This window comes from Synchiropus splendidus, chromosome 11 (assembly GCF_027744825.2).
Source record: "Synchiropus splendidus isolate RoL2022-P1 chromosome 11, RoL_Sspl_1.0, whole genome shotgun sequence".
Taxonomy (NCBI): Eukaryota; Metazoa; Chordata; class Actinopteri; order Syngnathiformes; family Callionymidae; genus Synchiropus; species Synchiropus splendidus.
The window spans coordinates 12,604,895-12,717,920 of record NC_071344.1 but is presented as its reverse complement, the minus strand read 5'-3'; the positions used below and the strand labels follow the sequence as shown (position 1 = coordinate 12,717,920).

Here is a 113,026-nt window from a genome sequence, read left to right as displayed (position 1 = left end):
CTGCTAGGCACTCTGGTTTCCTCCCACACCCCCAAATAAAATGGAAACACACCTTCTTCTGACATTTTTGCCGGTCCTGACAAATCTATGCCTCAATTTCAGGATTAAAACGTCAAAATAACTAGATCATAGCAATAGGTTTTAGATTTGTCAGGTGTTAAGGAGACAAAGTCAGAGACTGAGATGGTTTGGACATGTACAGAGGAGAGAGAGTCAGTACATTGGTAGGAAGATGTTCAGGTTGAAACTGCCAGGCAGAAGGTGGAGAGGAAGGCCAAAGAGGAGATTTATGGAGGTGGTGAAGGAGGACATGAGGTTTGTAGGAAGGAGGAAGCAGAGGACAGGGTGAGATGGAGGAAGATGATCCGCTGTGGCCACCCCTGAAGGGAGAAGCCCAAAGAAAAAGAAGAAGAAGAAGGTTTGGTCCTGGTTAGATAGTTAGGTTGAGAGGCTGGGGAAAGGGTTATGGCCTGTGTGTGTATATGTTTAAGCATATCTATCCTAGTGAGGTCAAATTTTGGGGGGAACATCCACTTGTGTGGCCCTCAGTGGATGTCAAAACAATGAGGGTATCAAAACAACTGGGTGATTCTAACTGGGATCCAGTCTGGTTCAGAGTCCTGTGTTTTGGATGGTTGGGTTAAGTAAGAGAGGCTGGGGAAAGGGTGATGGCCAGCAGAGGTCCCCACAGAGGTGGTGTGTGGATGGCACCATGTCGCCAGTCATGATTGTGACCCCGCTAGGAAACAAGCAGAAGATAATGGATGTTAAGGAAAAAGCGGATGTCTGTGTTTGGTGCTGCGGCTGTGGCTTAGCTTCCCTCCGGTGGTGCCTCCACGTCCGACGTGTCTCGCTGACCGGATGAGAACCAACTCCTTGACAGAGTCATGACACTCATCAGGCCGTGGGACAGTTCCAAACCCCAGCGCTTGCTCTTCGTGTTGCCGCTGAGCTCGCCGGGTTATTCCCCGGTGCCAGCGCTCTGCGCAGGGCTCCATCTCTCCGTCTCATCTCTCTAACATCCATTACACACAGCAACCCCTCACCTCCCTTCTCATTAGGCCGACGCTCAGTAAATTAGCAGCAGCAATTACAGGGAGTATAAAGCAGCGGCGTCTCTGACAGGAAGCCCACAGATCACAGACAGACACCCACAGTCAGCGGCCAAATGACTGTGGGAAAGGACCGCACGGCCGCGAGAGTGCGAACGCCATCCTGATTCAACTGTGAGGTGATGGATGGACGGGTCCCTCTGCTGCGCTCAGGCACAGCGCTTGGTCCTCCTCCTTTATGTCCAACCACTCCACGCGCTGTCTTCAGTAGCTCCTTAGCTCCACGGCTCGAATTTAGCCAGCTTTGTGTCAATGTGCTCATGAGCAAGACTAGCTTAAGATCCAGGGGGCAGATGTATAAGGGCATTTCCACCAGCAGAAGGGACCAACATAAGAGCCAGACCATTTGGTGGTGGAGTCCAGTTGAGACGCCAGCCATGGTTGGTGGCGAGCGTTACGAAAATAAGACTGTGGACGAACAGGGAGGTGTGAGAGAGGCGAACAAAGATTCAGTTTTATTAGTTTGACTCACGCTTGTTTCTGACCTGTTTTCTGACTTCAGACCTGAGTGAAACACTGCGATGAATACAGAGACCTTCATTGTCTTGTGAGTCGGTTGGAATCCACGATACAGGTACGTCAGCACGGGGTGCTGCTCGATCTGACACAGCTGAGTGGCGTTTAAACTAGTGGTGGGACTTTTACGAGTTAGTTACAATTAATTAATTACAACAAAAATGTAATGTGTTCATTGAAATGAACAGTTTGCTCTCCAGACAACAGGGACTTACCTTTGTAAGTGCAGGAGTTCCTGGTCCACTGATCTCACTGATGCACAAGACACGTGGCAGCCAGGATGATAACAGCAACAACAAACATGGAGGAATCCCTGAACAAAAGCAAAAAAAAGCAGCTGTTTGTTTTTGTTCAGGGGTGTTTTTCACTACACAATGGCCAGAGTTTCCACTACTCTGAATGTATTTTAAATTCTTATAGAATTGAAATTCTTATACAAATATTTTCAAGACATTAAAAGAACTTTAGTTTAAATAAGGTGATATAAAAACTTGAATATAGTCACCATCGTGATTTATTTTGCCATTGTCAAACTGATGCAAAATAAACAATATTTTGTTGTTTAAATGTATGTATGGGTCCATCATTAGTTTCACGAATATACCAAATTCATTCAAATTGAAAAATGTGGCTTCTTGTGGCAAATATTCTTATCCCACCCCTAGTTTTCATATATAAAAACATTTTTATAATTATTTTCTTTTTAATGGAGTCGCTCCTGTACTATCAAGGGGAAATTTTTAAACTGAAGTGGAAACCCATCGTGATGAAATAAAAATAAAAAATCTTCAATGAAAAAAATAAAAAATAATGTTCAATTAAAAGAGAGAAATGAAGGTCCCTGACTGAGGTAAAGAGCGGGTGTGAAACGCTTCTGGAGGCAAGTTCCGAGTCCAGATGGAGATAATGTAAACTCATCTTCCTCTCTTAAAAGCAAGCAGACAGTATCGATCTCCCTCCTCCAACTGGAGTTGTGCGCGCGGCCCCTGGTTCCACACCGCTCTGCAGCACTGACTGAGGATCCACGTCCGTTTACACTTCTTCTCCGGCTCATATTGAAATTCTTCCCTCTGAATCTCCCCCACTCCGGCGCGGGATCCCCATGGGTCCTGGTGTGTTTCTTCCCAACCCGCCTCACCGCTCTTCATGTGTCCGTGCAGGGAGGAGGAGGAGGAGGAGACGTGAAGAATATGTGCATTAATATATTTCATTAGGACACCAGGAGCTGCCGAACACTCCTCTCTTGATGTTCCCTCTCCATCCAGAGCCGCGCTTCTCCAGGAATAGTGTCTCTAATGCTGGGTCTCCTGAGGGCCCGCGCCGGCCTCCCACTCCTATTGTCCTCCTCCCACACTGACCAGTCTGTCCAGGGCTGAAGGGCTGCAGGAAATATGGAGCAAAGTGGCCTCACCTTTTGTCTGCGCGCATTGATGATTTATGAGTCGGCTTCTGGAGTGTGTCGGCTAAAACGCTGTGTGTGTTGCGCCGGCGAGTCCCCGGAGCCCAGCAGGGGTCTAATCCCAACACAAGACTCCGGGACTCATTTTCCTCAGCAGAGCGCGTGGAACTTCCCTGATTCACTTCTCGTGGTGAGCCTTCCAACCGTGGTCAGCCAACTACCAGGGAAAAGAGGGAACGCTGACTAGCGCTGAGCTACCTAGCTTTGCTGTGACAAAGCCACAGCTGTAAATGGCTCTTAGTTGTATGTCGAGTCACCATCAGTCGCCCTAAAATTTCAAGACACGGGCCGAATGAAGTCGAATGGAGTCGGTTGGCTGCCAGCGTGAGGATGAAACCCCCCTGTGTTTGGAGTTGAAACACTGTAGCGTTTTCCTTCCTGACGGCTCAGACAACGCTCCCACCTTCAGCAGTGTCGCTGGGTTCCACAGCACCTTCCGATCTTCAGCCTGTCACAGCTCGGAGCCCAAACACTGTGCCTGAGACACGGTGCTGTCCTGTGGTCCTGTAGCCCAGTAACCAGTCACTTTTCCCCAGACCCGTCTCGTGGTCCCACCAGGCGCAGTGCTTTTCTTTCTTTCTTTTTTAGGAGCGGGCAGTGACGTCATGATGTTGTTCTGTTTCAGCTGCAGAGTTTGGAGCGTTCCGTTTTGGATTGTGGCTCCTGGTCACAACAGACCATCCCCAGTGCACGGACACTGATGAGAAGATACTGCAGTTCAGCACGATTGAGTGCTCTGGTTTGTTTAAACCAGTGGAGGGATTCAATTAAAAAAAATAATGTAGTGAATTAGAGAATTTGAGATTAGTTAATCTCAAATAATGAAAATGTTTTATATATTGAACGTGGCGCCACATCCCAAACATCAATGAAAAACCAGGATTTTCCCACAGTTAAAACCACGAACATCTATCCTGAAATCATTATACATGCGGATGAAAATTCGAAGCATCGCGTTCAAAAGCAGATGCAAACATTTACAACACAAGTCTACGAAGACTTGTTATACACTGAGATAAAAATACGGAAGCTCTCTGGCTGTTTTGGGGGGAAACTTTGTGACAGTCAGATTCTTTGAGCTCATGACTTGAGCCTCAAGACTTAGGAGCCACAGCCACCTCCCAGAGTTCAACGTTCTCCTGTCCTGTGTCTGAAGAGTCTGTGGGACTAGGTTGCTCACATCACTGGCCACAACCTGAAGCTTGTGAGTACTGGTGGGAACAGAAATAAATTGAGACCACTGTCTTTCGGCTCAGCTCTTTCTTCTACCTGACACAGAGCGACTGTCATCCTCCACTCTTCTCTCACTCATGAACAAGAACCCCAGGTGCTTGAACTATTCCACCCTGGGAAGGAGCTCATCTACAATAAGTTTCCATCCTTCTCTGACTGAGAACCTCTGTCTCGCTTGGTAACCTATCACTGTGGTCTGTCCATGTCATGACTGCATCTGACTCTCAAGCCTCCCAAGAACTCTTCATATGCTTCATAATCTGAAAGTCAGAAGACAGAGATTTTGCTATAAAACATTGGAATCATTTCCTTCTACCTGAGCAGAATAAACGGAGAAGCATGAACACAATGACGCTGGCAAGAAGTGCCTGCAAGTCAGAGCGGAGGGCAAACCAACCTATCCATCCAAGTCGACTTCCGAAGACGGCGGGAAAATTCAGCCAGATGATTGAAGAACTTATCTTCTGAAGTGAAGGCCTGACTTGCTTCTCTTGCACTGCTCCGACACTGTTTCCCAAAATAAAAGCTTCAGACCAGAGTCTTTTTCTCCGGGTCGTTCCGAGTGTCGCCACAGAGACACGGTGAGGTCAGCACATTTCTGGTATCCGCTCTTTCCTTGGCGGCTAATCCAATCGCGGCTCAGCTAATTAGATATGCAAAACTCGGATGAAGAATTAATTTGGTGCTGATGACCGGGTATGCAAATGCTGACTCGATTACGGAGGGTCGGTGTGTTGGCGATTCATAACCTTGGAGTCATCATGAACTAATGGGTTTAGGAGGAAACTTGTGGGGCCAACATGCGGGCCAGGACGTGGCTAACCAAGTTAACCATGGAGCTTCATTAGCCGGCGAGGACGCAGGCCCGCCACTGACCCGCCGGATTAGCCGCAGCCAGAACTTCCTGCGCTGGTGACGTGTGGAGGGACCGTTACGTGATATAAAACTCTATCACCACTGTGTCCATGAAAAACAGGGTGAAAATAACCTCAGTCTGCAGGTGGAACAGATGCACTCGGTTGCCATTCATCTGAACAGGAAAAGTCGGCCTTGGATTGCAAGTGCTTCATGACTCCACGCAGTAATAACTGGATTATAACAGTCCTGTGGAATTCTGTTTTCCAGAATAAGGTCTAAAAATGTACCCACTTAGGAACCACTTTGCCCCTCCAACACTTGTCAGGAGGGGGTCAAAAGAAAAAAAAAAGGTGACCATGTGACCTGCTGTCCATTAGGGGGCCCGACATTAAGGACATCAGGGGGCCATGAGTTGATTTTAATCAATGTCTTTGGGGAGGAAACTGGAGTTCATATCAAGCACAGGAAAAGGCCCCCGTGCCTGATACGGACCCCACTCCGAACTGCCAGAATCGGACAGTAAAACTGGGGAGAGATTTTCCATTCCAATTCAACCTTGGGGGTAAAATAAAGAACGGCACGCCAGTCACAGACAAGAGGTAACTTTAATGTCAACATTGTGAGTCCAAAACCTCCATTTTCATCAAAAACAATAACAATCTATACAGTAGATGTTTTTTTTTCTGGCAGAGCTGTTCAGTGTATTTGCAGTCAGAGACAAAACAGACAGAGGAAAATATAAACAACAGCTATTTGGTTTAGCGTCAGTTTTATTCTGTTGTTACCTAAATAGAAAAACTCGGGAGCGACAGTCCTGACCAGGACGCTGCTGTATGACAACAGTCCGGCGGAGGTCATGGGCGCAGAGAAGAGGTGAAGCACTGGGGTGGGGGGGGGCGCCGGTGAGCAACTCTTCGGTTCGGGGACATGAATACGTAATCTGACCAGGGGTGAAGTCGGCGGTGGGATTCCTGGACTGTTAGATTGTGCTGCGGCAGCGTTTTTTCTTCGGAGGTGCCACCATAGTGCCGCGAGAACAGCTCAACACAAGACAAAAGTGCCCGTCTGAGATGGTACTGAGAAGGGGGCGGGGCTGAGTTATGGCTCTTCTTATTCTGGCTTCACCACCAGTGGCTTTGTGCTTTTGTCCCCAAAACAAAATTCCTCTGCGGTGGACGAGACGCTTGTGGTCGGGCTAGAAAACTGTACACTGGATCGGATGAAGAATGGTCTTGCATTGTTAAGGCATCTAGACTGCTGGTAAAGATTACAGTGACAGAGGAAAGAATATAGATACAGGATGTTCGCAAGCATCGACAACAGAAGGAGGGAGAAGATGAGAGAAACACACACAGCACTTTGCTCCTCTCACACAAACATCACTCAAGAGAAGAACCCATGCATATTACCAGTTCAAAGGAAACCAAGGATATAGATTTACATTATATATTAATGTGTGTATATACTCTTAAAATCTACTTCAACCCAATACTCTGCTACTGTTTTAGACATTTGTCATGAGGGAAAAAAAACATTTATTAACTTACAAATCATACAAAAATAGACAACGGCGTGTGAACGGAAGTAAAAAAACAAACATTTAAATAATGAGACATTTAAGGACCCGGGGTTGGTGGGGGGGGTGAGTGTACAAATACGAGGGATAAATACATTATTTATACTTATTTTACATGAATCCTCTTTTTTGTATCCAAATTTGTTTAGAAGACACACACACACGTGCGCACACACACACACACACACCTCCGTCTGGACCGAGAAGCTGCCTTAAGACGTTTCAATCTATTGCAAGAAAAGGAAATGAAGATTTTTGTTTTATATACAAAAATATATCACATATATCACGCTTTTATTCTAATTAGATATTTGCTAGACTCTCAGTACAGTGCTGGCTGGACACACACACACACACACACACACACACACATATATCACCGGGCTTTTCAAGTCTTCGATGAAAAACGCCAGAATTTGGGCTTTGATCATGTGACAAGCAGAAATAAGAATATTGCAAACAGCTCAATCCTCACAGTTTTATTAAAAAAGAAAAAAAAAGCCTGGTTGCGACGGCGGCGACTTGATTTCTGAAGAAATTAGCAGCAAAATCATATTTTGTTTTGTGTTTGTGAGGTCGGTTTTGGCATCAGGCTCCATCCACACCAACATTTCCATCATAAATTCAAAATATTTTGAATATTCGGAGGCCAAATCTGATAAAAAGACTGATTGAAAAGAAGGATAGTGCTGACACAAGTGATGGCTGTTTTAAATACCTGCCAGCAGGGGGCTCGCTCCACTTCCGATCTGAGTCAGCGGAAATTACCTACATTTCTTTCTATTAATACAGAAATTTGGAGAAAAATTGTGATGCTAACTTGGTAAAATGTCAATATGAGACCAATAATGAAACTCACCGGTAAGTAAAAACAAACCGAACAAAGGAGAATATAAACAAAGACTAAGAATAATTTCCGAGTTCCACCCTCATTGGTTGCAGTTCATCTGGAAGCCTCTGATACTGTTGCATAGAGTGGTTCTGTGGTCAGCTGAGACCGGCGCAATGAACAAACAGCAGATTCAGAGCAAAGAAAAACAAACAAAAAAACATCCACATGAAAAAAACTAACTTCATCATTTCCTTCCTGAAATTCACGGTTTCAAATTTGAGGCCTGGCACCTGTGGCAGATGGTGTGAGCAGCTGTGTCATCCAGAGACGTGGAGTAGAGCCGCAGCGTACAGAAATGATCGAGAACGATCATGGCGCTTTTGCTTTCAACATCCAATTCTTTTCCACTCAGGAGCTGTGACATCACAATGTCTCTTTCAGCGAGGAAGTGTGGGCGGAGTCAGGGAAGCCAAAACCGTCGGTGTGTGTTTCCATCACAAGCTGCTGTGTTTGTGTCCAGGAGTCAACGGAAAGATAAATAAATGCTTTGCTCATGAGGTCAGTGTCACACTGTGGGCAAACTATCAGTCTCTAGGCTCCGCCCATGTGGCGTCGGAGCGGCTACACTAATTCAACCAGGAGGGGGGAGCAACATGACAAAGGTTCCTATCGTCCCGAGCCTTCAGACGACGTCCCGCAGGAAAAGGCCTGAGTTGGACAAGAGTCCTGCGTCTCAGCCGCGCAGCGCGACACAGACTCGCCAGGTTCCGCCACTTTTCCTCCGCAGCAGTCCTCTACATGGGGGGAACGATCATCCCTGGAATCGCTGCTCGGTGGGAACAGAGGGCGAGAGAGAGGGAGGGAGGGAGAGGTCAGTCATGTGATTGCTGGGTTTCATCTGTCAGCACGACAGTCTCATAACAGAAATACGCTCCGGCATCCAACTCCGACTCATTATCTCCCAGTTCCAAAGACCCCAAAACAAAACACGGCTCTCCGTGGCACCGCAAAGCTGGCTGGGAACAACAGCCGGCTCTGCTCCCGCTGACAGTCCAGCCGTGCAGAAATGTGGAGCCGGCACTTCGTGTTCGGAGGGAAACCAGAAACATGTGACGGACTCGTGGATCGCAGTGGCAACATGTCCTGAAACCAATGTCCCAGTCACTCTGCGTGCTGAAGTCAGTGGATCCACACAGGTGGAGGACGCGGCTGCTGACGGGGTCAGAGGTTACGCCTTGGTTTTGTTGTTTTTTTAATCCTAAATGAACCAAGACTCAAATGATCAGCCTTTTACGAAACTTTTTCAAACTTCTGCAACTCAATATATGAAATATATCGATTGACATACAAACGCGAGGTCAGGCTCATGCTAACTTGGCGGTTTAATGAGTTATATTTGTGCATGTATTGATCCAATCTGAAGTAGTTATTGAGTGTATTTTTCTACTTTTATTGTCTTCACTTCTGTATTTTCACTCTCTGTCCTATCCAAACGTGTTTATTATTCCATCAATAATAGCTGCAGTCGGGGAGGAAGTTTCTTTTCACATCATTTGGGGCAGCCAGAGGCTTGTTTATCAAAGATTGATCGATTTCATACAGTGGAATTGAGGATTAGAAAGCTGTCTGGAGTCGAGATGAGCCTGCTCCATGTCCGTAGATGGACCTTCCCTCTCTGCTTGGATTCATTTGGTACTGTTTCTGTGACACAAACCATGGTTTCTGGTCTGCAGTGGTCAGTGCCATCGGCCGGGAATGGAGCCGCAGTGGAAGAGGGTGACTGACTGCTTCAAACATGGACCATATTACGCTGTAAATCGATCCAACAGATTTGACTTCTGGGCGCTGAGGAGTCGTACGGCCACAACACTAAAATGGTGTCAAACTCACAGAGGTGCAAAAAGAAAAGCCACCGTCCTCAAGTACTGACAATTATTGCAGTGCATTACGGGACTTTAAACAAGACGTGAACACAGAGGGGCCATGTGTGACTACGTCCGTGGCCACATCTGGCCATCGAGCCCTGAATTGAGTAGCCTTCTTTAAAGCTTCCCTTCTTGGCCATTTATTTTTGTTGTTTGCACCTTCACCTCTCGGTGCTTCCCATCAGGAGACGCCACAGCTGCCGACGTCAGTCGTGCAGTGTTGACAACAACCCGACCTGCAGGGGGCCATGATGGAAATATGTCTATCTCAAATGGTTATGGCTGCGATAATGCAAAAATCAGGACACGCCGAGGGCCCATGAGCCAGCCATCTTTCTTGTTTCACTCTCACATCTTCACCTCCGCCCCCTCCCCCTTTCTCACTCCGAGGCCATCACAGGGAAGAATTTTTCATATAACGTATTGGCTCCCTATTGATCCCCCTCTCTCTTCAATCCACTAATTCCCTGGTTATTTCCTAAGTGTCTCCGGCTTGTTGGGATTAACTGAACGGTGTGTGAGTGTGTGTGTGTGTGAGATCAGCGATGGCCCTCGGGTCGCCGTGGTCAGCGCTCATCAACGCCGGCGGAGGAAGTGAGGAAGTGCTTAGCTCGGGGCTCTGATAAAGATTCCCATCCATCACTTCTCTCTCTCTCAGGATCTCAACACCGGTCCACATCCTGCGTTCAGTGGAAATGCGAGATTGGAATGACCCGCGCCAGAATAACAACCCCCACGACACACACACTGACAGGAAGCAGGAAGTGAGGACAGGAAATGGAACACACATGCTGCCACTCTGACCAGTCAGAAGGGAGAAATAAGAACAGAGCGCAGGAGGAGGAGGAGGAATGGACAGAACATGGAGAAGGAGAAGGACATACTTCAGGAGAAGGCCAGGCCCTGCAGAGAACTGGCCGATGAGTACTTGCTAGAGTCCACAAAAGACTGATCTGAAGTGAGGGAGGAGAGTGGAGGAGAACAAGCAGAGGAGGCGGGACATTGTTAAAGGGCGCTGATCAAGAGCAGGATTAGAGCTTCAGAGTAGGTCACGTGACTCCGGCTCACCTTGCAGGCTGTTGCCAGTGGCGCTGGTGCACGTGGGCGGCGGCGAGTTCTGGGGTCGTACTACGGGGGCGAAGGCGCTCTTCTGCTTGACGGCGGCCGACACCATGTTGGCCGGAGAGAAGGAGAAGATGCCGGAGGAGCTGCTGCAGTTGGAGGGCAGGCTGGTGGACGAGGCCATGGTGGGGCTGGACGGGACGACTGAGAGATGCAGCGGGAGGTGGGGAGGGGCGGGGCAGGGAGGGCAGGGTGGGGGTGTTAAAGGGCGTGAGGAGGATGAAGACAGAGAAGGGAGAGATGAGGTTAGAGAGAGGGCCGAGGGCAGAGGACGGGCAGACGGGATGAACAGAAAGGGACTGATCAACGGATGATGGCAGGAAGGACAATATTTTCAGATCAACTTGAAGAAGCATCTACTCTCACAACTATCATCTTTAACTCTTTATCTGCAGCTGGATTCGATCGGTTCCTTCAGACGAGGCCTGGACATCCGAGTGAAATGACCAAACTTCTCTCTGACTGTCTCAAGCTCGCAGTCCAGGTGACACTTTGCATTACAAAATGACACAGAACCTTCCTGATGAATTCCAATGGCAACTGAAATCTATATCCCTGACTGCACACTAAAGTTGCCACACACAACTCAAACTTATGTTCAGTGGCGCCACACTTCTCATGAAATATTCTGTATCTTCGGAAAAGAAATGTGTCGACTTGGATACTTCTAGAGAAAAACAGCCCCAAGCGTTTTCTCCCCTCTGATGGGACCGTTTTCATGAGTCAGCCTTTACTGGAGGGTGCAACTGCGTCCTCTGTGAGGGCTGTACCTGTTGTTTGATGGTGAGGCAAGAGTGGTCTTCTTCGCTACAAATAATGAAGCCAGACTCTCACCATCGCCTAAACAACTGCTCATTTGTATTCATACGTGTCAGCACTTGACTGTGGTCAAGATGTTTCCCGTAGCTATGTTCATGATCAGCACCAGTAGCCCAGTGACAGCTCTCACTACGCAGGAAGGACAACAGGGTCATTACATTTACACATGTCTTTGCAGTACTTGAAATGCTATTGATCACAATGAGCTCAAGGGGACAGCAGGTGGCAGTGGTGTTCTGGAACACGCTCAGACAACAGAAACTAAGTGGGGCTCATGCTATATTTCATCAACCATTTCAATAAAATTCCATTCATCCGTTTCTGTCGTAGTAGTTTTCAGGTGACTCAACTCTGGGGACAGGCTACAGGGGTCACCACGAACTCAGCTGCTTCTTTGGGCAGAAAGGCGGTTTGGTTCCACATATCCCAAGATCCCACCAAGAAACATCTGCAGAACACACTGGCTTCACTGACGTGTCCAGATGTATTCACTAATCTGACTTCATTTCAGCGACGTGTACAATAGTCATTGGTTGTGTCACAGTGATCTCGAGCGTTTATCACTGTTGCCTACTATTAAGATCAAGATCCAGCTGTCCGTTTCCGCCAACCTCCTTTCTGTTCCTACGGTCCCGACGGAACAATGCGTCCTCGCTTGCCCCGTCCATTGCAAAACACAAACAATATGCTAAACGTTGGATTCAAAGTGACAATGTCATTATTGAGTTTAAAAAGATGTAACTTTATTCCCTGAAATTGTCAGAAAGTATGCGGACCAACACAAAGGGGGCAGATCTGTGCGACGGATGGGAACAATTACGCCGACACGACTAACATCTGTAGCCGTCCACGGCCGCTCTCTGCAGCCAAGTGGCATGCGGGTCTAATAGTGTTTTAAGGACGGTGAATGAGCTGTCCTTCCATCAGCAGGATTTAATGACTGCTACATTATTTAAGTCACTATTAGGACGCGGCAGACAAAAAGGAAAGGTTATCCTCACAATCCAAACCCTGTCTCCCCCTGACATCATCCCATCCATCCAGCAGGCTGGGTTTGTCTTTGTCTGCTCATACACTTAGAGCATTTTCCCCCTCAGTGATTTTACCATCAAGGCCGTCGTATTTCACCTGCCCTCTGATATCTGCTTCTGCCTTTATTGTTGTTATTATCCAACACTTAGCTTTTATGGCTCTTCCTGACAAATCCCCGCAATAAAGTCATAATCCATTTATGAAGGGGCCTAACTAATCAATTAATGAAAATTGGAGCTACAAAGGCAGGCGAGGGGCCATTGATTGAAAGTGTCTGTGTGCGGCCGATGAGCCTGTTAAAATACTTGTTAACACCCAGGAATCAAAGAGCCGAAATGGAATTGCTTCTCTTGCAATTAGTTTATTGATTTAATCAAGGGTCTTTAATGTAGAGGGTGAGTGTGTGCGTGAACGAGGGAGGCGTGAGTGTGTGTGTGTGCGGGGGGGGCGGAGGGCCAGTAGGTGCTCTGCTCTCCGGGCCAATAAAGCGGGGATTTGCGTTTGACTCTGTTTTTAAAGAAAAGGATGAGCCAGCTGAAGGGCCGGACTTTGTCCTGTGAAGCGGCAGCTGCTGACCAGTAAAGCCCTTTCACTAAAAGTTGGTCTTAAATCCTGGAGTGTGACGCGTTTGTCTCACTAAAAAGTCGGTAGTGTTTCCAGCCCGCAGTGGTCAGTACGTGCACCGAGACCAAGAAGGGAAAGGCTGGGAAGAAGCCACACAGTGGGGTGAACCTGAAGCCCAGTGAGAGACCAACACAGACACTTACTTGACCAAAGTGCACCGCAGGTAAAACCCCGGAGCTTCATTGTCACGCTCATTAAGTGGCCTAGATGGGTCAGCGTGGTCACCCAGACTGGTTTGAAGTCCCTCACGTCACACACGCTGATCCACTTTCGCTTCTTTGTGCATTATCGATTCAGCAAATTGGATCTTTTACATTAAACCACATGGGTCGGCGTACACACGCCGACAACTGCGTGCCGCGAACGTCCTAAAGTAGCTGGTGCCATATTGATCCCAAAACATCAGGCGGTCAGAAGTTCAAACCATGTTCAACCACTTAGTCATCAGAGACTGCTGAGGTTGCAACCGCATCAGAATTTTAAGATAGCATGAGGTCATTTTCACCTCCGGCAAGATTGACTGTTTATCAGGCTGAAATTCACAAAAAAATGCATGGATGGATTTCAAAGCCGTTTTCAGATGAGGAATAGACGATTAAATTGTTAGAGAGGATTAATCCTCTACTCTCTCTTTCTCTCTGTATAGTTCTGTGAGTCTCTTCTGATGTCAAACTTGAACCTTAATGGTGTCACATTCTTCCTCGATGAAATGTTAAGTGTGATTCTTAAACGTAGTCATAAGCTCGTCCATGCTAGCTCAGTAAATCTAGCGTGAACTTGGCTGGACTTAAGTTCATCTCACAACACACAAATAAGATGTGAACCTGCTGCACCCAGTATGATAATGTTAGCACCTATTGGTGATTCAACTTTTGTGATCATTAAAGTTCCCCCCAGGATCCTCCCACTACTTCGCTCCATCTGTGTGTATTGCAAGCGTATTTCGGAACCCCACTCCGACCTATCCATTGATATTTCAAACGATCAAATTATAATGGTAATATAATTTATTAATGACAATGAACACTGACAGAAGAGCTGCTTGGGAGAGGTCTGCACTCTATATGTGCTTTTCCAGTACATAACTATTAATAGGAATAAATGGGAAATCATTTAACTACAAAAACACCTTCTAAATCATACCTTGCCTTTCGGTTCAGTTGCTTACCGACTTGTCTCTGTGTGGGCAAAGTTGAACCCACTACTACATGCATCACTCAACATTAAAAACTCCCTCAGACACAATGGTTTCTTTGAAGGTGGCTGGAGGTCTAACAGTCATTCGGGTCTCACGGAGTCAGATCTCAAGTACTATTTTAATAGCATGTAAACTGAACACCACAGGGGTACCAACTGTGACCTCCATGTGATTAAAGGTCACTCACTGTTTGTATATATTTTTCGTCCCACCACACTACTGTAAATACCATTTGAAGTCTAGTGTTGTGTACAACTCAGCAGCTGTTGTCTCTACTCACTAGCATAGGGTGAGTTGCCTGCAGAGCCATTGAGGAAGTTGGGCGACGTGCCCAAGGTCGCCATGCCAGAGTTAGCGTAGCCGTTCATGCTCGTGGAGACGGAGCTGTAGCTGCTCTGCTGCGGGGTGGAGCTGGGGACGTAACCATGAGGGGACACGCTGCTCGTGCTCCGACTGAAACCTGCAGTAACAAAGGGAGAGGACGAGGAAGGAGAATCAGCAGATGGCGGAGAAAATAAAACTCAAGCGCTTATATGAAACGCGGCCAACAGCCTTTTTTTTCCCCTGTCCACGCAGAGATAATGGACACAAGCACACACGCCAAGAGAAATGTTAGAAAAGCATATGGCTCAGTGAGGAAGCAATAAACGCAGCGTAGGAGGACTGAGAGCGGACAAGCTGCAATCCAACCACTGAAACAAGAGCTCTTTAACCTCGCTGGCTCCACTCCAAAATTTGATATATTGATAAGGCAATTAACACTAAAAGGCCTGTGCAGCTCTCTTGTAATTTATAAAGAATGAGCCAGAGTTGCAGACGGGACCTTTCTCTCCATTATGCTGCTCAGGGGCAGCGAGCAGTAGGAGGACCAGATAGGGAGAGACTATAAATATACACCCGAGGTCCAAATGCTGACACTGAAGCAGAAAAAAAAACAGCTGGAATTGAACATCAGGAGTTTCTGGTCCCTAGTGATGGAGTGGAAGTTTCCTCTGCCGTGATTTGGAACCACAAACAAGTCCAAGCGATACTCTCTGGAGTAACTCCACAAGTCAGGCAGCTCACATGTTGCTTTTTTCCTTCAGGAGTGGACTGACACATCAATTCCACTGTGTCACACGTGCTGTACATTTTGTTGTATCGTGTTGTATCCTAAGTATTTGACATGCACCCCACTTTATTTTGTCATTAATGTTATAATTATTATTTTCACATAGCGGCATAAAAGACCATCACTTTCTTTAGTCACTTTCCTGTTTAGTTCACTCACATATTGGAGGCACAGGAAATGAGGTCATCACTTCTAACTAGCTATTGGCTCCATTATTTCAATAATTTACTGGCTCGCACTCTTTATTTTAAACTCAAAGTATTGTCATTACAGCGGGCATTCCTATGTGTCCTTTAGGTAGAAGGATAAACAGGATGGATGTTTGCATCATGACAAAAAGCAATGTCAAAAAAGAAGGGAAAAGTTGCATCAGAGGTTCTGCATGATGGCGGGATCCAGGAGGGACAGGTATGTGCAGGTATTTCCAAATGAAGATGAAGGACAGAGGAGGAGGAGGAGAGGAGGCTCATTGGACGCTCCTGCTCTCCTTCCCCTGATACACGTGATGAATCACCACTGACTGCACCGACATCTCTCTCTGTCAGACGGGGGCCGACCTTAGTCTAATATACACACCCCTAGGACCCGCTCATATTTCTACACCCAAGTCCATCTAGGCCTCTCTTTTTCTCCATCCCTCACTCGCTGACCCTCTTTCTCCCCCTTTGTCAACTTCCCCTGGCTGCTTATCACCGCCGGTTCACATTCACACAGCCTCTTCTCACAAGCTCATTCCCACAAGGACGATCGCCTTTTACGACATCCCGTTTCCATGATTCGCAATTCCCACACATTTTCCACCAAACAAGCAGAATTCAGCCCATGTGTTTTGCTCACCCTGATTGGCTGTTTGGGCCACCTCTGAACCCGTGAAGGAGTTGACGGCCATCATGCCGGCGTGAACCGAGCCGCTGCCCAGCCCGGCCAGCTGATTGTGACCTCGAGGAACTGTGGTGTACAGAGCCTCCGCGATGTCGGCCGCTCGTTTCAGGATCATCTCCTGAAATGACAGGACAGTTTCAAAACACTGGACATGGACTTTTATATGGATGACTGCCTACACAAGCATGCAAATAAACCAGTGGCCAAAATAGCGAGAGAGAGAAACTGTTCATTGTCATGAGAAAGACGGTATGGGAGGCACATCAAGTGTAAATGCCTCAGGTTTTCAGGTGAAAATAGATTTCTGTCATGCACATGAGACAAGGGAGGGTGTCACCAAGAATCTCAAAGAGCAACTAGAAACTGCACGCTCAGCACATGCTCTACTCCTTTAAATTCTTCAGGAAAGACAAAAGAATCAAGAATCAAATCCTGAACGTTGCTGTGCTTCTAGGTGTTGGGGAGGGAAATACTAACAAATTGCTTATTGTTAGTGAAAGAGGTTGGACTGCTCCTCCAGATGATCAAGAGGGATCATTAGCCGACTTGTCAAATATTCCTCTCCCTGTTTCATGTTTTAATTTTTCTTTTCTGTCAGAACAATTCCTCCATGTTGCGTCTGCTCCTTCTGAACTGCGCTTGTCTTTCCTGTGGAGCACGCCAGCTCATAAAAACACGTGTGTGTGTGTGTGTGTGTTATTCATCTGATGAGTTCGAGGGCGAGCGGAGAAACTATCTTTGATGCGGCGGCGGCGGCGAGCGTAATTCCAGCGTGTTTACCTGGTTGTTGTGAGGCATCCCGTACAAGGCCTCCACCAGGTCTGCCGCTCGCTTCAGGATTACCTCCTACAATCAAGAGCAGAAAGAAGGCGAAGATTGATCATGAGTGTGACGGCTCCAGGGGTTCAGTCGCTTTCATTCCATTTCACTTGTAACATTATGCTGTGAATGCAGAACAGAGAGTGTGAGACAGGAAGAAGGCAGAGGGAGGAAGAGAAATGGGCCTGTCCCGACACTTTGTTACGAGCTGGGCAGTTTGGAAGAGCAGAGGGAAGATATCGTTATCTGTGAATAAAACATGAGCCTATATCTCTCTATCAGTCAACCATCTTCTACGTCTGCCCCTCCCTGCTGTCAGCGCCGTATCATGAATCCGACGCACATGAGCCCCCATCAATCTCATTTAACACAACATATCATCAGGTTGACAGCTGTACAACTCCTCTCGTCAGGCGGGACACGCCCGTCTCCTGCCCTATATTAACCCCGGTAATGATCCCGGCGAGTAGCGGTGCATCCACTTTGTGTGATAAATGTAGAACATCATTGCTCAGGTGAAAACCGCCGTGTGGAATTTCCCACATCAAACATTTATCCTTCCTCAGTGTTATCGTTCTTCGCGCTCATTTCCTACAGCTCCCTCTCCACGCTCTCTCTATTCTTCTCCTTGAGTGTATGAGTGTGTGACTGCAGGCAGTCGCGATGGGTGTGTGTGTGTCATGTAGACACCTACAGCCCTACCAAACCCTTTTTAAAAGTTAATGTGCCGGGGCCTGGATATATGCTGGAGGCGCGACAAGCAGAAAATTGCAGCCCCCTCCTCTCCAATTCTGCCGCGTTTCTTCCTCTCCCTCCTTCACTTGCACTGGAGCTCACACACGCTGTGCGTTATACCCTCCTGAGTGTATCCCTTGCTGTGAACAAGCCCTGGAGCATGTGTGCTCTCTGTTCCGTGACACGCCGCCTTTCAATCAGACCTCATATCACACACACAGGCTGGGCCGCGCGCGCGGCCATGCACATGCGGAGGCTGTCGAGCACGCCCAGGACATGACGAGAGGGTCAGCAAAGCAATAAAGATTGTAGAGCGCTGTCCGAGGTGCTAAATTCACTCAATAATGGGAGCGCTGTCTCTGTGTTAACCTCCCATTACTAGCACTATCTGGGTGAGGCGAAAAGGGAGGTGGGGGGGAGACCGGAGAGAAGGCCTGCTCTGGGTGATTGAGAGAAGTAGAGGCCCTAGAAAGGTAAGTGGTTCTTTAGTATGTATGCACCGCTCCATGCCTTCTTTTCCTCAACGCCACATGCCACCCAGGGATTGCTAGATAGGTAGATGGATGGATGGAAGGAGGAAGATGAGGGGGAGGGAGGGAAGGGTGAGGAAGGGAAATGAGGGAAGTGCAATACATTAGGACACAAACAGGTCTCCAGCTGCAGTACAGGGTGTTCAGGGAAGACACAAAACCTTCACGCCACCTGAATCCCTCATCGATGCTTCCCCATGCTCAATCCCATCTCCCAGATATGTACTTGCATTTGCAGAGGACATAGATACAACTGGAGCTCGCGCTCATATTTCCCCTATTTCATCCCCTCAATTAATCACTCTCCTGGGGTCCTGCACCCTGTTTGTCTGTATCTATCAGGCTCTCGTTAGCAAAGGGATCTGTCCTGTAGCTAAACACGATTAGGCAGCGCTCCAGAGTCGTCCTGATAAACAGATAAATGTGGTTAGCGCCATGCTGCCTGCCTTCCCCTGCCGCTGTAAGGGGAGACCATTTCCTGGGCGCAGGGTCTCTTACCGTAAAGTCAGGCGCGTTGAGACGTCAACAGGAAGGGGAACCTGATCCAGAGCAGAGCCCGGACTAGTCTGGCAAGGCGGTCACTCATTAGCTGCCCCCCGACCCCACCTCCTCCTCCCCCAGTGGTCTGGTAGTGTCTGACTATAAGCTTTGGCCCCGTGTGGGGGCTGCTTCCTCGACACGTACAGACAACATCGGCTTTAGCGCACAGTAATGGACACGGTTTATCTCGGTGCTGCACTTAAAACATCAAAGTTAGTAGGTGCTGCTTCCCAGTATCAGGAAGTCAGGTCGACTTCCTTATAATTCATCGTAATGTTCGCCAATTTTACTCAAACGCCACTAAAATGAAAGAGGCACTGGAAGAAAGGGGCAAAGGGTTTGGGTCTGAAACTGCGAGGTAAACGGCGACGACGATTATCGACTGAAATGAATCACTCATTTTGGATCAATGTGGTCGCACTGATGAACGCAGCTCCGCGGAATAAAAAAAAAGGTAGATGAAAAGTTGCCCCCTGGATTCGTGATTAAGGCCAACATGTAAGAAAAGTGCGGCCAACAAACAGTTATTACCCAATAAAGGCCCAAATCAATAGAGCTGAAATGAACAGCCGGGCCTGCCAGCTACCGCTGCTCATTTGGAAGAGACGGAGACACCGCAGAGCAGAGAGGGAGGAGGAGAGGAGATGGATGGATATAAAGATATTAAGAGAGATACAGGGGGTTGATAGGCTAAAGACCAGAAGTGGCCAGGACAAGTTCTGGATCCACCAGACATGACACATGGCGAGGACAAGTGATTTCTCTATCTTCCTTCTACATCTACCTAAGCTCTCCATCTCCTGTCTCATGGTGACGTCTCTACACTATATGTGTGTGTGTGTGAGTGAGAACACACTGCTGCTTGTGCCTGTGCAGAGATGTGTGTATGCGCTAGTTTCTGTAAGTGTGTGTGTTGGAAGTAATAAAGTCCACCCGGGGTTGACTTCGATCCACTGACCCAGCAGGAGGTAAGACTGGACAGCTATGATGGATCACCTAACCTGCTTCTGCCTCTCTCTTCCTCTCTCCTCAACCCCCTTTCCTCTCCTGTGCGCTCCCTCTTTTCCTCCCTTTCCTCTCCCACTTTGCCAGTCTGAATGACCTTACACTCAGTGGAAGGATGAATAGGGCGGCTTGTGCATCCACTGTGCAAATACAGTGTTTGTTTGGGCAGAAATCAACCATCAACATATGATAAAGTGTTGTCACCGCGGATAACACACAGCCATCAGCGTATAGGTCTGAATATGTGAGGTCATGCTGCTCTCCTGACAGGAATCCATGTAACTGGAGCCGGAGAAAACAAATCTGTGTATCACCGTTACAAACAGTTGCAGATGGTATTCAGTGACAGACTGGAGGGGTGAGGGTAAAAACAAACACCAAATCCCGACAAGCAAAAAAACACAGAGAGAATATCAGTTGAATAAAAAGTTTAGGAAGCTCCTCAGATTGATGAACACATTCCAAGATGGCAGCCAGATAAAAAAGAAAAGTCGATGCAAGCGACGACATATACTGGAGATAATCTCGCTGGAACACATTGGAATGTGGATTTTGAAGAATGCTCTTGCTCCAGCGGTTCTCATGCGTCGGTGTTCTTCAGCTTTGACATTCAGACTCATTGTGACACTGTGAATCACTAACAGAGACGATGACAGGGTGCCAGACTCAGCGGCGTCGCTGCAGCTGAATTTAATGTGTTCATTCACGAACGTGAGAAAATAAATCTCAGTCCAATGTAATTTCCCCCAAAAGTGCAATCGGTTCGTCATCGTCTACCTTTTATCCCTCAGGAGAGGAGCGTGGCGCCCTCTACGGACTAACAACCGCTGCTTACAAAGACAAATTGCTATATAATAATTGCATGCAAGGGGCCATTGCAGATGCACGGTACCTTGGGTAATCTCTCCTGGTCTCCTGGGTGTCTGGGGATCACCTTCTGTAACCTCTGAAAGCCGTAGTCTATGGTGGGCTCGTTGAGTGCTGCGTGCAAACAGAGAGACAGATGGAAGGAAAAATGTTTAATGTTGGATTCTCAATAATGAAAGCACTTACTGCCGAACAGCAGTGCCACGTATCTCTGTGAACAAGCGGCGGCAGCAGGAGAAACGATTCGCTCCTTCAGTCGAAACGACTGAATTAAGGATTTCACATGAATATTTCAGCATTAAACTAAACACGCCGAAAATGTGGCTGCTCTCTATTAAGTCTGGTACGTGTCTTTGTTTGCTTGTGATGTAATGAATCTCTTTCTGTCGCCTGCTTTGGTGGTTAATAAAAAGACTGTCAGGGAATCAGGCGGAGTGAATGTGTGTTTCTCTGCATGTGTGTGCGTGTGTGTGTGTGTGTATGTGTCCCGTGGTCTTGCGTTGATCAGCGACTAATATAAGCAATTACAGAGCCTGGTTCCAATATAACAAAGGCTTGATCGCTCCGGGGAACAAGCTAAACACACACACACACACACACACAGTTACACACACACTCAGTCAGATCATCCAGGCAGCAGGGAGAGAGCACTCTCTCGGCATGCTGTGGTCGTGCTACGGTAATTGAATATGAGAAGATTTAGCATGAATATTTAAACATTAGAATAAATACAATGAAGATCTGAGGCTTATAGTACAAACACTTCAGAGGAGGATTGTTGGATAAGTGCTCTCTCCACATAATTCATTCCTAATGTACTCTCTTTTCTGTCTTGTGCGCCCCTCTGCCTCTCAGTGGGCAGCCTGGGGAGGCGATACACGAAGAGTCGGCTAACAGTTACGCAGTCTTTTCAAGGTAGATCGCTCGACACGGCTCCGGATTACACAGAGAATGTTGTATTTTGATGTTGCGGTGGCTCACGAGAAGAAATTACTGGCCCCGTACAACAGGGGTGCGAAGATCAACCAGACAAGGGCCCAAAAATCAAACCAAATTCGGACATTCTTGCAGTTAGTAAGAATGTAAAACAATATCACAAACCAGCCATTTAAATCTTTGGGACCAAGTGTGGCATTAAACATGGTGGTTTTGTCCGAACACATTCTCCTTCAACGCAGACTCCGCCACAAAACACAAAAAACACTGCCCTTAAACCGACCTCCTCATGAAGCAGGTTGTTGAAAGAACGCTGGAATCTTTGAACGTTGTGATATTGGCAAGATCTTTTGGTGCACTTTAAATCAGAGATGAGATTGAAGGTGTATTCACAGCTCACGTGGGCCACATTAAATCACTGAGCTGGCCAGATATAGCACCAGAGCCTTGCGTTTGACACGTGTCCATGTGTTACGTCTGTGCTTGTTATGTAGAGTTTACATATGAACAAAACAGGACATTACTTTCACGGAGTCCACAGAAATGCTGCAGTATCCTGTATTGAGGGAGCAACCATGGGGAAACCGGATTGACAGCAGGTGGATACTGTGGAATATTTAAGATACCACCAGCTAAATAAAATGTGGAACATTGGTGAGCAGTGTGGAGCAGCATATGCTCATCTACAGGTAAAGACGCTCGCATATGTCGCACTTCCTTAAAGGAAAACAGAAGAATACATTGCTTAATTTAACTGAACCATCCAGTTTTGACCTTGAAAACTAAAGTATTCACTGTTTGTGCAGTGTGCAGACATGCTCTGGGTCTGATTGTGCTTCATGTTATCGTGACAGAAGTGTATTATACTTGAGGGTTACATGTGTGAGAGGATCAAACAGTAATAACATTGGGATTGGAAAGGACAATGGCTTTGAGTAGAGTTGGTCTGTGGCTGGCTACTGTACTGTTTCTAGTTGATCAGCGACACAGCAAAGTGGAAAAGAAGAGCCATTATGCTTGAGGATCGCCTGTATGTGTCTGAGCCGTCCGTCTGTCTCCCCTGTGGGTCGCAGCTTGGAGGCTCCTGAGGGCTGATGCCCTGCTCGTCTCACATCTGAGCAGCCAGGCTGACTAGGCGGCTCTAAGGGGGAAAAAAAAAGAAAGCCCCTAGAGGCTATAAGTACAAGCTGTCCTGCTGGACCTCTAGTGACTTCACCATGGCTCCTTCTCAGCTCCTCACTCAAACACATGGATCCAAAGGGAGTGAAAGGACTCATTGATAGTCGGTTTTGGCAACACAAGTACATTTGGAACGCTCTCCCAGTGGACAGCGCCAGAGGATCACAAAAGTTGGACCAAAGGAAAGGTGAGATGCAAACAGTTGGAGGTGGCAGAAAAGTCAAAGGCTGGCTCCACTTCTGTGGAGCCTCATATCACAGGACAGCTGGTCCAATGATAAACGTGTGACGATCACGAGCATGAATTATGTCCGAGGACAAATATTTGACTTTACTTCTCCGTTCGCTGATCTCTCTAAAGCCTTAAGGAGGATTTTCCCTGGATTATAAGCCAACAGTCTGAGCAAGGATTGTTCCGACAACATCCGCGCGCTCCTCTCAAAGGCTTTTGTTTTTATGATGAATTTTTTATCAGCCCGCCACAATGTGCTAAATGAGCCTCGAGTGAACAATAGCATAAAAACCCCAAGACACAGAGATAGCCTCCATTACAAATAAAGAGACAATTTTAGGTAATTGGGAGAGGAAGTGATATTGTCTCGGCTCATTTTCAAGGACCATAAAGCAGGCGAGGGGTACGTGGAGGACAACACACACCACTAACTACCTGGCTTCATCTCTTCAGGGATTAGCCTGGCATTTTATACCCATATATCCATGTTCAGTACCTCACATTTCACAAGAGGAATTAGTGTTGGAAAAAAAAAAAAAAAAAAAAAAAAAGCCCAAAACGCTAGTGTTATGGCGGTTCACTCCAAGATTCAAAGCACACGCTCCCATACAGGTATATTTATAATCCTTGGCTGTCGCTCTCCAGAAGAGCAAATCAAAGCCAGTAAAACATAACTGCCATAAATAAATGAATAGATGAGCAACAGCCCTGGACTGGAGGGATTCACCTAGCAATCACCCACATCAGATCAGATCAATGCTCATGGAAATTTCATGAAGCCTAGAATCTACACCGCTTCATATTTCACTATAATAACCCACAGAGCCGCAGGGGGAGTGACTATGAAGGGGTGAGTCTGCAGCTGGAGGATAGGAGGGCAGGGCAGGTTGGATGAGGGGGGGACTTGAGGGGAGGAGAAAATGGGTGTGGACGTTTGGGGTGCAAAGAGCAGGAGGTGGAGGGGCTGGAGGTGTAATTGAGAGGTCAGCATGTTGGAGTGCAGAGAAGACTGAAAAGAGAAATTGCTGTGAGGGGGAGAAACTACAGTTAGTGTCCAGCTGTAACGTCTCCTTCTCCTCCGCTGTCACAACTCTCAGTGTGTGTGTGTGTGTGTGTGTGTGTGCTCGGAGGTGCTTGCAGGGTTAGATAATTGGCTCTGAGGCTTGATGTTAACGCCTTCACAGGCCTTCAGACAGTGGGTAAGAAGCTGATCATATCACAAACCTCTGTTCCTCTCTCTCCGACTCTACACTCATTCATCTCTTCTCTCCATCCGCCCCCCCTCCACAGTCTCCAGTGCTCAGGTGTGATCTCATAAGCGCTGCTTGGCGATCGATGCCGCCAGTGGCAGGGGGTTCAATAGCCCTGAATTACGGCTTCATTTCTCCCCCCCCCCCAACGCACAGATGAGAGCTGCCCCCATCACACACACACATATGCAACCCCCCCACCGACTACTCACAATCCAGATCAATACCTTACAATCTAATTTTTATCCATTTTTCCATAAACCCCGAGATTGCGTTTATTTGCAGAATCCGACAAGCTAAATAAAGCATCGCTTGAACATGTCAGGGAGACTAATGCATGGCTGGAAATTCATACACAGAAAGCAGATGAGTGGAGCGTCTAGCGCTTAAAGAAAAGGAGCGGCTCGGAGGGGAGGATGGAGAACTGGCGTTGCTGGTTCTACAAATCAATGGATGTGTGGATGCTACAACAACCTAAGCTGTAATTATCTGCAGCAAAAAGTGCATGTCGACAGTTAACAATACCTGACAGCATGGATCCACAGTGGGAGGATGTAAATTCCGCAAAAGTGTGTGATAGAATTAAGATATAGGGAGACGTGGGGAACGATCCCCCTGTTGAACGCTGCTCATTTCAGCGGGGTATAAAATAATCTGCATTCAAAATTCATTTTCATCATCATCATGGAGCAGATGCTGCTGTAATAAGGAGTGAGCGCGCTAAAGAGGGAAGACAAGCCACATGGTGCAGAAAATTAATCTCAATCCCAAATAGAGGCATGAATTTCCCCGCTGCTAAGACGCCTCTCCGTAAATGTGCAGGTATCTGGGCGGCCCTCGACTCCAGCTGGAGTCTGGCCGTTTTAATCAACAGCAGGCCTCTGCACAGGCTCAATAAAAGACAGGATTCCTGCATAAGAGCCAGATAAGTAATTGACCACCTTGTTGCCGCCCCTCTTTTTATTACCACCTGACAACATGTCAGTCTTAAGCGTGTGCGATGCACATCTATATCACATATGCATATGAATAAAGAGCAGTTAGGGAGTAAAATGCATTCCGTCCCACAACATACAGTCATTGCACATGAGTACTGGGAAGCATACCATCATTATCCTTGCGTATCTCATAACAGTTGCAGTGGCATACCTGTCTGATGAGTCAGTTATGTCGATGCAATGGTTCATTTTATCATCATCAAAGAATTCACGAACTACATAACGGTAACAGAGCTTAACTTCATCTCAACATATTCTTTTGGTTGTGATAAATATTACTTTTCTCAGGCAGTTTTGGGCAGGCGCCAATTTGTCTCAGACAGACTTGGAGAAAACAGAACTGGGAAGGTGCAGTACAAATGGAAAATGACCGACATATTACCATCAAGTCTTCTCAAACAGGTCAGTGCAGATGACAAAAAATATATCAGGGTCAGGAGGGACTCAAAATTCAGAGTGCTGATAAAGTTTGACATAGTCAGTACCGCCGACATGCTCCCTCAAATGATAAAGAGTAGACATTACGGAGTCGATATTTAACATGAGATTCCAATGACTTAACCCATAAACAATATACATTGTTGTGTTGCGACATTGCAGTCTAAGAATTGTTGGCGTTCATTCAGTTCATAAAAAATCCTTTTCTCTGATAAAACCACTTGCAGGTAGGTGAGACTGACTGAGATGTACGCAGCAATCCAGCTGGTTAAAATTCCCTTCTTCACTTTTGTCTTACTTCACTGCCTGAGTGATTCCCACAGAGTGCACTGTGAAAAACTACTCCCAATGTTTGTCTGTGTGTGTGTGTGTGAGTGCACCGGTGGCACCCGGCCCTTAATGTGAGCTTAATATCAGCAGAAGCTGGCGCGGCGGCAGTAAGCAGGCGAGGCTGCATACTGAGGAGCGAGGGATTGCCTTTTGAGCGACATAGGTGATTCATCCGCTGCCGTCAATCTGTGACCAGTGTCTCACAGATGTACATCCACACATGGACCCCAATGGCGCCTGATTTTACCGCTCTTTATTGCACAGGGGAAGGACGGACTCGGGAGATGAATGCTACAAGGGTGACGCACAACTAAACAAGGAGATTCATTTATACAAGGAGGAAGAGGAGGAGGAGGAGGGGGGCGGCAATGACCTGATAAGCTAGAAAGAGAGTGAGAGGCAGGAGGGAGGATTAGAGGGAGAGATCTCTCCCCCAGAGGTGGGTGAGGCACAGGGCACCGTGAGGAACAGAGGGAGGATAAGGGGATAAAAAGACAGTGGAAGAGCAGAGAATGAGAAACTTTCTTTTATTCTTATCAGTGGAGAGCTTCATTGCCTTTGATGAGTCTAATTGGAGCTTTCGGAAGTCTAATGGCAGACGAGTCCTCAGAGACGTCAGCCAGCACATCACTGTAATGGCTTCTGCTCGCCACCTAAAGTCCGCTGCTCGCCCTCACGTGCAGCCGGAGCCTCGCGGACGGGAGCTGGAGGCGCAGCAGCCATGGCGGCCCTAGAGTTGTCTTTGCAAAGTAGCGGGAGCAGCAGTGTTGGGTAGGTGTTGACTTAATTAGGTCTGTGAGCCGCTCGCTTTCCACTCCTCAGCAGAAGTTGATTAGCAATGCCAGCTGTCCCCAATGTAATTCAATGTGCACGTGTGTGTGCGTGTTCATGTAATATATGAGTACATGCATTAGTGTGGAGCCGCCTGTGTGTGTGTGTGTGTGTGCTGGCTGCCAGCTGCCACGCGGTGCTGCCAATCCTCCATGATTAGTACCCACTGGCAACTGGGCTCAAACTGGTGCCAAACAGACCCAGGAGGGCAACATGGCCCCTGGTAATCCTCCATCCATCTCTCTCATGCTCCTCCTCTCTTCTTGTTTCCATACACCTCTCCAGTTGCTTTGTTCCTGCAAGTGCTCAGCTTGCTCTGCCATTATTCCCGTTCTAAACAGCTAACCTGATAAAGAATCGTCAATAGACAAAGTGAAAGAGCTGATGGGGGTTGGCGGGGGGGGGAGGCTGGAAAGGGTACAAATATCTAGTGTGGGCACGGAGCAGCGGCGGAACTGAAGAGTGTGAAGAGCAAAAGTGGGATCTCTGCCTCGACACGGTTGACTGTGTCACTGTGAAGGTGCCAGCGATCAGCAGGCGGCATCACAGTGTGTGTGTGTGTTCAGCTCCCAGTCCGTGACCTCTGTTACCTCTCACCTGTTGAGATTTCTCTGTACTTCCGCGGGAGCCAAGAGGCAGCCGCAGAGGCCAGGAATTCATCCAGACAAGCGGGAGCTTGGAGTAAGTGAATGTGACAAGGTGAAAGAGTGGAGGGCCGGGACGGGACGTGCATATGGTTTCACCATGTCTGCCGTACTGAAAACGCTGAACGCATCCCCACATATTTATGCACACGCAGCTCTGTGTGTTTGGCAGAGCGCGGTCAGTCGCACCTAGCCGTGGTGGCAAAGGCTCACCACCCATCTGCCCTCCGTCTCAGTAATGCAGTTACACTGAAGGCGTGCGCGCGCGCGTGTGCGTGTGAGCTGCCTTTGTCATAAGCGCACAAACACAGGGCTGACTTTGACACATGGACATGGTTCTTATCGGCGCAGCCTAATTAAAACACAGTCAGTGCGCGGGAAATGCATCCTAATGATGCAAACGCCTTTACAAATGTGATTTTGTCAAATGTTGGCAATCCCAGCAGGAGCTTATAGCTTAAGTCTATCAGTGCTTGAGATTACCCACAGATTTATGTGATTCACAAACTCCCTGGGGACCGGTGGCCTTGCAATGGTTAATCACTGCTTCACATTCGCTCTCTCTCAGCTGCTCTTTTCAATGCGCGGCTATAACTCTGATGCACTCGGATGTAACACCCCGGTCACTCCCGCCCCTGCACGCGGCATGAGAAATCACACTCCCTGTGTGGACCTCTCACTTTTCAATCCTGCCATCGACGGGGTTAAATCTCAATAATCCCGCTAATCAAAGGGTTAAACCTGCGTCTGACCTTCACCTGCTTCATGAGAGAGGGCGAGGACTCTTCCCTGTCTGATCCGGAGGCTCTTCCCCTCAATGACTGAGCCAAGATTCTGAATTTCACAACTGCTTAGTGCACATTATGCGATTAGACGTGTCAAAGAAAATAATAACAATGCGATTTCTGCTAAGAGGACTAGTCAGTAGTTCATACAGTGCAATAATAAGCATTTTTAAAATCCCAATACGAGCTCTTTTTGTACACGAATCATCACAATGGTGTCAGCAAAATAGTGTTACTTGGGTCAGTCTATGAAAGTGGTGCCATTAGAAGGGAGTATGCAGATAAGGTTGGAGACTAAGGCCAGGTAGTTTGGACAGGTGGAGAGAAGACACACAGACGATGTTGGACGAGGAACTTTAGAAACTGTACTTGGCAAAAGAAGAAGTGGCAACCACTGAGGTTTATGGTTGTGATAAAGGACCACATCAAGAGATGAAGAATGATACAGAATGATAAATAGTTCAAAATGAAATAAATTAAATAATGTAATTATTCACATTATAGCTTTGATATTATATATATATATATATATATATATATATATATATATATATATATATATATATATATATATATATATATATATATATATATATATATATATATATATATATATATATATATATATATATATATATATCGCCAATTGAATGTCTGATATATGATATCAAATTAAGGACATTTTGATATGAATATTGATATTCAATAAATACATGTATTATGTATCCAATGGAGTGCATCTTGCTATTACAAGGTGGTAACAAAAATGACACCTAAATCACAATAAAAATGAAAATGTCAATAGGGATCTATGCCTGAGGAGGAAGCCTATTTCTGCAGGTTCTTATATAATGTGAATCTCTTCTCAAAAATGCCTTCTTTATGGTGACTGTTTTAAATACAAAGGGTTCATTGGTGCTGTTTTTGTAGAGCTCCCCACATGGGGCTGTTGTGCATGTACAATGTGTTTCATATTTGATCAGTTCCATAGTTGAAGGCATCTTGTGTGGCAGGAGAAAAAACAGTGGCATGTAAGGGATACCTGTGTAGATGAAGCGTCCGGGCGTGCCCTTGCAAAACTGTTTGGATTTGTAGGACAGCGTGACCTCCACCACCCCCGGGATGTGCCTGGGAGGAGTCTGCACGCGGATGGCATGCGGGGTGATCAGCTAGGAAAGAGCCAGGAGACGGCAGATTACAACAATGAAACTCCATGAATAACACAAGCGGGACGGGTCATTCACAGTTTTCCTCAAAGCTTCCCATAAGGGCTGTCGACTTGATTTCTTTGTATAATCAGCATGAAAATGATGTGTAAGCGCTAAAGCCCTCCGGTGGACTCATCGCCCAAGGCAATGTCACTGTGAGGCTCGGGATGGTTATCAGCGCTGACACGGGCTCAGTAAGAGGAGTTCAAAAGCAGTTATCTGTCTATGAATAAAACACACCTTCCTCTGCAGACGTTTATTATCCTGAATGAGTAGAATATGTTCATCTCTGCTGGCCCTGTCTGTGTCTGTCAACACGTCGAGCCGCTGTTAGCCACATTAAAGCACCACTGTATCTTAAACAGGCTCACTTAGTGTGGTTGATGAGCCGACTCGCCGTGCATGTGTGTGTGCATGCTGAAGGCCTTTTGAAGGAAAGCGGGAAGAAGACAAAACACAGACAAGACCTCAGTGAGCGCTCGCTCTCTGCACGATACAGGGAAGCATGGCTCAAAGCTAGCATCGCTCAGAAGGTATCAGCGCTCCTGCCAGTTCCTGGAGAACACTAGCGCGCGCGCGTGTGTGTGTGTTGTTCCATCTATCCCTTTTATTGCTCACTTAGCTCGGCTTTCATTCTGCCACTGTCTGGCCCTGCTCACCTTTCAGTGGGATAATATGGGAGCTTTTTATAGAATTATTCCTTTACTAAAGAGAAATCTGTTTATCTGCACTGCTTGCTGACCTTCAATTTCACACATACACTAAATTTACATTTTAGTCATGTGGCAGATGCTCGGCACAAAGACATTCATAAGAAAATGGTGAGCACGAAGGCTTAACTTAATAGAAAGACAGGCGAGGAGCCGAACAGTCGCAGAAGAAAACACAGAGAACAAAAAGACAAAACAGGTTGCTGCTCAGGTTTGAAACATATTTGATGAACGTGCGCAGTTAAGTAATTAATGACGGTGTTGCATATGCATGAGTGTAATTATTTTTGCACTTGTGATGATAATGAAATATAGAATAGTGCGGCGTGTGATGAGTTTACCTTTTTACCTCAAGTATAACGGCTCTTTTATGACTTAAAAGGAGGTGTAGAACTACTTTTTGTGTGTGTGTATTCCACGTTGAAGATGCTGTGCATACAGACATGAGTGACAATATTTCACTTCCAAACATCATTGCACAATATTGAAGTAGACATTTTAGCCGAAGCTGATTTAGAGTCACAGCAGTAACATAGGAGTATTTTAAGAAATGCTTATCAAAAACTAGATTTTGACTATCAACAGTATGTTTGTATGTTTGATGTAAGACATCTTCTCGCTCTCTGTTGCCTCTGCTGCTAATGAAGAATTGCTCCATGAACAAGCACTTCACTTTGGTGATGCGCGGTGGGCCCCATGTAAAGCTGAATGTGATGCCAAATGGAGGTCCCTGTTCTAGAGTTTGCTTCTAAACTCTTCTCCACCGCAGACTTAGCTGCAAGGTGAAAAGAAGAGAGTGTTTAGAGAGAGAGAAGAGGGATGGCAAATATCGATCCCTGGCCATAAAGTTTGTTTTCAAGGCTACTCATGCTAGACTTCTTCTTAAAAAGTAAAATAAAAAAACAAAACAACTGTACTAACCATCAGGGAATGATTAATGTTTCAGCTCGAATAACCTCCGACCCTTTTTACTGAAGTATTGACTGAGAGCGTTAAAAGAAAGTCCAAAAAAGTTACTTATTTCCAATACAAAAAAGTAAAATTTACTCAAACCCAACAAGCGAGTGAAGAATCTTTTTAGGAATTTAGTTAGAGGAACTTTTTTTTTTTAACACATTGATGTCACACATCATTCCTATGTTTTGCTGCTAGGCATCTGAACATGGAATTATGTCCAAGTAGGTAAATAATAAGCAGGATTTGATTTCATTTGGGCTCCTGTTGACGTGAGACAAGCCTCAAGGCTTCACTGGAATACTGACCTCACTCCAGACCAACATGGTTCCGAAGATGACTTGTAGTCCGTCAAAGAAGTTATCCCCGATGATGATGACCGTAGCGCCCCCTGTGGTCCAGCCTTCACTTGGGCTGATGGCTTTGATGCTGGGCGTTGCTGGAAGACAACACAGATGAAGGCGGTCAGTAAGATCATGAATCTCTTTGCAACTGCCATCGCAGCACAGTCAAGACCTTTATGGCCTCAAATGTGATCCCCGCGTCTTCTCCCCCGTCTCACGTACCCACACACCTCCTCCCTCCCAGGGGTTGAGGGGCGGCGAGGAATACTAATCAGAGTGATTATATGCACCCCGTTATTAAACATCACCCCTGCCCTGCGTGTGAGGGCAGTAACGATGCGCTTGTTTTATGACACGTGGCAAAGCGTACCGGCGTGTAAATGTCAGGTGTGCTGAGTGTCTGATCAAAGGCCACGCGACCGGGGAGCCGAGCGCAGCCAACAGTAGCTCTGCCCTCGGAATACGCCGCCTTCATTATCCAAACACTTAGCTCTCTATCTGCTTCACATCTGTGTCACTACGCCGCCGTCTAACCTCACAGAGCACCAGGACACTTGGTGTATTCTGAGCCACGATATTTGTAATGTGTTTTGTAAGCTCCTGCTGAGTGTCGCTTGAAGCATATTCTGTTTTGACTTATCCGACAAAGAACATGGAATAACAACAATGAAGCATATTTTCAATAACTCGCATCCAATGTTCCACTTGACCTTATCTTGCTGTATGATAAAGCTGGAGATTACTGGATGTGATTGAAGAAAAGAGCAGCATCAGGAGGGGGGAATATATGTTTATACAAGCCCAATCTCTTTTCCTTAACAGATATGCAGCTTGTCAGACATGCTGTAATTCTGTAAAGCGGCATAATCCACTTTAGACTAGGCTGACTTTTTTGCCTGCAGCCCAGCCTTTGCTCTTTGCCTGACTCCGTGGTCTGTTGATCCTCCCCAACAAGCTGGAATGATATTTAGCCCCTCAGTCCGCCTGCAGAGATCAACATTCACCAAGCAAGCAATCTGTGGCCGTAATCACGGCCTAAGATGCCTCCTTTTCACAGCCGCTGATATTATGTGTGCTTCATGTGCTTGTGTGTGTTTGTGTGTGTGTGGATTAACCAGATGGTAGAATGTGAATCCATGTGATAGGATTATACTTTGGGGTGTTCCTCTGTGCCATCTGTTCAACTCTATGCACCGTTCATCTATTACAGCCACAATTGGGGCCCCAAACTTGTATGTCATGCAGACAAACTCCTCACACACGATGCTGCTTACAGAGGAGAGAGACAAGCAGGAGAGAAGAGCACAGTGTCTTCCTTCTTATCATTTCTTTGTAGCGGCAAGCACTGTCTGGAACTCTCCCATCAGGCTCCCCCTTCAATTCCTTCACTTCTGTTCTTCTTCCTTCCAACCCCCATTATCAGGAGAATAGAGAATCAGAGAAGAGGAAATACCCAAACAAATCTCTCTGACACATGGAACATCTGTTAGCGTGTTGCCTTCACTCTGTTCTTTCTCTGTTGATTCAAATTCTACAGTGCGTCTTTGTCAACTTCCTGAATCATCTGTGAGGCCAGGCGCTGGCCCACTGCTCCACCGTGTCCCTGCTGGATGGACATGGAGAGACACAGTCATAGCACTGGATCTTAATAGTATCTACTGTAGGCCGTCATGCAAATCCGGTCTTAGTTTTTTTGTCATTATCGTCCCTGAGGTTGACTCTCCCTATGGAGGGAAAAAAATATGTTTCTCTTATTCTATGTCTGGGAAATCGAAATGAGAAAATAACTGGATTAGGGACTTGGGAATCAGTGCTGGCTCCTAAATCATGTGCACATGTCATTATGAAGTATTAAAGGTTTGGGTCTGACTGTGCACGCTTGAATGTGTGTGTCTGCGCAGGGGGGCTTTTTGTGTCTGTGTATGGGTGTGTTTGAAAACCTGAGGGATGGGGAGTGATGGAGGGCTGGAGGATAAAAGCAGGTCTCCGAGGAAATAAAGCCAGTGTTGGCTTTAAGCAGAACAGACCTCATAAGACACATAGTGCTTATGTGAGGCAGGGTAGAAGGCCCAGAGGCAGAGACCTGAGGGGAGCAAGCCATGAGGGAGACTCAAAACTCTCTAGCTACCACTCTCCTCTCTCTCAGCACGGGTTAGAAACACTACAAGAGAAAAGTGAGAGTCTGGGAAGAAACAGGAGCCTGATAAAAGAGCAGGCAGGGAGAGGCGGGTGATGCAGACAGTATGGAAAGGGGGAACACAAAGACTTTAAGTTCTTAGTGAGATGGTTACCGTGTTCCAGATAGGATGGAGTGCCTTCCGAGGGGTCCAGTCTTCGTGCCCGCCGACCGTGTTTGGAGTTGTTGTGAACGAACATGTTGTCAGACACTGCCAGGACGTGACCCTCAACACTAACCGTAGTCGACACAACCACCTAAAGAAAGAAGGAATGAGAAGAAATAGTCAAGTCTGGAACGCACTCCAGCGCTAACAAAAGTAGTGTTAGAGAGCAATTACTGCATGGAAAGAATGGTGATAACATACTCCATTTAATGACTCTATATACCAAATATACTGGACGATTTTCTATTTAAGTGGTGAATAACAAGTTACTCAATTATATCAGTTGGTGAAAAAAGACATCTTGCTCGATGTAAAGTATGTAATTTGGGTAGATATTAAATATCAATGTTTCTAACCGTGGGGAATGACCAACACGCAAAATGAAGAAAAAAAAGGAATTAAAAGTTGGGCCACACTTTGTCCTGCTCTAACTGAGAGCGCATTTCAACTCAAAATAACCAAGTTAAGAATTGTACAAAGACAGCATGAAACGCTGTTTCATCTCAGTACCTGAAAACGTCTCATGTCTCTGGGGTTCCCTGCATTCTTCAGACAGTTCTGGTTACACTTTAGGAAGAACTTGAGGAAGAACCTGCATAGAGAGAATGAAAGAGGACAAAGCATGAGGATAAGCGCAATGGAAAAATGTTTAAATGGGGTTTGTAACGAAACGTTCAAGTACCCAAAAACTTGGGTCACAGGCTGAAAAAAAGTATTATGTACACACAGACAGTCTGTAAGTGACATTCAATGAAGAAGTTTTTTGGTGTACTTAAAAGCAGTTTTTGAATTGGAGCTGGAAAACATGCATAATAGGCCATGAAATGACTATACGAGCCAGATTTGGCCCCCGGGCCCTGACTTTGACTCCATACTAGACTCCCTGTCAATGGACTCCAGAGCAGCTACTGACTGCACCGATCACGAAAGACTCCTCTGAGTCATTGAAAGCATCATTGGAACTACTTCAATAAAACACAGCACTGGAATACAGCAAATAAAACAGCGGTGGCAGACATGCAGACTTGATACACACTCATCCATCACTTGTTTATGACAAAAGGCAGTTTTCTGTGTGAAAACTGCTGCGGGATATTGAGTAAGATGCTCCCTTGTATATCCATCTTAGCGCTCCTGTCACAGCTCGCCATAAACTCAGTGGGGCAGACGCAACCCCCCACCTATGGCCCCCCTCTGTAGGGCTGCAAAGTCCCGTAACGGAGGTTGTGCTGTAGCTACTATGCAGCTCAATGTTGCTGTTCTTGCCTCTCTCAATCTCAGTGTGAGCGACCACATCAACAGCACCTGCCATGCATTATTAATAGGCTGAGATGGCAAGTATGGCTACCCACATCAATACTTAATGAAGGTGGGAGGGGAGGGGGGGCTGGAGTAGTAAAGGGGGGGTTGTCTATGTGTGGGGGGTGCACCGGAGGGCTGAAAAACAGAAAGGGGATGGCTCACAATTTAGTCTAAGGCCCCACCCTGAGGCTTGAATCCTGACAACTTCTTCATGAACTACAGTAAATCTCTCAGCTCTCATGTCACCTGCGCCGCAGTCTGTCTCTCTGACAGTATCAAATGAGCAGCGCAAATAAACAACTCTCTATACAAATAAACAGGAACCCTCAAAAGAGTAAAAAAAAAGAAAAACATTTCCTACACCACTTCTCCTCCTCCTCCTTTTGAGAGAGCTCAAAGAAGTGCTGACAGCTGAAAGTGCTTACAATACAGATCTCCGCGAGCAAGGGAGAGAATCACTCCTTTGCTCAGCTTTTCTTTCATATGTCTTATTTTCTCCCCTCTGTTCATTTGTTATGGCTAGTGTTCTGTGCTGTGTGGCTTGTTTGGGGCCAACTGCTTTAGATATAATAAAGCACAAGCATATTCATCACGCAGGAAAAGAAAAAGCGTTACTGTATGTCAAGCAATAAGACGACCAGCTTGGGCAGACGCTTCAAGGAGAAAAACAAAAACAAGAGCCCAAAGAAGATGAATGGTCAGAGCAGGGTCTGTTGGATTTCAAGAGTTGAATCTGCAGATTATAAGCATCTGATGTAACGCAACAATTTTAAACGCCTGACAGCTGGTTAGCGGTCGACAGCAAAGACAAAAAAATGTATCTATGATCTGAATAACAAAGTGTCTTTCAGAGCTGCAGCTTTATTTCGGCTCCTGGCACTTAAGAGTTGATTCTGAATGGTGGCAAACAGAAGACATTAATAGGTGCAAGGACAGACAGAAGAGTGAGTGAGTTCGTGAAATCCGAAAGGAGAGACAGACCACCCTCCTGTATATTTTAGAAGCTGTGGGCCAATATGTCAATAATTCATGAAGCTGTGAGATGGAGTTTTTTTCTTCTTTTTACACCGCTGGTTGGACCCCACATGCTGAAGGTCTTCTATCTTTCTTATCTCTTCGAGGTCAAGGAGCAGCCTCGCAGACAGCTGCGGATTACATCCACTTGTCCACTACACCCCACCTTTCTGGCTGCTACTCCTGTTTAATTCATCAACTCCATTCATTCCCCAAATGTCTTTTTCCTCCGCAGAGGTATTTATGATGGAGCGGTGACAGGTAAGCGAAAAGGAGAGAGTTGAGCTTGTGAAGGTCAGAGGTGACCAAATCAGTGGGCGAAGAACTGAGAGTTTAAAAAAAAAAGGAACTGAGACGGAAGGGAAAGCAGCGTCTTATTGGCTGATGCATTTGTCCCCTCAATCTTCTACATGCATGGATCATCTGATTCATTATTTACATGACTTAAGGTGTCTGGAGCCAGTCGCACGGAAACATTACAAAACTGTCGCATGTTGACTTGCCTGCGCTCGAGCTCACGTCCCTGGAGCCAGGGGACTGAAATCACCACGGCCCACATTTTCATGGATCAACAGTGTGTCTGTTTGTGTGGGGGGGATTAATATATAATCTGATTGACAGCTGACCAGGAAATATGGACAGAATTCTGTTGACAAGAACTGGTCTGTTGTTCAGTGCCTTACTTATATAGCAGGGGAACAGCCAGCAGTCTGTCATAAACCACAGATTTAGTTAAAGTAGCTTTGTTGGGTATGTTTTTTTTCTTCAGACATCCATCTCACATACCTATGGACTAGCTTTTTAAATTTTAAATGTTTATATAGCTCAAATATTAATTACAGTTTTACAAAGACGGCTTCTATGCTGAAAACGCCCCATTAAAGTGAGTGACAAGGACTATAAAAGTGGACAACACTCATTGCTTATTCCCAATAAACCCACAATCCTTTGCTTTATGTGGCGACTCCGGTAGTTTCAACTATTTGAAAAATGAATGAGTGAATCATTCAGAAAAGCTTTGAACAAAACCGTTACCACACAGCGACGCAGTGAAACATTTTTGCTGTATTTTTTCCACGACACAAACCCCTGTGGCACCCCGACTGAGATGCAGTGATTTAATTTCTCATGACCTACATTAGGTTTTCACAAATCAAAGTTATCATTTTATAAATTCTAGGAGATGATTATTGTGTTTTACCACAAGGGTGAAGCAAAGTAATCACCTCATTATCTTTTCAAAACCTCAAATGCACTGTGAAACTGCTGCGAATTGTTTCCTGCACGGAGAGAGTTTTTGTAGGATCTGGCTGTCTTGAAAAACAATCCACTGAGGCTTCGCAGTGGTCTTTGGGAAAGACAAAAACATGGCCCTTTTGCTCACAGCCACAGACATACTTCCTCATCTTTCAGGGAAAAACAATGCAATGAGGTCGGTCAACACACAACAAAAAAAGTCTTAACACAAATAAATCTTGAAATAAAACAGAAATTATATAATAGAAATATTTCTTCATGCTCAGTTTTATAGTTCCAATGTGACTTCACGAGGGCCACATAAGTGCAGACAAAGGGACCCACGTGGCCTCACACGGGCCTCACAGGTCTACATTAAGGTGATATTTCAGCTTGCTGAAGACAACTCTTAAAACATGGCAAAGCCTCATCCTGCCCCTTTAATCGGTTCAAAATAAACCACAGTGTTTCATCACAGGACTTGTAACAGAGCATCTGACACATCAATAGATTTGGATATGACACAGAAAGTCTCACTAATTCCCAGAGTCAGATAAGGTCAGTCTCTTGATTGATACACAATTGTATTCCAATAAATCAATGAAAAGCAAAACATCTTCAGAAGGCTGGTTGTTTGGAGCAAACATCTGGAGCGCCTGACTCTCTTCTGGTGTCTCTGCCCTATTTAAGAGATTAAAAAGCCTTGCATGTCTCCAAACATGTACTTCTTTTTTGAATCAACGCAGAGGTTTGGCTCCCGCTGCCTCTGCACATCTTGTTTGATTTTTGGGGCGCTCGCTGGTTTCAAGCTGTTTTACTGTGTAGACTCCACAGCAAGAAATATTAGGGCTGCAAATTGCCGCGGCGACTGGATTAAATGAAATAAAACCATTTTGCGCTCACGTAATTACCCCCCGACACAGGATTGGCTCTGGAAGTGAATTTGTGTAAATAACTGCTCGGTCTCTTAAAGCCTCATGGCATTAATTTTTAACAGAAAAAAAAAGAGAAGTGAAAAATAAACACCCGCTGCCTTCGTGATTTAACGATCTCATACTTTCATCATATCATAACCAGCATTATTTGTCACTTTGGAGCAATTAAACACAAAATACCCCTCTGTCCATAAAGAACAAAACAAGGAAAGCAATTACAACACAACTTTTAAGTAATCCCTAAAGCATCTAAATATTATTAGAGTGGTGATAAAGAGTGTCTGCGTGATTAGTTCACAGCCAGGACGCCTCCGAGGGACAATACTTTTATATTTTCTCATAATTCTACAAAATTGCCCACAAATGATGTAAAGACTTGCTTTGCTTTGTCAAATTCAATGTAGATCACTTCAACAGGCGTTTAAAGTTCCACTTGCTGCTCGCTTGTTTGGTTCTCGGGCGGAATATCACTTTCTATTTGAGTTAGATTTAGAACTTTGACTCTGTGGAACGTCCAGCTTTTCTCTGGGTCAAGTCTGTACAGGTGATATGACCCCACATTGTGATGTGTAGTGCATCAACTCACTACAAAGTTGCTTGAAAGTCTGCCGCAACATCACATTTTCATTTAATTTATTGTGGGCAAAATGTCGCAATATTACAGCGATATCAAGGCCATAATCATTCAAAAATCATATTCAATTATTTATTTTTTCTCTTTTTTCTCACTCCTCACAAACATTCTTTTAAACATCTGCTGCAACTACAATGCTAACTAAATCATTAGCTCAGCATTTTTTGCGCCGAGTGTGAGGTCAAATGTCCCTGCTCATTTTTCGGAACTATGAATTGACCTGCTTCAGATCAGGAGAGTGACCCTGGTGTTGTTGGCGGCCACCACTGTTTGGTCATGTTTCTCATGACTCGGAAGGTTTGCTAAATGCAGTGCCAGCTACTGCGTCGGAGTTTGTCTGTGAGGAGGGGAGACGAAGCCAGTGGAAAAATAACAGAAGCCAAAGCAGAAAATGCAGCGCTGCGCTGCATTAGATCACATACAGCATATTAAAGTAAGTGCTTATATATGTTTATCTGACACACTGGTTACAGTCCTAAAACTCCACCTCCAATTGTGACAATTCCATCTCCAAATTCATCTAAAACAAATTTTCTTTCTGTCAGTTGTTATTTTTGATTGTTTTTTAAAAAGGTGCCCCCGAACATGTCATGTTCTGTTGGCTGATGACAACAGAACAAGTGCCAGTGGATAGCTGACCAAAGTTCAGATGGACAATTCCAATCAGTTTGAGAAATGAAGGAACTCACCAAATATGCGTTTGATTCATATTTTCTTAGGCTCTTCACGTCTGCGCTGCATTTCTTTCAACCACACGCTTCTTCTGCCTCCTCAATCTCTTCATTGTGTTGTTGCGACACTGTAAAACTGTCCGAGGGTGAAGCTATAACTCAGCCATCTCCTCTCCCCCCTCCCCATCCATTTCTGCCGAACAGATCATCTCCAGAAGAAAAGCACTGTGTCTGGCTCCTAATATGCTTCATGAGGTGTGTAATTCACTGTGCTCCAGAGGGGAGCCATTTGTCTCGGGGGTTAACTAAGTGACACAACAGCACTTCCCCACGCCTGTTACCACCACAGGACATGCTGAACTAATCTAGGCAGGTAGGGGAATGGAGGATCCGCTCCTCAGCAATTAAGTGTGCGGATTGTTCAGGAAATCAATCCTGATGAAGTCGGAGTGGGGTTTACATGAAGTGTAAATATTTGTGAGCAAATATAACGCTGCAGAGAACAATAAATATGCGGCTTAACAGAGAGGCAAATCTGGCTCTTTAGAGAATCATACGTCTTCCTTGTCTCCTCTTTTGTGTGTTTTTCTTTCCCTCCTCTGGTTACAGACTTTCTCCGCTCTGCAGTTCTTTCCGTCACTCCTTCCGCTATGCATCACTGACACTTCAACCATGAGCCTGACTGGCTTGTTTTCTTGGTGACCTGTCTCCCTGCCTGCAGTATATGTTTAAGCCTGGAAGCGTGCACACACATACACAGACACATGTGCACACGCACACTAATTTAGGGAGATTTATGAGCGGGGCCTTGCACCAGGAGCCGTGCAGGCTGACCCCAGGGGCGCAGGGGGGCACTGGAAGTTGAGGGGGCTGGCTCCACCATGGAGGGGCACATTAATAATCGAGAACCAGGTCTGTCTGTGGCCCTCGGACACCAGACTGCGGTGGCCCAGTTTACTTCAATACCAAGTTAGAAGCTTGGAAGGGGGGATCATTTGATAGAGAGATGAAGGGATGGAAGCATTCCTGTAGAGTGCTGCTTCTCAAAGTAGCGATGCGCACCTCTATATTGCCCTTATGTCTATCTTAAGTGTCATGATTTATTCACACAGAACATCTCACTGTGTTGCAAAATTCATCCGCAGCTCGGTCTGAGCATCGTCCCATCCTCCTGCTCCCTGTATCAGCCTGATGTGTGTGCATGTCATGTCAGCTGAATTTGCCCCATCGTGAAATATTTCTCAGAACAAATGGACCCTGGAGGAGAAAGACGGAGGTTCCAGGGGAGATCCTTGCCGCCTTGTCGCCGCTCAGGGAGAAGCATCACTAGGGAGAGATAGTTCCTTGCTTCCCGTCGAGCAGCAGATCCAGTCCTGCAGCTCGGGGACAGAAGTCCCAGAGACACTTAACCAATTGTGTTTCATCCATTTCCTCCGAAAAGGATCATTCAAAATTCAACTGAAGAACTGCACAGGGAGCGTTGAACGACAGGCAATGAGATCTCAGTCGCTTACCGGCGCTAGCGTTAACAACTTGTAGCCTGATGACAGTGGTACCTGCAGCGTGACTTTACACAAAAAACAAAGGAATGAAATCCTCCCAAGTAAAGATCTGCGATGGAGTGTGGGCCACTACGTGTGTGTGCATCAAAGCCACGATGAATAAGAGGCTGTCTGGGTGATAGACAAGCTTGGCAGGCAATGTTGATTGAAACACTTCCTCCCTCGGCCCCGGCCCATTAATCTGATGGAGACAGCGACCCGGGAGTGAGCCCGAGTGAGAGAACGCTCCAGGCTTCCCGATCACAGGAGTAATGAAGGGTCCTGGTCCTTCTCACCTCGGAGCTGTCCTGCCACGCCGGGACGCTTGGCTACCCTGTCCAAACCAAACTCTGCCCTCGTGGGACTGACCAGTGAATAATGGCCCTGTCATCGGCCGTGGTAGACGGCACCACAGAGCCAAAGGGGGGGTGTGACCGTGTGTGTGTGTGACCGCAGGCTCACGGCGATCCGTGTGCCTCCCTGCGCAGCCATTTACACTAATGTTCTCCTCTGTAGCTCAGTTAAAGACTGATGTATTCATATTGAATCGTGTTGATTTAAGCACACATTCAACTTAATGCATAATGCATCAACTATATATAGCTTGATAAAGAGCATTATGTCCAACGGGGACCGGCTCCATACATTGCGGCGATGAATGTGCTGCTCGCGAAAGTTCGTTCTTTTTGTTCCATTTAAGCACGGCATTAAATCATAACTGCGACTCGGACTGTGCGCAGGCTCAAGGTTATGTTGCTAAATGCAGCAGGATCAGAAAGCCGAAACTTAATTAGTGTGCTGGGTTTGTTCTCGGGTGAAAAGTTGCTCACTGCAATGGGTCTTAGGGGAGGAATCTGGGAGCATGGAGCCAGAGTGTGTGACAGGGGAAAGACGGACTGATGGTGAGCAGAGAGCCAGCGTGTGCCAGCCTTGAAGTGTGTTTTGGCGCGGCGTCCCTCTCTGTTTATCAAACATATTACAGCTCCTTCTAGATTCTCACCTGCACTCCCCCAGCCTGCTACATATGGCCCACCAATCACAAAATAAGGAATCACGCATACATTTGCATGGCTAATGGCCGACCCTCTCCATTTAATATGCAAATTTCCTGAAACATTACTGAATACCGTCTGTTCTAAATGAATAAATTTGAATCGCAATTAGAATAATCCTTTATAATTAATGAAAACTGTCAATTCTGGTTCATAAGTAATTTGATTAAAGTGGTGATGGGACACTTATGAAGTTCATCAGGCTGTACGGAGAGTGAGAAATATTGGTACGCCAGCACGCCGACATCCATACCCACGCGCAGCCCGGAGAGCGGCGTGACAAGCAACAGCAGGGCTTTAAGATGTTTCATTGATCGCCATCATTAATAAACGCGTGAGAATCGCCGTCACGCTTTTGCACCCCTTTATGTTTTTTTACTCTTTTACTCTTTTATTGCTGTGGTGAAACAACCGATCAGTCACCAGCGTCTGCCACTTGACAGAAAAGTGGAGGTGTGATTGAAAAGGTTTCCCGGCCTTGTGCTGCTGTGTCAGTGGCCTGTCTGTCCAGGGGAGACACTGATGGACTGTCGAGCAGAGGCGGCCCCACGCACCACTGCCAAGTCACGACAGAGGCTTGAAACACTTCGGATGCTTTGGAAGGGAACCGTACATGTTTACAGTTTGCCTTACGCAATATATTATTATAATACGTTATTATGTCCGGATGTCTTTGAAGATAGAATTCATTCATCCATTGCCTTTGCTTTGTCTTCAACAGCCAAGAGGCAGACTCGAGATAGGCTCCCCTCCACTAACCTTCAAGGTCCCCTCAATGTAATAGCATGGATATATAGTATAGGTAGGCACAGCTTTATTTTTACTTCTACATGACAAGAAGAGTGCAGCATGTTACAGGCATAAGCCTCATGATCTGCAGTACACCACACGTGACGTAGCACTGATATAAAACAGTGATCCAAAACAAGCATGGACAGTCGCCAATCGTGCTCCTGTACAGCACACTGTCAAGTGTAACTGCTGAAGAAAAGGTTGCCTGGCGTGCAAATGTCCATCAACATTCTCTACCATGAAGTGACTCGCGGCGAGGCACGCTGCTCCTGAAGCGCCTAATGGTGTCACTTCAATGAGGGTAGTTGAGCAGTGAGAAACAACTGCAGTGTGTATCCCCAGCCCTGCGTGTGTGTGAGCACGCCCACTTCAATATGAATACGCGAGTGTGTTTGCGTGGCTCCCACCCAATAATAATGGTCCAGATAGTATAGAGCCTTGCACACTAATTAGCCAAATGACTGAGAAAATAGCAGCCTGCTAATTAATGGGTATTATGGCATTTCAGAAGTCACCGCTCTAATTGGGAGAGAAGTGAGCCTCCCATTTCCATACCGCAGTATTATCGGCTTTATCTATCTGTCGCTCCATCCACCTACTTGGCACGTGTGCTTTTAAGGACGCTCTTCCTCACACGCACACGGAACGTAATGAGGCTGCACAAGCTCCCATTTCTCATTCATATACGGGCCATGTCCATAGAATACTGCCAAGTTTGTCGGCTTTTCTCTTCCAAACCAATGAGCTTTAGCAGCCACCATCCGCTTCAACCACAGAGAGTCAGAGGTCACCCCACTAAACATATTTGTAACCTCTGAATCATAACATTGTATGTTATTACAGAATATCTTGATATTGCTTTGAGGGTTCTAATGCAATTGAATTGGAGTGTAATATATTGCTTCTGAATAATTCTTCCCACTTTTGTATGTAAGTGTGCGCACGTGTGCCGCCGAGCCCCTCGACACACTTGCATGTAGCCGTAAACGCGCATCCCCCATAGGTGCCTCTTAACCCTATCAGGCAGTGGGACGATCAAAATAGATTTGCATTCAAATGCCACATGCTCAGTATCAAATATCAAATCAAGCTCGAGTCACGGAGACAGACAGACAGTCACCTCCTCCACCGCCCCCCCAAGCCTCGCCGCCTTTCTCCTCGCTGGGTCCCAGGGACTCCCATTCTACCCTGGACAAGCTCGATGGAGGAGTGACAGGCTGTGGCCTGGGCTTGATTGACAGCCTGTTGAGGCCTCACTTTCCACACACCCGGCTTTTGCTACACACTCTCCTCCGCTTTCCCCCCGCGCGGGGTGTCTGCGATAGCCCGTGGGCTAGTGCCCTGCAGGCTGCACAGCACTATACATACAAATCACAGTGTGTCAGCCCCGTGAAAGGGCCCATTTTGACTTTGTCCTTGTAAAGTCAGGCCCCCCTTGAAGCAAGCTGGAGCTGCATCCTGCCTCTTTACCCGCTCTCTCATTCTTATTCACACACACGGGCTGATGCATGATGAAACTCAAACACAACACGGGAAAATGGCAGATTTAAACGCTGTGCTAATGGGCAGCACCTCACAGGAGCAGCGTATAAATACATCATCAACAACACACAGCCACATAGACAGTCAACAAACACTGCGATGGCCAAGACCCGAGGCCTAATCTCACACACTCAGTCAGTACACCTGGTTAATGTTAAGAGGGCAGTTATAGTCAATTACATTCCCATATAACGCATAAACCTCCACCCTGCCTGTGCCGAAAGAGTAATTGAAAACAGGCGCAGGCAAAAAGTCAACTTCCCACCCCTGACTTGCCCCATTCAGAATAGATGATGTCTTTACATTCCATATTGCAAAGTAGTGCTCCAGGTCAGGAGGGGATGGGCTGCCATTTGGACATAACGCAGTCAAAAAGAGCAGGCGACGACAGAGGCATATGAGGGACAAATGGGGGGAGACAAAGGGAGGGGAAAATGGTTTTGCAAAAGCTTTGTCTCCCAGGTAAGGTCCCGGGGAGGAGATGCGAGCGATGGGATGCGGGGGTGGCGGACCAGCGGACGGGGTATCTCGTGGGTCTGCGGGGCAACGGTTGTAAGTAGGAGTTGAAGACTGACAGGTGACATTACCCTGCGTCATGGCTGGTGGGACAGAGGGACAGAGGGCGCGATGGTTATCCATGCAGAGAAATGTCAGCGTCCAGACACCGCTGTGACACGCACACACATGCATACAAGTGAACGCAGGCACACAAAGATGCAGGACAAAGGAGTATGAAGTCTTTGAGAGTGGAAGCTCAGCTACAGTGGGGACCGATGAAGAGATTGCATCGCTTCCATTTTTAGTAAAAGGAAATGAGAATAAAAAGCTGTATAAAAGGGGAAGTGACTATCAACAAGCTACAACCAGGCGTTTATTCACCGCTCCTATTCACCTGCTCCTTCTCCAGAAGTTGCATCGACTTTCTCTCTTCGCGTCTGACCATCGCCCATCTGTTCTCCAGGATTTTCATTAAAACCTTCCCCGATTTTGGCAAAGATTGTAAAGTGTCCATATTGCTGCTCATTCGACCCCATTGATTTAGTGTTTGGTTAAATATTCACGACTGTGGATGCAATTAACATGCTGTTAATGAATAATTGATCGCATCTTAAGCGGCCATAAAACTCATGCATATTAATTATTGAAACAGGAAATATGAAAAAAACAACCTTCCTTGTTTTGCCTCAATCAGCCTTCTTTCATTTTGTTCCTTTCGTCAGGAAGGCATGTTGAGAGTATGCAAGAGGGAAAAGTGAGCGCGTGCGTGCAAATGTGTGTGGATGGGACTACGACGGGCACAAAGGGCTATGAACACTATGCAAATGCATCCCATAAACTCCACTTTAACGGCTCTTATATGCATTTAACCAGCCTTTGAGTACAGCCATTCGACTTCTACATACATCTCAATGTGTGTGCGAGTGCTTTGGTTTGATGCAAGGTTCAGAGCGCTTTTTTCCAGGACAGCCACAGTCGAAAAGATGTAGTTACTGCTGACGGTATTAAACACAGCCAAAACACACATTTTAGTGAGCAAAAGTATTAATAAACTGGCCTCAAATTCTCTCTCACTATCTCTCCATTTGTTATTATGGACAGCAATTCATTCTTGATAAACTGCAGTGAGGCACTCGCAGCTTTTCATAGTTAATAAAAATATAAATGCCACTGTAAAGAATACAAACTGAAGAGTGAGTGAGTGTTGCTCAAGCCTGTGAATAAAGAATACATATGCTCCTTCACACAATGCTAAACATCCAAACTTGCCATTGTGTCACTTTGAAAGAGGGTGACACCCTAACTGGTCTAAATATAGTTCCATTCATACCAAGAAACAGATTAAGGGTCACAGCTAACCGTTGAGCATGTTTCCAGATTGTGGGGAGACACTGAGGTGACCCAAGGAAAACAACTCCAACAAGCTTTGGGGCCGAGTGTAACCACAGACCTTCTTGCTATAAGGCAGCGGTGCTAATCCAACTTGACAGAGCAGCCATTATGAGAACACGACATAAGCCGATGCATTTAAATGAAATATAAAACTACACTTCCCAGAAGAATAGATGACGGACACGATTAAACATCAGTGACTCAAGAGCCGTGTTAACTTATGGCAAAGGTAACTTCTGAAGATGCATATTTAGGTAACAAGCAAGGTTGGCTCAGCAATATCTCAAAACTTTAGCAACCATTTCTATCAACCAAAAAACAAGAAAAAATATTCTATTTATATTTTAAATAGAAGGTCATGCGTTCAACAGTAACTCCAGAAGAACCGTCGGAATCAGCTTTTCTTGCTTCTTGTGAACATTTCCTGAACATTTCATTCAAATACTTGACTCTTTCCAGGTATTTAGCTGTCTCAAAGACTGACAAAAATGTAACCTAGGTGAAGGTGACACATTTCATGAAATGTAAAATGCAAAATGTTTTAACACGGAAACCACGTCTTTGAACACTTCCAGGAAAACACCACTTTAATTTGTCACTTGTTTATTTAGCAGACAAAAACCCTGTGGAGGTGTGTGTGTGTGCATTGCTTGTGCGTGCCATCTTGTCCACGACATCTCACTAACTACTTCGCAGTGTTGGTGCCTTGGAGGTAAAAGTGACAAGCCGTCAATTGTGTTTCAATAAAAAAAAAAAAGCCTCTCATCATCCTTGCGCACGTTTTCCTCTCTCTGATGTTGGTTTGATCAAAGAGGCAACACTTTGGTAAAAATAGAGAGGCACCATGCTGCTCCAGACTGATGAATGGCGGCCAGCCCCCCAGTCAAACTCTGCCCCTTTCTGTCTTCGTCTGTATCGATACATTTTGTTCTCGCGATCCCTTCCAGTACAGCCCGCCAGTAAACTTAAAGGACCCAAACTTAATATTAGTGATGTAGCTGTTTTGCTGTTTCTACTGCCAACACAACCTCAGCATGGTTTGTATCTCAAAGAGAAAACCCAAGAGCAAATACTTCGGTGTCCAAAGAGTGACTGAGGCAACTGAGTGTCTGGCTTTCATCTCACCGAACAGGTTCATCCAACGGTGAGATTCCTCAAACGCATCTTGGGTTTATCACTATTGGTGGGCAGGCACAGGCAGAAGAAAACAAAGCGCGCATAAAGAGAAGGGGCGAAACTGATGCGGAGGAAGGGGGGGGTGGAAGGTAGCTGTCTCCGTGGCCAACTCTCTGGGTGTGGGAAAGCAGAGCACCTAACACAGGTTGGCCTGGTTTCAGTAATGAGTTTGATTCTTCGCGCTGCCTCCCCAGCCTCACTAGGGACCAGGGATGCATAATAACATCCCGCGCGCGCGCGCACACACACACCGGTCTATGGGGAGCTAATTATTCTCACCTGTGTTAATTATCGCTGTAAGCCAATCAGTGGACTCACTGCTAATTAGGCAGTGTAAGGTCTGATTAGTGTTTTGCAGCGGGCCTCACTCAAACTGTTATCCACCATACTGGTGCCCCGAGGCGGCAGAGGAGAACAGGTGGATGCTTGTCCTGCCTGGAAAGGGCTGTGTGTGGGTGTGTGTGTGTGCGCTCAGCCTCCACAATAAATAACCGAAGGACAGTCAGAATTTGCAATAAAGAAAGGCGAATCACTTCAGTTCAGGATTAAACTTCCGGTAAAAAAAAGAGAAGACGATCCCAAATGCCAACACCTCCAGCACCCGCTCAGTTAATTGGCTCTGGTTTTGGGTCACTTGTTTTATCTGGACAAACAGCCCTTGTGCCCTTTCAGTTAATGAGGACTGATCCAGGATCAGTTCTGTCACTAATGGCTGCTTTTGTCAAGATAACCCCGCGGATTGATCCGCGAATCATACGTGCAACCTGTGTTCTGACCCTGGAGTCCGGTACAGCTATATCGCTTCATATAATACATACACCTATATGTATCATATGCAGTGGGATGGGGCCTGAGGAGGACCAGAAGAAGGCAAGAAAAGCAGAAAGGATAAGGAGAGAATGGAGAAGAAAGAGGGGGGGAAAGAGGCTGGTGGAGGAAACCTTCCCCTTATGACATGATTGATTTTCTTTCAGAGGCTTGAGCCTGTCACCGCTGAACACTTGGTCCCCAATACACCCGCACACACAAATGCTGTGCCCTGACCTCCACGTGTGCCTGCTGGTCCATATTGGGTCTAATGACACCGGGGCCTCCCACAGATCAATACTAAGCTGTCACTCAGCCAGCGAGCACACACGCACACACAAACACACTGACACGCCGGAGCAGACGGACAAGCGCATGCAGATGCAGGGGCACACACATGTGAGGTAGGGTATGCGTTTGCACATTTGTGAACGCTGGAAGCAATGTTTTCTACCACCTCAGCAGATGCCCTCCGCCCACACACAAATACACACAGCGGACCAAAGCCATACTCTCTCTCGCTCCTCAGCCATTTTCTCACCCTCACATTGAGAGTCGGGCCCTTGATGTAATATTGATGAGCGCCGATGGAGGCACTATAAAAAGTGATAGGTCCTTGTGTTGGTAAATTATAAATTGTCATCGATTTAATGTCAATTCCCACATTCACACTCACACACTCCTATCAAAATAGACTAGTAATTTGCCCCTCAGAGATCTTTTTCAACGTCATTCACCTCCATTGCTTCCTGTCCCCTTTCTTCTCTCCATCTATTCTCTCTCTCCCTTTCCTCCTCCTCCTCAACAATCTCAAGCACTCATCCGCCTCTCTCCACACACATCTCAAGTGCCACTTAGAAAACCAGACTGGGGCTTCAGGCCAACTCCTGCTCTCACTGGTCCCAGTGTTTGCAAGTGTGTTTTGCTTCTGAGCGATAACTTGTGAGACTCTTGGTGCTTTCGAGTCAACGCTGCCGCACGTTTCAAACAGACCTCATTCCTTTATTCCCCCTCCTGTTTTGAGAGCGATTTGCTCTCTCTGCAGCTGCTGTAAATACAACAATATTCTCAACCCTAACCAAAGACAATCATGATGCGACACGTGCAAAAAACTGTAAATAAAATGGACATTTAAAAGACTGACTAGTACAAGTAAAATGCTTCTATTTTAATGCTTACTTCGGTCTTATAATCCCACTTCCCATTAACTCAAAAAGGCAGATAAAAGACAGTACAAAAAAAAAAAAACGTAAACAGTAAAAAGCTCTGGCTAAAAACATTTGTTTGTCTCTGTTAAACCACTAATTATAGCCCGGCACAACGCAGGGCAGATGCAGGCTAATTCACCATTAGGCCGTTTGGTGTTTATTAAACTTTTATAATGTGATCACTCTGATAACGGCGCAATTGTTTCCCTGGGCATGTGTGATTATACGCTTGCACCCCTCTGTCCCCTTGTAATGGCTCCCGCCGAGAGTGTGTGTCCGCTCGCATGCCTCTGTGTGTGTGTGTGTGTGTGTGTGTCTTGGAGCATGTGGACTAGTGTTTTCCATTTCTCATTAGTGTGGCACAGACTCCTGCTGCAGGGTCAGTTCAGGGGGAGAGAGAGTGTGTGATTGTGTGTATCTGTTTGAGGGGGAGTGGGGTGGTAATGAGCGCAGGAACATAATACTACGGCGTCCATTAATGCTCTGAGGCAGTGACATTAGGCATACTTAACTAATAGAGCCAGTCTCTGCAATTACGCACTGTTATCTCCGCTGCTTTAGACGGGATCCGGCTTTAATAAATGTTTGTAGTAATGTGATAAATGCCAGGTTTGCTCATTTGTAATCCACACTGCGGGACAAGAGGAAGCTTGTACATCTAATTGTTTTCATTCAACAATGTGTTTGACTCCTCTGTAGGAAAATAATCTTCTCTCCTACAGGTGCTGTCTGTGCCATCGCTCCGTCTCTCTTAAATGTCTCCATTTCTCTTCCTCTCCTCTCCGCTGTGTAACACTGTCCTGCTGTCAACCAGAGAAAAGCGGGACGGTACCCGATGCCGACTGTCACGTCCCTGCCGCTTCTTCTTCCCTCAGCTCTCGTCTCGCTTTCATCCATGCCCACATCAGAGCGTGGCCGTGATTGTGTGTGTAAACATCTTGTCATGCTAACACGGGCGTCATGACAGAGGAGGGATGCGCTTTATTAGCGGAACGCGAGCAAGACCGTCCTTGCGGTTGAACGTGTACGTGTGGGCTGAAACATCACTCTGTTTGTGAGGCCGGAGTGTACATGACAATACACTTGTGGCCCTTCAAAAACACTTCCTTATGAACTACAGGTGTCCACAGAATACAGTCAGCTAAAACGCATCAGTCACCAACGGCTACTTTCTGCTGCAGAACTTGAATCTGATTCTGAGTTCAGCTGTGTTTTAAAAAGTTGAATTGAAATAAACTTTATTTTAGTTTCCTATATGGATAAGGTTTTAGAAAACTTCTCAGTGAGAAATTAACAAGCAGCTTATTAGAAACTGCACCCACAGTTCCACCGCCGCTGCCTACACCTCACTCATCTCCCAGGTATCACAGGTGGAAAGGAAAATCCTGGAATGATCTAGCCGGAAAAAAAAAAGGATAAAGTGTCGCCGCTAATTGTTTTCCACAAAAAGGTCGTGGAGGTCTGAGTGTTTGAACTGAATGTCACCTCATGTAAATCACATCTCCTACATGGAAGAAGCCAATAACTGGGATAATTAGCGCAAGTCTCCCCAGCACACCACGCAGCGATCGACGGCGACACACTGCTGAGCGTGAGCGCTCAAACACTGCAAGATTCCCAGAGTGATTAACCAAAAATGAGACAAGGCAAACCTGCAGTTATGAGTGGGAGGACCAAAGAATGCTGAACAGGGGAAGATGTGCATAAAAAGAGAGAAAGACACTTGGAGAAAAACAAAAAAAAAAATCAGAGGCAGTGAAGGAGATAAACACAAGGAACGAGTGAACATTCCTCCCAGCGAGGTCAAGCCGCTCGGTAAACAAACAGCGTTAGCAAGCACAGACACAAAAGGGTGAGGCGGTGTAAGACAACAAAGTGTCTCAGTCGATTGCCTACGCCTTACTTTGTCTCCCCTCATCAGTGACATAAACACAAACAAAGGCCTTTAAAATCAACCGGGCTTTTTGAAGTGAAACAGTGACATGCGCTGGGTCTCATTTGCTGCTGATTAATGCAGAGTAAGACGAATATCTAAAGAATGTGCAAATATCTACATATATATATATATCCTCCCTTTGATCCAACCACGCCGTTGACCATAATTGACTGCGTGTTGACGTCGCGGCTGGGGGTTTTAATTAAGACGGGGACGGTTGCTTGAAGATTTGTTATTGTCTTTTAACTTTACCGCTTAAATTAGTCGAGCTCAATGTCAAAATTTCATGTGTGAGAGCAGATCTGAAAAGATTGCCGATAATGATATCGGCCGCAACTTTAGATATCTCATCCCAGGAAAATCTCACATAAAAGCTGTCTAAAACCCTCTTTTTTTTCTATAAAGAAAGCGTTGTAATGTTTATTTTCAGCATCTTTATCGCACACCATATCTCTCCCTCCCTGTCTCCCCCCATGCCGAGCAGGTTTTCCTTCTATTGTGGTGTGTGAAACTGAGAGCGCCGCTCACTGCGTTTGGCCAGCGATCCATTCTTCCTGGACAGATTGATGGAAAACAATCAACAGACTATACATCTTTCTGGGGCGCAGCGGGCCACCAACGCTCATCCTGGACACCTGGCCCTCCATCCTGGGCCACAACGCAAAGGTAAAAAAGCCAGGAGATGAAAATGAGGAAGCGAGAGGTTGAAGTTGAAGAGGAGCGTTGGCACTAATAAATCTGTGAATAACGGTTTACCATGGAGGCTTAAAGCTTAATGACATGTAGTGCGAAAGCAAGAGGTCACCCTGTATGGATGCTGCCGCTCGATCAAAGCAGTCACAACATCACAGCAAAGCCACATTACTGAAATTCAGAAGCATGACCACAACCCCAATGAGAAACACTACTATTTGTCTGAGTTTAAGCAGGGAAACTTTTCCTTTTAGACTATCCGACCCGGAAGAATTTATGATAAAACACCCCTGCTGTGAACATTTGATTCAGCACTGACATTTCAAATTCCTATCTTAAATCAACCCGTGAAAGGTCAAGCAATTATCGACGGACAAAAAGCATTATCATTTAAAAAACTGAACGTAGCAGGCGACGTAGCGCAGAGCGCCACCGTCATTCTGCTGCCGTAACATATTCATGCCAGACTTTGCCAGAAAGTGAGCGCTTAGTTATCTGCGCAGTGAAGCAGCAAGACATCAGAGCATGAGAAAAAGACAATGCCCCTGCATGAACAAACCCAAAGCATCACACCTAAAGGCACATGCTCCCGCTCTTCACGCCTCATTTAAAAAACAAATTGAGCGCATCTTCTAGGTCGACTGAAATCCTGAAAAACGTTCTTGACTCACTGCGAAGATCTGATGGCTTCCATATGATAAATATATCCCCTTCTATTTCCCAACTGTCTATATCTCTCCTGGCCTGCAATTTCCAAAGCATGTAAAAAGATGTTTAAAATAGCTCTGGGAGATGTAGGACGCTACTCATTTGGGTTAACGCTGGCCAACCCAACCCCTCCATTCTGGGACACAAAGACACAGCAAATAGAGGCCAGGTCATGCAAGGAATGTGAAAAAGTAATGACAAAGCAAAATTGTAAATAGAACGACGGCGCGGCGATTTATAACTTGTGTTCATCATGAGTCATGACATTTTTGAATGGCTTTTATAAGCTGCGATTAACAGTTTGTTACCTGCATTCATCTGGGGAGCATTAGCTTAACAACCCATAAAGTGTGATGGCAGTGCTCTCGTTGAGGAAAGAATTAAGAGACAGGAATTAGCCGCAATCTTTCCTCGGGTTAACACACTTGAGCAGTAAAAGCAGTTATTTCCACAGTTCGCCTCCATGTTTTCTCACCACCAAACAGAAACAGCTTGTGCTGATTTGATGTTTCACATCAGCGAAAACGAAACCGTCCGCACGGGGAGTGATGAGTTTTTTGTTTGCAAATGAAAGCGCTCCGGTTGTTCGGGGTGAGACTGCTGAAGGTCTGGATGAGGGAGGAAGAGGCAGAGCGATTTTAGAGGCTCCTCGACCTCCAAACTCAGGGCTGTCAATCAGCACAGCCGTTTGTCCCCTGGGGCTACGCTTTCCTCCAACCCTGAGGGGGAAACCATTGCAAGGAAAAAAGAACATAACCAAACAGATGCAGGGAGCGAGCTGCAGGTCAATATGTGTGAGTGTGTGTGTGTGTGTGTGGGTGTGGGTGTGTGTGTATACGTTCAGGATTACAGCGCATGTGTGAGTCTGCATATGCATTGTGTACTGTATATAACTGTATCAGAGCGGCATCGTTGGTGTGTGTGTGCATCTGTAGGTGTTTGTACATGGGCTGGACCTGTGAGGCTGAGGCACCTGAGGGAGGAGAGTTCTGCCTGCATATCGATGAGCCAGCAACTCTTGCATTTCTTGCCCCTGAGCCCTACACAAACACCCAAACCAGCCCATGGCCACTCTACCTCCTCCCCTCCAAGCACAGTGGAAAAGACACAGCACATCAACAGCAAAAAACTTTCAGAGGGAAAATGATGATGCTAGAAATGTGTTTTTTGTTTAGCACACGCAAAAGATTTGCTGGTGATTAGGGAGAAGTGTGGATTTGGGTGTCATGTATCACTTCAACCTTGCAAAAGTCCCCGCTGCGCCACTTGTGGTTGTCTGCAGCAAGTGCTTCAAACTTTGACGTCTTGAAATGTTGTAATAAATTCTCATGAAGAAGATGTTTCTGTAGGTGGTAGAGATAAAACTGTCACAGTCAGAGAACTAAAAGGCCTGAGGAGATGTTTTTCACCTTCTCAGCGACACATCGCGGAAATGAAAGTGAAACTAGGCTGAAGGGACGAAGCGATGCCAGTAAACCACATTAGCATCATATGCAAATGAGAAGGGGGCTAATGGCTGGACAGGTGCAGACCGGGCCTCTAAATGACACACATGTGACTTTGCTGGCACGCACGCGCGCGCACACACAGAAACACACACAAATGAGAGAGATGAATTAAACATGGGTGGGCCCGGCTTGGGGGGTTGGCAGAGCTGACATAAAGTCAATGACATACATTATTCAGTTGTGCACGTTAGCCCAGCCAAGGCAACTCATGACCTCTCACCCCAGGAAGTGCATCCAAACACAAGGAAAGCGATAAGGGGGTTCCCCCACTACAGAAAGCGGTGATCAGGAAGTGAGTGACAAACAAGATATGCAGATGAAACGTGAGCTCAGCAAAAAATATCACTGTCATCTTCACAGGAGTCTTCTGATCACACAGTTCCAGACTGGAGCGAAACCTTAACAACAAAACAACACTGCGGTGTGCTGTTTCAATGGTGCCCTGGGACCCAAGGGCAATGTTGAGATCTCTTATCAAGCTGAAGTTGGGGGCTTGTTTCCTTTTCCTTTTCAAGAATGAAAACGCTCACACTCCGAATATACCTCTCCCCTCCTTTGGTCATAAATTTCCTCACCAGAAACAGACAGACAATCCAGTGACTACTGAACATCTGCAGCACATGATGCCACAAACTGTCTGTTGGTGTCCATTATTGCTGGGATTTTTATGAGCCAGTTGTCATGACAGCTTTTAAATCTCACTCCAAAGTGGTAGATGAGTGACTGTGTGTTGATAGCTCACTGACAGAAACTCCAATGGCTCTAAAAATTACGATGAAGTGACGCTGTCGTGCAACTAACTGGAGATCATACCTCAATCGACAGCTGAATTTCCCTTATTCAGCACTTAAAAACACCTCAAAACAACAGATAGAAACCAAACTTTGATCTCAAGATCCGAACCATTAGACATGAATCTGCTAGACCTGCTCACAGAAGAGGAAACCTTCGTCCATGACATCATTGTCCCTGGGAGGAGCACTTCCTGCCTGACATTCTTCACTCAAAACACACACACATTTGCCAGGAAATGGCCTCTATTAACACACACACACACTCCAGAGGAAACAAGCAACATTGATGCGGATACATAAGCACAGACATGCATGTGAGGAAATGGGCCACATCATCAGCGGGCTGCTGGAGTGTGTGCAAACCAAAACAGACACTAAACAGCAATAGACCTAAAATAACACCGACTGTGCATCTGAACTGAACACCCACTCTGTCTGCGCAGTGCAGGGGGATCATAGGATATGCAAGTTGTTCCAGTGGATCCTTATCTCTGGTCACAGAGAGTGTCCCTGCTGCCACCAGAGAGGCTCTGCATGATATAGAGACACCCTGGAGCAGGCCTGAGGGAACTGGACAAACAGGAAGGGGCCAAGGGACGCAGGTGGTTTGAGTCAAGGGAGGACACACAAAGCCAGAGGGACTATCAGCCCAAAAGCCGAGCGAGGAGGAAACAAGTCGACAGCCTCTTGTTTTCAGCGAGAAAATGAAGACAGACAGAAATGTGTGACGGGATATCAAAGGTGTTGGAGGATGAGAGAAAGACGTGTTTGTGCTGTCGAAAGCCAACCAAGCGGGAGATGGACAGACTGCCGGTGGCTGCATACAATTAAGTAACGCTAACCAGGAGTGATGGAGAGAGCAAGGAGTGGAGACGGAGGGGTAGCAGGCTCCCCGACGATTATCCCGTTTCTGTAAAGGGCTAAAGTGGACCATATGTTTCCCTGGGGACGGAAAAGAGAGGCGCACAGGAGCTTCTCACCTTTCAGCTGCTTTCCCTGCCCTGTGTCAAGCACAGACACAACATGTCATGTCAAGGCCTCCCTCAACTTTTAAGCACCTCAGGGTTAGACAAACAAAATGAAGACTTGACACGGCAGGAAGTTAACTTTAGAGGCGACAAAGCCGATGCGAACTGCGAACCTCTGACAAAGTTTTTAGTTTTTTCGCGATCACAGTCCAAATAAATATGCTTCTGTAATTAAAAGTATTGTCGACAAACAAATTCCCTCTTCAACCAGGAACAAGCGGAACGCTGCGGCACCCGGAGCGATGGAGATTCCAACTGCACCAGATTTGTTCTCCTAACAATCAAATAAGTTTCTCATTAGCTGACTTTATTTCCCCTCATTCCTGCGGTTTTGCTGCAGTGGCCTGTTTCTCCCTCCGTAACGAGAGCGAGCTAATTAGGCAATCAGAGCCATTAGTCTTCCAGAGGAGTCAGAGCTGGCCCGGCTAATTAGGGCTGTAAAATCTCATCATCTCTGCGAAACAGCGGCCAGCTAACCAGCCCTTATTTAACCAGCTAAATAACTTCAAGGGTGGAGAGGAGCTGCTGATGGTATTTCTTTATGAATGTGAAGGAGGGGAACCGGCGCTAATGGAGTCAGTTTCCGCCTCACACTTGTTTGTTTGTTTTATGAATCCAGATTATCACAAGTGCCAGCGACTAAATGAGGAAACAGCAGAGCCCTCCTTCACTCATCGCTCTTCCATCCCTCCTTTCAACCTCTTGACCACCCCCCGCCCCTCAATAACGCTCTCCTCACCTGACCTACTTTCCTGTCCAGAAAGAGAGCAAAACAGCGGTATTACCGTTGTTTCCCTCCCCCTGTTCTAATTTGTTGTTGCTTAATGCTGCCCTCACACCTGAGCCATGGCGCGTCAGGGGAATACCGCCATGAGCGAGCACAACACACGCTCAGTGTGGGAAAGCCGCCTCGCAGCTTGGCTCACCGTGGTGGCTCTGCTCGAGCTGCGGCGAGCTGAAGAGAAAGTTTAGAGGAAGTTGAGAGAACAGATGAAGAAATTCAACAAGTACAGACGCACGAAAACAAACATCAGAGATATGGCACAGAGTGATGGGCAGGCGCGTTGTCTGAGGACACGTGGTGGGGTGCAGCTGTCTCAGGGAGCGCTGAGGTGAGGCCTTCTGCTTCACTGGAGCGGAACGAGTATGGCACACACACACACAAACTGAGCCAGTCTCTTTCACACACACACACACACACACACACACAGGTAAATGGTAGTTTCTGACAGAGCAGCAGTGAGAGCAGGACAGCTGTGTTCATCAGATAGCACAGGTCACTGCCTCATTAACACTCACACACTTGAGTGTGAGAAATTCAAATCACAGACAGACAAGACAAGAAAATCGATCCGAGTTTGAATCGCGACTCACACCGGCTGTCTGGCAATTATGCTCAACTTAACAAGCGACGAAGAGACAATTCTTGTAAATGCAAATTCATCTATGAATGAAATTTGTTTTCCTCTCGATACGCAGATGTTTGCCTGGCTGGTGGCTGTAAACACAGCAGCGTCGACACGGAGAATCCTCAGTAAAAGTCAAGCCAAAAGTTGGAGGAGAGGAGAACGTCAGCATGTGTGTCAACAGAGCTACAGCAGCGCAGCGAGAGAGGAGCCTTTCACACTAATGCAGTCCACACAAAGGTAATGAAGAAACTGAGCTGCCCTTAAAAGGAAAATGATTTTTAAAAATAAAACGACAGCAAAGAAGTGAACTTATTTTCACGACAGTTATGGACGCCCCAGTAAAGTCTTGTGGACGCAGAGCTTTGACATGCGAGCAGGAATGTTTCCTTACCTGTCGATGATGACAGGGTCTGATGGGGTCTCGTTCCTGTTGCCACAACTCTTCTTATCACAGCATCGACTGCAGGAGGGCAGAGGATAACACAGAGTTAGTCACTTGAGGAGTGAACTGCAGGAAGATGAAGATGATTTTCGGCACCAGGGGCGAGAGGAAGCCAGGTGAGTGCGGAGGAAAGACAAAGACGAGTTAAAGAGCGTGAGACTTTGGTGAAGTTTAAGAGACAGCGGGCTTTGGATTTGTGGCAGGCTTTCGAGGTAAGACCGGGCTGAGGTGCTTGAGCGTGTCAGATGGGCTGGGGTGATTTCAGGCAAAGTTTGGGGCGGAAGAATGAGACGTGTGTGCTTGAACCAGCCTGGATACAAAGTTGAATCAGCCTCCAGGGCTCAGGTTAGCTCCATTTCTGTCAGACATCACACAACCAGACATCTTGTGTTCCCTATTTTTCCTCCATGCTCGTCCCCTCCCTCTATCCCGCCTCTCTCTCTTGCTCAGAAGTGGGTCACAGAGTGGTCCCACTGGACCTGGGGAGTAGTGCATGCTGGGTAGAAGGGGGTTGCATACTGATGTGACGAGTTCTTTCTGAATGATTTGACTGCAGCACAATGTAACAGTGTTGTCTGCTGTCACCACCTGCACCCCCCAACCATGTTTACTTCCCCCCAAAAAGTATCGTCATGTCTGCGCCACCTCTTCTGCTCTGCTTTCTTGTCAGTGTGCGGAAGTACCTGTACGTGTATACGTGCAGACACACCAAAAGGAGTGAGGGAAGGAAGGGAAGAGATTGACCCTCCCCCTGCTTTCTTGAGTCCCTCAGGACAAGCGCCTTGAAGAACCAGATCAGATTTCTGATCGCTGCGCGAATTTCAAAACAAGCTACACTCGAATGAAAATATCGGCGGGACCCGAATCTCTCTGTTCATCGGGCGATAATTATGATTCCGCAGATGTAGTCACATTGATATGACGTTCGACTTTACAGTAAAGTTTTAAAACAAATCAAAGTCTGAGCTTTAGTTGAGAACTTGGATAGTACTTAGATATAGCAGTTCCCTACATATGCATGTCTTACTGGTGATGAACTATTTCAATTCAAACACATATGCAGCATGCGCGACATGGACAAGCGAATTGGACTCGCCGCGTGGATTTGGAAATCACAGCCCGTGGGCGTGTTTTCAAAATATCAGAAAAAGCAGATGACAGAGCTCCACTTTCTATATTTAAAAGTGTGTGTATTTTATGTGTAATATGAGTCCGTCCTCCTCTGCACATAGCTCACTGTCAGGACACGGCAAACTGCATGTATTACACAGACTAAGGAGGATGGGTTTGAGTAATGAGCTTTTCCTTGTCCTAATTAGCTGAACATGAGAGGGATACACACACACACATACACACCAACACGTGTGCACACCCCAACTAACAGAAATAGGCCAGGGCCTATCTCTCCAACCCACTCTGAAGAAGATGATAGGGTTTTTTTTTTAATTGTAAATTGGCTTTGCTCTTCATGACTTCAGCCTCTATTGCAAGAAAAAGACGTTGGGTTTACCTGCACATGATCTCATGGGTCAACAGAACTCGACACATCTCTGGATTCTTATCCTGGCCCTCATAGACGATGGCCTGGAGTGGGAAAGATAAACAAAAAAAATACCCTTTAACACAAGTTAAACAGGAAAAGGAGCCAATTCCTGAGTGAAAATTGCTGGGTTTTTTTATATTGTGTCATCCCTGTCTCTCTGGCAGGCGTTCGCATCGTGGGAATTAAGTCCCCGTAAATTTGGATGCTTTGTTCTAAAGAGTATCAGAGATTGCAGTGTGCCACTGTGTACACATATGTGTTCGCGTGTGCATGAATGTTTAAATGCATTGTACAGTGTGAGCAGTTGGACTGCCAGACTGGAGTATAGTGCACCATCTGGTCGATAAAGCACAGCGTCCAAAACTCTAGTCTGGTTCCCCCTCCAAGCCCACTCAACATGCTCTCCAGGGCTGTGATCACCATGCACACACATAAACATTTCGAAAGGCAGCGAGAACGCACACTTAAAATCACAAACAAAAAGCATGCCTAATGGCACTTCACGGAAGAATTGGCAACACAGAAGAGCCGATATCAAAACATTAGTCCCTTTGTTATCTATACAAACTGAGCATTCCAATGGTTGGTGCCAGCGCTTGATACCGCTTTGAGTGACGGAATTGCTGTGCTGCAGCAGTTTTCTGTGTTTCACATTGAGGAAATGAGGGTCAAGGTCCGAAAAGAGCGGGCTGACATGCATCACCATCTCTCCCAAACTGAAAACCACAACTGGCCGCGGCACCGCTCTGTGACATCAACACAGTAAGACACACACGGACCATTAAAAAAACACACACACAGAAAGATCACCCTTGCTCGTGCAAAATACATGGACGTATGTCCTCTGCTTTTCTGGGGCTGTGTAAATGTATTCCACAGGTAAGACAGGTCATTTATCACCCGGGCTGAGCTGAGGTTGAGGGTCTCAGACACACAGGTATGCGTCAAGCTAAGGAGGGGGCAGTAAGAGGGTCTGTGGTTGAAACCAAAACCAGCAGAGGCAACACTGAGAGAACGTTTATGGCCACACATAACTACATTTTCCAAACCGTAGTTGAAATGTTCCTCTGCTGTTGTTGCAAAACACTTTTTTTTGCAGTTTTATGCACCCTTTAAGTCCCATTCTAAACCCTATTAAACATACTTTTTATAATTATGTCAACCAGATATGGTAATTCCCAGGGGTCAAAATTCAATTGCCACAAACAACTGACACTCACTACGCTCTCTAACTGTCTCTTTTCCTCTCACTTGCACAAGTACTTACTACAAGTACGAGAGGTCGACCCTCAAATGATTAGTCAACAGCTTAAGATCACAGATTTCCAGAGCATACAGTGCAGTTCAGTTGTGCTAAATGTGGTGGAGAAAGATTTGGAGAGAAAGCAAAAACAATCCGTTGGAATTTTAAACAGTTTCTTTCACCCAACCCAATTTGGCTTTGACTTGAAAATGGTGAGTGCTCCACACTCAACAAAGCAGGTTTTGAAAGAAAAAATAGGTCAATAAAAGCTCACCTGCTTTGTCATGGAGTCAATAAGACGAACATACAGGTCCTGCTCTGTCCTGATGCCTGATCAAGGGAAAAGCAAAACAAGTTTAGGTTCATTCATAACTCATATCAAAACACCATTTGTTAAACATAGAGCTTATTAAATTGAAAAACTTTCTAACATGTTTTGCTGTCACTTACATCAGTTGTGAAAATGTAATCCCCACTCTTTGAAACTGTATAAAAGAAATACTCCAAATGTTTAATTCCTGTGTTTCCTTCTTTTTATTATAAACGGTTGTTTACTTTTAATTTGAAATTAATTGAACACATGTGGACACTGGTATTGTCATGATCCGTTTACATCAGATACATGTTTTTATTTTATTTTATTTTATTTTTTTATAAAATGATAATGATAAATATAATGTCGAACACAGAGTCCTGGTTGTTTAGAATAATGACAACGTGAAACTCTAGATCGTCAAACATGAAATAAGGGCCATAACGCAAAGTTCTACAGCACCATTTAACCACCAAACTTTGCTCACATTTAGGCTCCTCCGTGGGTTTTAAAAGCAAAACAACTTCTTCAGCGAGCGTCCTGTGCCCACGGTCACTGACGTCACGTGCTGAATTGTGTTCAAAAGAATTCATTTTGGTGCCAATTTAAAACCGGTTGCGGGATTAAATAAAGATTAAAATATAATTTTGTATGAGGGCATGGAAGGAACATGTTTTATCTATGTATTATGATGCGCTGTTAAGTAGACTAGTAGGGGTTTGTTCGCAAGTAACTCACCGTTACTGTAGAGCAGCTGAAGTCTGTAATGGATTCCATTGTTGGTCTTTTCCCCCGTCGTTTCCTGCAAAATATTAACACAGCAGACACACAAATCACATCCACTGTCGTCGATAAATCCGAGAATAATTAATAGCGAGTCGACGTCGCTCTGTAAAAGAATCACGGCATATTCAATACCAGGTGATAAAAAAACATAATCATGAAATATCAGCTCTTTTGTGAAGTTTTGATTTATGTCACGGACATAGAAAGTATAGACTTGGACGGGAAACCGCATAAAAATGACTAATTTAATAAACTGCCATTAAAATGACTTTATATATTAAGATAAATTATTTACGTTGTCAGACACGCATGGGTTTAATTTATGTATTTAAGTCGCTTCAGAAACAGGTTATTTAATTCACAATAAAATTAAATGTAATTGTATTTTTAAAGAATGACGATGATTTCAACCAGTCAGACACTTGGGATCCCCGCTGCGCTCGTGCGGACCGTGACTCCCCAGCGAGCGAACAGGCCGACGTGTCGTGATCTATGTTTTTATCTCCCAAATGAGCGTTTTACAAAAGAGTCCCACTCACCTTTTCTTTCTCCACAAAGTCCACGAAGGTGGTCCTCTCAATCTCCACGGGCTGACCCTGTCGGTCGTACAAAGCCAACACGAAGTGGAAGAAGTTGGACTTGCGCAGGTTGGAGGGCGGCTGCTTCTCGAAGTGCGCCCGGGCGAGACCCACGCCGCTGCGGACACAAGCACAGGCCAGCGCCGGCCACCGAGACGGGGGTTAAAAAAATTAAAAACAAAACAAATTTGCTAATTAATAATAAATACATAAATACAGTAATATAACGAGCGGTGGTTGCAACTTATTTATTGTTATATTAAAAACTAATTCGAATTGATTTACTTTAAGGCGACTGATAATTAATATTTTGTCCTATTTAATATGCTCTGAAATTATTGCGCCTTAATATATTTAATGCTAAGAATTAAACTAATAACTCTGACATAAAATAATGAAAAGCAATTTGTGAAGAGCAGTTTCCTAAAGTTTACCGGTATTTCCACACAGTTTTAAGCGTGACTCCATTGAAGTTGTATTTAACCGAGAAAAACTTCCGAGGCCAGCGGGACCAACAGCTGGGTCCTGTGGGAGCGAACCACCGCCGCCTCCTCCGGTCCCGCCGCCGCGGCGCAGAGGCCGCCTCGGGCTCACCTCTGGGCGGCTGTGTTGGCGTCCAGCACTCCGGCGCCCTGCATCCATGTCCGAACCGCGTTCATCCCGGCCACCATGGGCTCTTCTTTCATACTACTCCCACTCCTCTGGATGGTGTCGTGGATGCCAAACATCAAAACGCACCTTCGCAGTGTCACTATCTCTCTCTCCTCTCTCTCTCTCCTCCTCCGCTTCTTCTTTCTTCCTTCCTCCCTCCTCTCGCTCCTTTTTGATCGCGCTGTCACAGGAGCAAAGTGGCGTGGTCTGTCTCACTTGGCGCTCACTTGCGGCGTGTGCTTTCTCAAAGTAAACAAGAGGCGCGACATGTGGAGGGGAACGCGGCGCTGTCAGCATCCAGGGTTTGACTCCAGCAGAAGCGACGCAAAAGATGAGAAGACGCGCCGAGGCAGGCAGTCGGAATCAAGGCGCTGTTGACAAAAACACGCAAGTTTTTTGTCGGGATGAAGGAATCTCCGTCGGTGAAGCGAGTCTCCTCCGCTCAGGTGGATGAAACGGGCGATTACGCGCAATTAAGAGTCAGTCCTGAGCGTCAGCGGCTCTGCTCCCCGTCAGCTTCTGCTCCTTCCTTCCCTGAGGAATCACTTTGGACCATCTCCGGGATGCCTAGCAGAAGAGAGGGTGAGAGTAAGGGGGTGTGGTCTGCGGGGCGCGGAGGAACGCCCCCCAAAAGCGTGGCTTATAAGACGGACCGTCAGCTGTCCACCGAGCCCGCCGGTGCTGCCTGCTGCCGCCGCCTTGTCACACGCCGCCTCCCGCACCACACGCTTCACCAGCAGGAGCGGTCTCCTCCAGGGTGGGTTCAACAGTAAACACACGTGAGAACGTTACAAAACAATACACGAATTTGTGTTCAAATCAAATCGGATCGCAAAACTTTAGTGACAGACATTGAAATGAATGAGCAAAACCATGAAGACTTTTCACATGAGAAGGGAGACACGACTGAATCCTACAGGCTGCTGCGTTATTCCGAAAAGGCAGATTTGAAATGTTTGCTCGCTCGGGTGTCAGTGATGCTCGACCTGCGCGTTCCTCATCAGTCATTACCAATCTGGACCATCAAATTAGATCACACAAGCTGCTGCCGTTTACCACACCAAGTGGAGACGTTTATCAAGTAGGAAACACCCACGAATTCAAAGCGAGTATGCCAATGATGTCTGATAGTATTCACTTGAGCTGCCAATATCATTCATTTCATCACTCAGCTGATCAATCACTCTATTTATCTATGCGGATTATGCATGCGATCGCTGTCAGACACTTGACCTAGACCGTTTTCTGAGAGAGTCGGAACCCCCTGCGGCGGTAAGAGGGTCATTCCACGTGAATATATTAGAATAAAAAGAACACAATTTAGGAAGACAGAGGTGCAAGAAACAAAATATTATATTTGCGCTACTTAAAAAGTAAGAATAAAAACGGCCAGAAGAGAATAGAAAGCAACGAGGGTGATACACTGTAAAATGTGTCTTAAAAATATGAACACACTTGTAAATGTATTTAAGTATAGAGCTATATAAGTGGAGAAAAGCATGCGAGCAAAACAAGGAAGAAACGACCTGTAGTATCTTTAGTGAATAAAAAAAATGGACAGGTAAATAATCTGCTCTTTATTTATGTATTTGTTGTTCTGATCAATACGATTAAGGACAAATGGCCGCGCGTGAGCCATCACAAATGTGTGAATGTCAAAGTAGCTCCGCTGTAAGAACGTGCCAAGTTATTGTGACTGGATTGGCAATTGCGCCGCCTTGACACACGCCACGATGTTGTGTCTTGATGTAACTCATGTTAACTATCTTTATATCTGCTATTGAGCGCCAATATCAGCACCGTGGAATCTGATTACGGGTTCTAATACATAGTGGTAAATTAAAGAGGCGCGCGCGCACACAACCACACACGCGCGCACACTCTCTCTCTCTCACACACACACACGCGGTGGAAGATATCATTCAGCACATTTGTTTGATTTCACCGACTGCCTCGCCATCATCTGTCCCCCTTGGATGGCATGCGGGCCGGCGCGCACAACCCAGGCCTCCTGGGTGGAACATATTTAGACCTCCCCCAACACACACTCGCGCACTTCTAACCCCCCGAACATCAGCACCTCACGGTCCAAAAACAGAGAGGTCCGCGGCGCAGCGGCTGATCCCTCCATGTTCATGCGCTCATAGGAACTCCGCGCTCGCAGGAATGCGCGCGCCTTGTCAACACCGCCAAGGTGTCAGTCAAACACACACATGGGTGTGTAGTTAAAACCCGCACCGAAATCGTAGGAGTCCATTTCAAGCCAGTGATCAGAGAGAGGATTTGTGGCGGCGGCAGATGTTGAGTGAATCGGAAAGAGCTGGGGCTGATGTTAACAACGGGGCACTTGAATTGAGCGCTCCGTCAAATGGCCGGTGGTAACACTCAAACATACGCTGGTGGGGAAACGAGCCGTATGTCTGACAATATGCTCGCGAGACCAAACCAACAAGGTGGGAGTTGAATTGGTCTCAGCATCACTCTTCTTTTCTTTATTAAAACGAAGCAAAAGCGCGCGCGGGCTGATGGATATGAATGCAGTCAGCCAGTGCTTTATAAGTTCATATTCAAGCAGGATATGTTTTTAAAATGCTTCAGAGATAAATAAGTCACGACCCCTCCGCGCTCGCCTGGCGCGCTCGTCTCGGGTGGTATTCGATGCAATCCTGCCACCTAGTGGCCATCAATGAGGAGCGCGAGTGACAGACGAGGGAGACAAGGCAAGAAGGTGTATATATATATATATATATATATATATATATATATATATATATATATATATATATATATATATATATTTTTTTTTTTTTTTTTTTTTTTTTTCGTATTCAACCTCTGAGATTAGAAGTACAGTGCATTTAGTTTTTGTTAAATCTGTTGGCCTTCACCCTCTGTGTCAGTCTCGGCCTTGCTGCACGGGTCTCCCATCTACGATTGCGACATTACGAATGGATTTGGAAGACATTTTCAGGAAATGTGAAGTGACAGAGAAGGAAGAAATGATTCCATTTTGGAAGAGGTTGGGATCACTGCGTGGATCCAAGAATTTATTTCTATGACGATAGGGCCATTGTCAGCACATTGCATTACAGATGTGTATATGAAGGTGATCTAAAATGCAAAGTTACTGGCATATCTCCCGCAGCAAGTGCAGTACCACGATCACACACCAAGTTTAAATTGACTGACAGGATATGTTTTTGAGCAAACATGCAAATATTTACGTAAAAATATTCTTTAAAAGATGACATGACAAGACTTCAATTCTGTTGGGCAAAAATATTAGCTACATGTAAGAACAAGAAGGGATGAAGCGTCAGAGGCGTAACGAATCTCACGTAGGTGGAGAAGTAATATGAGCCTTATTACAGGATGATCTTTGACTGCACCAGCTGGCGCTTCCTTATTCAATCATTCCACTTCCTGCTTGTCAAATCTACTCACGCCGCTCGAGCTGCGAATTAAAATCAGACTAAATGAACTAGAAGTGCATGAGAAATCAGAGGCACATGTGTGGATCGGTCTCGAGCTGACTGCGTGGGAGTGCGCCGCCCTGTTGGTGGAGGTTTGCACTGCGTTTCTGTGTTGCTCATTGGCCACTCCAAGATAAACATGTCAGTTTTGGAGCTTGTCAATTGTTTTCCCTTGACACGTCAGATCTGAAGAGGGCCAGAACCAGATCCACACCCACGATCAGAAGAAAATAGCATCAGGAGTGTTACAAAAAAAACCACTTCTGCTTCTTTGAACTTTGAAATTTAATGACTCATCGCACCTGCATTGTTTTGAACTCTCATGGTGACGTGTTGGAAACACTGCAGATAATCCGTCTGAGCTTTTACTCTACTGTAAAGAGAAGTGCTGGGGCACACTTCTCTTTTTGACTGAAAGCTGGTCGATATCAGCGCACCAGACACCAGGACTGAATCCTGTCGAACCTTCTCATGAATCAGTGGATGTGAAAGTGTTGACCTTTAATGAGTCAAGGTGGACGCCACTGTAGCGAAACTAGGCTCAAGTCACGCTGGATATGACACGCTGTCGTGGTACTGCTGATAACCTAATGGAAGCCAAATAGAAACCGAAAGTTTGTCTTTATTTATGAGAGGGTGACGACTCTGAAAAGTGAAATGAGCGACAGCCAATTTCTTTTGCTTGATTGTTTTACTGGAGTCACAGGGGACTGGAGTATATCCTAGTTCAAAGAGGTGAGGGACACCCTGCACAGGATGCCAGTCCTCTCATTAACCTCTGTATGGCTTTGTACGGTGTGAGGAAACCGGAGTGCCCAGAGGAACCTCTCAAAGAGGGAACATACAAACTCCAAACAGCACTTTTTGTTTACTTTTTTTTTATAACTCATTTTGCAGAGCACGTTTACCACTGTCTCACCCAGCTTCTCAGGGAGATTCCCGACACTGTTTGCCTGTTCACCACAGTCTCACACAGACTCATGTATCACACTGAAGTTAAGGACAATCACCCATTTGAATATTCTGAACCAGCATTCGAGTGAAACAGGGAACAGAGAGAAACATTCTGTGACATTCAGAAACCTGACTGGCCGATCTTCGACCTGTGGAGAAGCTCATCTCATCAGTTTTGGTTGTGTTTGGCCACATGGCCCAAGTAGATAACTGTTGGAGTTGAAGACCATTTATTTTACTGATGGTTCAATAAAGTGACCTAAACACAAACAAAGATGTAAGTATTTCAATAAACATTCATGATAAATTATTCTTTTATTAATCGTCATCAACCCAGTAAAGATATATATATATATATATATATATATATATATATATATATATATATATATATATATATATATATATATATGTATGTATGTATATGTATATATAGATAGATAGATACTTTATTGATCTCTGAAGAGAAATTCCCATTTCCGGCAGCATGACAGGTGGAAACATAAGAGCAAGTAAAAAAAAACAAAACAAAAAAAAAACAATGCTACAATGAGATAGGAAATTAAAATAAAAATTAAAATAAATAACAGTTCAGCATGTGAATGTGTGTGTGTCACGAACTAAAGTGCACGTGTGTCTTTGGTGTGAGTGTGTAGTGAGTCCAGAGTGTATTTGTCCATTCTATCGTCCTTCCCGAGAGATGTTGAAGAGCCGAATGGCGTGAGGGAGGAACGATCTTCTCAGTCTGTCTGTGGAGCAGGACAATGACAGCAGTCTGTCGCTGAAACTACTCCTCTGTCTGGAGATGGTGTTGTGCAGAGGATGACTAGGATTGTCAATGATGGACAGAAACCTGTTCAATGCCCGTCTCTCTGCCACTGATGTTAGGCTGTCCAGCTCTGTGCCAACAACAGAGCCTGCCTTCCTCACCAGTTTGTCCAGGCGTGCAGCATCCTTCTTCTTCAAGCTGCTCCCCCAGCACACTACTGCATACATGAGGGCGCTCGCTACCACAGACTGGTAGAAGATCTGTAGCAGCTTCTTGCAGATGTTGAAGGACGCCAGCCTTCTGAGGAAGTACATGCGGCTCTGTCCCTTTCTGCACAGAGCATCAGTGTTGGCAGTCCAGTCCAGTTTGTCATCCAACTGCACTCCCAGGTACCTCCACACAATCTCCTTTGATGGTGACTGGTTCTGTATGCGGCCTGGGTCTCCTAAAGTCCACCACCATCTCTCTGGTCTTGGTGGTGTTTAGGAGCAGGTGGTTGGAGTCGCACCATGTGACAAAGTCCTGGATCAGTTTCCTGTACTCATCCTCTTGTCCACTCCTGATGCACCCCACGATGGCCGTGTCGTCTGCAAACTTCTGCACATGGCAGAGCTCCGTGTTGGACTGGAAGTCGGAGGTGTATAGGGTGAACAGGACGGGAGAGAGTACAGTTCCCTGCGGTGCTCCTGTGCTGCTGGCCACAGTGTCAGACCTGCTGTCCCCCAGCCTCACAAACTGAGGTCTGTTGGTCAGGTAATTAGTGATCCATGCCACCAGGTGTGTTTCAACTCCCATCTCCGTCAGTTTGTCCCTGAGCAGCAGTGGCTGGATTGTGTTGAAGGCGCTGGAGAAGTCCAAAAATGTAATCCTCACAGCACCACTACCTCTGTCCAGGTGAGATAGGGACCGGTGGAGCAGAAAGATGATGGCATCCTCCACTCCCGTCTTCTCTCTGTATGCAAACTGCAGTGGGTCCAGGGCGTGGTGGATCTGTGGCCTCAGGTGGTGGGGCAGCAGCCGTTCCATGGTCTTCATCACGTGTGACGTCAGGGCGACTGGCCTGAAGTCGTTCAGTTCACCAGGGTGTGGTTTCTTTGGGACTGGGATGATGCAGGATGTCTTCCACAGCTGGGGGACCCTCCCTTCTCCCAAACTCAGGTTGAATATGCGTTGAAGGGGGTATCCCAGCTCCCTCGCGCAGGCCTTCAGTAGTCTCGGGGATACTCCATCAGGACCTGCAGCTTTGTTGGGGCGCAGCCTCTTCAGCTCTCCACAGACCTGAGCTGCTGTGAATGTCGTTATGGGGGGAGGGGAGATGTCCTCTTCTCTGTTGATGACGACTTGAGGGAGAGTGGGGGCTGCTGTGTTCAGAGGTGTGAATGGTTTGGGCTGGTCAAACCTATTGAAGAATTGGTTAAGCTGGTTTGCCCTTCCTACACCCCCCTCAGTGGGGGCACCTCTCTTGGAGTTGCAGCCAGTGATGGTCTTCATCCCTTCCCACAATATATATATATATACTAAATAAATAATAAATAAAAACATATCGTTACCAGATGGATGACCCTTATGAATAACACTTTTAGATTTATATTTTTTTAGTTTTATTTTTTGAAACGTCTTGAGATCATTTTCAAATTGACAAGGTCACAAATCGGACATTGAGCTGTGGCCAGTGAAGAAATTCCAAAGGGATACGCATAGTAAACGAATACACACAGCTTGACCACACGTGTGAAAGTGTCTTGTGACAAACATGGAATTTTTTGAGCTAATCTCCTGATCACATAAGACACAGACAGACAATAGGAAGTTCATATTGAGGATGAGGGTTGTGTGTGTTTGTAGTACTTTTGGTGATGAGCAGATCCTCATTTTGTCAAAAGAAGACGTTTTTTTGAGATGAGGCCAACTTTTGTTTTTGGCAGACATGTGAAACAAGCGTTTGTGTTTGGATTAGGTAGTTCGCATATGAAAAGGGAAACACCACACAAGCCACAAGCTGTTCCCAGTGGCCATGAAAGAGATCGGCTCTATGATGTGTCTTTCACACGAGAGCCTCATTGTTTCCCATTCAAGAGTGTTACATGGATACAGTTTCTGTGACAGTGACTTGGAGTGCTCAATCTCACAGTTTAAAAATGGAGATTTAAGTTACAATAGATACAGATCCCTGTAGACAAACTCTTCACCAAGATTAAATCTGTGGTCGGATCAAAAAAAGCCTGGCCGCGTGGCATTTGTGGTCAAATTTCAAACAATCACCACCAGACAATTATGTGAAAAAAAACTCGACTGTTATTAGTTAGCACAATACAGAGACAAGAGTGTCAAAAGAAAACACACCAGAGTAGAGCTACACCACAACGTCCATGATAAAGGGAAGTCATGGGATCGCGCTTTTAAGTGGAATTGGAAGAGCATTGAAATTAAAACAAGTCATTCTCAAATGTGACTAAAAGAGACATTAAAAAGCAATTTTATTTTTTTTCGTTTACTCTAGACACCAGGAGTAGATACAATTCACACCCGAGTGATCAAATTTAAGTTGTTAATCTGAATCTATATTAAGTGCAGAAAACATCTCTGTGTGCTTTTTTTTTTTTTACTTATATTTTGCGTCAACTCAGTCTCACTTGTAACAGATGCATTGTTGGACTACGAGTCATGTAAATTGGGTGTTTGTTGTTTTGTTGAAGATTCGTAGTTTAATTTGAAAGGCTATTGCGGAAGTATTTTCAGTAATGTACACTTCGAGTTTACGGCACCAGTTACCCATGTTGTAATTGACTTGACCTTTGACTGAGTAAGGTTTGTAAATGATTTCTTTTGTAACGTGACATATTTTATTTCAACTTTATTGATACAGAGAGCCTATGGGGAGCATTTTGGTTCGGTGAGTTTGGGTTTCGTTTGATTTGTTAACGGACTTGACAAACATTGCCAACTTTGCTAACAGGATAAGACATCATTGTATGTGTGGTAAATGTTTCGATACGTTTGTTTCAGCTCTTACAGTGATAAAGCAGCAATAAAGGCCAACGGTGATCATCTGTTGGAGAGATGGCTCGACTTTTTATTTCAGTCATTGACGCCACATGGACGTCATATATTGACCTTTGGGCACATGGACTTTTGTGTCCCATACGGACGCCAAAGACCTTCAGCGTCACATGTTGACGCAAAGGTGTTTCAGTGGTGAGAAAAGTGTTTTCAGCCACGGGGTGAGAGAAGCACAAGGAGCAGAGAGCGAGGCACAGGGGGACATTCGGAAGCTCTCTTCAGTGAATTATATAGGTGTCAGTTGCTGCTAGGGCTGTGTCTTAGATTGGCAGGTATCTTGCTGAGTCAACCCTGTTCATGTTTAAGGGATCATCATGTTGTGGCCATGTACCTTTAACAATGTCTACAAGTCAGCAGACATCAGGGAGAACTTGGTGATGATGACTGAATCGTTCATTTGTATCAGAAAAGTACGGAAGCACAACAGTGGCTGCCACAGGAAACATAAAAAAACAACAGCAATGCTTTCAATAAAGTCATTTAATTAAAGTCTAATGTTGTACATATACACATTGTCATGTGGCAGATGGTGAAAAAAAAACTTTAAAATTAGACAGTGAAAGTGTGGAAGAGAGTGCAAGCAGGGTGGGAGAGGAGAAGAGCAGCAGAGACATGGAAGTTTCACAGGACAGTAGTGAGACCTGCCATCATGTATAGACATTATAGCTTGGACACAAAGACCAGAATCCGAGTTGGAAGGGGTGAAGAAGGTCAGGTTTTATACTTGAAACCCTCCGCCAGAGTGCCAGCGGAGCTTGGGCAGAAAGCTAAAGGAGAGGAGAGACAGATCCAGTCAAACACATGCATACACTTCACTGCTGGTCCCATTTCCACTTGTTTGGTCCATTTGGCTTTCTATTCCGCCTACCAGCACCTTCTCTCACTCTGTAACAAGACAACACAAAGCTTGCACTTATTTAAAGCTCAGATTTGCTCATGAAACAGGCGCAAAAAGTAGAATCCAAGCTACTGTGCACCGTGACTCGAATCAAGGCTGGTCATCCTTGATGCCAAATGGTTCAATGAAAACATAGTTGGGTGTCACCTCATGAGGTTGGGATATCCTGTTTCCTATTTGTAGGACTATTGATGGCAAGAGCCTGGCAGCTTAAAAGTGCTGTAAGTGCTGCAGAGCAGACAAGCACACACTTCAGATGTCAATGACAATATGTTGTTCATGTTTTATGCCAGAATCAGAACCAGAAAAGCCTTTCATGTCATTGCAACCAAAGCTACAGTGAAATTAAGTGGTAGACCCCTTGTCCAAACTTCTCGAGGAACTTCTCAATGTGATGACAAACGTCATCTCACCTCCCGAAACAGAATTCCTGTCTCCCTCTCTACGACAGGAAGAGTTTGACTTACAGTTCACGATGGATCAAAAATAACAAAAAACAATGGAGCATTTTTAACTTGGATGAGTCAAAGGGCTGGAAGGAACTGAGACCCGAGTCCAGATTCTCACACCATGAATTTCCCATGTGGCTTTTGCGTCATGTCTGTGAGGAGTTGGAAGCTAAGAACCTCACAGGAAGACAACCTGTGATGATGATTAAACAGAGTAAACAGAGTGCTTGTAATCATGGGGCCCGAACTACTTCAGAGACAAAGCACAGGGGTTCATTTCTTCTTTCTTTTAATGAGTAATAGAGTCCAGTATTTGATATTAATGTTGAAGAAAAAAAACCCTGTGATATAGTGTCTTTTTAAATAAATCATATTCATGTTTTACCCAGGTCTTCCACTATTTATACTGATCATCTTTCACTAAAATGAAAGAATATACAATTTACTTTCAAGCACATAATCATTAGTCATTACATCCTATATTTTAAGCACTAAACAAAGTTTTGTTTTTTTTTCTGTCCTGGCTTGGCTTGACTTACCTTCAGGAACAAATGTGCCCCCTGAGGAAATTTAATTGTGGCTTGAATAAAAATCCTCATGAATTGTTTTTGAAAAGGCCTCCAGCACCAGTAACAACGAATGGGACACTCACCTGTACAGGCTAAACTCCCCCCAGTTGGAGTTGCTGAAGGAATCTCTAGCACGGACACAGACAGACCCGGTTTTCGGGCTGACTTCAATGAGGGAGGACTCCGACAGGCGAGCGTGTCCATTCTAAAAGGAAATTGCATGAGCATTGACCTGGAATTCACCACAAGAAAATCTCTCACCTTGACATCACTTGGGTTTGGACACTTTGTGCGTGCCTTCCTATACTGCACCACCTGAAATGTCAGGGGAAAATACGAGTGGGGCGTGTTCCAGGACCTTGGGTAACTCAAGCTTATGAGTGTCTTGTTGATCTTGCTGAACCCCAGCATCCCTGGCTTCACTGTGTTGGCAAAATAAAAGAACAGTCAGCAAGGGCCAGTTGTTTGGTCCAAATCGCCAGCTGCACTTACCTATCTCTGACAGGAGGAACTGCTTTGAATAGAACTCAACTTGATAATAATCACTTCGAAAATAGATCATGACTTCGATGGGCTTGGTCTCCTCACTGTAGGGGCAGTGTTGCTCGTCCATGCATGAGATCTGACAGTTGGTGGCGTTCACTGAACACGTCATTCGACTTCTCTCAGAAGCACACGACCATCGGTCGCCGCTGGAGTCCGCGGAGCATCGATAGTCGTCGCCGTCGCTGTTCTGGCTGGATGAAAAATGATCCACAAATAAATGAGCATCCACTGGGTTTAAATGGATCAAGCTTTTAGAGCAAATATTTGGTATATAATATCATTAATACAATACTTGTAATGATATAAAACTGGTCAATCCATGATTTCACTGTGGGACAATAAAGAATACCTCTTCGAAAAACCTATACACAAGTTTAGAGAGATTATTTTACAGTACTAATAAGGATATTTGATTCCTCTGACGAATTCTTGGCATCAGATCCATCTTACCGCTGAGCACTGACATGTACTACATGTCCGTCCCTGGATGTGCCCTTGGTCCACGAGCAGTGAAAGCCTCCGTTGTAGTTCTCAGTTGCACACTGTAAATACTCATCCAAGCCTTGGAAAACACAAACAACATCTCTCATTTACTTATAAATTCATTTAGCTACGTTTAGAAACGTTTTTTAGACTGCTGACTAGTTTGGTGCGTTAAATGCGCACTTATATTAAAAACAAGTGTGTGAATGTTGATGTGAAGGGCATCTTTTGGCTGGTGTTTTTTTAGTTGTATAGCTATAAAATGGAAGAATTGAACGCGAAGTCACTCGTAATGTTTTATTGGAGTGTAGCTGTATCTTAAAGCAGGGGGAATGACATTGTTTTGGTGTAGTGTTTTCTATAGAGACTCATTGGGTGCAGTGAGTGTAGTGGTAGCCTCATTCATCAGCATGGACGTGGTGTTTTTTTTTAGCTACAGCATTGTTGCAAAGTTCTTGGATTTTGAGTAATTATTCATGACAAGAGGACGTTTGGAAGTTAAAATTGTGAGTAAATGATGAATACGTGCTCAGTGCAGTGTAATAGACATGTCATGCTTGCATGTTTATGACACAGCTATGTTGAGGCAAGCTGTTCAGACTTGGAGAATGTGTGATGGACTGAGGTGAGTGAATGTGTCTGCCACTCAGAAAGTGGCTGACCCTACTGCGGAACATGCTCAACATTACAACGGCTTCAGAATGGTGTTGCCCTTCATGGTTTTGTACCTGTAGATTTCAGGATTCTCCTGCTTTGGTCAGTCCTGTAGAGCAGGACGGTGGTGTAGTTGAGCAGGGATCCGTCTTCGAGGTGACACGTGTAATTCCCTCCTGGCAAGCTCTGCTGCAGCCTGATGCTGTATGTGTTTCCTTTTTCACGTAGCTCTACTCCGTCTTTCCTCCAAGTGATGTTTGGTGTCACCGCCGTTCTGGGCTCCGTTGTTTGGTTAAGACAGGTGACGTGCACCACGCCCGTTTCACCGGTCACTTGGACAACCAGAACTATATGACACAGAAAACAAAAACACAAACACAAGCAGATATGAAATGAAACTGTTAATTTGTTACGATCTCAAACTTACCGTTGGGTCGAAGGGTCCATTGATCTATCGGGTTTTGATGGCTGGATTGCAGCCACGCACAAAGTAGCATGAGGCAAATCATTGTCATCTGAAGGAGACAGAAAAGAAAAGATTAGTATACCAAAAGAGTGTTTTCATGCAGAGTTGAACAATCTTCTTTTACCTTCCTTGTCTTGGTCTTCTCGCTCGCATCCACAATGAATCGGCAGTTGAACTCGAAGGGTTTTTATATGGTCAGATGACACAACTTCCCCTTCCAAAAATCCTGATTGAAAGAAAGCCACGCATGTCTCCTCCTCTCTAACTCCAGAGAGTGTGTGTGTGCGTGTGTGTCTGCGAGTCCACAGACAGGTTTGTTTGACTGTGTCAGCTGCCTTTATTCTTGAGCAGCAGACCTTGATCTTATGTGAGACAAGTCTTAATAGTCCTGGATAAAATGATGCCATAATTAATCTATGATGGTCTGGATTAGCTTCAACAAACAAACTAAGGAGAGGAAGTACATGTTTATTTAAGACTGATGTGGCTACAGTTTCATGGCAAACAACTGTAGAATTGGCGTAGAATAGGAGTTAGTGGAGGGATAGCCCAAGCAGGAGTCACAAGGATGACTCAGAGGACAGGATTGAGTGAGGGAGAGATGTCTGAAATATGAGACAGAAACAGATCACACCAAAACAGCTGTAGGGATTTCAGGAACTAATGTTTATTTCCACCTCATCGGGTGTTTGAACAACCTTGCTAGATGCTCTGAACTTGACCAGCTGTAACCGTGGTAGGAATGGGATTCGATTTAAAAAAAAAAAAAATGTAGTTAATCAGAGAATTTGTGTTCATCTCAGTTTAATGGTATAAGAATATTTGCCACAAGAAGCCACATTCTTTTGAATGCATTTGGTTATGAATCAAATGATGGACCCATACATACATTTAAACAACAAAATATTGTTTATTCTGCAACAGTTTGACTTTAGCACAATAAATCACGATGGTGACTATATACAGTTTTTATATCACCTTATTTAAACCAAAGCTCTTTTAATGTCTTGTATTTGTGTAAGAATTTTAATGTTATCAGAATTTCAAGTACATTCAGAGTAGTGGAAACTCTGGCCATTGTGTAGTGAAAAAAACAACACTTCTTTTGTTCAGGGATTCCTCCATGTTTGTTGTTGTTGTTATTATCCTAGCTGCGACGTGTCTTGTGCATAGAAGAGGTGCTGAGCATTCTAGCAGGAAGTGAGAGAAGGACTGGGACTGAAGAACTGCACCAGTGCATTTGGTCTTTTGGTGTCCTCTGCATAACAGTTAAACGTATTTGCTGTTTCTTGCGCTATGATGAGTAAAAATACTCTGTCTGAACAAAATATGTACTCTTAACTATTAATAGAAAAATGTCAGTTTGTTGCAAAAATATTTGATAGATTTTTATTAAGGTCATTTTTGACCCCAGTCGAGGAAGAGTGTACTGCATTTTGTGCCTCCAAAGGTTAAAACACCGGCCTTCTAGAATCAGTGTCCTTTGATGTTGGACCCATGATAAGAACAGACGATGACCAGATTTAACAGGCGCGTTTTTACATCTTGCAAACGGCAAGTTTTCCATTGTTGATGAATGTGCATGTGTTCGGGCCTTCCATACATGCCACCCCTGGTTGGTCCAAGTAGCCGGAGAGAGTCGGACATGGAGTCCACGTCATATCCGGTCTCCGAACGTGAGGGATTTAGCTGGTCTTCAGTGTCAGTTCCCTTGATCACAGCCAGCTTGGGCCACTGTCAATGCAGTGGCACATTAGTTTTTGGCTGTTTTGGTGTTGGTTTTCAGGCGTGGCTACCTCATTTTCAGTTTTCGGTTTTGACAAAAAAATTTCATTTCGGTGCATCAAAGCCATCTCCTGTCAAAACAACCTTCTGAAGGCTTCATATCTCACTGACAAGAAACAGAGAACACGCAAGACCAATTAAAAGAACGATCATTGCCATGTGATTTCTCATCATCGAGTCCTCGTTCTGATAAAACAAGGTTCAGTTCAAACAGACTGGCAATATACATGAGCCATTGCTATTGTGCGCACAAATGTTTTGATGAGAAGCTTGGCAGCAAATCATCCTCCTCCAAACCGGTCTGACGTGATCCAGCGACAGCACACGGCATTACTCACTGTTCAAACGGGACGTCTGAAGAGTGATGCTTGTTTTGCTTCACCTGTGTTGGACAGTGTTTTGGGGTTGCACCTGCACAAATGAAACAAGCTGAATCAGGTCATGTCATTCCCACAGACACAGTTTCCTCACAGTTTCAATGTTAGTGGCCTGTCTAACTGTCGCAGGTGACAACACAAGTGCTTGCTGCATCTGTGGTGCCTTCACTGGAGTGCACATTTCTTCCCTTTGGCAGCCTTGGTATTGTTTTCTGGTCACAATTCACTCGATTACTGGTGAAATCACAATCTTTTATATATTGTTAGTCACATAAATGTAATTGGACAGTAATGACAATATATAGGTGTCAGCAATGAACGCATTAAAAAGGAGGAGTTCGTTTTTCCCACAGTACCTAAACGCAATCTTTTTTTCTCACCAGGTGGAAAAATTCTCCCAGTGATTTGTTTTTCTTCCTGGCAGAAGTTGGCTTCCACAGTCGCGGAAGCGACTTTACATTTTCATTCAGACATTTCTGCACACATCTGGCATCTTAGCTATCATTTTACACAGCATTAAGTACAAGTTAATACTCTTATAGTTCCAAAACTGACCTTCACCTTGTGCACTCACCTATTGAAGTCTAGACAAGTTACCCCAACAATGTTCCTGCCTTTGGCTGTCTTCTTCCACTGCATCAATACCTGGCACTGTTTAGTGCACTGCTGCCCTCCACTGGTGAGTCTGTCTGTCACTTGACCCATAAATCATTTGCTACATCCCTCTGTTGTTTCCAGGAACACAGCCTTGTTGACAGCCTTGTTTTAGTGTTGTGTTTTAGCCACATTGTAGTCATCTGTACTTGTAATAGTTTTTGTCGATGAAAACTGAAAAACATTTTAGTCATTTTTAAGGGAGAAATAATAATAATAATTATTATTCATGAGAAATAAAAGAGGGGATATGGTTACTGTATATACTGCTGTCCACAAGTTAATGTTGGTACATCTATGATGTTAAGATATGCATGGCTTTCAAATATACACGTGTGTATGTGAATCTTATAGATATAACACACACACTTTTTTGACATATCACATAACACCTCATGTTGCCCAACATTGGCCCAAATTATAATGTATCTCAACTGTTTTCATATATATATATATATTTATATATATATATATACATACATATATGGACTTTGAAGAAATCGGAGTTCGGACTTTTTTTTGCTTCTGATTTTTTTTATTGTGTATAGCGCAGCCTCTGTATGCAGACGTGTCCCGTTAGCTACATTTACTGACTGTTTTTTCTTCATATTGAGGTGTAAAACCTTTCCTGTCTCTGCAGTCGACCGTGGTAGAGTGACACCTCTGAGGCTGGAGTGCGCACTCCAGGGTTTGATGTCCTGTTGTGGGCTGGAGCTGGGACAGGGATGAGGTGAGTCTGGGACAGAGCGTTACTTGGTTTATGACTTTGTCACAGCCAAACTGCACAGAAGCGCACATTCAGAGCTGGACACGCACCGGGCACCTCTTCACTTCTGGAGAGACGTCACTCACTCGGCAACCCCTCCCACATGCAGTGGCCACACACATAGAGGAACAGCGCACCTGCAGCAGACACTCTACATTCACTCCTACAAAAGCCTATTTTAAGGCTCGGAACGCATTATTTCTTTTTCCATTCATTGTAATGGGAAAAATCGATTCAGATTTCGAACAAATCGCTTCTCGAACGGCTGTCTGGAACGGATTGTGGTCGAGAACCGAGGTACAGGCAGGGTTCAGACCGTGAGAAAATCCTGAAATGATGGGATGCGTATCCAATCACAGGAAGCGTACAAGTCCCGTTCAACGTGAGGCCAGCTAGAAGGCCTCGCTGTAACCCAACTCGGGATCTGATTGGCTATCGCAACTATCCATCAACTATGTGTGTCCGTTCACTCTGAGGGCCGTGACAACAGGCACCAGTGCCTGCAGTCTTGCCGCTGAAGGCCCTCGATATGACAACACAAGCTAGTTGAATTCTGACTGGATGAAAATTCTAACCTGGAACAACAACACTGGGATTTACTATGACACGATTATTATATATACTATATATCATATATTTTGGGAAAATACATTAAAAAGGAAATTCACTTTTGTCATAAATATGCTCATTATTTCTGGTTCTGTTAGGCCTGCAGGGAAGGCTTTGCAGGCCCTGACGGCCCGCCACTGCATCACACACACCATGTATTGCCGACAAAGTTGGTGACTTCAATTTCAGTGGAAGTGGAAACGTGCCTAGATGATGTCAGAAGAGTCGTTTTATACATTTTGCCAGACCTTGATTTACATGAAGCTGCTGTTCTTCCAAAAAATGATGACACATCGCACATATCTTTGCTTCGTTGCTTGTGACTTCCTCTGGTTTCTGTGCGCAGAGCTGTGCTTGTTTAAAGAGCTGAGTTTGACCCAGTCATGAAGACCAAGTTTCGTACTCTTCTGAATCACGATGCCGTCAGTGGTGGGATAAGGAAACTGAATAGATTTTAAAAAATGCATACACATATATTTCTTACGTCCTGGTTGACTTGATGTCGGTGACCCTATAAGGCCGCTCATAACACGCACTGAACTGTGTGTAGCGCTGCTTGAATGCTGTAATATATGATCTCACCACCAGATGTCCTCAGCGTCTCAAAGACGCTCAAGCATCTGGGCGCGACGGATTGCTTGTGAAAAAAGGAACCGATCCTTAGTAATACGTTTCTTTCAAATGCACAGTGAAGTCACTAGAGTCAGCTGACATTTATGTGTGTCTTAAATTTTAGTTTATGCCCAAAAAGTACATCATAAAAGCCTTAAATAAGATGACAAATTGTGTTAGGTTTAATTTAAATCATCAATTTATTTTGACAACTCCTCTAAGTTACCACATGGAAATATATGCAAATCCTTTGTCTCATTAAAACAAGATATACTTTCCATACTTTGAGCAATGCATGACAATCAAAACCAATTGGGTTTTCTCATGACATTTGACCCTTCAGTGAGTCTTTGACAGATTATGGCTCAAGTGTCATCACATCCTAATCTGCAGCTGTGGCAGATTACATATCTGGACGCGATGCTCAAACATCTGACCCCCTGAAATCTGGAAAAGCCGCCGTGAAATCACTGCAGTGATCTCATCCGTGAGGGACGGGAGAAGCCGTGTTGGTGGGAGATGAGATAATGATGTAATATTCATCCGTGGGAGAAAAGGCAAAGAAAGAGTGGATTGAAATGCAGGACAAACGAAAGGCTGGTGGCCTCTGGTTGTCTTTTTTTTAGTCTATTCTGCCTCAGCAGCAACAACAGAGTTCATAATGGCATTTTATTGGTTTTGGCTTGTAATCGCTAACTCTGTGTGTGTCGTTGCAAATGGCCTTTGGAATGGCTACAAAGTATTTTGGGTAATGGGGCGAGGGGATTTGTACAGAGATTCTTAGGTTTGTACGGGAGCCCGGCTGGAGACAAAGTGTACGAAAGTTCCTGCTCTCCAAATTCCTCTCACGGAAGCAGATTGATGGTGTTCATGGAGGAAAATAGAAAGTGAGGAGCTCGAATTGCTCCTCATTCACCGAGCCCCACAGGACCAATTAGTTCTGAACGCACAACCCGTTTCAGTCCTGATACTTATTTGGGTAATGAAGAGAGGTGACGTGGAATAACTTTATTACCGCAAATTACTGTGAGTGCCGATGTTCATGTTTGTTTAAACGCATGAATCCTCAGGCTCTGTTTTAATTTACTCCCCTCCTGAATCAGTTTGGAAAAAAAAGTTCTGAAACTAAAAAAAAAAAAAGGGCTGATCCAGTGCGGGTGCCTCAATTTGTTTCTTACAGCAGAATATTAATCCGCTTGTATTCAAATGCCGTCTCAGCAGAATACACTCCCCAGTGAGCAAAGTCAGTGAGTTCAAAAGCGTCATTCGAAGTAGGTGCCCGCAGTTTATTAGAGTGAGAGGACGTCAGCCGACCCTCCTCCTGCTCACGTCTCTATCTACGCGCCTCAGTCAGACCTGTTATCCGCCTCACGCAGGGTAAACAGGCTCACTGAGGGGAACCAGCAGCGCACCAGACAGGTGCCGCATATTTTACCGGCAAAATTCTTCATTAAAAAATGGCATTTGTTGTTGCAGTCTGTGGGATTCTCAGGCTGAGCCGATCATACTCTCTCAAGCAGGTCAAAGGGAAACAATCAGACATTGATCAACACCATTGTTCTTTCAAAGCGACAGATTTTCCCAGGATGCACTGCGCGTCTGGAGGAAGATAAAGTGCTTATTATGTCAAGATTGATGCTGAATGCCGAGGCGCTTCTTCATCGCTGGTGTTCTGAGGCAGCTGCAAGTTAAGATAACAGTGAGTGCCTCAAAGAGAGCCATTGGTGAAGCGTCACTCACCAAGATTGAATCGCTTGCTTGTATTACTTGAGGTTGAGATGTTGGTAGTGTGTCATGTCACTGTTAAAAAGGCAGTGTCTCTTCACACTATATCCTCCACTTCCTGCTCAACCATGCATCGCTGCACGTCCCGTACTTTAACTCTCGCCGCCTGTCCGTCTTCCCACCCTGCCTGCACTCTCCTGTTTACCTTCCTTGACATGAGGCTCCCTCCTGCCTCCCTCTCATGCTTATTCCTAACTTTTCCTCTTCCATCCATCGCTCCAGCTTCAGCTTCACCGCAAATCACTCCATCATCTGCAAACATCATCATCCTTCCCTTATTTGTCACATACACACACATTCGAAATGTCATGAACTCATTTTATTATTGATATGTGAATTTCATGTTAAACAACTAAATATCTACCCATTAAACAGGAAAGAGATGTTGTTGAAGTATAACTTCACATCATTTTCTGTTACCTTCCAGACTTTCTCATGCAGCTTGTTTGTCTGAGAATATTGCCTAAGTAAGCAAAAATCAACGCACACTCAGGTCATGTGATTTCCTCCGTCATTCGTTTATGTCATCATCTGCTCCGCAGCTGTCATGAATTGTGAGATAAGCCTAGAAAGAGCTGTCCTTTGACCTGGCTGTTATTTTCTAGGCTTTTTGCCAAACTTCGTCCAATTTGCTGTTTCCCCTTGTGGCGTCTCTGAAGCGGGGTGAGGTGAACATCTTGAGGGATCCAAGCGAAGCGCCTGAATCACCAACGGTGAAATGCATATATCTGCTGCTTGATGCAGTTGGTCCTCTTGTCTCAGCGAAGTTCTTGAAACAAGAAAGTGTGACTAAAGTGAGCACAGAAGTGATTAAGGCTGTGAGACGATTCCAGAGTCAGAGCCAGCGTTGCCATAGCGCTGCTCAAATGCCGAGATCAGGACAATGGCACTTCTAAAGAGAGCTGCGCGGTGCCATGCCACTCACTTCAATGTCAGCAGCAGGAGGAGAGTTTTGGAGTTTAAAGTGAGGATGTGGAATGAATCTGACTCCGGTGTCAGCTGTGGTTGCTCCCTGGTTAGAGTTGCACTCCGCTTCACATGCAGTCCAACCACTGAAGCTGCTGAGCCGCGTTCCTTGTTGCAGCATCTCCAAACCTGACTCACACCAGGTCATGATCCTGTCACTTCGCACCTTCCCTGCGCCCCAATAATCTCCTCCTTTTGCTCTTATTTCCATGTCTTGTTGAGAGGGACAGAGAGTGCCATTCAGATCCCTGGGTCCACTGGAGGAGCTGTGGGGAGACTGTGAACAGGAGACCGACATCAAGTGGCAAGTGACCAAAATGATCTCAACTACACAACTGTTCTGAAGGAGACTTTAAGCACAAATCTTTGTCGCATATTCTCTCTCTCTTCTCTCAGAAAAATTCCCTCAAATATTTCAGAAAAGGGCTTCATAGTTTTGAAACAGTTTCCAGGTTGGCTTCAAGCACACAAGTGATTTTATCATTGGTGAAAGCTGAGTGTGTCCTTGCAGCCATTGAGCAAGGCTTTTTCCGTTGATACTCTTCCGTCATTGTAACACTTTTTTTTTGCTCATGAACAACACGAGTGAACCACTCTGTTTTCCGGGTGCAAGTTTATGCTTCTGATGAAGAACATTTGATTGATTTCTCCCAAATGAAAGCTTGTTTCCAAGCACGATAAAAATGACCTCCTTTCCTCTTTAGCCCTTTTGTTCCGGTCCTGCATTTGTGGCTAAAATGAGTTTCATTTATTCAGCTAAACATGACACTTTTATATGCAGAGCATCTATTACAAAGCAGCAAACCGATTGTGATGTTCGAGCGACTGTATTTTTAACCATGAATCACCGCGATGACGCAGAGGTGGGATGTGATCAGGGAGGTTGAAAACATCTTTTTGAAGCCCCCAGCGTGTTAGTGAATGCAGAGCAGACTTTGTCTTTAATTCCTAACAAAAACCTTGAATCATAATGTGGACCTCAGAGACTGAAGCCTAAATCTTTTTTTTTTTTTTTTTTTAACTAACAGATTGTCCTCAAACACAATTCAAATGTTGTTAAATTATGAAGGTAGCGCTTCGTTTGAGTGTCAGAAGTTGCATCACATCATGCAATTGTGATATGTCACGACATGTTATAAATGTTCATAATGAGGTCTGGTGACTTATGACATGGTTTAGAAAGTGTTATATATAGTGGACTTAACTATACTAGGAATGACGACTCATGAACCGCTCATAACCCTTATCATGTAAGAGAAAGTTGTTATATGTGATTAGGAACATTCATAAAGCCTCATGAGTGCATTATGACTTACTATGACTGTAATAATAATGCATTATAGCCAAGACCTTACTGGCACTACACACACGATATTTGTCTCACAAACCAGAATAAAAGGCTAATTTTGGTGTGATAAAATTATGGTGTGAACTTCCTGTTAGAATCACCGGAGATTAGCCTGTCGACTAAAACTACTCCCACCACACATACAGTACTACAAGACCCATGATCCACTGCGACAGTTGAAGTAAAACAGTTTCACCTCCATATGTTTATCAAAAGGAATTAAATCAAAGAGACAGATTTAACGGAGCCAGAGTTCAGTGCAAGATACAGTAGCTCTGAAAAGAAACGTAAATGCAGCGGAGGAAACATGAGCAGCGAATGCTAAGCGTGGCTCCCGTCCTCGTAACACTGAGTGACTGAAGGTATACAGCTCTGGCTGAGGCTCAGTAGCTCAGTAAGATGCAGGCGAGCGGCGGTGATCGACATCCCGAGGTCACAGAAAAACCAGGTGAGCAACAATGCAAGACCACACCAATGCAAACAGCATTAGCGTCGCTCTGCAGGACAGGAGCCCCGCACACCTTCCATTTGCCTGTGACTGCTGGCATTTCAATATGGCCGTCTGATCTAAAGGCGACCTGGTCATGTGACTCCGGTTATTCACCTCGGATATGAACAAAGGTGGTCTGAGTGAACTGGGTCTTTTGAATAGGACAGACGCATGTATTTAGTTTGTGTGTGTGTTTTTTGTGGGGTCTTCTGTACCTCAAAGCCTCATTGGTGGTGTGTTCAAGGGCATCCGCCGTGGAGCAAACTTCCCCAGGACTTCACCTTCATATTTGGGGCTGGCCACTAAATATGGGGAGTCAAACTGAATGGCACAAAGAGCTTCAACACTGTGATCTGAGGCTTTCAAGCTGTTGTATAAGTAATAAGGTAAAGGCTCTGCAGGACACGCCGGCAGTTTGAACTTCCACTTAATTCCCACACAAATCAGTTCTCTCTGTGAGGTCCTTTGTGCTTTGGGTTTTTCCTCAACACAGTCGTTGCTCTGTGGAGAGTGTCTCTCACATGTTTGACAAATGCGCACCACTGGGGCGGCCAATTCATCATGTGATGTGAGAGAGAGAGGTGGAGGAGACGTATAGATGCTCTGGAGGGGGAGGAGGGAAGCGGCGCCGAGAGTGTGGGAGTCTATTATTTGTAACCATATTTGATTCAAGGGAAAGCTCTGTATCTGTCATGCATTGAAATGTAATTTGGGTTGAAAAGGCTTCTGTAATTGGCAGGTGGTGGCGGCCGTGTCTGCGTAATGGACTATTTTAGTCTGGTCACTCCGCATTATCGGAAATTCACCGACTGATATGTGGAGTGCTGTGAAGCCGCCCAGTGGAAAGTCCATAGATGAAGCCTCTTCAGTGCACGTTGACATCAGAGAAAGAAAAAAAGTGGCATCAATTAAGGTCACTATTGAATGAAAAGTTATTTAGGTCTTACATTCTACTAAAAATTAAAAATAGAGTAGATGTGCCAAATATCAAAAAGGTAGTTTTGAAAACAGGGTCAAGCATCGAGAGCAAGGAAATAGCAGAAGCAGGCTGCGTAATACGGAGCACCTTGATTGATCCTCGCTGCTCTCACAATACCCGACTCGCTTGTGTTCACGTCGGACTTTTGAGCCGAATGCACTTTAACAGGAGACAGCGTCTCACATCTTTTATTCACACTTAAGCCCTCAGAATGCATTGTTTCCGCCTGCGTGCCCAAAGTTTCGACACCACAGCCGGTCTCAGTGGCTGCTTCTCGATTCCAGACCTCTGTGGACACGCAGGCGAAAAATAGCGCATTTTGAGAACAACATCCAGCTATGCTCCCAATCCACAAACCCATGTTCAGCGTGAGAGGAAATAAGTCATGCTCCTGAGCTGGATTCAGGGAACTTCCACCTGAAACTAGGCTCTTTCACTCGGGGCAGCATGATGGCCCACAACCATCCAACTTGGATACAAACAGTCTGAACCCACATGAGCATGTGATGAAACCTCACAGCCTGTAGTGACTCCACAGACGGTGTCCGTCCTCGTGAGCTCCCCATATTACCCAAGGCTGGGTGCATGTTGCCTAAACCCTGTTTGTTTGGGTTGCATTCATCCAGCGAGCTTGTTATCTGGCATGTAAAAGTCAGCTACTCTTGTTCATTTGTGGTCTTGCTGCCGTGGCAACAGCAACTCTCAGGGAGCGGCTGACTTCCTGTGTAATTTGTCTTCCAAAACAAAAAAGCATCAGAGAAATCGGGCCCTAATTTACTGTAATATCTGCGGCAGAGCCGGCACTTTAGTCTCCTGCGGCTGTAACCCAGACGAATGTTGATCTCAAACTCAGAGCCGTTTGCCGGTCGGGGTCAGCTTTATCCAAATTTAATATCCGTAGATGCAACTGCATTTAATGATGGCATCAGCAAAGACAGGAGGAAATGGAAATTTCCATCACCTCTTTGTCGTCTCTTCCAGAAACCGTTTTTTTTTTTTTTTTTTTTTCACTGGAGCGCAGTTTTATCTTTGCTAAATATTCCCATTCATATGCAGGTGAGTGCAGGTCGATGGAGCTCCATTATTGCTTTGATTCCGACTGGGTAAACAAGACGTCACGGATGATGGCGAAGATGGAGAGCAATCACTTTTACTAATTATGCTCACCACACTAAGAGATTCTGCTAATGCAGCTTTCACTTAAGGTCAAAATTAAGAAGCTGCATTATTTATCCCTGGTTATGTGCTGGCAACAGGAAGGAAGAAAACAAGTCCATCCATGCTCAGGAAACATGAGCCCAAACCCTCTCATTACCTTTGGCTTACAATTTGTCGTATTGTTAATGATGGATCACGTGTTGAAAGCTCTCGTCTCCTGGTATCTCCATCTCCGACACCGTCTCTCCAGGTGTCTCAAACCGTCTCTCCAAACTTCTCCACACAAGCTGTCAATCTGTCATCCTCATTTCTGATTTTGTCCTTTCCACAAACTCCATGTCTCCGTGTCTCCATCGCTGGCACGTCCCACCCTGCCTGCACTCTCTTCTTCACCGTATGAGGCCACCCATCCTCACTTCTCACGTGGCTTCATATATTGACGTTGGGACTTTCGAGTCCTAGCGTAACGACAAAGACCTGCAATGCTGATGGCTGCCTTCGGCGTCAGTATAGGAAACGAAAGTCCACTTTCCCAACGTATCAAGCGATCTGGCTCAGTCAAGCCTGTCAGCTTCAACAATAAAAATGGAGCCATATAAGGCGACCACACAAATCCACTGAAAACACAGTACAGTGGTACCTCGGTTCTCGACCACAATCCGTTCCAGACGGCCGTTCGAGAAGCAATTTGTTCGAAATCTGAATCGATTTTTCCCATTACAATGAATGGAAAAGGAAATGATGCGTTCCAAGCCTTAGAATAGTCTTTTGTAGGAGTGGATGTAGAGTGTCTGCTGCAGGTGCGCTGTTCCTCTATGTGTGTGGCCGCTGCATGTGGGAGGGGTTGCCGAGTGAGTGACGTCTCTCCAGAAGTGAAGAGGTGCCCGGTGCGTGTCCAGCTCTGAATGTGCGCTTCTGTGCAGTTTGACTGTGACAAAGTCATAAACCAAGTCACGCTCTGTCCCAGACTCGCCTCATCCCTGTCCCAGCTCCAGCCCACAACAGGACATCAAACCCTGGAGTGAGCTCCAGCCTCGGAGGTGTGGAGAGCGAGCACCTCCCCTGTGACACTCTACCACGGTCCAGTGCGGAGACAGGAAAGGTTTTACACCTCAATATGAAGAAAAAACAGTCAGTAAATGTAGCTGACGGGACACGTCTGCATACAGAGGCTGCGTTATACACAATAACAAAGCACATCGTGGATCAGCTGATCGATCAGCGCACGTTTGTTTGAACTCCGATTTGTTCGAAGTCCGAGACGTTCAAAAACCGAGGTACCACTGTAAATCCCACACGTCTGGCCTGTATGTGGCGTTGTAATAGCCTCACTACAAACAAAGGAAACGGCACGGTGTTCGCACAGGGACCAAAAGTTTCCAATAGTTGTGGATCAGATGACTGAAAACAGCTGGACTCTCTTGTGTCCGGAACCGTGTCGGAACCTCCGTGTGGCTGAAGCCCCTGAAGTCCCGTCATTTTAAGGAAAAGTAGCGAAGCCTGATGCGGGTGGACCTGCATGTTGCTTGGCAGAGATGTCTGTCGTCTGCTGTTTAGTCAGGATCATCAAGCTCATCCTATCAGTTCAAATGAGCACTACGTTTGAAGCAAGTTGCCGCAAGCTATAATGTTCATTCAGTTCCTTGCATTAATAGAGCTCCTCGACTCGGCTCGGGTCGGAAAGAAAATGCGTGTTGAATTCAAATGTCTGCATCTCAAAGCTCTCAACACCTGGAGGAAGAAAGATAGCAGCGTGGAAGGAACGTGGCAATTACTGGAGCGTTCCTCAATTTCAGAGCTCCGTCGGAGGCGGCCTCATTAACTCTGACTCCTCATGCGACTTTAACTCCAATACCAGAACTTTGTGATGTCACAGTTGGATCAACTCAAGTGAGTTGAGAACACCAGGCACAAACTGGTCACCAAGCCGCGTCATGGCTCACAAAGGCGGGGCCCGGCCCGAGCGGGCGGACCTGCTCTTTCTATTCCTGCTGCTCACATAGTGTTCCACTTCAGAAATAGAGCCTTCGGAGGGGAGGTGCTGACTGATGCTACAGAGGGTCGCAGACCCAAAACCAAGCCAGCCAGATAAGGAAGCACAACAATGGCCACGCGGGACATTCCAGCGTCCAGTGTTTTTGTTCTCAAGTGAATCACAAAAGAAGAATGTCTGTCAGATTCTCTCACCGCGGCATCAAACCTTCAGCTTCTTCAAGATGGAGGAGACGAGACCTTTTCGAGAAGTTGAGCTGCGACTCTTGAGCAAACATGTCTCAGGCGACCACATACCATCGACACCTGCGAGACGAAGCTCTCTGTAACACTAAAATGGAGCAAGTTTAGTCGTCTTACATTTGAATCAATGTGACACAACACAACAGATACTTTTTCCATCTCCACAGTTTATTCATTTTTTTCATTCTTTTCTCCTTTCTTTTACTGTATGTGGTGTGTAGTTCTGTACTTCTAGTTTCATCATTTGCATCAAAACATGCATTTCTCTTCCATAACTGTTATATGTATTATATGAAATTCAAACTTTAGTTCCTATGTCTCTTATATTTATTAAGATACTATTTTTATGTATTTTAATATGCATGTATTGAACATTATGATGAGTTTTTCAGCTCCATATGTGACAAACAACAGCTGTCTGAGAAAGGTTTTATTATGTGATGCAAAAAGCAAGACACGTTTAAAAAAGACCCAATAGGTGGCTCACCCAGCTTCATGACTTTGACTGAGCTATTTGAATATGTGGGATTAACATTTGAATAGCAGGATTATGAGATTTAGGTTAGAGGATTTTGATGTATTTCAATATGAAAATTCATGAACTGCTTTGCTCAAAGTCAAATTTTATGAGACGACCTTCGCTCAAGGATTTTTAAAATTATTATTTGTTTGACAAAAAAGGTTGAAAATGCTCTGAATTCCTTTAAAAAAAAGAAAAGTAAAATGCATGTCATGAGTGGCGCCTGGCACACAAAAGTGGGAAACATTTTCCAAATGCCGACAGAGCTGCTCGGATCTGAGCGGCCGGCTCACTTGTCCACTGTCCAGCCCTGCAGTTCACTCCTGTGTTACGCCAGATGTTTGCCACAATTCAGCTGCTCTCATGAGTAAAGAACCCTCCCACTGGTGTCGTTCTTCTGAGACCAGGATCGGTCTTGAGTGATCAGGAAGGTTGTTTCCCTACTTCCCCTACATTAGTTGGGGCAAATACCTCTGCGACAGGATGCAACCTCCCTGCAGCTGCTGCCGTGTGAAGCGCTGCGGGAAGCTTCCCCCTCAGTGAGGATCTGAAGTGCAACTGTTCAGGCATCAGCTCACAACGGGCCTATAGAGCCTGGCTGTATGGAAATGGTAGCATCTGGTGAAACACTTGAGGGTGGGATTATGGTGACAGGATGCCTTGTTGAAGAGGACAATATATGTTCTGTGACATGATCATGCTACTGCGCTCAAAATAACATGCATTGATATTCGTGAAAATCAATGCAGATTTTTGGTGCGGCGCCCGATGATTTGAAATTGAGGAACCATTGAATTTGGATCAAATATTCTGAGATGGAAAATAGTCCATTTATCATTCATAATTTTTATCTTTTTTTATCATATCTTTATCTATGACTGTTTTCTCTTCTCCCAGGCGGCACAGCAGCAGATGAATTAAGGCTAATATTGTTTGCAGGCAGATCATGACACTTAGGTGGTGGTTGGCTTGATACTGGTGGATGTGGCCTTGCGACACCAAGCCGGACAACAAGGAGCTAGGTTCTTTTCACCGTCTCCTCGGCGAGCGCATGCCACTTTACGATTAAGTCGCTTTATTAATGACAGTGAGCAAAATGGAGGGCTTTCTTTTCAGCCAGAAAAAAGGGTTCCCATTGGTAAATTATTGTTGCTGTTGTTGGCTCAGTTCGCGACTGAGATAACCAACGTCTATGTGGCTACAGTGACAAATATATGTCCAAATTTCAGAGCTCTTTTACGTGGGACTTTACAGTGGTGTCGTGGATAAAGTGCCTCCCAGTGGAAAATAAGACGCCTGGTTCTTAAAGTCTGTGTTTGTAATGGATTTTTCCACGAGCCAGTTGGAAATATCAAACTCGGTAACAAGGCCCAAAAATGAAGGGCTCCAGATGGTTCACCTTGCTCATGCTGGGGAAAGGGGCTGGTGCTTGAGCACCACCAGAGGTTAGACACAGGGGTCTGTCTGTGCGAGTCCGTGACTGTTTCAGGGATAACATCAGGACGTGAACTCGCAGGCATGTGTTCGGTGCTTTAACAAATGAAAAGAAAATGCTCCTGAAACCAGTTGGACCACGTCCCTCACCGACCCGTGGGGGATCTTCGTCACCCTCTTGGTGGTGTTTACCAGCTGCCGACAGGTTTGCAGCTCATTTGGATGTAAATACCAGCCAGTGACTGTGCAGTATCATTGAAAGCAGAGTACCGGTTCAACAAGGCGTGTTTATTTAAACCTACACTCGAACGGTTCTTATGAACTTCTCGTCTGCCAGGTATTGATCACTGCCTCCCACCTGATGGTGAATCTCCACACGGTGACATTTGCTGTGAAAAGGTTAATGACAGATGAAAAAATGAAAGAGTTCTGGGGAGGTCGGGCCAATCAATGTGATGTTTTCATGCTGATCTTTTTTATCTATTCATGAGAGTTAAACAGAGTTGGAGACACACCTGAAGAAGAACTTGCGCGTCATTTCAGTCACTCCTGCGGCATAATAAACATGGCGTCTGCTGCGTACAGTTTCCCCTCTGCCCCTACTACATTTATTCTGGCGGTTGGAATCATGCCATAAACAGATGGGAAAATACTGAGGAAAATTACATTATTAATAAAGTGTTTGGCTAATATAGTGTTTTTAGGCAAGAGCGCTACTTTTTAGTCTTGGCCATCTGGTTAGTGAGGTAGCTCTGTATAGATTTTATTTATTTAGGATTGATAGCATTATATTAATTTTTGGTTTTTCAATATGTACCGTATGTATGCTTTTTTTTGTTAGAGTTGTGTGGTGACATAAGTAAAATTATTTATCACCAAAGTTTGCTTAATAATAATAATAATAATAATAATAATAATAATAATAATAATAATGGATAATCAAATAACAATATATTAATGATATTGATAAATAAAAATAGTCCACAAAACTTATCTACTGTACCCCTGTTTAAAAAAAAAAATAGAAAAATAAAACTAGTAAATTCCAGACTATAGAGAGCACTGAAATATAAGCCCCGTCCACTGAATTTAATATGGAAAACAGACGCTGTTCATCCATGAGCTGCAGGTGTAGTGGTGCTGTCTCTGCTGTAGAAAGGCTTCAAAATGGATCACTTGTAAACTAGTTTGGAAAACATGGGGACGGACTCATGAAACACACTGGAATCATCAGCTCCTCACATCAGACATTAAAGTGCTCCAAATGTGTCCTAAGCTCTGACACCACAGCCGCTCTCAGCTGCTGCTTCTCCTCTCCGCTCTGTGGGCGCAGCTGCTTTAAGGTCGATAACATGCCTGTGATGTCATCGCTTTGATGTGACCAGGCTCAGTATTTTGTAAAAACCATATATTAGCCGTGTCGCTGTACAAGCTGCAGGGTTCAGACCACGAGGAAAAAGTAGCGGCTTGTTGTCTGGAATTTACGATAAATAAAATGGTGACAGTGCAGTGACATGTTTATAAAACAAATTCAGATTCACTCGGGAGAACGCTAAAGCATGAACGCTGTTCTGTGTACCACCCTCCGGTCCCTCCGACTGGACATGTGAGAGTGTGTGACGTGATTCCGCTCACAGCTTGGTGGTTTAGCCCCGAGCACACGAGCCACTGACAACAGTTGTTTAGTGTTGCTCCATGCTGTTTTTTCGTCCGCAGCACACCATGTCCCTGAACGGTTAAAGAGGCCTGCCAGCTCCAAACCATTCTCACTGAGTCACAGGAGGAAAGAGGGAAAACCTTATTACCTCCTCAGCCTCGGGTGACATAGTTACAGTACACATTGGATTTGTCTTACGTGATGATATTTAGTGTGGAGAAAACCAGTGATGCTGGCATTCAACAGTGTGTTCAAACCAGTGCATCACTCCCAGGCATTTACTTTAACATCAGCCGGACTCATGAATAAGGTTAGGTAGATCGAGTTCATTCGCAGAAAAGCTCTGAATGGTTTGGATTACAACATAATAATAATAATAATAATAATAATAATATTAATAATAATAATAATAATAATAATAATAATAATAATAATAATAAAAGTCACTTGATGACAGACAAAGCGTTTTGTGTGTCTTCAAGTTCCAGCTGCTTTCCCAGATGTTCCGAGGGACTAAATTGATGTGTTGCTTCTGTTCATCGTGACTTTCGGACGTTTGAAATCCCTAGTGAGGAATAACTGTGTTGTCCTTGCTGTTGTGTTATTGACTGAACTGCTGGAACATTTGTTCTGCTGCCTTCAGCAGCATGAAGACAGCATGAGCTTGTGCTTGGCATGACGTTACGACCACCTTCTGAGGTCTGTGGCATCTTCTGGACCTGTGAAGCAGCAGCTCACCTCTGGTGTCTGATGTCCCACACCACACACACGGCGCCGCCTGCCATCATAACAGATAGCTGCTGAGCTTCATTATGAAAATTCCCCACGTTGATCGGATAAAAGTCAGCAGGCAGCGGTCAACGTTTTGAAGAACGAGCCTTGCAAAGGCCAGGGTATCTGACGTGTGGCGAGGAGCAACATGCAACCTCCATTTCGCAGAACGGTATCGATCACTGTTGTGTGGCATTAAGGGAGATTGGTTTGAGCCGCGGTGGTCGCCGTCTCAGACCAGTTGCTTGGTGCGCCAGAGGTCTGTCGTGAAGCAGGCCCTGGCTTCAAGGTCGTATCCCGGTGTTCTAAAGCTGAGCGAAGACAAACCTTCACTTGTTCGAGGGCTGAGATGGAAATGCTTGTTCACGCTTTAATTTGGTCTCACTTGTCTTTGCTAGCTCTGTCGGTCGTGTCATTCATCTAAAGTGATGCAAACCTCGGCAGCTCCTGTTGCAGCAGAGCTCCACATGGTGATTGAAGAGATGAGACCTTTGTCTTGAGTACGTGCAGCATCTGCTGTGTCAAATGCCAATGTGAAATTCTCGATGAGTGAATCTCACGAGCAGAGCAGAATAGAGACGTGTTGAAGGCTGGGAAGAATCCCTCATCCAGAGTGCCGTGTCACCTGGTCACTGAAGAGCAACTTCTGCTTCAGCGTCTCCTTCTCTCCCACCGAGGCTTCAGGCGGCTCCTCTGACCTCATTCACGGCTCTTAAGTAGTTACACAACCTCAATTTGCTGTTTCCTGTGGGTGGGATCTGATGAGTGCGGAACTCTGCGTCTCCTAGCAGCAGATGAAGGAACCGAAAGTGAGGCTGAACCCGAGGAAAAATACAACACCGTTTTGGACTGGCAATCAGAAGTTCCTTTCAGACCTCATGGAGGGAAGAGGCACAGTTGGTTTCTTGATTTTCACTGTTCCACTGGGGCTTGTGTCTCTGATGTGGGCTCAGTGGGACGGTTCAATACCTGGAGCTGACTATCGTCTGTGATGGGCAAGAATTCTGAAAATACGTTAAGACACAATACCGTTCTAAACGCATCTTAAAATAGATTTTATTCACTGTGTATATATATATATATATATATATATATATATATATATATATATATATATATATGGAAAATAAGTAACAGTCCAAGAAAGAACGGCTTTAAAATAAGGGGGTGTGAGGCAAGTCACTAGTTCAATGCCAACATGCGCACGACCCAGGAGCACTGGACCCAAATGCTCCTCGTGACTGGAGACTCAGTTATTACAGATATTTATGAATATAACAAAGGAGGAGGAACCAAGGACGTCATGGAGCTGGGAGAGGAAACATGAAAGTGCAACCAAGGAAAAAACACAAACCGGAAGTTGGCAACACAGAGACAGCAGCAAACACAAGCATGTACAAAACACACCATGACAGACGACTGTACTCACTTCTACAATATACAAGGTTTCTGTCTGGTCAGTCCTGGCTCAGGTTAGGTGTCTGTTTAGGGGGAGAGGCTGGGGAAAGGGTCAGGGGTTCCCACAGAGGTGGTGTGACAAACCTGTGCGTGTGTATACTTGACAAAGCACTGTCCTTGTGGGGACCTTCTGCAACAACACGGTGACCACGTTCCTCAAACGCATGCGGCTGACTTCCCTTCCAAACACACTTTACGTGGAGACGTAAGCGTGCGGCTCCTCTGGCGAGTCAAGCCCAAGGGGACTGGAGGCGGTGCTGCAGTGTGTGAGTGTGTATTTAGGCGGGCCTGTCATTGGGCAGAACTTTAGTGCTGAATAATTAGCGCTGTAAATGTGATAAGCGCTGTAAAACCCCTGGTGAGCCGGAGGGAGAGCAGAGCCCGGTCATCTCCACAGCTTCATCCATCTCCATTACTTTAGCGGCCCACTGAAGTGAGACGCCTTTTATTGGCTGCTCAAAGCCATGATGAGGTCGCCGAGGTCAGAGCAGGGAGGTTGACGGACTCTTTTATGGGTCTCACCATCGCTGAGATCAGCCGAAGCCTCTTGCCTTCACCTACCCTGAGCTCCCTCTGAAGGTTTGGTCCCAGCGCTCCGCTGCCTGCAGGGGACATAAAGGTTTACGACGGGACGCTGCGTCACCATGGCCCAGATAGCCATCTCAGCAGTGCCACTAAAGACAGGGAAGCCAACAATGTCAGCGGAATCCAGGGAGAGGGTTGAGTCTGGGCAACATCTCCACCGCTCCAGACTGCTGTGCTCCCTTCGACAGGCCACTCGCAAACTCTTGGTGCTGTGAGTTGAAGCTCACTGGATTCCAAGTCAGCACTGTGATGGCAGTGCAACCTGGAAGTGTAGCGTTTGAAAGGCAGCAGGACACTGGGACCTTGTAGGCCGACTCTGCTTCCCCCTGGCAGAGGGGAATTTTCTGGGTTGTGCTGTGGCTGAATGAAACACGAAGCCTTGTGTAGCTGCTGGACCACATGAGCTACAGCAGAATGGCTGCGTGTCTGGAGGGAATCCATGAGCGAACCATGACTTCCAGGAGTCGCTGAGGGAAAATAAAGGTGTGGACATTCCTCACTCCTCATCTACGACTTCACCTGATTGTTATCTGCCCCACTCTCGCGCGCAAGCGAGTCACTGAGGGCTGGACCTGAGCCTCTTCCAACCACATGTCGGAGGCGCGTCCTTATCCAGCATGTGTTGAGTCCCAGTCATGACTGAACCCACACACTTGTTGTGAGACCGAGGACGTGTATCCGCACAGGTTCTGTGTCAGACTGGCTCTTTTGAAACCTGGTCCAGAGTGACCCGGCTTCCAACCTGTTTTAAGCCGTGGCACAGTTCATTCATAGAAAAAAACGTTTTGTGGAAAATCCCTTGAATTTGTGAAAATCTTCAGCTAGTGACACGCTGCTGTTGTTTGCAGACACCAATTGCATGTGTTCAAAAATGTCTCCAGAAAGGGGCGGGCAATATGTGTATAATTTGTTTACTTAAAAACTTAAAAAATTACTCTTTTGGTTTTATCACAATCTCGCATGTATTTTTGAGACTGACTTAATAATATAACAACTTATTAACAAATCCTACATTCTTTGCCTCGGCTTGCTTCATAACAAGCATTTAGTTTTTAGCTAACCATTGAACTAGGAAGCAATCTTTGATAGTTGCAAGTGTCAATAAGGTTTTAAAGGACCATGTTAGCTGTTAGCTCTGTTAGCTCTGGGGTCACTCTACAGAAGCCTGTCACCAACACGAGTGTCACACGTGGAGCATTTATTTGCTCAAACTATAGCCAAACTTATGGAACAGGAATTAATGCTGACGCCTCCCTGTGGTAAAGCAGGAAACAGGTGACCACATCGTTTTAAACACTCTGGAAACACGTCTCGTTCTGCACTGTATCGTCTGTAAACACCAATGTCTCTTGTCGATCCATTTGTTTATGCTCTCCACTGCTAACAGTTAGCCACCAGCATCATTGGCTTCAATTGTTGCTTAGCTCTACAGCGCCTCTACAGTCCTAGCATATGTGCTACACCGTTTCCAATCGCATCATCCATGTGGACGCAGAATCGGCTTTGTTTTTATGCAATATTTATGTCACATGTAACACCAGCTCACATTAGAGGCATGTGCCGTGGCAACAGTGACCTCTGGATGAACAGGAACGAGGAAGTCTCCTTCAGCTTCCTTCTGTCATCACTTCAACTGTTTTCCTCTGGAGGCTTTTTTTTAAAGCTGAAAACAGCATATGTTTTTGTCTTCCTCTTTAATGACATGCTGTTGACTGATAAGTGGCTGGAAATTGCCCTCAGTTAGAATCAGCCTGGGATTCTCACCCATATGGTTTTCAGTGCTTCTCTTCTCCACACTTCCAGCGCAAGTTACTGCTGTCCAACTGATTTTTCAGCTCAAGTAGAACCAATAGAATCTGTTGTCTGCACTTCATTGTGTATCAGTCCAGGTATCTCCCGCTCAGGTCGCGGCCTGGGCCTCGCCTTTTCACACTTGAAGGAAACTGGATGAAATTGATGGTGGACTTTTTTGCCTTCGGCTAAAAAGAGAAATGAGCAAGCTAAGCGTCTTTGTCTGAGAATGATTTTATCTAAAATGAGAAGAGAAGTCGTAACACTTTCCTTCAGGAAGTGATAATGTGTTTTAGTGCCTCATGAGAGACACAGCCTTCACGTCTTTGACGATTGCGGACGTGCTCGGCTGCTCTCAGAAGCACCGTGTGAACACGCGGAACAAGGGGTTTAGAGAGGCTTCTCATCCTCTTTACTGCCGCTTGCTTCCTGAGGAGCGTCGAAGGAGGGCTGGAATTTATCCCAGCTACTTGGGGCAAATGGCAGGGGCCACACTGAGGTTGCTGGTCAGTCGCAGGGTAGACTGACACTGCTGACTCAGTGTGCGGACTGCCTCCCCCCAGATATGTCATGGCTGTGCCCACTGTTGATGACCTGAGTATCTCTATGTGGAGGAGCAAGAGTTCTACACTGAGGCACTCCTGGATGACATGGCTCAGCCCTCTGTAGGTCCAGCTGTGCTCACTTCATGGACAAAAATGTGTTCTTTACGTTGCTATTGCTGTTCACCTATATGTCCACCAGGGGGAGCAGCCCAGCGTCAGAAGGTTACAACAACAACAAAGTTCAAACCAACATGGCGACTGTGGAGTCAGTATTGATGATGTAGCTCTTGTGCAGAAGAGGAAACAGAGGCAGCGTTGTAGCAGGCGGTGGTCGGTGAGGCCGGTAAATATATGGCCACTGGAGGACGGAGAGTTTCCACCATTGTTCTGTCTTCTTCCTGTCTCCTGAGAGCTATGTATCGGGGAGTAACAGCAACACTGCACCTCATGGTTTCTAGTTGTACTGCTCCGTTTGACCCGTATCTGTGTGACATTGAGCATCAATGGGCCTCATAGAGATACGCACCATAGTTGCCACTCATAGACCCAAACTTGACCCGTTCCTTCCTCACCTTCACCTTCTTCTGCTGCTTATCCGGGGTCGGGTCGCGGAGGCAGCATTCGGAGCAGGGAAGCCCAAACTTCCCGGTCCGCACAAACCTCCTCCAGCTCCTCCCGGGGGATCCCGAGGCGTTCCCAGGCCAGACCGGAGACATAATCTCTCCAGCGAGTCCTGGGTCTTCCCCGGGGCCTCCTCCCGGTAGGACATGCCCGGAACACCTCCCCAGGGAGGCGTCCAGGGGGCATCCGGATCAGATGCCCGAGCCACCTCAGCTGGTTCCTCTCGATGTGGAGGAGCAGCGGCTCCACCCCGAGCTCCTCCCGGATGACCGAACTCCTCACCCTATCTCTAAGGGTGCGCCCAGCCACCCTGCGGAGGAAACTCATCTCAGCCGCTTGTATCCGCGATCTCATCCTTTCGGTCACTACCCAAAGCTCGTGACCATAGTTGAGGGTGGGAACGTAGATCGATCGGTAAATCGAGAGCTTCGTCTTGTGACTCAGCTCTCTCTTCACCACGACGGTCCGATACAGCGACCGCATCACTGCTGCCGCTGCACCAACCTGTCTATCAATCTCACGCTCCCTTTTTCCCTCACTCGAGAACAAGACCCCGAGATACTTAAACTCCGCCACTTGAGGCAAGAACTCTCCACCGACCTGGAGAGAGCAAACCACCGTGTTCCGGTCGAGAACCATGGCCTCAGACTTGGAGGTGCTGATCCTCATCCCGGCCGCTTCACACTCGGCTGCAAACCGCCCCAGCGCATGCTGAAGGTCCCGGTCCGACGAGGCCAGCAGAACAACATCGTCCGCAAATAGCAGAGATGAAATTCTGTGGTTCCCGAACCGGATCCCCTCCGACCCCTGGCTACGCCTAGAAATTCTGTCCATAAAAGTGATGAACAGAACCGGTGACAAAGGGCAGCCCTGGCGGAGACCAACATGCACCGGGAACAGGTCTGATTTACTGCCGGCAATGCGAACCATGCTCCTGCTCCGTTCTGACCCGTTCCTCTTTGCCATATTTGTCGCACAAAACCACATTTGTTCATCGATGATGCTTGTTCTATTATTTGCACTACTATCACTACTCCTACAGTACATGAAAACCGCTCACTTTAAGCCCGAACCTCACCAGAGTCTAAAGCTAATTCCAGTAGCTAGTTTTCGCACTGTCTGTGACCATATCGATCAAGATCTTAGCTCTTTCTTCAGAGCGACAGACCGTCCTCTTCACTCTCTGTGATGTGGAGATTAACCTTGTTGGATGCAGATCATGAGCTTTTCCATCCAGCCTCATGCGAGAAGGTCGTGGGTTCAACTCCATCTTGAGGCAACTGGTTGGCGCTACATCAGAGCACCGGAAGATGCTCAGAGCCATTTTTCCTCTCCATAATTCAAAAACGAGGGGCCAATTTCATTTTTCATTAAAGTCTTCATTAGAATAAACAGTTGACTCATCTTCATGACAACGTTGAAAGCTATTTTCTTCAAAAGCTGGATCCCATTTTTTCTGCTGTAATTGAAAACACTTAAGCTCAGGAAATGGTTTGGGAAGTTTGGGCCCCGCAGTTGTCGTCCGTCCGCCCACCATGATTAACAGCACAGTTTATTTCTGCCTTTGCTCATTTAGGTTTTTACCAATGACCCCAGACAGAATAAACGTGTGTTCCAGGTCAGGTCGCCATGGAGACCAGCCAGTCACAGCAGCACAATTCAAAGTTCCTGAAAGCCGCTTCTCAGAAAACAAATTAAAAATAAATAAATAAATAAAAATTCAAATTCAAATAAAAAAATGTCAATGCGGTGGTCTGGTGGTGGGGTCAGGACTGCAGACTGTTACGTCCCAAAATGGCCGGCATAGTCTGCTCCTCCTTTTCTAAAGTAATTATTTCCATTATTGAATATCCTTTGTACTGTTATCTATATTTGCCTTGTGTACAGCTTATGGTAACTAACAAAAAAACGTTTTTTGAAAACAATGTTTTGTCCGTCCTAAATGATGAAATGCAGAGAGGACCGGATAAACCCTGTTCACTCTAGAGATTGTGGCTCCAAAATGAAGACTGAATCCAGAGGAAATTGGAATATATAAATATTTGTTCAGCGTTTTCCTGGATGCGGCTCTGATGTCCACACTGATTTTCTTGGACCAGCTCCAGTGCCCGAGGTCGCATCTGAACCCACCCGAGGGAGAGGACCAGGACCAACAAGCCAAAAAATAAAGCTGCGTGAATAATGGACGGCAAAGACAATGCAGTGGATGCTGATTTATTCATAATTCCATTTCCTATACGGCATCACACGACGCCTGTGGCGCGAGGAGGCAAAGACGAACATGATAGGGTTTTTAAAAGCCTCACGACGTGGGAGTCCAAATACTAAATGATGCAAGAGAAACCCCTCCCCCGATTTACGTCCCCCAAATTTGAAATTTATGTGGTGTAAAGTTGAATAAGTGCAGAGAATATGATCCCTTCCAGGAGGCCTGCCGGGACGCGTGGTCCTCCCATCCATATGGATGAATGGATGCCCACACCAGGAATGATAAAACAGAGTGGTTCCCTCTGGGTGGAAGGAAAGTCATATTTCAAAGTGAAGCGTTTCATCTGGACTCTGAAGGGGATGAATGTGTTCCTGTTGTCTTGTTTCTTCTGTGATGGAAGTGCAAGGGACAAGAGTTGAGTCTGAATGAATGAGTCATGTGAGGCCGATGTTGGGACTCACTCAGAGGTGTGGGACTCTCCTATTTCCTGTCACACATTCATTGTCTGACACGAGACATTCATCATCTCAGGACGGAAGGCAAAGACTGTCAAATACGCTCAGCAGTCGCAACTCAATCAGACGTGTGGGACTTGTGTATTTAACAGGCTTTTAATTGAGTCAAAACAGGATCAAGAGTCTCAGAAACTCATGTACTCGACTTCCCAAGACCTTGTCACTCAAGTGCACTTTAAACAGATCCTGTACTGCAGTGATATGAACTCACACACATGTGTGGGACTTGTGTATTTAACAGGCTTTTTATTGAGTCAAAACAGGATCAAGAGTCTCAGAAACTCATGTACTCGACTTCCCAAGACCTTGTCACTCAAGTGCACTTTAAACTGATCCTGTACTGCAGTGGTATGGACTCACACAGACGTGTGGGACTCGATCACTTCTAACCCCTGTAGCCACATGCATCACATGAACCCTCCATCATTTATAACCAGCAATGCTAACAATTATGAACAATGAGCCGAAACATTAAGTCCACCGACATACTTCAACTGCAGCTATTAGAGTTGGAGGAAGGAACATTCCTGACATCACATCACATCAGTACACTGAGCCCTGTTGAACATAACACCTCTGCTGACAGGTGTTTTTATTGTCATGATGGATTAATATGGACACATTTAGTAAACAAATCAAACATGTTGCCACAGTCATGTGATTCCTTTTTTCAGTTAGATTCAAAGCAACACATGTTTAGATTCATTTAGCTTTAAGTATAGTAGCAACTTGTTTCTACTTTTTGTCTTAATCTAATAATTTCATAAATATATGTCGTCTGATTTTTCTATGCGCCGGAACAGTTCTGTTTTATACGTTGGATAATTCAAATACAATTTTTCTGACAGGCTACTATGGGCAGTGTGACTGTCCCGGTTTGTAATCCACCACTTCATGATGGACACTGGAAATATATGACAAAATGGTCCTGAACTGACGCAGCTGTTTTTATAACCACGTTGTTGTCATCAATCATTTTCATGCAAACAAGGCCACCAGTGGATAAAGAGGTTGATTTCTCAGAAATGACAGTGAGAAATCAATGATTCCTGAATAATCTGCCTGAAGCCATCTGCTCTTTCAGATTATTAATCTGAGGGAGCCTCCAATTAAAGAAAATCCATGTTTTTGTGTCCCTCCCAATGGTCCCATAGAGTCCGTGCTACACCTGTCCCAGCCTTCACTGTCGTCCCAGGAGACCAGCAGCAGCACCAGCAGCAGCAGCAGCAGCTTGTTCCCAAGATGGAGGTCCGGAGGGCGGCCGCTCTCGGACTCACCCCTCCTCACTCCGGCCCTGCACTCATCTGGACTCCTGTGAAGAGAAACTGCCTAATGGCACGACGCACGCTTCCATTTCGCCTCCATCCACCACAGACCACAGCGCTGCCGCTTCCTTCACTGATCAAACTCCTGCCAAACCATCTTGGTTTGCTCTCTGAGATGCCTTCACGTTGTTTTCATTTGGGGGAAAGGCTGTGGCCGACCGCACGACCTTACTGTGAGGACGCTGGAGAAGCAGGTATTTACCGTATTAGCTGCTAAAGAAAGGCAGTAAACAATTCCCAGGAACCTAACCGCTTCCTCCTTCTCCCTCATGCAAACGACGGGCTGATGATGGAGGTTTCCCTTCCAGATGTGACCTGCGTGTCTCACTCCTGCATCGGTGCATAAATTGTCCATTCAAATGATCAGCTGCTTCAGCAAACATGAAACCGGTTCAGTGATCATTCGAAAAGATCCTCTCATTTCCTTCCCAGCTCCAGCAGATTCCCAGGAGAAACACAACTCTCCAGGTATTGTTCCCCGCAAATGGCAGGAAAAAGGCGGCGGGTCAGGAGGTCACGGAGCGACCAGATGAGGGTCGGCTCCAGTCTTGTTTGGACGTCTGAGGCGAGAGCTTCGGCTGTGGAAGAGAGATGTCACCTTCTGAGGACTGAAGCCAGCACGCTGCCTTCTGGATCCGGACACTGAACAGGACTACGTTTACGATACTGCTGAGGTATGCGAGTCTGACCCGATCCAGTGAGTCTGACTGGGATCATTTACAGGCGTATGGCTGCTCCTTCTTGTCTTCCTTTTCCTTATCTTCTTCTCTCGTCTTCCTTTTCCTTATCTTCTTCTCTGAGAACGACTGGTTCATTAGTCACCATTTTTCAATGAGCTGCCGTAACATTATGACCACCCACCCAATAGATCCTCAATATTTTCTTCCTTTGAGACTGACTGACGACTGCACACATGGGCAGCAGCTGCACAACATTAAGAAGGTGGTCATAATCTTTTGGCCGATTTTCCAGACAGTCATCTGAAATGGATCTGTCTTTTTCTAACTTGGAATCACGGAGTCCATCTCGCTGCAGAATCAATCCAACTGCCCACACATGCAGCGTGGAGTCGCTCAGACCTTCCACCAGGTTTTACTTCCTTTATCTGCAACATGGCAGGTGGTGAACTTTCCCATGAGGCAACATTAAAACTGAAGACCGAAGAAAAGGACGCTTACATTTTCTTATCATCATTATTTATTTCTCCAATTAAGTCAGATGCCACCATGGCGCTCAGTCATGTGACCTGTATCATCCCTCATGGTTCAGAAGGAGTGGAAACTCTTGATTTTACGGTCGTGCCTTCACCTGCGGTCATGAGTTTGGTTTGTCCCCAGAGGAGCAAGGATGCAGAAGCCTTTTCTCTGCAGGGTGAGAAGCTCTGTCGCCCAGGAGAGGCTCACGGTAGAGCCACTGCTCCTCTGTTTCACAAGAAGCCAGTTGCGTTTCTCCTCCTGAGCTCATTTCCAGCTCAGAGGAGGAGGCCCCAGGACAGACCCGAGGCTCAGTGGTGAGGTTCGGCTAAACTGGGTCCACCTTGGTTTTCCCACAGAAGAGCTGGAGGAGGCCTCTGGTGCGAGGACTGCCTGGCCTCTTTGCTTTGGCTGCTGCCCCTGCGACCCTTTTTTTTTTTTTTTTTTTTTGAGACATAACAAGAGTCAGCATTTTTTTCCATGTGTCATCACATGATTTTGCTCCACTGGAAACACTTTTAAAGTCTATAAAATGGTTAAGACAATTTCAGATCAAAGCATGTTATAGATTTCACAGGACTTCACTGTATTGACTCAGGCAACAGACAGAGCCTTTTTCATAAAAGCCCGTGTTGAGCTATCGACCTGCGACTCCAGCAGTCAGATGTTTTTCGGCGGGAGCAGTCGGAACGCAGCGTGACCAGCCCAAGTTGCCTTCAGCCAACACACAAGCAGAACCCGAGGAAAACGCTGCAGACCATTTAAACCAGTCAGCGATAAGTGGAGAGAATCACTTCAGCCTTTCTTCCCCGGAGACAGCGTCTCATTCATCGTCAAGCGACGCTTCAGAAGATTTGATTTCAGAAGTCTTTAAAACAAAACGCACCTCAGAGCTAGAACGTACTGTACATGGAGAAATTCAAACATGAATCCACTTTGAAATTACCTACTTGTTTATGGGGCTCGAACCACTTACATTGGCATTGAAAATAAACAACATTGGCTGAAAAAATAAACACTGAAATATATTCTTTTTTTTTTCACCATTGTGGTTTTCAACCTCAATACATAAATGTTTCAGGCAACATTTTGTTTTTGAATTCCTATATTCTGTTTTTCAGCCACTATATATATTTTCCATGCCAATGTAGGCTGTCCCTGTTTTTCCATACTTTTTCATTTGTAAATATCAAATATTAGGAGCATTTGACATTTATTTTGAATGTTATGTTGAGCTAATAGTTATCTAGTCATGGGTTTTATTATTCCTCATCACGTTTTTGGTTTCACTTTTAAAACCCTCGTAATAATCTGCATATTTTCTCTATATCTAACAGGAAACAGGAATCTGGGGCCGATATTTCAAATCAATCATAGCTGGATCAGGGTCAGGTACATGCTTCATTGATCCACCAAAGCAAACAGTCTAGTTTTTCATTGCAACTCAAGGTGTTTGGCTTCCAAAGCTAAACAAACTCACTCACTTAAGTGAACGGAAAACTCTCAGAGCTCGAGTCTGTCAGACGAAAGTATAAATCCCCATCATCCTCAGAGCAACTGACCTCCTCCCATGAGGTTGCAATAAAGTCACAGATGGCCTGCGATACACTCTAATGTTCTGCTTTATTAAATTCTTTTCACGGAGGTGAACTGAGGAGTGGATCAGCGCTGGACGGAGTCACGTTCCCACCCGTGATCAAGGTTTACTGCAGCAACAATACCCAAGTGTTAACCTCAACAACAGCCGTTTCAGATGAAACTCTGATGTCAGATTAGAGAATGCAAGCCTTCCATATGTGCAGCCAAGATGTCACCTGTTTTTAATGTGGAGCAGAGCACTTCCCTGAAAGCCTGGCCGAGCGCACGCACACACACACACACGCACAAAAGCATTCTTGAATGAGAAAGAGTGAAAACTCAAAAGTGTTTGCATGTGGCCGCAGCTTGTTGCTCTCTCCAGCGGCGGCAGGGACGATGTGCTCCAACTCTCCGGAGCTCTGTGCAGCTCGACTGGCGGGCTCTCTGATTGGCTGAGCGCTGAGCATGATGTCATCACAGCACGTTAAAAGGGCTCTGACAAATAGGCTGCGAGGCACATGAGAAGGAACTGGGCTCAAGTCAGGGGCTCAGTCAGAGTCAGAGCAGCAGGAAGTTCAACAAAATGAGGAGGTGCTGGATATTTCACGGCTCATCTGAAGACTGACTGTTGGTTTTTGCTGTGCATGGGAGACACCAGGCAGTTCCTGTGGAGGTTGGTGCTTCTCTAACTTCTTCTTTCTGGCTTCCTCCTTTTCCTGTTTGATCAGAGCAAAGCTAGAAGTGATTCCTCCTCTGTGGTTCAGATGGGGAGCACGACCCCTGCTGGCTGCCTGAACACCAGCACCAAGACGCTGAACTCGTCGGCGGCGCCGGCTGGAGACGTGGAGCGCTACACCGAGGCCACCATGATCCTGCTGGGCATGGTCATGTCCCTGCTCATCCTCTGCATCGTCTTCGGGAACGTTCTGGTCATCACGGCCATCGGACGCTTTCAGCGCCTCCAAAACGTCACCAACTGCTTCATCACCTCGCTGGCCTGCGCTGACCTGGTCATGGGTCTGGTGGTGGTCCCCTTCGGCGCCTGCTACATCATCTTCGGGACCTGGCACTTCGGCAGCTTCTGGTGCGAGTTCTGGACGGCGACGGACGTTCTGTGCGTGACGGCCAGCATCGAGACCTTGTGCGTCATCGCCATAGACCGCTACCTCGCCATCACCTCGCCGTTCCGATACCAGTCCATGCTGACCAAGTGCAAGGCTCGGCTGGTGGTGGTGCTGGTGTGGGTGATCGCCGCCTTGATCTCCTTCCTGCCCATCCACATGAAGTGGTGGATTTCCGACCATCAGGAAGCCGTGGACTGCATCAAGGACAGCACTTGCTGCGAGTTCTACACCAACATGGCCTACGCCATCACCTCCTCCATCGTCTCCTTCTACATCCCGCTGGTCATCATGGTCTTCGTCTACTGCCGAGTCTTTCAAGAGGCCAAGCGGCAGCTGAAGAAGATCGACCAGAGCGTGGGGCGCTTCCACAACAGTGACAACGGGAACCTCGGCGCCGTGGAGGTCAACACGGGGCGGAGCCAAAAGAAGATCAAGTTCTGCCTCCGAGAACACAAAGCCCTGAAGACCTTAGGCATCATCATGGGGATCTTCACTCTGTGCTGGCTGCCCTTCTTCCTACTCAACGTGGTGGTGGCCATTTGGAAGGTGGAGGGCATCGACCTCACCTTCCGGATTCTCAACTGGATCGGCTACGCTAACTCTGCCTTCAATCCGCTCATTTACTGCCGGAGCCCTGAGTTTCGATACGCCTTTAAGGAGATCCTGTGGATGAAGAGGAGCCGCCTCCCGAGCTCCGGACCCGTGAATGGATACGTCTACAGCAGACACAGCTGGCAGAGCGAGCTGCAGGGGAGGAGCAAGGGCCACTCGGAGGACAGCGAGGGCAAGGACGAGGGTGTCTTCAGCATTATGGACACGGCCATGGACCCCAATGGGAACTGCAGCAAGGGCCTGACAACTGCTCTGTAAGCTCTGCGAGCCGCATGTTGCTGTTTTCACCGCTGAGCCTCCAAGGTAAGACCTGCCCGATGGACCAGAACCATGGCCACAGACAGGATGGCGACTACACAGTATTTACATATTCCCTCTGAAGACACTGTCAAAGAGTCGCTCCTGACGTCGGATCTACCTCAGGTGCGGAGATGACAGTTCATCTGGACACAGTGTGTCCAGCAGCTGTTTGGTTTGCAAACACCAAGACCCAGCTGCTCGTCGTGCCAAACACGAAGAGACGATTGCTTTGAAGAGAAGGTGTTGTCTTTCCTTGGAGAGAAACGCTGAGGTCACACATCAAAGTGAGTCTCACTATTGCTGATGTAGTTTCGGGAAACCCGCTCCGTTTTCCATGTTCCATCTAATCGAACGGCCGCACATGAACAACCGCGACAGGGTTGGATGTCAGCTGTAACGCGTCTTGCACTTTGTTTTACGAGAAACATTCCTCAGCCACCTCCGTGCTTCATGTCCATTTCCAGTGGTGTCGGCTCGGGAGTTTCAGTGGCGTTTCTGCTGCGCTGTTGATACCACCTTATCTGCACCTGGCTGCCGCGAGCTGAGAGCCGACTGTGGTGATAACACTTGAACGTGACCTCAGCACACGCTTCATCGGCGGTCGAACCAGCCTGCCACCGTTTGTGCAGCAAAACCTTTGAAGAAAAGGCACATTCTTCGCTCTGTCTGGGTCGGAGGTGAAGGCACAAGGGCACTTTAGAATAAATAGAGGATCTTTGTGTCATAAATGGGCTGTCAAATTGGTGATTTCTATTCTATTATTCCTTTCCTTTTAAATCAAGCGGCTTGTTCCCGCTGTGCAGATACACAAGGTGGTTAACTGTCAGTGGTTTTCTGTCTTTGTGCCCTGTGTTGAACTGGTGATCTGTCCAGGATGTCCCCTGCCTGCCTGCATCAAAAAGGAGAAAAACAACAAAATGTTTTCATTTTAAACGTCAAAATAGGAACCAGGAACTTCACTCCGAGAGTCGCCTTATTCTAAAGCTGAAATATCAAGATGAGACACCTCAAAATTCTTTAAAATCCTTTGACATTCAAAGTGTTTTTCAACAGAAATGCTTTTCATGGCCGCCCTCGAGCCCGTTCATAGTATCCAGACCAGCCTTCAATTGACAACAAAAAGTGAGAGAGAACTCATTATAAATACATGAATCATCATTGTAAAATAAAAAAGCACTGGTCCACATAATAATCCCAGGATTAGCATCCCACCTCTGCATTATACACCTCTCCACTCAGCCAGTTTTATTCAACAACAAAACCATATCTGGGCATTTTCAACAGCGAGCGAGTGGCTCCAGCTTGGATCGTGGTAAAGACTTCAGGTTGTAACACTTCTCTTCTTTCCTCCTGAATGGTCAGTTAGCATATTTACATCCATCTCCCTTTCAACTAGATGTAAAGCTCAGATTAAGCCTGCAAGCTCTAGGTTAGGTAGGTGAAATAGGCTTCGCTGCTCTGCCGCTCCAATAATGGCTTTTCCTTCCTCCCTGCTATTTATTTATTCTCCCAACTCAAGGCAAAATATTTGTCTTTCCTTCCCCGTCTGCCGGTTGTGCTGCTGCCTGTTGTTGCGTCAGCCTCGGTCGTGTTTCTCTCATTCTCCGGCTTCAACGCCAAGGTTGTCAGCGCTCAAAACGTTCGGGGCTCTTGTCGACACGCGTGATATTTCCCAGCTCTGCTGCCGTATAAACGGATGTCTGGATCAGGCTGGAGTCCGCCACCGTCCAGATGGACGGTCCACAGAGCCCTCAGCTCTGATACTCACTCTGCTTTTGTGTAAACAGTCTTCAGGAAATGCCTCGGCCCAAAAGAGCCCGGCCCAAGAAACAGGTCGGCCTATTATCTCCTCACGCTCGCAGGCTAAAGATGGGCAGTGGATACTCTGACACGGAGTCTGCTGTTGCAGTGCAATATGGGGCTGGACATCATCACGTGAAAGTCGTCTCTCAGCGCGAGCAGGTGTTATATTCCAGATCCCCTTCCAGATGAGGACAACTCCACGTGGTAGAATTATGATTATTTGTGAAACGATTTTACATTTGACTATTTTAAAAAGCCTTCCCACACTCCCCCGCCCTGCAGTGTCACCATCTGGACGCTACTTAGCATCTTCCTGTGGCACCCTGACAAGTGGCATTGTATGGCCTGAACAAATTCACAGCTATACTCAACATGCACAGGCAACACAGACAGGCGCCTTGGACGCCAACCATCTCATATCAGTCACGGAGAAGAAGAAAGAACCACGATACGGCAGTAGAGGTTGTCGGCCAAGTCTGATCTTGTAACAGGCTAGTCGTTGCCCACAAGCCTTTCAGTTTCAGGGCACCACATATGAACATGAGTTAAAGAGATAAAAGTGCCTCCTTCAGAAGAATAATGTTTTACCCGCGACGCTAGTCTGATGAGCTGCATGCTTTGCTAGCATCAATGCTAGGCAGCACATCTGCCTTTCCTTGCATCTGCCCCGGCTGACGTCGAGCAAACAGAGCTGTTTTCCTTTTTTATTAACACTGCTGAGCTAATTCACTTATAACAACAGAAGTGGTTTGTTTTGATTTGCCCAAACGCCTCCGACAGATTTTGTTTTGCTCATTTCCGTCAGGCAGTTGCGGAGGCAATGCTCATGTTGGCGGATGCTAACTAGTTACAAAGTTTCTTTTCTGGTCATGATTGATGTTTAATGTGAATAAAAGGTGACATCGACAGACTTAACAGCTCATTTAAAGCCATTATCCAATCAAAGTTGCCAAACGTTCCTTCACCGCGCTTCGCTTCGCTGCTTGGATGTGAAGAGAAGCTGAGCGAAGGCAGTGACGTGTCGTCCATGTTTGACCTGGACCTGCCTCAGAATATTCATTCTCCAGATCACTGGGGGGAGGGGAGGGGGAGCGGTTAGCGTACGTCAGTGTTAGCGACCCGTCTTATCTGCATTGGCTTGTCCCAGCTGTGACCTTTGCTGAGGAATCTCCACGTACTGTATCGCTGGTGTGACGGACCCGTGTGGCGTCACTGAGCTTTCTACTATCTTCATGTTTATGAGACTTTATGCCACAATAAACAGGGTTTTTTTGTGTGTGTATCGACAGAAAAAATTCCAAAGTCTTGATGGATGACCGTGGTGTTTATACAGGACTCTCAGACAAAAGCATATTTTCAGGGTTTGTTTTCCAAATCTGTCAGCGCTAATGTGCTTTTTCACAGTGGACTACGCCTCTACACCTCTGGCGTGTGGCCTTCTCCTGCTCAGACTCCTCAGTGACATCACCTACCTGTTGTTAAGAAACAGCCGTCAGAAGACGAATGTTTCAGGTACGGGACTAAAGTCAAGGCCTTATCCATGAATGTACGCGGCGTATTCCTGCTCTGGTCTGTTCGCAACGGAAACTCACCACTCGTTCTTTGCTCCTCGGAAATGTGAATTTTATAAGCGGTGTGGTAAACGTGTCCTCGCGCAGGTGAACGTCTCTTTAATAGCGGTTTCGCGGTTATTTATAGTTCTGTAAGCATGGCTGTAAACAGGTGTCTTTTCAAAGGTACAGTACTTGTTGCATGTGACGTGTTGGTGATGATTAAACTGCACTGCAGCATTTGTTGTCCCTTTTTTCTTATGGGATTCCTTCATGTTGCTTTATGAACACTCTGGTTTCCTCCCAGAGAGGCTAATTAAATCGATGAAGATTTAGCATGAACAACATATCTGGGACTTTGAAATGGTTTGGCCCTTTAGCGGCCCCTGCTGGCTATCAAAAGTCCATTACAAAGGCTATTATATGTTCCTTCAATTTTTTAGTCTTTTTTCCCTTCATTTTCTTTCTTTTAATTTTTTTTTTCATTTCTTTGGGTTGATTTATTTGTATTAGAAAATGAGACAAAAGTTGTCAACTCAGTTTTTATTTATTTATTTTGTACCTGTCTGTGACCAATTTTGATTTTTTAAATTTTTATTTTTAAACTAAAAATAATTGTTATAAAATCCAATTATTGCATTTATTTATTACAGTTCTATCTTTCCTTCAAAGCCTTTTTCAATCGTTTTTATTTCATGATTATTTCAAATGCACCCCCACTTCTTCATCCATGACCCTCATTGTTGTCTCTCCTCTCCTCCTCTTGCCGAACATCTCCACATGAGCTGTTCCATCACTGACAATCTTCACATCAAACCCTCCACCCCGCCTTCACTCTCCTCCTCGCCTCACTTTACATGACTCTGGACGATGGAACGTGGTCTCACCAGTCCGATCACTTCCCTGTCCATCAGCACATGCTGCAAAGAGTCAGAAGAACATTCATCTGTTTCCAAAACAAAGCGCCGTCTCTTTGTTTGCCGACTTAACGATACCAACGTGTTCCCGTCTGATTGCATCTGTTGGGCAGATCCGGCTCACTGGAAGTGTTTCACAAACAACCGATTTGTCTGAGCCCTGGAGCTGCGCGGAGGCAGCGGAACTTATGATGCCATTTGTCTGAGGAGAATCAAGGAGGGTAGGAATGCACAGGGCCTGATAACATGACAGGAATAACATAGGTGGAGGATCAGCGTTCACTCCTCTGAGTGAAGGAGGGAGGCCGCATGAGATAAAGTCTTCCACAGTCAGATAAGGCACTTTCAGCTGCCAGCACCGGCCCAGACGCTTATCTTCATGTGACGGATTAAGGTCATTAAAATGCTTTGTAGCCATTGAAATATGCTGCTCTCGTATTGTCTGAAAGATTCTGCTGACAACAGCAGAACATGGATATGAAGATGGACGACTCGACCGCACGTTTACAGATGAGTCTCTTGTCCGTTTCACTGCACAACCCGGTGTATGTTCAAGTGCATTCCTCTTCTTCAGCGCACGGTTGTTCCTCTCGCAGGAGACGCCGAGTGTGGCTTCAACGTGACCCAGACCTCCACCATACGACAGGAAATGATTTCAATACATGTGCTAGCTTCTATTTCTCCCTGTAGTTTCCTCAAAACTGTTCAATACGATCATTGAAGCTAGCTAGCATCAGTCAGCTAGCAGGACACAACACTGTCAGCTTTCCGTTTCAGTTAGCATTTTAGCAATGTTATCACCGTTCTATATTTATTTTACAGTTCTGTTTTTTTGTTTAACTAAAAGCTAACTCCTCAATCATAATTGATTTTGTGAAACAGTTTTACCAAAAAGATGGAGACTCACTGCGTCCCTGTATTGTTAATGCTAAATCTTCGGAAGTGACTGGCCGTTCAAAATGTTTTAGAGCTTATCACTGTTTAAATTTCAGCATCATCTGTGCTACTGTAGTGTAGCTTTGCTAA

General features: G+C 45.8%; 3 protein-coding genes across 7 annotated transcripts; 1 reads left to right on the top strand and 2 right to left on the bottom strand.

Annotated features, from left to right (window-relative positions):
* Positions 1-5,774: 5,774 nt before the first annotated feature.
* ebf1a (EBF transcription factor 1a) lies at positions 5,775-63,974 on the bottom strand. Of its 4 annotated transcripts, XM_053878822.1 has the most exons (17): positions 63,351-63,974; positions 62,718-62,874; positions 62,131-62,194; positions 61,354-61,409; positions 59,804-59,877; positions 58,243-58,311; positions 34,486-34,567; positions 33,925-34,066; positions 31,598-31,728; positions 29,460-29,586; positions 20,821-20,909; positions 17,080-17,145; positions 16,255-16,417; positions 14,587-14,766; positions 10,580-10,777; positions 10,396-10,464; positions 5,775-8,412 (listed from the first exon to the last, which is right to left on the bottom strand). In XM_053878822.1, exons 1-16 carry the CDS (start codon positions 63,482-63,484, stop codon positions 10,397-10,399), a joined length of 1,800 nt encoding a protein of 599 aa, XP_053734797.1. In that variant the 5' UTR covers positions 63,485-63,974; the 3' UTR covers positions 5,775-8,412; position 10,396. The 4 variants fall into 4 exon arrangements, with proteins under 4 accessions (XP_053734797.1, XP_053734798.1, XP_053734800.1 ...); XM_053878823.1 differs by lacking the exon at positions 10,396-10,464; XM_053878825.1 differs by lacking the exons at positions 10,396-10,464; positions 10,580-10,777.
* An 8,319-nt stretch (positions 63,975-72,293) lies between these two features.
* Positions 72,294-75,981, bottom strand: il12ba (interleukin 12Ba). The gene is made up of 8 exons (XM_053879627.1): positions 75,853-75,981; positions 75,690-75,777; positions 75,337-75,609; positions 74,576-74,687; positions 74,072-74,316; positions 73,847-74,001; positions 73,663-73,784; positions 72,294-72,548 (listed from the first exon to the last, which is right to left on the bottom strand). The coding sequence occupies exons 2-8, from the start codon at positions 75,775-75,777 to the stop codon at positions 72,476-72,478; spliced, it is 1,068 nt and encodes a 355-aa protein (XP_053735602.1). The 5' UTR covers positions 75,853-75,981; the 3' UTR covers positions 72,294-72,475.
* Positions 75,982-103,455: 27,474 nt separating this feature from the next.
* On the top strand, positions 103,456-112,150 carry adrb2a (adrenoceptor beta 2, surface a). Of its 2 annotated transcripts, none has more exons than XM_053879982.1 (2): positions 103,456-103,597; positions 106,423-112,150. In XM_053879982.1, exon 2 carries the CDS (start codon positions 106,459-106,461, stop codon positions 107,686-107,688), a length of 1,230 nt encoding a protein of 409 aa, XP_053735957.1. In that variant the 5' UTR covers positions 103,456-103,597; positions 106,423-106,458; the 3' UTR covers positions 107,689-112,150. The 2 variants fall into 2 exon arrangements, with proteins under 2 accessions (XP_053735957.1, XP_053735956.1); XM_053879981.1 differs by lacking the exon at positions 103,456-103,597 and adding an exon at positions 106,224-106,367 and having other exon boundaries at positions 106,459-112,150.
* Positions 112,151-113,026: the final 876 nt, after the last annotated feature.

Excerpts from the sequence above, each read along its gene's own strand:
- ebf1a (XM_053878822.1), bottom strand. The coding sequence starts at position 63,484 with ATGTTTGGCATCCACGACACCATCCAGAGGAGTGGGAGTAGTATGAAA. Across the intron at positions 16,418-17,079 it reads GGATGCCTCACAACAACCAG|GAGATGATCCTGAAACGAGC; the intron begins GTAAACACGCTG and ends CTGTCATTTCAG. Across the intron at positions 10,778-14,586 it reads AGGCAACTCACCCTATGCTA|TCGTCCCGTCCAGCCCCACC; the intron begins GTGAGTAGAGAC and ends TGCATCTCTCAG.
- il12ba (XM_053879627.1), bottom strand. The coding sequence starts at position 75,777 with ATGACAATGATTTGCCTCATGCTACTTTGTGCGTGGCTGCAATCCAGC. Across the intron at positions 74,688-75,336 it reads GAGAATCCTGAAATCTACAG|GCTTGGATGAGTATTTACAG; the intron begins GTACAAAACCAT and ends GTGTTTTCCAAG. Across the intron at positions 72,549-73,662 it reads GGGGAGTTTAGCCTGTACAG|AGTGAGAGAAGGTGCTGGTA; the intron begins GTGAGTGTCCCA and ends GTCTTGTTACAG.
- adrb2a (XM_053879982.1), top strand. The coding sequence starts at position 106,459 with ATGGGGAGCACGACCCCTGCTGGCTGCCTGAACACCAGCACCAAGACG.